General features: G+C 39.6%; 2 protein-coding genes across 14 annotated transcripts; one reads left to right on the plus strand and one right to left on the minus strand.

Annotated features, from left to right (window-relative positions):
* The first annotated feature begins 12,253 nt into the window (after positions 1-12,253).
* On the plus strand, positions 12,254-65,394 carry LOC127543097 (tigger transposable element-derived protein 1-like). Of its 10 annotated transcripts, XM_051969116.1 has the most exons (10): positions 12,254-12,395; positions 13,357-13,579; positions 15,475-15,617; positions 47,429-47,706; positions 49,018-49,057; positions 52,808-52,985; positions 54,700-54,770; positions 55,215-55,341; positions 57,960-58,061; positions 63,577-65,394. In XM_051969116.1, exons 7-10 carry the CDS (start codon positions 54,741-54,743, stop codon positions 65,304-65,306), a joined length of 1,989 nt encoding a protein of 662 aa, XP_051825076.1. In that variant the 5' UTR covers positions 12,254-12,395; positions 13,357-13,579; positions 15,475-15,617; positions 47,429-47,706; positions 49,018-49,057; positions 52,808-52,985; positions 54,700-54,740; the 3' UTR covers positions 65,307-65,394. The 10 variants fall into 10 exon arrangements, with proteins under 10 accessions (XP_051825076.1, XP_051825075.1, XP_051825080.1 ...); XM_051969115.1 differs by lacking the exon at positions 12,254-12,395 and having other exon boundaries at positions 12,405-13,579; XM_051969120.1 differs by lacking the exon at positions 12,254-12,395 and having other exon boundaries at positions 12,405-13,579; positions 15,478-15,617.
* A 16,684-nt stretch (positions 65,395-82,078) lies between these two features.
* On the minus strand, positions 82,079-109,403 carry LOC127542392 (zinc finger protein ZFP2-like). Of its 4 annotated transcripts, none has more exons than XM_051967941.1 (6): positions 109,089-109,365; positions 108,016-108,154; positions 107,183-107,253; positions 104,206-104,332; positions 103,420-103,515; positions 82,079-84,983 (listed from the first exon to the last, which is right to left on the minus strand). In XM_051967941.1, the coding sequence occupies exons 2-6, from the start codon at positions 108,047-108,049 to the stop codon at positions 82,894-82,896; spliced, it is 2,418 nt and encodes an 805-aa protein (XP_051823901.1). In that variant the 5' UTR covers positions 108,050-108,154; positions 109,089-109,365; the 3' UTR covers positions 82,079-82,893. The 4 variants fall into 4 exon arrangements, with proteins under 4 accessions (XP_051823901.1, XP_051823902.1, XP_051823903.1 ...); XM_051967942.1 differs by lacking the exon at positions 82,079-84,983 and adding an exon at positions 96,278-98,021 and having other exon boundaries at positions 109,089-109,403; XM_051967943.1 differs by lacking the exon at positions 82,079-84,983 and adding an exon at positions 98,036-101,094 and having other exon boundaries at positions 109,089-109,400.
* Positions 109,404-121,896: the final 12,493 nt, after the last annotated feature.

Consider the following 121,896-nt stretch of genomic DNA (forward strand, 5'->3'; position numbering starts at 1 on the left):
GTCTCCCAAGAGGGGCATTTTATCTATTACTGCTCCTGCATTTTCTCCCCTGGCTGCCAACAGCAAAATTAACACAATGTTTGTAAGCGGGAGGTGCAGTTTTAATTACCGGGTTATGATGGGGAGCTATCACGGGACTGTTAGTGTATGTATCAGCGTCTCCCATCCTCATAGCAGTTTTCATGGCCTCCTCTTTTAACCTTTGAATGCCATCTTTCAGCGTGTACCAAGCTCTCCCTTTATTGGACCACATTGTACTAGCGGGATATTGGTTCTGCAGACCCCCCTTCCGTACTATCTCCCAAAGGGAGGTGTTCACGGGAGCTCTGACAGCATCATTCGCATTAGCACAGTCTCTAAAGCTTGTTGTACAAAGGGGTTGGAACATACACTAGTCAATTGGACACAGTCTTTGGAGTCTGGCCAAACTCCTGCCACTCCTCCATCACCAAGTCATTCAGCCATTCTCCAACTGATGGGCACGCACTCAGTTTCCAGTGCCTCGCCACTACAAAAAGCGCTGCCACAAATATTTTTGCACATGTGGGTCCCTCTTTGAAGATCTCTTTGGGACATAAGCCCAGTAGAAACTCTGCTGAGCCAAAGGGTATGCAGAGTTTGACAGCCCTTTGAGCCTAGTTCCAAATTGCTCTCCAGAATGATCGGAGTCTTTCACAGTTCCACCAATAATGTATCAGTGTCCCAGTTTCCCCACATGGCCTCCAACATTCTTCATTATCATATAGCCAGTCATCTTAGCCAATCTCACAGGTGTGTAGTGGTGTCTCAGAGGTGTCTTAATTTGCATTTCTCTGATCAATAGTGATTTAGAACCTCTTTTCATATGATTAGAAATGTTTTTAATTTCTTCATATGAAAATTGTGTGGTCCTATCCTTTGACCATTTATCAGTTGGAGCATGGCTTGTATTCTGATAAATTTGTGTCAGTTCTCTATGTTTTAGGAATGAGGCCTTTATCAGAATCCTTAAATGTAAAAATGTTTTCCTCATGTGTTGTTACCCTTCTAATCTTGTCTGCATTCGTTTTGTTTGTACAAAAAATTTCAATTTAATATAATCGAAATTATCTCTTTGGTGTTCACTTATGAGTTTCAGTTCTTCTTGGGACACAAATAACTTCTTTTTCCACAGATCTGATAGGTAAACTATCCTGTGTTCTTCTAATTTGCTTATACTATCACTCTTTATACCTAAATCATCAACCCATTTTTACCATATCTTGGTATATGATATTAGGTGTGTGCCCATGGCTAGTTTCTGCCACATTAGTTTCCAATTTTCCCAGAAGTTTTTGTTCTATAATGAGTTCTTATCCCAAAAGCTGGATTCTTTGGGTTTGTCAAACACTAGATTGCTATAGTTATTGACTATTTTGTCCTGTGATCCTAACCCATTCCACTGATCAACTACTCGATTTCTGAGCTAGGACCAAATGGTTTTGATGACCTGCTTTGTAATATAATTTTAGGTTTGGTACACCTAGGTACTTCTTTGGCTTTTTTTTTTCACCAATTCCCTTGAAATTCTTGACCTTTTGTTCTTTCAGGTGAACTTTGTTATTATTTTTCTAGGGCTGTAAAATAATTTCTTGGGAGTTTGCTTTGTATGGCACTAAATAAGTAGATTAATTTAGGCAGTGTTGTCATTTTTATTATATTCGCTCGGCCTACCCGTGAACACTTGATATGTTTCCCACTGATTAGATCTGACTATTTGTGTGGGAAGTGTTGTGTAGTTGTGTTCATATGGCTCCTGTATTTCCTTTGACAGATAGATTCCCCGATATTTTAGACTATCAATAGTTATTCTGAGTGGAATTTGCTTTTGTATCTTTTGCTTATGGACTTTGTTTATAATATAGAAAAACAAAAACTCAGAGTTGGTTCATCAGCTACTCAGCATTTCCTTACCTTTTTTGTGCCTAAAACATATTTCTCTGTTGGCTCGGCTCTTCCACACAGACAGACATCTTTATCATTTGTGTTCTTATTTGATTTTCAAATAAAAGAAAGTCTTCGGGCCTTCAGCCCCTATACCTAGGGTGAAGGCTTTTTTGTTTGTTTTAAGTTTTTGTACAATGTCCCTTCATCAAGAAATCTTCAGACGCAAAATTAACATCAGAACACGACACTTTGGGTGAAATTCACACCAGCTCTTTTCTAAATATGGCAGATTCATGATCAATGGTTTTGTGGGATCGAGAGACAGGACAACAGATGGCAAATGACATGCTGGTCAATGTTTTTGTCATTTTGTTCTCGTAGCATAGCAGAAGTAGGAAAAATGGGGGTTTGTTCCCCTCAGGAGTGGTCACAACTTGGACTCGGTTGTGATGGACAATGGGTTTTTTGCTCTTTTATTATGTCACTTGGGAGCATGAAGACTCTCCCTCTCTGTCTGAATTTGGGAATGGCTAAGAAGGAAATGATGTATTGAGTCCGATTTTGCAGACTGAATTGACTCCAAGAGTAGGAGGACAATATGCTGCCAGAGCCCCCTTTGGGCATACGTGAGTATTATTCAATCTACGCAGTGTATCCAGAGAAAGATAGGAACCATCTGTAACAAGCCAACTGAATCCAGGGTCAGTAAACTTTTGCCTTTTAATATTCCAGTATATCCATGTTGTTTATTTGGCTACCAGTGCTAGCTGTCAAGGGGAGTAAGCCCTCCCCCATTCCCGCTGTATTCCAGGATCTTCTCTTAAGAGGAACTAGGACTTGTAATCCATAGGTTGGACAAGGGTATAGACACGGTTTCTAAGTGTTTATGTGACAGCATACTTACAGAAGGTCTCAATAACCTTTCGTGAGGGAGTGATGATTGTGTTTAACCTGCCGATCTCCGTCATCGTCCAAGTTGTCCCGTAAAGCCTTTCCAACCTGTCCTTTCAGTAAAAGTTCCAGGCAAAGGCCTCCCTTTGCCACACACAGTACCAGGTCATGGGCAGAAAAACTAAGAGTTCAGTTCGGGCTCACAGGCAGCTATACAGAACTTTGTATTTGGGGAAAAGTGTTTTTCCCTTAAAATTTCAAAAAGGAATGAATTGATTTGAAAGTGACCACTTCTGATGAGAGGTATGAGACAGCAGGATCTGCTAGATACACCCCTAAACTTGGAGTCAGGAAGACTTGGATTCAAATCCTGCCTCAGACATTTCCCAGCCTCTTCATCTCAGGCAAATCTCTTCATCTTCCTCGGTCTCTGTCAAATGAAGGAGAGGACTAGATGGCCTCCAGGATTTCCTCTGGGCCCAAGTCTGGGACTAGGAGCCCCCTTTAGTCACATTGAAGACCTTCAGGGATGAGGGAAATGAGGCAGGAGGTGACTGGAAGGCAACAGGAACAGCTCTGTCTGCGCGGAGAGCCTCCGTGGGACAGAGATGGAAAACTCAGGCCATTGGTAAGAACACTGCACTGGAGAGACAGAAGCCACATTCAAATCCGTTTGACTCCTTCCTACAATGACCCCAGGAGTCCCCTCACTTAATCAAATATCACCTTATTTATAAGGTAATACGACATAATGACTTCTTCCATAAGCCCTGGACACCTAGACAAATAGTCCTTTGCATGCTTGCTTTAATAAATAGTTTTGATTAACAAATCCTCTTTAGGCCCACTTCTGACACGTATTTTCTAAGTTGTTTCAAAGTGAAGAACTATCATTACAATGATCGGCTGTTTTCCTTGTGTTCATTTCTTCTGAGATTTGCCCTTGCGGTTGGGCCACAGGCCCATCGAGGACTGAAATCCCCTCGGGGCCGTCCCCACTTCTGGGTGATCTAATTCTGGGTGCGGTGACTTTCATGGGGTAAAGAATATAACAGGAAATCGGAGCGGGGCGGATTTAACGTGAATTCCCGCTGATGAGGAAAGAATCCGTCACTCCCCTTCCCTCCCCCAATTGCCCCTTCCTTTGGACTCCATTCTGCTCCCTCCACGCTGGCTCAGTGGCTGCTGAGTGGGTCCTCTGAGTGAAAACCCAGAAAATCTGGGATTTAAAATGAGCCAAAGTGCAATACCAGGCTTTGGACACCGGATGGCAGAGTGAATGTGTAATATCGGAGCCGGCCACAAGACGGCGCGCCTACTCTTAGGTTTCCCTGTTGTTCCGACTTTGGACAGCAGATGTCAGCAAGAGACCGTGTTATTTTTTTTAAATGGCAATTAATCCACGAAAAAGCATTAATTTGGCGCCTATGATTTGCAGGCTCTTTACTGAGTGCTGGGAACGCAAGGCCAAAGGTGAAACATTCCCTGTTTTCATGAATTTGATATGGAAATGCATATTATCTCAATATATCTGTGTGTCTGTATCTTTGTGTGTCTCTTCTCTTTCTGTCTCTCTGTCTCTGTTTCTGTCTGCGTCTCTTTCTCTCTGTCTTCTCTCTCTCTCTCTGTCTCTGTCTTTCTCTTTGTCTCTTTTACTATCTCCCTCTTCTATGCCTTTGTCTCTCTGTGTTTTTCTCTGTGTCTCCTTGACTTTCTGTAGGCGTGTGTATGTGTGTGTTTCTCTGTCACCTGTCTCTCTGTCTCTTTGTCTCTCTGTCTCTTACTCTGTCTTATTTGGTTTATCTCTGTCTCTCTGTGTGTGTATCTCTGTAACTTATCTCTCTGTCCTTGTCTCTCTATCTCTGTCTCTCTGTCTCTCTTTTTGTCTCTGTCTCTCTGCCTTGATCTCTCTCTGTCCGCCTGGATCTGTCTCTGTCTCTCTCTGTCTCTTTCTGAATTTCTGTCTCTGTATGTTTCTGTCTCTTTTTTCTCTCTCTCTCTCTCTCTCTCTCTTTTTTTCTATGTCTCCCTGTCTCTTTCTTTCTCTTTCTGTGTGTGCAGGAGTCTCTATCTCTATTTTTCTATCTCTCTATGTGTGTCTCTGTCTCCTGTCTGTCCTTGTCTCTTTGTCTCTGTCCCTGTCTCCTTGTCTCTGTCTGTCTCTAAGTGTGTGTCTCTGTCTCTTGTCTCTCTTTCTCTGTCTCTCACTGTGTATCTTTGTCTCTCTCTGTCTCACTGTTTCTCCCTCTGGCTCCTCTCTCATTCTCTGTCTCTGTCTCTCTCGTCTCTTTCTGCTTCTATTTCTTTATCTGTCTCTTTGTCTATGTCTTTGCCTCTTTCTGTCTCTGTCTTTCTCTGTCTCTCTATCTCTCTGTCTCTGTCTGTGTATCTTTATCCCCTTCCTTCTCTGTCTGTCTTTGTCTTTCTTTGTATCTCTCTCTATATATATCAGTATCAGACTCTCTGTCTCTTTCTCTCTCTATCTTGAGCTGCCTCTTTTCATCCCTGTGTCTTCCTCTGCCTGTCTATCTCCTGTCTCTGTCTCTCTCTGCCTCTATCTAACTCTTTTTGTCTCTGTCTGTCTTCTCTCTCTGTTTTTTCCATTCTCTGTCTCTGTCTCTGTCGCTGTCTACATTTTCCCTTGGCAAAGATAAGCTTCCTATGACAATTCTGGCTAAAGACCCCTCCGGGCTCAGTGCCCACCCCCCCACCGCCCCGGAACCCCCCAGTATGACTATCCCTCATAGGGCCTTCCGGTAATGGCACCTTCCTCCTTGCTCAAGCTACCTCTGTTCAGTCTAGCCCACCAGGCAATGAACTTTGAGCCGCCTCATGAAGGATTTCCTTTCTCCTGCTTGATTGTGAGTTCCCCTGGGGGAATTTGTTTTCTTGTTTAGTCTGTCACTGAGACACAATGGTCCCTACCCTCTTTACTAATGTTCAACATTGCTAAGAACAAGAGTCCTTGAGAGGTCACAGCTCAAGGTCAAATGAGAGACATGGGGATTCCAGGGTCTCGGTGTCCTGTTTGATGGGGCCTGGTCTCAGGTGTGGACTCGTGATCTGGGGCACTTCTCCACTCTTTGGGGTTGCAGATCCCTTGGTGCCACCCCCCTCCCCATCTGGCGTTTTCCAGAGACCCCTGTCTTGTGGCTCTAGACCAATTGGAGAGCCACGTCTTGGGGTTCCAATTCACTCTGGAGACCCTCATCTTGGGGTTCCGGATCACTTTGGAACCCCAAGGCAGGGAGTCTCCAGAGTGATCTGGAACTGCAAGGGATCCAGAATTCCAAGACGGTGGGTCTCAGGATCACTTTGGAGACCCCGTCACCTTGGAGTTCCGAATCACTGTGGAGACCCCCCATCTTGGAGTTCCGGATCACTTTGGAGACCTCCGTCTTGGGGGGCCTGAACTCTGAATATGAAACAAGGATGCTTACAAGGTACTAAGTGGAATCGAGGAGACGATGGTTATCTAGTGGAGCATGGTTCGGTAGGACTGATTTAATCTGACAACCAATCCTGGTTCCTGAGTGATAGAATGATTGATTTATACTCAGGGTAGAGCATAGAAGCTAGGAGCCTTCACCAGGATGCAGTCGGAGAGATTCAGGGAGCCAGAGAAGACGAGCAGATAGAAAGCTGGAGCCCTTGGACTGAAACCCATCCATCCCATCTCACAGCACCTTGGGGGCAGGCTCTCCTCCTCCGTTTCTCCATGAAGACCAAGGCCAGACTGAAGGGCTCTCCAGAAAGCTGCCCAGCCCCAGCAAGGAGATAATAAAGAATTTGCACTTGACCTCCTGGCGAATCTTCTGGCGATCACAACTGAAAGGAAGGCTGCCTCAAAGACCCCCAAGAAACAGAAACAAAGAACATGACAGGTAAATCCTATCTGACGTTTCCATACTGCCTACTGTGGGAAAGTCACAGTACGAAGGGCTCTATATTGATTAATAAGAATAAGCAGCATTGATGGTCCCTATTATGGACCAGTCCGTGTAGAATGGAATTCACAGAAAGTCATCAAACAGGTTCGGATTTATCCACCTACTGTAGGCCCGTCACTGGGTAAAGCACTTTGCACTGATTGATCATAACTGGGATTTCGGGCTCCTACTATGGGCTAGTCATTGTCCTCCTCAAGGGACATGTATTAATAGGAACAGTTTCCAATTCTACTATATACTATGTGCCATTCATTTGACAAAATCTTTCCAGATATTAAATAGTTAGCATATAGCCCCTACTACGTTCCAGTTCCTCTTGCAAGTAATATACAGAAATGACTACTCATACCTAGCATTTGATACCACCTACTATGTGCTCCCTCTCTATTCCCCTAGGTAGTATTTGCATACTGCCAAATAGTGAAGTGACTGCTTGTCCCTCTTGGAAGCACTTTCCCCAGATAAAGAAACGCTAACCTTGACATCCTGCTGTTGTGGTCTGGGAACCTCCTGCCAGTGGCTGCTGGAGGTGGAACTCGGGCCTATAGAATGGACCTCTTGCTTTGAGAGGATGATGATGATGATGCAAGGAGCCTGAGAGGCAGTTGCTGTTCTCTGCCGTCTCCACAGAGCAGCAGTTGCGGTCTCTCTGAGCTCTCCCCCCTCCCCACCCCGGGGGCAGTTGCCCTTCTCTCCCCTCCCCACAGAGCCCGCAGCTGTGTTCAATCACCTCCCCAAGGGGAGGCAGCTCCACTTCTCTGACCTCTTCCCAGAGAGTCCCTTGCGTTCCTTAGCTCCCCACCGAGAGTCCTTTGCGTTCTCTCGCCTCTCTCCTCTTCTCTCTGCCTCCACGGGATTCCCTTCCCAGGCCACAAGCCCCACTGCCTCAGGAAGGCTGCCCCACAGCTCCCTCAAGGCTCACACCCCACAGCTGCTGAGGCTCTCAGGGAATTGACCTGCCCTTTCCCCCAGCTAGGGTCAGAATATTCATAGCATTTTTGATTTTCTGGGCACTCTTCTAGTCATTGTACACAACTGATTCCTCGTACCTAGCACTCTCTCCTCCCTACTGTGTGCCAGTAACCCCGTGAAACACGATCCGTGGATTCCCAGATCTAGTCTTTCCCTACTGCCCCATTTGTGCCTGTCACTCTTCTCAAGACTTTCCTTAGAGAAATAATAGCTCACATGGACATCCTGCCTCCCGTGTGGCAGTCCTTGTGCTACAGGCTCGCTATTTAGGAATGATAATAACTACCATTTAGGGTACCTACTATGTGCGGTCCTTCTAGAAGGGAATTCAGAGAAAGTCATAGAAAGAGTTGGCCTTTATACCACCTGCTGTGAGCCATTCCCTCTTTCAGACATTTCCAATATGTCGATTATGACTGGGATTGATGGCACCTACTGTGTACCATAGGACAATGACTAGCACATAATAGGAGCCAGAAATCCCAGTTATCACCAATCATTGCAAAGTGCTTTACCCAGTGACAGGCCTACAATAGGTGGATAAATCTGAACATGTTTGATGACTTTCTGTGAATTCCATTCTACACGGACTGGTCCATAATAGGGACCGTCAATGCTGCTTATTCCTATTAATCAATATACAGCCCACAGTCTTGCGACTTTCACACAGTGGGCAGTATGCCAATGTCAGCTCTTATTTACCTACGGACATTGCTTAGAAGTATGACGGGCACATACTTGGCAGTGTGTAAATACTAGTCATTACTAATATAGAGAGTGTTTCACATGGTGAGTGACACTTAGTAGGTGGTATAAAGTGGTAGCTATGAATTTTACATGGCATATATTGCTTGGATCCGTGACTGGAACATAATAGGGTCTATAAAGGCCAACTCTTATTATTCAAATCTGGAACATTTTTTGCAAAATGACTGGCACATAGTAGGTGTTAGAAATGCAAAGGGTTACTACTGCTATATAGACATTGCCTAGAATAATGGTTGGCACATAATAGGTGCCATAAGTCCCAGCCATGATCCCTAAAAGTATAGTGTCTTGTCCAATGACCTTCACACAGCACGTGGTGTAACTGCCGGCTGTTTTGATGAATTTTGACGAGTTCCTTTCTACAATGACTAGCACATAGTAGGTATATCTATCTACTATCTATGCAGCCCTTCGGACGGTGACTTTCACAAAGTAGGCAGTTTGCAAATGTCAGCTCTTACCTATGGAAAGAGCTTAGAACTGTGACAGGCACATATTTGGCAACATGGAAATACTAGCTATTACTATTATAGTGTTTTTCACATGGCGAGTGGCACCTAGTAGGTGCTGTAAAATGGTAGCTATGATGACTAAATTGTGTATAATGCTTGGATCGATGACTGGAACGTAAAAGAGACTATAACTGCTAACCCTGACTATTAATATCTGGAAAGTTTTTTTTTTAAAGACTGGCACAAAGAATGTTTGTGGCAGCCCTGTTTGTAGTGGCCAGAAACTGGAAACTGAGTGGATGCCCATCCATTGGAGAATGGCTCAATCAATTGTGGTATATGAATATTATGGAATATTGTGGTTCTGTAAGAAATGACCAGCAGGATGAATACAGAGAAGCTTGGAGAGACTTACATGAACTGATGCTGAGTGAAATGAGCAGGACCAGAAGATCATGAGATACTTCAACAACAATGTTATATGATGATCAATTCTCAGGGACGTGGCCCTCTTCAACCACGAGATGAACCAAATCAGTTCCAATAGAGCAGTAATGAACTGAACCAGCTAAACACACCCCGGGAAAGAACTCTGGGAGAGGACTAGGAACCACTACGTAGAATTCCCCATCCTTCTCTTTTTGTCTGCCTGCATTTTTGATTTCCTTCACGGGCTAATTGTACACTATTTCAAAATCCGACTCTTTTTCTACAGCAAAATCACTGTTTGGAAATGTATACATAGATTGTATTCCACTTCTACTTTTAACATGTATTGGTCAACCTGCCATGTGGGGGAAGGGGTGGGGGGAAGGAGGGAAAAAGTTGGAACAAAAGGATTTGCAACTGTCGATGCTGAAAAATTACCTATGAATATATCTTGTCAATAAAAAACTATCAAAAACCAAAACCCCCAAACCAAAATGACTGGCACATCCTAGGTGTGATCCTTGCAAACTGTTCCTGTGAATGAAGGTACATAGAGTAGGACAATGACTGGCACACAGTAGGTGCCATAAATCCCAGTTATGATCCATCAATGTAAAGAGCTTTGCGCAGCCAATGGCTCACAGCAGGTGGTATAAATGCTCACCTTTTGGATGAATTTCTGTGAATTCCCTTCTACATTCTACATGACTGGTACCTAGTAGAGACCATCAATGCTAGTTATTGTTATTAATCAATAGAAAGCCTTTAGCACCATGACTGTCACACAGTAGGCAGTATTTCAATGTAAGGCATTATTTCTCTATGGAAATTGCTTGGAACAGGGAAAGGCACCTATTTGGCAGTATAAAAATACTAGGTGTAACAAATAGAGAGAGAGTGTTTCACGTGGTGCCTTTCCTATAGTAGGTGGTATCAAATTCTAGTTATGATTATTCTTTTCCATATAATGTTTGGCACAATCACTGGAAATAATGGCTACAAAGGCTAGATATTTTTCTTAATATCTAGAATGTTCGTTACAAAATGGTTGGCACTTAGTAGGTGCTCTAAATGTCAACCATTTGTATGAATAAATGTCCATTTCCAAGGACATTTCTTGGTACACAGTAGGTGCCATCAATCCCAGTCATAATCGACATATTGGAAATGTCTGAAAGAGGGAATGGCTCACAGCAGGTGGTATAAAGGCCAACTCTTTCTATGACTTTCTCTGAATTCCCTTCTAGAAGGACCGCACATAGTAGGTACCCTAAATGGTAGTTATTATCATTCCTAAATAGCGAGCCTGTAGCACAAGGACTGCCACACGGGAGGCAGGATGTCCATGTGAGCTATTATTTCTCTAAGGAAAGTCTTGAGAAGAGTGACAGGCACAAATGGGGCAGTAGGGAAAGACTAGATCTGGGAATCCACGGATCGTGTTTCACGGGGTTACTGGCACACAGTAGGGAGGAGAGAGTGCTAGGTACGAGGAATCAGTTGTGTACAATGACTAGAAGAGTGCCCAGAAAATCAAAAATGCTATGAATATTCTGGACCCTAGCTGGGGGAAAGGGCAGGTCAATTCCCTGAGAGCCTCAGCAGCTGTGGGGTGTGAGCCTTGAGGGAGCTGTGGGGCAGCCTTTCCTGAGGCAGTGGGGCTTGTGGCCTGGGAAGGGAATCCCGTGGAGGCAGAGAGAAGAGGAGAGAGGCGAGAGAACGCAAAGGACTCTCGGTGGGGAGCTAAGGGAACGCAAGGGACTCTCTGGGAAGAGGTCAGAGAAGTGGAGCTGCCTCCCCTTGGGGAGGTGATTGAACACAGCTGCGGGCTCTGTGGGGAGGGGAGAGAAGGGCAACTGCCCCCGGGGTGGGGAGGGGGGAGAGCTCAGAGAGACCGCAACTGCTGCTCTGTGGAGACGGCAGAGAACAGCAACTGCCTCTCAGGCTCCTTGCATCATCATCATCATCCTCTCAAAGCAAGAGGTCCATTCTATAGGCCCGAGTTCCACCTCCAGCAGCCACTGGCAGGAGGTTCCCGGACCACAACAGCAGGATGTCAAGGTTAGCGCTTCTTTATCTGGGGAAAGTGCTTCCAAGAGGGACAAGCAGTCACTTCACTATTTGGCAGTATGCAAATACTACCTAGGGGAATAGAGAGGGAGCACATAGTAGGTGGTATCAAATGCTAGGTATGAGTAGTCATTTCTGTATATTACTTGCAAGAGGAACTGGAACGTAGTAGGGGCTATATGCTAACTATTTAATATCTGGAAAGATTTTGTCAAATGAATGGCACATAGTATATAGTAGAATTGGAAACTGTTTCTATTAATACATGGTTTCTTAATGAGGGCGGGGGCTGGGGATATGGGAGAAAATCTGGGACTCAAAAGGTTTTTTTAAAAAAATTTTTTTTAAATGGTTTTAAATGTAACTGGGGAAAATATTAAATAAATCAATAAAATGATCACTTCTCATTTTAATTTTATGTTCATAGGATTATAAGTGTAGAATTAGAGGTCTACCCTTTTATTTGACACTGAGGAAAGTGAGTCCCACAAAAGTTAAGAGATAAGGTGCCAGATATAGCAAAAGACAGCCAGTCTGGCAACTTTAATCATTACGTATTGATTAAGCGCCTGCTTACGTGCAATGTGCTGTGCTAAGAGCTGAGGAGCCAATGAAAGGCTAGAACCCTTCTCTGCTGCAAAGGGTTACGTCCCGAGAAGATAAAGACTTCTTTGCTCCCCTCTTCCCAGCCTTCTAGGTCTCTTTCCCCTCACCTTCTCCCCGACTCCTCCTCCTCTTCTCCTCCTCCCCCCCCCCCCCCCCCCCCCCCCCACACACACACACACACACACACTCTTAGGTCTTTGGAGCGTGGAACAGCGAGACGTCGAGACCACCAAGCGATCCTAGAGCAAACCCGGAAATACGTCACAACAGGAAAAGGGTGGGGGTGGGAGTCTGCTCCGCTTTCGCTTCCGTTCCCTACTTGTAGCCGCAGCCGGGTTGCACTTGCTGTTGGGTGAGTTGGCTATTTGTTGAGCTGGGCTTCTGGACGCCCGACTCGGCCTCCCCCAGCCTCCCCCGGCCGCCCCGGACCATTGTCTCGGCTTTGCCGCCCCCTGACCAGTCGTTGCTGACCAATTCTACTTCAGCGCCCGCAGCCCCCGGTAGAACACCTCGGACCGTCAGCATTTCTGGGGGCGTCTGGCAACTTAAGTACACACAAGGCAACCTCCTGAAATGTCCCTGAAATCAGATCCCACTTGACCAAAGTTGGGGAGGGATAGAGAAAAACCCATTCTATGTCACCTCCCCTTCGCTGCCATACTTTCAGAATGTGGTTCTTGACTTTATTTCCCCTCTCTCTTTTCCACCCATTATGACTTTTTTTATTTTTTTATTTTTTTTTAGGCAATTGGGGTTAAGTGACTTGCCCGGGGTCACAGATCTACATCGTGTTAAGTGTTTGATTACGGATTTGAACTCGGGTCCTCCTGACTTCAGGGCTGGTGCTCTATCCACTGCGCCCCCTAGCTGTCCCTATTTTTATTTTTTTTAAGTTTTAATAGTATTTTATTTTTCCCAATATATGCAAAAATAATTTTCAACATTCACCTTTGCAAAACCTTGTATTCCAAATTTTTTCCCTCCCCCCTCCCTTAGATAGTAAACGATCCACTATAGATCAAATCAGTGTATTTCTTCTAAACCTATTTTTGTATTCATCATGATAGCAGTATATTTCAAAATCTAGCCCCCAACCCAGAATTGTGCTTTTTGAATTGAATTTCATGCCACTTTTCCTATTCTACTTATCTGAACCTCTTTGCCGGTTCATCTTTTTTTTCTCCTTAAGTATGTGTCCCTGAGGCTATTATATCCTTAGCTCTTTTTTCTTCTAATTCTACACTGTCCTTGATCATTTTATCCTTTTATTGCTTAAAACTTTTTCTCTATGCACATGTTTGTTTATTCTATAGATTCAGCGCCTGAATTCTCCCCTGAGCTAATCACACATTTCCTCAAGCCTGCAAGGCTCAGTTAAAGATAATTGAGGTCAACCTCATCATTGGACATAGGAGACAGATGCCTGATATCACAGAGTGCCAAAGCAAGGGTTGAACCCAAGTCTTGACTCCTGTTTTCTCCAAGTCATGCTGCCCAAAAAATGCTTATGTAGGAAGAAGACAGGAGAGAAGTGAAGTATGTATTTTTAATTGATACATCTTATTTTGACAGCTTATAAGCCCCCCCCCCAATTGCAAAATCAACTCTCCCCCAAAAGTTAAACAAAACAGCATGAAAGAAGGATTGTAGGACCTATGACCTTATATCCTAGTAGTAGTAGTAATAGTAGTAGGTCATTGAGGGGTATAATGGGTAGACCTGGAATATACCTGGACCTGGATCCTGGAATCAGGAAGGCTTAAGGTCAAATTCTACTTCAGATTGTTACTAGCTGTGTGACCTTGACTCTCTGTCTGCCTCAATTTCCTCTTCTGTAAAGTAGCAATAAAATACTACCATCTACCTCTCCGAGACTGTTCTGAGAATCCTAAGAAATAATAATTGTAAAGGGCTTTACAAACCTTAAGGTGCTATATAAATGCTATTGTTGTTGTTATTATTATTTCATCTTCCCCACTATGACAAATAAATCTTAGTGACTCGTCTGAAGCATGGAAAAGTTAAATGACTTGCTCAGGATCACACAGCTAGTAAGGATCAGTGGCTTAAGATTTATTGAAAGAAATGGGTGGTTCAGAAATGGTGAGGAGTCACCATTTAATAAAAAAAGCCGGAGAGATCTCTAGAAGCAAAGCAAAGTTTATTATACTTTCTCATGAGAAGGGCGTCCCACCCTTCAAACAGGTGATCTAAGGGAGGAAGCACCTTCTGGGGCAGGGTTACACTTTTAATCCCTAATGCAAATACCCCCTCCCACTACTGACCCTCATCCTCATTGGCTGAGGATCTTACATTCTAAACTCGGGAACTACCCCAGAAATTGAACTTGACCAGTAAGTACATGGTTGCCCATATTTAACTGAAACAGGGAGAAAATGATGTCATGGGAGGATAGCAGGAGGAGGATTTAGGTATGACCTTGGATCATTGATCAAAGTCCTTCAGGCCTACTCAAACTCTGAAGTAGATGAAGCCTTACTCGATTTTCACAACTGTCTTGAAAGATCTCACTTCATCTCATTCAGAAAGGAAATATTTGCTCCATACCCTTAATATACGTATACCCCAATCTACCTACCTTTCCCTACCTTTCCCCCAATGCTTCTCTTTCTGCCCTATAGGGCCAAGCATGACAAATATTCATCCTCTATCCCTGAAGCTTGCAGGCATTTTAAAATGACTATAAGAATATTTATGTAGCACTTTTACATACGTTATTTTGTTTACTGTTGTACACTGCCAGTTTTTTCTTCTTTAGATTAAATATCCCTAGTTCCTTCAGCAAGTTCTGTTGTGAAGCACCTTCACCAAACCTGATCAACCATTTCTGCATGATGTCCCACATATCAATGTCCTTCCTAAAACAAACAGGAAAGAATTAACATAGTCTTGCTATGCTCTACCCTGATTAGACCACATCTAAGTGTTATCAGTTCCCTAGTCCTCAGTGAATGAAGAAGCTAAATGCTGGGGACATAAATACAATAGTGGGAGATTACTGTGTAAGAGGGGGATAGTATTTATAGAGGAGTGTGGAGAGGAGCTAGGATATTTTGGTCTGGGAAGTCTCTAGCGATGGTAAATAGAACAACAGAGCATGCCCTTTCCAGAAGCTGCAGTAGTTTTGATTACAGTACTTACAAGATGGGAGGAAGAGGGAACCAGAGGCAGGGTGGAAAATGGCCAAGGGTATAAAGGTGAAGATTTCTATGTTTCTTTCTAGCTCTTTACACTTTACACATTGGACATAATCTTTCCCCTTCTGAAGTGCTATCTTGGAATTTTGATATATTTTAAAATATATTTAAACTGATAGGTTTAGAAAACCAACAAAATTAATCCATGAACTTCTGAAAATCATTCTTTTTATATTTAAAAATAGCTAACTATTACATATGTTGATTACTCAGTAGGTTTCCCAGAAGTAATGGCTTCAGGAGCACCATAAGAGTCTACTTCCTTCTTTGACTGACTGTTCATCACCTGGGAACCCAGCCTCCTTCTAGTCTTCTTTTCTTTGGCATCTCTTCTTTTATTGGATCCTGGCCAAAAGGTAAGGAAACACTTAAATCTTTCTCCCCCCTTCTCTTCTCATTTCATGGGGTCCCACTCATTTTCTTTTCTTTTTTCTAGTAGTGTTTTTTTTTTCCAAGTACATTCTTTTTTGCAAGATTTTTGAGTTCCAAATTTTTTTCCTTTCTCCCTTAACACCCCTGCCTCCTCAAGACAGCAAGGAGTCTGATGTAGGTTATACTTGTACTATCCTTTTAAACGTATTTACATATTTATCATGTTTTGCAAGAAAAATCAGACTAAATGGAAAAAACCTTGAGAAAGAAAAGAAAAAAAAGGTCAAAATATTAAGATTTGATGTACAATCTCCATAGTTGTATGTTTGGATGCAGATGAAATTTTTTATCACAAGTCTATTGGAAGTATCTTGCATCATCACTGTATTTCTGAGAAGAGTTAAGTCTATCATAGTTGATCATCACATAATCTTGCTCTTTACTGTGTACACTGTTCTCTTAGTTCTACTCACTTCACTTAGCAGCATCATTTCATGTAAATCTTTCCAGGCTTTTCTGAAATCAGCCTGCTCATCATTTCTTATAGAACAATAATATTTCATTACCTTCATATGCCATAACTTATTCAGCTATTCCCCAACTGATGGGCATCCCCTTAATTTCCAGTTTCTTGCCGTTACAAAATGGGTTGCCACAGTTTTGTACATATGAGTCCTTTCCCCTCTTTTATGATCGCTATGGAATACAGGCCCAATAGAAACACTGCTGGATCAGAGTATGCACAATTTGATAGCCCTTTGGGTGGAGTTCTAAATTGCTCTCCAAAATGGTTGGATCATTTCACAATTCCACCAGCAATGCATTAGATATGGCATGGTCATTTTCTCTCATACTACTGTATCTTGCTGAAGGTTATGGCCAACAGTGACATTGCTTAGCACCATGGTATTTGAACATCAACTTTAGGATGATCTGGAAGCAGCTCAAATGGAAGAGTAGCCGGGACTGGGTCCTTCTGAGTCCCTTATCAATCTAACATTCACATCTGTTTATTTTCTCTTAATTGCTTAGTATTTGGGGCACATTTTGACCAGGTGAGTGAGGATGCAGTGCCTATAACTAGAATGGGTAATCTGAACATCAATAATTGAGACACAGACGAAAATGCTTTTACATTTCCTTTTTAAAACACAAATTCTTTATTAACCACTTGAACTTGGAAGTTTTCAATAGTATTCTCTTCATTCTCTTGCTAAAATGCCAGCATAGGATCAACTCTTAATGAAAATCACGAGGTGCATCCAATTGGGGACCTTTTCCACCAATCCTTAACTGTTGTTCAGTATTCCAATAGCATATTCAGAGACTCTAAGTAAATTATTTCTTTAAAATTTGCATAGCCTAGAATGATACTAAGGAGACAACATAACAAAATATATGGGATGTAGCAAACTGGTAATTAGAAGGAGATCTATATCTCTTATTGCTTATATCAATAAAATAGAGAAAGCAAATTAACAAATTGGATATATATATACCTTTAAAAAAACTAGAAAAAGACAAAATTAAAAATCTCCAAACACCAAATTGCAAATCCTGAAATTGAACATGAGATTAATAAAATTGAATTAAGAAAACTATTGAATTAATAAATAAAACTGGGAGTTGGTTTTATGAAAGAAAAAAACAATAAAATAGATAAAGCATTGATTAAGTTGATTTAAAAATGAGAGAAGAAAACTAAATGACTAGTATCAAAAATGAAAAGGATAAATATACTACTGTTGTTCAGTTGCTCAATTGTGTCCAACACTTCGTGACCCCATGGATTGTAGCATGCCAAGCCCTTCTGTCTCCCATTATTTCCCACTATCTCTGTCCAAGTTCATGTTCTTTGTTTCCATGATACTATTTTTCTCATCCTCTTCTGTCCCCTTTCCCCTTTGCCTTCAATCTTGCCCAACATCAGAGTCTTTTCCAGTGAGTCTCATCTTTTCTTTTTGTGGGCAAAGTATTTAAGCTTCAGCTTCAGTGTTTGACCTTCCAGTGAATAGCCTGAATTAATCTCTTTAGATACTGACTGATTTATCCTTGTTGTCCAAGGGTTTATTAAAAGATGCATTTTTTTTTTTGGTGATTTTACACCACCGATTCTGCAGCAGTCAGCTTTCCTTATAGTCCAACTCTCACAGCCATACCCTGCTACTAGAAAAACTGTAGCTTTGTTTCTATAGACCTTTGTTGGCAAGATGTTTCTGCTTTTTAGTGTGCTGTGCAGCTATAGCTTTCCTTCCAACTGTATTTTAATTTCATGTCTGCAGTCACCATCTGCAGTGATCTTTGAGTCCAAGAACATAAAATCTGATACTGCTTCCATTCTTCTCTCTCTATTTGCCAGAAAATGATGGGGTCAGTTGCCAAGATTTTAGTGGGTTTTTTTATATGTCAAGCTTCAAGCTAGCTTTTATACTCTCCTCTTTCATCCTTGTCTAGGGTAATTCCTCTTTGCTTTCTGCCATCAGAGTGGTATCATCTGTGTAGCTGAGATTATTAATATTTTTCTGTTACCTTAATTCCAGCTTTTGATTCATACGGCCTAGTATTTCCCATGATGTACTCTGCATTTAAGTTAAATAAATAGGATAATAACATATAGCCTTGTTGTACTCCTCTTTCAATCATAAACCAATCCATTATTCCATGTTTATTTCTAACTGTTGCTTCTTGACTTGCACATAGGCTCCTCAGGAGACAAGTCAAACAATCTGGTACTCCCATCTTTTTGAGGACTTGCCACATATTGTTGTGATCCACATGGTCAAAGGCTTTAATGTAATCAGTGGAGCAGAAGTAGATATTTTTTTCTGGAACTTCCTTACTTTCTCCATAATCCAGTAAATGTTGGCATTTTGGTCCCTAGTTTCTCTTCCTCTTCAAAAACCAGCCTATTCTTTTGGTAACTGTTGGTTCACATATTCCTAAAACTTAGCTTGCAGAATTTTAAGCACAATCTTACCAGTATGTGAAATAAGTGACATGTTTAACCTATATCAGATTGTTTGCTCTTTTGGGGAGGGGGAAGGTAAGGCTGGGCGGGGGGAGGAAATTTTGGAACACAGAGTGTTTTTTTTTCATTTCTTTTTTTAATTATAGCTTTTTTTTTTCATAACATATGCATGGATAGTTTTCAACATTCATCCTTGCAAAACCTTGTGTCCAAAATGTTTTTTTCTCTCTCCCTTCCCTTCATTGTCTCTCTCCCTTAGATGGCAAGTAATCCAAATATATGCTAAACATGTGCATTTCTTCTATACATATTTCCACAATTATGCTGCACTAGAAAAATTAGATCAAAAAGGAAAAATGAGAAAGAAAACAAAATGCAAGCAAACAACAACAAAAAGAGTAAAAATACTATGTTGTGATCCATACTCAGTCCCCACAGTCCTCTCTGGGTGCAGATGGCTCTCTTCATCACAAGACCATTGGAACTGGCCTGAATCACCTCATTGTTGAAGAGAGCTATATCCATCAGAATTGATCATCACAGTCTTGCTGTTGCTGTGCACAATGCTCTCTTGGTTCTGTTCATTTCACTCAGCATCACTTCATGTAAGTCTCTCCAGGCCTCTTTGAAATAATCATGCTGATCATCCTGCTGAAATCATTCTATTTCTTATAGAACAATAATATTCTATAGCATTCATATACCCTAACTTATTCAGTCACTCTCCAATTGATGGGTATCCACTTAGTTGGAACACAGTCTTATAGAAACGAATGTTGAAAACTATCTTTGTATGTATTTTGAAAAATAAAAAGCTATTATTTAAAAAATAGTATTTTATTTTTCCAAATACATTCAAAGATAATCATTCACCCTTGCAAAACCTTGGGTTCTATATTTTTTTCTCCCTTCCTCCCCATCCCCCCTTTCCCAGACAGCAAGTAATCCAACATGGGTTTAACATGTGTAATTCTTCTGACTATATTTCCACATTAAAGTAAAGTACTATTGAGAAAAAAAAATAAAATGACCATGATGGTTAGGTAATTTGAATATTTCTAGGTATTGCCCTTTTTTAGAATTGGAATGTAAACTGACCTTTTCTAATTTAGTGATTGCTGTTGTGTTTTCCAAATTTGCTAACATAATAGCATCATCTTTTAAAGTTTTAAATACCTCAGCTGTAATTCTTATCACCTCCACTAGCTTTTTTTTTTTTTTTTTTTTAGCAGTGCTCTCTAAGGCCCACTCGACTTCATTCTTTAGAATGTCTGGTTCTAGATCAGTAACTACAACATCATAGTTATTGGTGATGTTAAAACCGTAATTGTTCATGAGTGGGCTGAGCATACAACTGTATGTTTTATTGAGCTAGAAAAAATAATAACAGATTTTCCCCTGAAAGAACAAAAGGAAATTAATGAAAAAATATATAAAGGGAGTAGTTCTGGCAGTACCAGATCTTAAACTGTATTACAAAGTAGTAATCACTGAAAGTCTGGTACTGGCTAAAAAATAGATTGGTTATTCAGTGGAATAGATTAGATATTCAATATGTAATAGTAAATGATGATAGTAATTTTGTGTTCGATAAGTACAAAGATCTTAGCTTTGGGGATAAGAACTTACTAATAGATAAAAATTGTTGGGAACATTGGAAAGCACTCTGGCAGAAAGTAGTTACAGATTAACCGTTTACCAAGATAAGGTCAAAATGGATACATGACCTAGACGTAAAGGGAGATATCATAAGTAAATTAGAAGAACATGGAACATAGTGCTTATCAGATTTATGGATAGGATAAAACTTTATGAATAAACAATAGAGAATATTTTGGGAGATATAAAAGGATTAATTTTGATTACATCCAATTAAAAAATTTTTGTACACTACAGTTCTCCCTTCCATATTGTGGGGGCTAGAGATGCAATACCCCCACAATCTGGAAAATCTATGTAAAATTTTTTTGGCTTTCCTTTTGTATCAAAGGAAAAAAATCTGAATTTTTTTCTTTTTCTTTTATAGGGTATTTATAGTACCTTATTATAAAATTTTGGTTAAGCAATTTTTTTGTGTCATATGCCCATTTAATTTCTTATGCCAACCCACAATATTCTGAAACTGCTCTGAGGATAGTTGCTGTGTGGAAGGGATAACTGTATATATCTTAAGGACTATATGTATCTCCATAGAAGCAGAAACCTACCAAAATCAGGAGGGGAGGGAGGGAGGGAGGGAGGGAGGGAGGAAGGAAGGAAGGAAGGAAGGAAGGAAGGAAGGAAGGAAGGAAGGAAGGAAGGAAGGGGAGGGGAGGGGAGGGGAGGGGAGGGGAGGGGAGGGGAGAGAGGGAGGAAGGAAGGAGGGAGAGAGAGAGAAAGAGAAAGAAAGAAAGAAAGAAAAGTATCTTGACTCTTTGTGAACTCAGGTCTGAATCTTTGCTATATCCTTTATTTTATCAATGAAACCTCTCCCATATTAAAAGAAAAAGTTTTCGTACAAATAAAACCAATGTAGCCAAGATTAGGAGGACAGAATATTAGGAGGGAAATTTTATAGACAGTTTCTTGGATAAAGTCTCAATGTGAAATATATAGAGAACTGAGTCAAATTTATAGGAATAATAGTTATTCCCCAATTGAAAAATGGTCTAAGCATAGAAACACACTTTTTGGAGGAAGAAATCAGAGGTGTATATATACTCGTTTTAAAAAATACTCTAAATCATTGATCAGAGAGCAATGCAAATTAAAACAACTCTGAGATACCATCTCATACCTGTCAGCTTTGTTAAAATGATAAAAGGAGAAAATAACAAATGTTGGAGGGAATGTGGAAGACTTAGGACAGTAATACACTGTTGGTAGAACTATGAACTAATCCAACCATTTTGGAGAGCAATCTGAAATTATGCTTAAGGAATTATAAAAATTGTATCTGTATCCTCTGACCCAGCAATACCATCATGAGGTCTTTTTCTCAAGATGTTTAGGGGTAAAGGAGAAGAACCTATATGTTCTAAATACAGCAGCTCTCTTTTGGGTGGCAAAAAACTAGAAATTGAGTGAATTGAGTAAGTTGTGGTATATTACTGTGATATAATATGCTGTAAAAAGAGAACAGTTGCTCAGCAATATAGTGATCTAAGACAATTCCAATAGACTTGGGATGGAAAATGCCATCTGCTTCCAAAGAGAGAACTGTGGAGACCAAATGTGGATCAAAGCATAGTATTTTCACCTTTTTTTTGTCTTCTTTTTCTTATGGTTTTTCTCTTTTGTTTTGATTTTTCTTTTACAATATGATTAATTTGGAAATATGTTTAAAATGATTGCATACATATAACATACCAGATTGCTTGCTGTCTTGGAGAGGAAAGAGGAAAAAAAAATTGAACTCTAAGTCTTACAGAAGTGAATTTTGGAAACTATCTTTACATATAATTGGAAAAAATAAAATTCTGTTAAGTGGGAAGAAAAACAAAACAAATGACGAGCAGGTTGATTTTATTTTATTTTTTTCTTTTTTGCAAACAATTATTTATTATTCCAGAGTGGGATGGGAGAAGACACACACATCAACATGACATTCAGAATAATATTAGAGACCCATAACTCTTGCCATTTCTCTGTGTATCTGTATACCTGGACCTATCCAAAGCCAATAGTATATGCAAGCATATACTATTTCCAACTGCCTTCTGATATAACTTAGCCAATTCTTTTCTTGACCTGTTGAAGCAATTCAGCCAACAACGGACAAGTTTAAAACTAAAGATGAGAGTGGGGCAAGAACCCACAGGAAGTGACTGGGCTCTTTGGATGATATAAAATGAGATAAAAAAAAAAAAAGGCAGAGCAAGCTAGGACTGCCACCACCAAGTTTGGGAAGCAGAGCTACCTGAAAACTCAGCTTCAAACTGGAGGTGCTGCCTGCTAATGACCCTGGGTCGATGATGCAGGATTCATGATGGCCATTCCAAGCAGGTTGATTTTAGAAAAATAGGAAAGACTTGTATGAAATAATGCATAGTGAAATGAGCAGAACCAAGAGAACATTATATACAATAATAGTAATATTGGTTGAAGAGTAACTATAGTGACTAGGCTATTCTGAGCAAGATGAGTATTTATGTCAGCTATAAGAAACTTAAGAAGGAACATGCTATCTGCCTGCAGGGAAAGAACTAATATATGGAAGTATGTCTTGTTGGCTTCCTTTAGTGTTGGGTTATAAAGAGAGGAAGGAATACAATTTGCAATTTTTTTTCCCCCAATTACAAGTTAAAAAAATTTTAACATTTTAAAAATAGTTTTTAGTTCCAAATTCTATCCCTCCCCCCCTCCCTTCTCTCTCCCTGTCCCTGAAATGGTAAGCCATCCAATATAGTTTATCTACATGTGCATTCAAGTAAAACATTTCCATATTAGTCATTTTGTACAAAAAGACGTGAATAATCCCAGACAGATTTCTAAGTGTTCTTATTTGACGTTTCAAGACAGGAAATAATATAGGGAAGCCATAGGTCAGGCTGACCTATGACTTTTTTACCTTTTTTTAATGTACCTTATTTCCTGGATTCCTACCTTTCTTCCCTGGGAAAACACAAGAGACAAGATCATGGTCATTGATCTTTTGGCACCTTGGCCTCGAGTAAGCTCTATGTTCCTTGACAAATTCCCTTTGCTCCTAAATGTAGCTTTGGTGTTTTTTCTCAGCATCCTCTCTTAGCAATTTTCTCTTTAGGGATTTCACCTCATTTTATATATGGGATTTAATAGAATTTTTTTTTTTTTAGAGTAGATGAGGCATTAGTAGAACCCAGATTTTTCTGGCTTTATCTACCTGCCGCAGTATTGTGGGACTGCACAATGGTATCAAGAGACTATTTTTAAACAGATGTGCTTATGCAGATAGATGTGCCAGTTGTGAACCTCTTAAGGTTAGGATCATTTCCCAAAATCCATATCTTTAAATATCTTCTTCATTAAGTAAATTTTTTTTCTCGAAAATTTTTTTTTGTATAGAAATCATATATAGTACAGAGATAGTTTACAGTACAACTTCATGTTTGTCTTTATACAGATTTTCACCTTACTATTATGCCTTTTCCCTGAAACCACTGCTGGTGCACATGGGATGCTGCAGATAATGTTGATGTCAGGATATTTCAGGAAGGACAGAAAAGAGTTGGGGAAGATTCAAAGAAAGGCAGTTACAATGATCCCAGGGTTGAGGAGGGACTTCCATATAGGGACACTGTTAAAAGAACACCTTTTCAATCTTGAAAGGCAAAGGCCAAGAAAGGATCTGATCTAAGATGAAGAAATCTGGAGGGTGGACCTGGCCTTGGCCATGAGCTCTTCTCACTAATACTAGGAGGGAGCCAACCCTTGAACGTTAAAGGATGGAGTTTCTGCTGGAAATTGAATGGATGCCCATCAATTGGAGAATGGCTGGGTAAATTGTGGTATATGAATGTTATGGAATATTATTGTTCTGTAAGAAATGACCAGCAGGATGAATACAGAGAGGCTTGGAGAGACTTACATGAACTGATGCTAAGTGAAATGAGCAGAACCAGGAGATCATTATACACTTCGACAACAATATTGTATGAGGATGTATTCTGATGGAAGTGGATTTCTTTGACAAAGAGACCTGAGTTTCAATGGATAAATGATGGACAGAAGCAGCTACATCCAAAGAAAGAACACTGGGAAATGAATATAAACTGCTTGCATTTTTGTTTTTCTTCCCGGGTTATTTTTACCTTCTGAATCCAATTTTCCCTGTGCAACAGGAGAACTGTTCGGTTCTACAAACATATATTGTATCTAGGATATACTGCAACATCTAACATATATAGGACTGCTTGCCATCTAGGGGAGGGGGTGGAGGGAGGGAGGGGAAAAATCAGAACAGAAGCGAGTGCAAGGGATAATGTTGTAAAAAAACATTACCGTAGCATGGATTCTGTCAATATAAAGTTATTATTAAATAAAATAAAATAAAATATAAAAAAAAAAGGATGGAATTTCTGGGCAGGAAAAAGTAAATGCATTTTCACACTGGAAGGAAACATCATTTTAGTTTATTTTTTATAATAGCCTTTTATTCTTCAAAATACACAAAGATAGTTTTCAACATTTGCCCTCGAAAAACCCTGTGTTCCATATTTTTTCCTTCCCTCTTCCTCTTCCCCCGCCTCCCAAACATCAAGCAATTCAGTATAGGTTAAACATGTGCAGTTCTTCTAAACATAAGAAAATTAGATCAAAAGAGGAAAAAAGAAGACGGGAAAAAAAACCAAGCAAGCAAAGAGTAACAACAACAGAAGGTGAAAATACTATGTTATGATCCACTTTCAGTCCCTGCAGTCCTCTCTCTGGATGCAGATGGCTCTCTCCATCACAAGTCCACTGGAATTGACCTGAATCACCTCATTGCTGAAAAGAGCCAAGTCCATTGCAGTTGATTATAACACAGTCTTATTGCTGTGTATAAGGTTCTCTTGGTTCTACTCATTTCACTCAGCATCAGTTCCTGTAAGTCTCTCCAGGCCTTTCTAAAATCATCCCACTGATCATTTCTTATAGAACAATAATATTCCATAACATTCATATACCTTATCTTATTCAGCCATTCCCCAACTGATGGGCATCTACTTAGGGAAATCACCGTTTTAAGGAATTGTTCTGTGTAAGTAGTAACAAAGTTGGATTTAAGTGTTTTCTTCCTTGTAAGGCAAAGTAAGATTAAAAAAAATTGTTCTAAAAGTTCAACCAAGACCACTGGCTTGGGAGTTAGAGAACCTGGGTTCAAATTTTAGCCATAGTATTAAGTACCTTGGTGGCTGTGGTGGCCAGGGACCTCTTCTTATGTGACCTCAGCTTCTTCATTTGTAAATGAGCCCCTTCTGCCTTTAATTCTTTTTGATCCAGTGGAAAAGGTTAGGTTCACAAGACAGAATAGTCAACTATAGCAATCTAGTGTTTGACAAAACCAAAGACCCTAACTTCTGGGATAAGAATTCATTATTTGATAAAAACTGCTGGGATAATTGGAAATTAGTATGGCAGAAATTAGGCATGGACCCACACTTAACACCATATACCAAGATAAGATCAAAATGGGTCCATGACCTAGTCATAAAGAACGAGATTATAAATAAATTAGAGGAACATAGGATAGTTTATCTCTCAGACTTGTGGAGGAGAAAGAAATTTGTGACCAAAGATGAACTAGAGACCATTACTGATCACAAAATAGAAAATTTTAATTACATCAAATTAAAAAGCCTTTGTACAAATAAAACGAATGCAAACAAGATTAGAAGGGAAGCAACAAACTGGGAAAACATCTTCACAGTTAAAGGTTCTGATAAAGGTCTCATTTCCAAAATATATAGAGAACTGACTCAAATTTATAAGAAATCAAGCCATTCTTCAATTGATAAATGGTCAAAGGATATGAACAGACAATTTTCAGAGGATGAAATTGAAACTATTACCACTCATATGAAAGAGTGTTCCAAATCATTGTTGATCAGAGAAATGCAAATTAAGACAACTCTGAGATACCACTACACACCTGTCAGATTGGCTAAGATGACAGGAAAAAATAATGATGAATGTTGGAGGGGATGCAGGAAAACTGGGACACTAATGCATTGTTGGTGGAGTTGTGAACGAATCCAACCATTCTGGAGAGCAATCTGGAATTATGCCCAAAAAATTATCAAATTGTGCATCCCCTTTGATCCAGCAGTGTTTCTATTGGGCTTATATCCCAAAGAAATACTAAAGAAGGGAAAGGGACCTGTATGTGCCAAAATGTTTGTAGCAGCCCTGTTTGTAGTGGCTAGAAACTGGAAAATGAATGGATGCCCATCAATTGGAGAATGGCTGGGTAAATTGTGGTATATGAATGTTATGGAATATTATTGTTCTGTAAGAAATGACCAGCAGGATGAATACAGAGAGGACTGGCGAGACTTACATGAACTGATGCTAAGTGAAATGAGCAGAACCAGGAGATCATTATACACTTCGACAACGATATGAGGACATATTTTGATGGAAGTGGATTTCTTTGACAAAGAGACCTGAGTTTCAATTGATAAATGACGAACAAAAGCAGCTACACCCAAAGAAAGAACACTGGGAAACGAATGTGAACTATCTGCATTTTTGTTTTTCTTCCCGGGTTATTTATACCTTCTGAATCCAATTCTACCTATGCAACAAGAGAACTATTCGGTTCTGCAAACATATATTGTATCTAGGATATACTGCAACATATCCAACATATAAAGGACTGCTTGCCATCTAGGGGAGGGGGTGGAGGGAGGGAGGGGAAAAAAAATCGGAACAGAAACGAGTGTCAATATAAAGTAATTATTAAATAAAAAATTAAAAAAAAAAAAAAAAGAAATGACCAGCAGGATGAATACAGAGAGGACTGGCGAGACTTACATGAACTGATGCTAAGTGAAATGAGCAGAACCAGGAAATCATTATACACTTCGACAACGATATTGTATGAGGATGTATTCTGATGGAAGTGGATTTCTTTGACAAAGAGACCTAACTGAGTTTCAATTGATAAATGACGGACAGAAGCAGCTACACCCAAAGAAAGAACACTGGGAAACGAATGTGAACTATCTGCATTTTTGTTTTTCTTCCCGGGTTATTTATACCTTCTGAATCCAATTCTCCCTGTGCAACAAGAGAACTGTTCAGTTCTGCAAACATATACTGTATCTAGGATATACTGCAACATATCTAACATATATAGGACTGCTTGCCATCTAGGGGAGGGGGTGGAGGGAGGGAGGGGAAAAATCAGAACAGAAGCGAGTGCAAGGGATAATGTTGTAAAAAAAATTACCCTGGCATGGATTCTGTCAATATAAAGTAATTATTAAATAAAAATTTTAAAAAAATTCTTTTTGATCCTACCTCATGCTTTCTTTAAGTTGGGCCCATTTTTACATTTTGTCCTCTTTTCCCCCCTCTAGCTTCCTACTACGTAGAAGGGCCTTGAAATACATAACCTTGTGTTTTTCGTCTGTATTCATAAAAGAAATAGCTTCTTCTCCTTTACTGTTTTCACCAATTATCTCTAATTCCTTTAGAAAATAGAAACGGTTCCTTCTGTTCCCTGTTCCCTGTTCCCCGTCTCATCTGTATTGAGCTAGAAGTTGGTAGAGTATTGCCAAAGCTCCCCGTGCTTTTGTACCTTTTTATTTGAATCTCTATAGGAAGCCCTTTATCTTCCACCAGGTTTCTAGTTCAGATGCCCTGATTTCTGGGAATTTCCCATCCTTTTACCATGATATAGGCCCAAAAAAAGGTCCTTGTCCCTTTGGGCTTAGACATCTCTAAATTCCCAAGCTTGCTTCTGTCTTCTTACTATAAGCAATAGAGTCCTGAATCACCTTCAGAGAGTTGTAATCCCACACTCTGGGCCTTTTTGATGTCATTTTTTCTTTCCACAGTCCCTAAACACAGTTGAACCAGGGCTGAGCTCTGAAATAGTTTTTCCTAAGTCCAAATAGTGATAGTTTCTTCTTTTATGAACAAAACATCCAGTTTGCAAACCTGACCTGATCTCTCATGTAGAACAAGGGGAAGTTGTGTAGAGGAAAGATCTGCCCAGAATGGAAATTAGAATCATCCCAGGTAATGAGGGAGGGAGGAGTAGACCCATGAGAGCCAGAGGGAAGAAATGGTCCAGTTACTCAGGAATGTAGTAGTGATAGTTTGTTTTTTTGTTTTTTAGAATACAATTGCACACTCTCCACAATGCTAGTTTTGACTGCCCTGGTGGCAGGTGGCTTGGGAAATAACATGGGAGAGATAGGTTTCTTTTCCTTTTATCCTTGAGATTGCTACCCCAACTTCTGATATTATGAAAGAATGACTGCTTCCTTCCCCCAGTTTTGGAGTTATTGTAGAAAACATTATAGATTCAAGATTATATAGACCAGTCTCAGTTCCGGTGCAAGTGTGGGGGTTTACATATATATACATATACATCAAGAATACTTACCCAAAAGAAATCAATAGTAAACAATTACTGTTTTAGCTAAAAGGGTTTTGTTACTCAAGTCAACAAACATTTGTTTATTTTTTAATAGTATTTTATTTTCCAAATACATGTAAAGATAGGTTTCGGTATTCATTTTATATTCCACATTTTTCTCCCTCCCTTACCTCTCCCCTCCCCAAGACAGCAAGCAATCTGATATAGGTTATATGTGCAATCCTCTTAAACATATTTTTATATTTGTCATGTTATGCAACCAAAAAAAAAAAAAATCAGACCAAAAGGGAAAACAAACCACAAGAAAGAAAAAAAAGAAGTAAACAACAACAAACAAAAAGGTGGGAACAGCTAGGTGGCGCAATGGATAGAGCACCAGCCTTGAAGTCAGGAGGAGCTGAGTTCAAATTTGGCCTCAGACACTTAACACTTCCTAGCTGTGTGACCCCAGACAAGTCACTAGACCCCAATTGCCTCAGCCAAAAAAAAAAAATGGTGAAAATACTATATTTCAATCCAATTTCAGTCTCCATAGCTCTCTCTGGATGCAGATGGCATTTTCCAACCTGATTCTCTTGGAATTGCCTTGATTGATCTCATTTCAACAAATATTTATTAAGTTCATATTGTGTTAAATTCAGATAGCTGGAAATACAAAAACAAGGACAAATAAAAATAGCCCAGAACTTCATGAAACTTACATTATAATGGATAAAAACAATTCATAAAAGTGAGCTCAAAGATGTGTGTAGGATAGAAAATGGGGATGAAGGTAATACTTAAGGTGGGAATAATAACGTCCAGGGAGGGAGAATCAAGAGTTCAGCCTAGGAATGAATGGAAACATTGTTGGTCCAGGGAGACTCATTTGCAAGGAGGGTTTTGGAGAAACTAGCAGCAGGAGGAAAGGGAGCAGCCACAGGAAGAAAGGTTCTAATCTAAAGTGGTCCAGGAGTGCAGAGAGCTTTCTCTGGCATAATAGAGAAAATCCTGTGAAAATGAGTGAGGACCTGATTCATTGTATGTGGGATGGCCTGTGTTAGATTGCTTGCTGTTTTGGGGAAGGAGTGGGAAAGCGGAGGGGGAGGGGGAGAAGGGGGGAGAAAAATTTGGAATTCAAAATCTTTTTTTTAATAATAGCTTTTTATTTTTCAAAATACATGCAAAGATATTTTATAACATTCACCCTTGCAAAAACCTTGTATCCAAATTTTTCTCCCTTTCTTTCCCTCTCTCCTCCTCCCCTCTCCCCTAGATAGCCAATAACCCACTATAGGTTAAACATGTGCAATTCGATACATATTTCCACATTTATTATGCTGCACAAGAAAAATCAGATAAAAAGGGAAAAAATGAGAAAAAAAATCAAGCAAGCAAACAACAACAAAAAGAGTGAAAATGCTATCTTATGATCCATACTCAGTTCTCACAGTCCCTTCTCTGGGTGCAGATGGCTCTCTCCATCATAAGTCTATTGGAATTGGCCTGAATCACCTCAATGCTAAAAAGATCTAAGTCCATCACAATTCATCATCCCATAATCTTGTTTTTGAGTGCAATGTTCTCTTGATGGAACTCAAAATCTTACAAAAATGAATGTTGAAAACTGTCTTTATGTGTAATTGGGAAGAAAAATAAAATACTATTAAATGAAATTTAAAAAAAAAAGAAAGAAAATAAGTCAGCAGTTCATCCTGGGCGGAGATGAAAACAAAATTTGCTTGAATCTCCTCCTTACAGTGGTGGATCTGTGGACTTTGACTGGAAACTAGGTGGCCTAGTGGATAAGAGTGGCAAGCCTAGAGTATGGAGGACTCCTTTTCTTGAGTTCAAATCTGGCCTCAAACACTAGCTAGCTAGGCAAGTCACTTAACCCTGTGTGCCTCAATTTCCACATCTGTAAAAGGTTACTTTTGTCAAGGGATATGATATACAAACATTTAAATTGGAATGGGCAAGGTTGGGATTGTTACCCCAGGTGCCAAGAGAAAGGGTATTTCATGACTCAAGAAGCAGATGGCAACTTCTAGAAGAAAGAGCTGTTAAAAATAAGAGGGAGTTGAGGGCTGCCCTGTATCATGTAAGCCAGGATTAGCTATAGTTTTATTTGGGGGGTGGGCTGCCAGGGAGGAGGTTGGGGAGGGTCCTCTTGACTTCAGGGTTGGTGCTCTATCCACTTCACCATGTAACTGCCCTACTAGCTATTTATTGAAGTACGCTATATTGAAGTGTACTCTATAGTAATTGAAGATGAATGTGTAATAGAAGTTAATCGTATACCGAACTGACTCTCACACGCTACATTCTGAAGATGGAAGTGGGGACTTAGGAGCAGACGGCAGAGGGGTGTCATGGAAAGGGGGCTCAGTATACCCTGTGCACCTGGAAATCTGTGGAGGAACCTGATGGGTCCTTGGCAGAGAACAGTGCCCACCTTGATGATCTTTTCATCATAGATATTTCACTTTCTACCTGTTGTAATTCCCATACTTCTTGAATGGCTATTTTCTTTCTTTCTTTTTTTTTTTTAAATATGTGCAATTCTTTTTTTTAAATATCTTTTTATTGATAGAACCCATGCCAGGGTAATTTTTTACAGCATTATCCCTTGCATTCACTTCTGTTCCGATTTTTCCCCTCTCTCCCTCCACTCCGTCCCCCAGATGGCAAGCAGTCCTTTACATGTTGAAGGTTGCAGTATATCCTAGATACAATATATGTGTGCAGAACCGAACAGTTTTCTTGTTGCACAGGGAGAGTTGAATTCAGAAGGTATAAATAACCCAGGAGGAAAAACAAAAATGCAAGCAGTTTATATTCATTTCCTAGTGTTCTTTCTTTGGGTGTAGCTGCTTCTGCCCATCCTTGATCAATTGAAACTGAATTAGCTCTCTTTATCGAAGAGATCCACTTCCATCAGAATACATCCTCAAACGGTGTTGAGGTATATAATGATCTCCTGGTTCTGCTCATTTCACTTAGCATCAGTTCATGTAAGTCTCGCCAGTCCTCTCTGTATTCATCCTGCTGGTCGTTCCTTACAGAACAATAATATTCCATAACGTTCATATACCACAATTTACTCAACCATTCTCCAATTGATGGGCATCCATTCATTTTCCAGCTTCTAGCCACTACAAACAGGGCTGCCACAAACATTTTGGCACATACAGGTCGCTTTCCCTTCTTTAGTATCTCTTTGGGGTATAAGCCCAGTAGAAACACTGCTGGATCAAAGGGTATGCACAGTTTGATAACTTTTTGAGCCTAGTTCCAAATTGCTCTCCAGAATGGCTGGATGTGTTCACAATTCCACCAACAATGTATCAGTGTCCCTGTTTTCCCACATCCCCTCCAACATTCCCCATTATCTTTCCCTGTCATTCTAGCCAATCTGACAGGTGTGTAGTGGTATCTCAGAGTTGTCTTAATTTGCATTTCTCTGATTAATAATGATTTGGAGCATATTTTCATATGTCTATAAATAGTTTCAATTTCTTCATCTGGGAATTGTCTGTTCATATCCTTTGACCATTTATCAATTGGAGAATGGTTTGATTTCTTATAAATTAAAGTCAATTCTCTATATATTTTGGAAATGAGGCCTTTATCAGAACCTTTGGTTATAAAAATGTTTTCCCAGTTTATTGTTTCCCTTCTAATCTTGTCTGCATTTGTTTTGTTTGTACAAAAACTTTTCAATTTGATATAATCAAAATTTTCTATTTTATGGTCAATAGTGATCTCTAGTTCTTCTTTGGTCATAAATTCCTCCCTCTTCCACAGGTCTGAGAGGTAAACTATCCTGTGTTCTTCCAATTTATTTATAATCTCATTCTTTATGCCTAGGTCATGAACCCATTTTGACCTTATCTTGGTGTACAGTGTTAAGTGTGGGTCAATGCCTAGTTTCTGCCATACTCATTTCCAAATTTCCCAGCAATTTTTGTCAAATAATGCATTCTTATCCCAGAAACTGGGGTCTTTGGGTTTGTCAAACACTAGATTATTAAAGTTATTGGCTGTTTTGTCCTTTGAACCTAACCTATTCCATTGATCAACTAGTCTATTTCTTAGCCAATACCGATGGTTTTAGTAACTGCTGCTTTATAATATAATTTTAGATCTGGTACAGCTAGGCCACCTTCATTTGATTTTTTTTTTTCATTAATTCCCTTGAAATTCTTGACCTTTTGTTTTTCCATATGAACTTTGTTGTTATTTTTTCTAGTTCATCAAAGTAGTTTTTTGGGAATCTGATTGGTATAACGCTAAATAGATAGATTAATTTAGGTAGTATTGTCATCTTTACTATATTTGCTCGCCCAATCCAAGAACATTTAATATTTTTCCAGTTGGTTAGATCAGACTTAATTTGTGTGGAAAATGTTTTGTAGTTTTGCTCATAAAGTTTCTGATTTTCCCTTGGCAGATAGATTCCTAAATATTTTATACAATCAGTAGTTACTTTAAATGGAATTTCTTTTTGTAACTCTAACTGTTGGGTTTTGTTAGTGGTATATAAGAATGCTGATGACTTATGTGGGTTTATTTTGTATCCTGCAACTTTGCTGAAGGTGTGGATTGTTTCTAAAAACTTTTTGGTAGAGTCTCTAGGGTTCTCTAAGTATACCATCATATCATCAGCAAGGAGTGATAATTTGGTTTCCTCATTGCCTATTCTTATTCCTTTAATCTCTTTCTCAACTCTTATTGCCAAAGCTAGCATTTCTAATACAATATTAAATAGTAACGGTGATAGTGGGCAACCTTGTTTGACTCCTGATCTTATTGAGAATGGTTGCAGTTTGTCCCCGTTACATATGATGCTTACTGCTGGTTTTAAATAGATGCTACTGATTATTTTAAGGAAAAGTCCATTCCTATATTCTCAAGAGTTTTTAATAGGAATGGTTTTTATCAATAGGGTTGGATTTTATCAAATGCTTTTTCTGCATCTATTGAGATGATCATATGGTTTTTGTTAATTTGATTATTAATATGGCCAATTATACTGATAGTTTTCCTAATATTGAACCAGTCCTGCATTCCTGGTATAAATCCTATTTGATTGTGGTGTATTATCCTGGGGATGATTTTCTGTAGTCTTTTTGCTAATATCTTATTTAAGATTTTACCATCAATATTCATTAGGGAGATTGGTCTATAATTTTCTTTCTCTGTTTTCAACCTACCTGGTTTAGGTATCAGTACCATGTCTGTGTCATGAAAGGAGTTTGGTAGGACTCCTTCATTCCCTATTTTTTCAAATAGTTTATAAAGCATTGGGGCTAATTGTTCTTTGAATGTTTGGTAGAATTCACATGTAAATCCATCTGGTCTCAGGGATTTTTTTTTAGGGAGTTGATTAATAGCTTGTTCTATTTCTTTTTCTGAAATGGGACTATTTAAGCAATTTACTTCCTCCTCTGATAATCTGGGAAGCCTATATTTTTGGACGTAGTCATCCATTTCGCTTAGGTTATCAAATTTATTGGCATAAAGTTGGGCAAAGTAACCCCTTATTATTTCTTTAATTTCATCTTCATCAATGGAGAGTTCTCCTTTTTCATTTTTAAGACTGCTAATTTGATTTCCCTCTCTTCTTTTTCTAATAAAATTTACCAAAGGTTTATCAATTTTATTGGTTTTTTCATAAAACCAACTCTTAGTTTTATTTATTAGTTCAATAGTTTTTTTTTGCTTTCTATATTATTAATTTCTCCTTTTAATTTTAGAATTTCAAGTTTAGTAATTGATTGGGGGTTTTTAATTTGGTCTTTTTCTAACTTTTTAAGTTCCAGGCCCAATTCATTGATCTTTTCTTTCTCTATTTTATTCAAGTAAGCCTCTAAGGATATAAAATTTCCCCTTATTACTGCTTTGGCTGCATCCCATAAATTTTGATATGATGTCTCATCGTTGTCATTATCTTGAGTGAAATTATTAATTGTGTCTATAATTTGCTGTTTTACCCAATCATTCTTTAAGATGAAATTATTTAGTTTCCAATTACTTTTTGGTCTATTTACACCTTACTTTTTGTTGAATGTAGTTTTTATTGCATTGTAATCTGAAAAGAAAGCATTTACTATTTCTGCCTTCCTGCATTTAATTTTGAGGTCTTTATGTCCTAATATATGTCAGTTTTTGTATAGGTTCCATGAACTGCTGAGAAGAAAGTGTACTCCTTTCTGTCACCATTCAGTTTTCTCCAGAGATCTATCATACCTAATTTTTCTAATATTCTATTTACCTCTTTAATTTCTTTCTTATTTGTTTTGTGATTTGATTTATCTAAATCTGAGAGTCCAAGATTGAGATCTCCCACTATTATAGTTTTGTTATCTATTTCTTCTCGCAACTCTTAACTTCTCTTTAAGGAAATTAGATGCTATACCACTTGGTGCATATATGTTTAATACTGATATTGCTTCATTGTCTATAGTACCCTTAAGCAAGATATAGTTTCCTTCCTTATCTCTTTTAATTAGATCAATTTTTGCTTTTGCTTGATCTGAGATAAGGATGCCTACCCCTGCTTTTTTGACTTCGCCTGAAGCATAATAGATTCTGCTCCAGCCTTTTACCATTACTCTGTATGTATTTCCCTGTTTTAAATGTGTTTCCTGTAAACAACAGATTGTAGGGTTCTGACTTTTGATCCAGTCTACTATCCGCCTCCTCTTTATGGGAGAGTTCATCCCATTCACATTTACAGTTAAAATAACCAATTCTATATTTCCTGCCATCCTAATAACCCCAGATTATACTTTTCTTTTTCTTGCCCTCCTTCCTTTCTTCCCTAGTATTAAACTTATTGGTCCCGCTAACGTCACGCAGCTCTCCCTCTTTAGTACCCCTCCCTCCTCCCTTTGAATCCCTTCCCCTTTCTTGTACCCTTCCCTTATTACTCTTTTTCCTTCTCCCTTTTCCTCTCCCACTTTTTAATGAAGTGAGAGAAGAATCTGTAAAACAAATATGTCAATTGTTTCCTCTTTGAGCCAACTCTGATGAGAGTAGGATTCACACAATGTTCCTCCCTCTCTCTAAGTTCCCTCATATAAGGTAGGTTTCCTTTGCCTCATTGTCGCATGTAGTTTCCCTCTTTTTATCTCCCCTCTTCCTTTTTTCTGACACTATCCCCTTTCCATTCCTACTTCCCTTTTTTATGTTATATCTGTAAAATCAAATTATACATATGGTTTTTATGTATATCCACAACGGAAATACAGTTCTCAAGAGTTCCTTTTACCTTTTTCTACTTCTCTTGATTCCTGTGGTTGGAGATCATATTTTTTGTTTAAGTCTGGTTTTTTCCTTAGAAACAAATGGAATTCCTCTATTTCATTAAATGTCCATCTTCTTCCGTGGAAAAAAATACTCAGCTTAGCTGGGTAGTTTACTCTTGGCTGCATTCCAAGTTGAATGGCTATTTTCTAGCATTTCTTTTTTTGAGCTTATTTTATCAATCATTACCTTCCCATTTTTCTCTATCCTTTCTCCTTTCCTTCCTTCCTTTTTTCCCTCCTTGAACTTTTCCTTTTATTATTCCTTGTTCCAGTTTAAACTTGTTCCTTCTTTCTCCCCTCAACTCCTGCCCTTCCCTTTCCTTTTTCTTTCATCCCCTCCTCCCTCCTTTTTCTTCCTTCCTTTCTTTCTTCCCCTGTTCCCTATTTGTCCCCCATATATTTCTTCCTATCTACAGGTTCTTTTCTTGCTGTCTACAAATACACTTCAGCTCCTCTCAAAAGTTAAAAAAAAAAAAGACATTCCCCTAACCTTGGCATCTACCCCTCCTTATTATTTACTGGTAAACTCCAGCAAACAAATTATTTACACTTAGATTTTAATTTCTCACAGTTGTCTAGTCACTTTAATTTGTCTTGAGACTCTACCATTCTGCTAAAACTGCTTCTTCAAAGGTGGCTATAAGCTCTTGGTTGCAAAGTGCAGTGGCCTTTTCTCAATCTCATCCTGGGCTTGAGTCCTGACCCTGTATGATCTCCGAGTGTAATCCAAGTGGTAAAGGATTCAATTTGAATATAAACCTTATTCAACATTAGGGAATTCACAGTGGAGAAAAACCCAATGTACGTAACAAATGTGAAAAAGTTTTTATCTGGCACTTGTCACTTATTTGCCATCAGAGAATTCACAGTAGAAACAAAGCCCTGTATATGTATATAAATGTGAGATAGCCTTCTTCAACATCAAAAAAATAGGAGGGAGAAACTCTTCATGCAATAAATTGAGAAAACCTTTAGGAGACATTCAGATCTTAGCTGACATTTGATAATTCACTTTGGAATGAAATCGTATGAATGTGGGGCAGCTAGATAGGAAGGAAGGAAAGCTAGATGGCTAGATGGTAGCTAGACTGGATGGAGCACCAGCTCTGAAATTAGGAGAACCTGAGTTCAAATATGGCCTCAGACACTTAACACTTGCTAGCTGTGTGACCCTGGGCAAGGCAATCAACCCAAATTGCCTCCAAAACGCAAACAAATTGAAATTGTATGAATATATTAAGTGTGAGGACTCTTTCAGAAGGAGCTCAGCACTTAAAAAGCATCTGAAAACTCATATGGGAGAAAAATCCTTTGTACAGAATGTATTAAATGCTTTGGGAGGAGCTCAGAACTTATTTAACATCAGAGAATTTATGGAGGGGGTAAAAACCTGGTGAATGTAATGAATGTGAGAAATCCTCCCATCTTAATACATAGTGCACATCACAGAATATATGTTGGAGTGAGGCCCTCTGAATATGGCAAAGACATGAGGAATAACACACACTTTATTCAGCATCAAAGCATTCTTAGTAGGGAAAAGTCCTATAAAAGTAAGAAATGAAAGTCGTCAGGAACCATACATGCCATTTTTGACATCAGAGAATTCACGTAGAGAACAAATGTAAAAAGTGTGGGAAGGCTTTCAATAGAGCTTAGAACTTATTAAACATCAGAAAATCCATGTAGAAGAGAAGCCCTATAAATGAATTTGGTGTGGAAAAGCCTATAAGAGAAACTTAGACTTTAGGAAATAACAGAGTATTCATATAGGCAGGAAAATCATTTTAAATATACCAAATGTCAGACAGGTCAGAGCTCAGATTAAAGTCAACATGAGAAAATTCATACCGGAGAAAATTCCATAGAAATCGTCTAGACAGTATTTAAACCTGATTGAACGTTAAAGAAATCACAGTGGAGAGAAATACTCTGAATATAATGAATGTGGTAGACCCTTCAGAAAGAATTCCAGAGTTACTAACATCTGAGAATTCACTGTGGTGAGAAACCCTATGTGTGAAGAAGAGCCTTTAGGATTCAAGCCTTATTCAACATCTGACAACTTATACCAGGATTGGAACTGTGGGTGTGAGACGCGTGAGAAAGATACCATTCATTCATTCTTGTAGGCTTATATCCCAGAGAATCCTCTTTGGAATCTGGCTCCCTTTGATTGATGACAGATCCTGAGCATCTCAGGCTCAGGACTTAGGTCCTTGTGTGTCTTGAATGTACCAGCCCTGAGTTGAGTGTGATTTCCTGATCAGGTCTTTTACCCTTCTACTTGTTCATTGCCTTATCACCTTGTGCTTTGATTATCCCAACCAGCACTTGTCTTCATCTTTAGTTTCTGATCCCCAGATCAAGTCTATCTTTTCCACACTGCCAGATCATTTTTTCCTTTTATTTATTTACATTTTTGCTGGGCATGGATCAAGATCTGTGATTTCATTGATATAGGATATTCCTAATGAGGAAGCTTCCTCCACAGTGAGGGAACTGAGGACTTAAATGTCTTGTATAGAGTAATATACCCAATATTGTCCCGGGTAAGGTAAAGCTTATATCCAAGTCTTACAAACTACAAAGCTGGCCATATCTAGATGCTATATTTTAATGCCTTTCACATTATTTTTACAACACAGTCTTCCTTGTAGATAGAAGCATGATATGCTGCCAGTCATATTGTATCTCAATTCTTCCTGGTGTGAAGGTAGTGGCAAGAGGGCTAAATTCCCTTAAGATGTATCTAAATGTCTTAACAAAACTTGATGTGGGTCACAATTCCATATGGGGTCTTATAACTGAATGTGAAGGTCATGAAACTGATTTCTTATCAGTGTTTGGTTTGTATGCCTAGTTTATATACCTATATACCCAGGGTCACATAAAAATGTCTTGGGCAAAAAGGAGTCATGAGTGGAAAAAGTTGAAGAAGCCCTGTTCTAGAAGAGGAGTGGGGACTCAAGTCAGGGAAGGAGAATTCTCTGTGCTTGGTTAATGGTAACAATTGTGCTGTGGCATAGGTGGGATTAAGTTCTTATGGAAAAGATTCCCCAGAAAACCCGTAGCAGCTGGTCAAGGCATCTGTCCCCTGGTAAATACCAAAAACATTCTTCCTCTTTGCTAATAACTTTCCCTGTAAGTGAGGACATTAACATCTCTCCTTATGTATCATTAGGATGCAAGTCACTTCATTTATGTCTGCTTCTGTGTCTTCAACTGTCAAATGGGAATAATAATAGTACCTATCTCCTAGGGTTATTCTGAGGATAAAATAGGACATTTGTAAACATGGTGTCTGGTACATAGTAATCACTATATAAATGTTCCTTCCTTTCCCTTCCCTTCCCTCTCCTCTTTTTCCCTCCTCTCCCCTCCCCCTTTTTCCTTCCCTTCCCCTTTTTTCCCTTCCCCTTTTTCTTCCCTTCCTTCTTCCCTTCCCTTCCCTCTTTCCTTTCCATTTTCTTTTCGTCCATTCACCCTTCACTTCCATTCCTCCCTTCCTCTCTCTCTCTTCTTCCTTCCTTCTTTCCTTCCCTCCTTCCCTCCATCTCGTCCTCCCTCCCTTCCTTCCTTCTTTCCTCCCTCCCTCCCTCCCTTTCTTTCTTTCTCCTTCTTTCCCTCCTTCCCTCCCTCCCTTCCTCCCTCCTTTCCTTCCTCCCTCCCTTCCTTTCTTCCTCCCTCCCTATCTTTCTTCCCTTACATCCTTTTCTGCTGAGTGTTCCTTGTTTTTCTTCCACTTTCTCTTTTTCACTCTCTCTCAATTATTGATTTCATTCTCTTTTTTACAAAAATGATGTATGCACTTAGTAAGTCTTAAAGACTTAAGCTTCCTGCACTTTTTCCCCTGGTGACCACTTTTCTCTTAAAAAATTTTAGAGGACTCCAGGTTTACCATTATATACAACGGATATGCAAAGGAAACAATGCCTGGTAGTAAAATATAATTTCCTGAACCACAATATTTATTTACAAGGTCCCATATACATGCTAACCACATTTAAGGAGCTAGCCACACGTAAAAACATTGGTGAAAACTTCCCAGCACAAGGTTGGATTTTTAAAGGTAAATCAAGCCAAAGCAAACACGATTACTAGGTTGTGACCCATACTTACTGACAATATTGGTCATTATTGACACTTGGTGCTCAACTGGAGAATGAGATCTAGAATATTAAGGAAGCAAGAAGTCAGTATCATTGCATTATATTGTCCAGACATTAGTCTCCATCCCATTTTAGGAAAAATGGATCTTTCCGCTAAAAGAAACCAAGGTCAATTTTTATACTCACCAAGGGGTCCATTGAGAAATCCATGGCTGGCAGTGACTTGGAGGTTCTCACTGATCATTTTTTTAATTAATGTGAAAAGTTCTTTCACCCAGCTATGCAGATAAGAATTCAATGAATCTTGTCAGTTTTTCCTTCCTTTTAAAATTTTTTTCCTTCCCTTTTTATCTTTTCTTCTTTCCTTTCTCCCTCCTTCCTTCCCTCCCTTCCCTCCTTCATTCCTTCTCTCCTTCCTTCGCTCCTTCATTCCTTCTCTCCTTCCTTTCCTCATTCCTTCCTTCCTTCCTTCCTTCTTTCCTTCCTTCCTTCTTTCCTCCCTCCCTCCCTTCCTTCCACATTTCACCTGTGGCAATCAGTAACTTGCCCTTCTACTGTGTGAAGCTGGGGTACAATTTAAAGGATCTGTAGATCTCCAAGCTACAAATTAATCTGATATCAATAGCAACATAGGTTAAGCATTAGAAAACCAAAAGTATGTTTTATAATTACCATCAGGTAACGCTTTAAGATTTGCAAAGTGCTTTGCATATATTACCAATTGATCCTCACAACAACCCTGGAAGGTGTATGCTATTATTATCATCCCCATTTTAAAGATGAAAAAACTGAGACATAGGAAAGTTGAGTCACGCAATTAATAAGCATCTGAAATAGGATTCCAATTCATGTTCCTTACTCCAAGATCACTGCTCTGTATCACCTAGCTTGCCTAAGCTGAACCAGTTTCTGCATTATGTTCTAGTAAGGAATGCTTGGAACTATTTCTGAGGAATATGAAGCAATTGAAAATGAAAGCTTACCTGTATGAATTGGTAAAGTTACTAAATCCTTAAACGACGGCAAACTTCATTAATAAATCTCAATTCAAAGAATTGGGGGCGAGTATAGTTGAAAATATTTTCCCAGATATATGTTGGCTACTGTAATGCCAGAGAAACTGAGGCAGGAGAGAGATTAGAGAGTTTTTAATATTTTATTAATGGGAGAGTAAGATTGACTGGACAGGACTCTCGTCTCAAATTATCCAGTCAGACAGAGATAAAGATATACTGGGACCAAGGAATTCATGTTGGTCCCAGGTCTGGAGGAGACTGTCATCCCAAAGAATCCAGCGTCCAGCATCCACAGCCAGCCGCCATTCTCCAGCAATGAATGGAGAATCTCTAACCTTTATATACCTTTTAGAGACAAAGAAGAGGGAAAAAGAGCGGGAAAAGCCCAGCTGGAAAAGACTATGAATTAAAAAGGAACCCAGAGATAAAGATGTCAGTGAAATATCTTGGAATATTTTAAGGGATGTTGTAAATTTCTCAAGGACAGAAGATAATCAGGAAGTCTACTCTCTTGTTTATCTTACTTGGGCTAACAATTTATATCCTTAGACTAATTGGTCCTCAGCCTTCATGGACCAGAGGGAGATTTACAGCTTAGGGGAGTAATTAGGGAGACTGAGACAAGGGAAACTTGTACAAGGAAACTGAGTCAGGACAGTTAAAGAAAACTGTGGCATAACACTACTAAAACTGATTTCTGACTTCCAGGCAATCAACTTTGCCTTCGTAATTCTGCTGAAAGTGCAGCTCAGGGAGCTCGTGCCCATATCGCATTTTCAATTAAATTATGCCAAGGCCTAGCGCAGAATTAGAAGTGAGAGAGAGGAACGGACAGAAATAGAAACAGGAATACTGGCTATCCTGTAGTTCTGGTTCATACTCTAAAGTTTTTGAACAGAAAATATTCACAGGATTTAGAAGGACTTGAGAAAAGCTAATTTCCCCCTTTTGGATTCTGCTTAGTTGAATTGTTTGAGTAGCACGATTCTTTCTAAAACTTAGAAAACTTGGCACAGGAAGAATGGAGTCTGGCTTCTAAATTGAATCTCATTGAACTGGTAGAGGTAATGCCATGATCGATAACCTACTGAGAGGAAACTTAATAAGCATTTATTAACATTTCCCTTTGTGCTAGGTCTCTGGCATACAAAGAAACAAAGCAGCCCCTGCCCTCAAGGAGCTTATGAGAATGAACATTTACAAATATAAGTCAGCATAAAAGGTATGCAGAGTTCTTTGGGGAACCTCATAAAGGGAGCAGCACTTGAACAGCTCCTTAAAGGGAATGAGAAGCAGAGGTGGGGAGGGAGAGAATACTAAGCATGGGGCAGGTGGAATATTGTGTACACAGAACAGCCATTCAGCCATCTAGGCTGGAAGGTAGAGTACGGGAGAGAATTATGTGAACTAGATCTGGAAAGATCGTTTGGAGCCACATTGGGAAGGTTTTTAACACCAAAAAAGGGGGTTGTATTTTATTCTAGAGAGTGAAGTAGGGAGAGAGGAAGCAGGGAGGGATGAGGGAGTGAAATAGGGGGTGTCTGTGTGAGTAGAGAGACTTTGTGGAGATGGAATATCAGGGCGTGGCAGCTGATTGGATGCGTGGTCATGGGCAGGAGAGGGAGGAGCCAGTTGAGGATACCTTGGAGGTTGTGTACTTGTATAATTAGAAAAATGGTGAGGTCCTCATCAGAAATTGGGCAAGATGAAAGGAATGTAGGAAAAAATAAGAAGTGGGATTACTTCCCTGGGCTTGGTTTTTCCACTGTAAAAAAGACTTGAACTAGATGACTTTTTAAATCCCCTCTAGGTTTAGATATCTGACCATATACCCTCACAGCAGGAGTAGGACAAATAGAGGAGTAATTGGACAGAGAGGAGGAGAACCAGTAAAGAACAGTATCTCCGAAAAACAAATCACAGAAAGATGAAACGAATCAGTGATCAACAATGTCAAAAGCTGCCATGGGTTCATAGTATCATAGTTCTAGATCTGGAAGAGACTTGAGACCACTGAGTCCAAATCCCTCAATTTACAGGTGAGGAAACGGAGGCCTGGATACATTAAGTGACTAACCCAGAGACTAGCTAGTGTTTGAGGAGGTATTTGTACCCAGGACTTCCTGATTGCATATACAGTAGCTGATCCACTATGGTCAAAGAATAAGGGGAAAAGGGTCATTAGAAGAAACAGAAGAAAAATCCCAGTGGAGTTTAGATAGCTTTTTCTGGGAGCTTGACTGTGAAAGCAGAGAGATACAGAGAGAGTGTGTGTGCGCCAGTAGGTATAGATGGAAGATTATTACAAGAGAAAAGATAATGGAAGGGAAGGAATCAAGGGGAAGGCTTGACCTTGACAAGAACAATGACTGACACAAAGGAGAAGAAAGTAGGGAACGGTACAGACTCACTGTACTATTTTGTTGTTGGTGTGATGGCTGAAATCCTCCCGGATGAATCTATATGGGAATGTAACTTCTATAAGCAACATGATGTCTATATTTGGTGCAGATGCTTTTTTACATGCTGGAGATACACAAACAAAATGTTCTTGGACCTCAAGGAACAGGATTCAGGATAGTAGATCCCCATACAAACTTAGGGGTATCTCTTTGACCAGACATTAAGTGCTTTGATTCATGATGTTACTTTGAAGTCACTCTTGGATGATTCTGACTCTGTGTTCTTCCTCATGGGCAGTGCAGGGATACAGAGTGTATCCTATCCATGTGTTCTCACTGGGCATGGCTGCCTCCTCCCATAAGTCCTCTCTTTGGAAGCTATCTCTCTAGGGTGTTGGGGGCCTCCCCAAGGTTAGTAGGTGCCAGTGTAGCCCTGGGGCTGCCCATGTGCTTTCTAGCCCTCAGACTACATGACTAGTGAGCCCCACTGCTTTTCTGATTATACATTTATTTCCCTTGGTGAAGTGCTTGTTTTTCCTAAAAAAAAAACAAAATTTATTTTTATGGATACCTTTGTTTCTAATTATGGTTTCTCTCTCTGCCTATCTTCCCTCCACTGCTCTATCCCTTGGAACAAAGATTTAAAAAGGGGAAAGAATCCCCTCAGGAAACCTAATCAATACATTGATGATGACAATGGTAAAGGCATGATTCTGCATCTGGGGTCCCCCACGTGCAGTTTTGATGTTTCAGAGATTGTGGCCTTCTGGGATTCATAGCCTCCAGGGCTGAAGGGGCTCCCAAAGTATATTGAGGTTCCAGACCAGTATCGCAAGTGTTCCAAAAGAATTTGGAAGCTTAAATAATTTCTTAGTGAAAAGACTGAGTTTTATTATCATTGTAATGCTAATTAAAGTGAGCTAAATTCCAAGAGAGAAGGATAGCAAAGAGCAGGGAGCAACCTAGTAAATTATAGGGATTTGGGGAGTACAGGACAAAGAGCAGAGCAGGATGAGTGACATCATGGGATTGGGGTTCACAGGATCAGTGTTTGATAAAGGGGGGTTAAAACCACCCTCTTTCTTATGAAACTAAGAAGCGTTCATTGTTTGAGTCCAGTTGTGCGATAGCAGCCCGGACTCTTGGATGACGAAGCAGACATCCTTGAAGAGTAACTGAGTGGAATAAAGCTATCAGGCCCAACTCCCTTTTTTTCCACATGCATTCTCCAAGGTTATATCATATCACTCCCAATTGCTACATTCCTAAGGCAGCTACATCATTCCCATGGCCTGGTGTCTGGCATTTCTTGTAAAGTCCTGGGGTCTCTACTTCTATTGGGGTTTCTCTTGCATCAATACCTCATCACTGGGAAAGAAATGGAATTAAAAAGTTGAAGGGGTTGGTCAAGGAGCCTCTTGGCAAAGGCACTATGTTTTCTCAAGTATCATCCAGTGATTGATTATACTAGTTGATTTAGTGCATACATATGACCATGAATGTCAGGAGAAGAGGATATAGGGTATGCCCATTTAGTTGCTCAACAAGCATTTGTTTATTTTCTATATAGTAATTTAATTTAGTATTTTTTTAGTTGAGTCCATCAGGGTTAAGTGATTTGCCCAGGATCACACAACTAGTAAGTGCTGAGTGTTTAGGTCTGGATTTGAACCCAGCTTCTCCTGACTCGGGGGCTGGTATGCTATATCCACTGTGCCACCTCGCTGCTCCCAAGCATTTATTTATTGTTTGCAGTATGAAGTATATATTTTGTAAAGTATGGGAATGGAGAGAGGTGTGGAGTTGGAGTATATCTTCATGGAGCTTAGAGTAAGAGATCATCACAGGTAGCTATGATATAAAATATTCCATGATAAGAGTATGAGAGAAGAAGTCTGAGGGGAAAGTGGTTGTTACTCTTGGGTCTGGGCAGGGGAACGCATTGGGAAATTCTGGGCATTTGAGTTGGGCTTAAAGAATGGGCAGGAACTGAACAGGTATGGAACTCTTGGGGAAGGTAGGTGTTTATTCCAGAATTGAAAGGTGAGCCTGGATCTCTTGCCCCAAATCCAGTGTTCTTGGCAGGACCAGTAGGGAGGGCACCATAAATCTGCCCCCAGCTTCCCCAATAATTTACAAAGTTCTAAGTTGGATCTAGTAGCAGGTTTCCTTGCTTTTCCTCCTAGGAAAAGTGCCTACCTTCTCTGGAGGCCATCTGGAACCTGCATTTCTCTGTATCCCTCCCATCAAGGCACTGCCAGTGTCCCTCTGTCCAGCTCCTCACAAAGGGCCCTCTGGGATACCCTCGTCCATCCAACCTGGGTCATGATCCAGGTGAAATCTGAAATAACTGAGGAAACAAAAGTTTATTAAGCAGAGCTGGTCAATTATATAACAAATTGGGAACAGGCCTCTTCACATTGGTAATAGAATCCCCCAAAACAGGGGGAGACCGATTTTCATGCATTAAAAGAAAACAACAGGTCTAGCCCAGGATACAAGGTTAGATAATGTGATTGGAGGAAAGATTAGAGAGGGGTAGAATGAACAGATACAGTTGCCTGAAATCAGAAAGAAATCTCTCCCCAAGTGTCTGTAAACAGTCAAAGGAACAAGGGAACAAATCACTGATTTATCAGTAGGGGGCCAGTTTTCAGATAGGAGGTATGGGTTGCGTAAGAAAACTTGGCATCGGAGCTAGATCTTTGGATCTGACCAGTATTTCTAGTCAGCATAATCAAGGTCCTTGGTTAAGTGTCTGTGAGTAGCAGGGAGGTGTGGTCTGGCTTCCCAGCCACCCAGGGCTAGGCTCAGACGATGCAATAAAGTGTTTTTACAGTTCTCAAAACTGAGTAATGTTTTCTTACAAGACAGAAATTGGATTAGACCCACATAATTGAACAGAAAGAGAACTGAACTGACTCCCGAATTGTCACAAGATCGGAGTTAGGAGGATTCCCTCAATTCTTACAATTCTGTCAGCTAAGACAGGATTGAGGATGAGAAAGTCCTGTGGCCAGGGATGTAATAACAGCTCCAGGCTCTAAGTGATATTTCAGGGACTGTGTGTCCCAACCTCTTTGTGAGCCCAGCGGTAATGGAAGTTAGAAATCATGTAGTTTAATTCACTTGACAAATGATAAAACGAAGCACAGAAAAATCATGAACTAAAATTTGAGAGAACCTTGATTCAAACTCATCCACTTTCCCAATCCCCTGCCCCTTGCATTGCCTTTGCAGCTCTAGGGAGGGGTAGGTTGGGTTCTGGGTTATTGTAGGCTTGTGTCTTTATGCAGAAGAGGGGAATGGAGGCAAAGCTGATGATGGATTGTACCAAAAGAAGTAGGAAGTTTCACACACAGGATGCTCTGAGAGTCAACTGGTTTGAGTACTGCACCTTTCCCTTTCTGTGAAGGATGCTGGGACTTGTCTGAATCTTAGTGAGCACAAGGAACCCTGGAGTGTGGGGGCGGAGCTAGTAAAGATTGGGGGAGGGGAGAAACCTAGGGGGTCAAAGCCCCTGATAAGACTCAGTTACCGTGAGGAGTGGTCTCCTGCTAATCCATGGTATTTAAGTCCCCTTAGTCCCCAAAGATCAGGCTTCCAAAAAGATTGGATCCAGCAAGGGACCTCTTTAGTCCCCATTTCAATATATAGCACTGATAACAGTGATTTAAGAAGTACTTTACATATTTCATCTCTTTTGGTCTTAATGATCCTGGGAGATATGGAGTTATTACCCCATTTTACCGATAAGGAAACAAAGAGAACTTAAGTGGCTTGCCCATGGCCACTAGTGTCTGAGGTTGGATTTGAACTCAGATCTTCGGGATGTTCTATCCCCTCACTGGGCAACAGGTCTCCCCCAACTCCTCAGTTATGTTTCTTTGAAAACTTGGAGACATGGAAGCTGTGATTAGCCTTTTTTTCCCGTCTCGCAATTTTACGTTTCAGGTTCGGGGCGTCTGGTCCCAGCTGTCCGCCTCTCCCTCCTCCCTTCTCTTTTTCCCTCCCACCTTTCCTCCCCCTCCCCTTGGGCTTTCCCCTGAGCTGTGCTCACAGCCCCGGGCCCCGCCCCGCCCCCCACAACCGGATACCGACGTGCTCTGGAGAGCAGCAGTTCCCCAGCGGGAGCCGCGGAAGAGCTGAGGGCGCTGTCGCCACCCTCCTGCTCGCTCTCGGCTGGAGGCGCGTGCTTCCAGCCGCGCTGGCAGCTGCTTCCCCAGCGTCTGGTGAGTGTGGGCTCGGGCCTGGGCCGGCAGGGCTCGGCTAGTGGCTCTGTTCTTTGCCTAGCTCTCCTCAGGGAAGGTTCTCCTTTGTTTCGGGCCGGGGTCTGGGGGGGAGGGGGAGAGGGAGGGGTGTCATCAGGCTGGGCAAGCCCGTGGAAAGCGGTGGAGAACCGGCGCCTGGCGCCCCGCCCCCCTGAGCTTGTTCCCCTGCTTGGCTCTTACTGTCTTCGGGCCTCCTCCACCTCCTGAGGGTTCCTATAGGAGCGCACCGGAGGGTATCGGGAAGCTGCCCGCTCCCCTCCCTAGTGCTGAAGTTGTCGCGCGTGTGCCTCAGGCGGACTTGGGCCACGGTGGCTCCCCGGCCTGAGGTTGGGGCGCTGGGGGTGTCCAGAGGAGAGCGAAAGGGAGAAATTGGCGCCAAATGCAAACAAGGGGACCAGGGCTGCAGGGAAAGAAAGCCTCGCAGCTATTTTTAAATGCTGCTTGGCTGGACAGGAATGGGGGTCCTCGCCTGAAGTCCACAGAAGAGCCATGGCCTTGAGGTACTGCCCTCACCTCAAAACGGGGGTTGGGAATTTTTCAAAAACGGCTTGCCCCAAAAGCTTTAAAGCAGACCATTCTGTGACCCAGCAACCCCACCTCTAGGTCTCTATCCCAAAGAGGTAGTATGGGAAAGGATCCGCGTGTGCAAACAAAAGCAGCTCCTTTGCGATGGCAAAGAATTGGAATTTGAGGGGATGCCCATAAATTGGGCAACGACCGAACGATTGATAATGTGATAATGTGCGGGATGGGATATTGTTCTCTAATAAATGATGGTGGGATGCTCCCACAAAAAGCTGAGAAGACTTATAGGAATTGATGCAAAGGGAAATGAGCAGAACAAGGAGATCCTTGTGACACAGTGACAGCAATATTATAAGTGATAATCATTGTAAATAATGATCAGTTGTAAATGACTTAGGTCTTCTCCAACCATACCTAACATTGAAGTTATAGCGTCAGTACAATGACCCAAGTCAATGCAGAAGGACTTAGTATGAAAAATGTTATCGAAAGAACTGATGGAGTCTAAATGCAAATTGAAGTTTAAAAAAAATTACTTTTTTCTTGGGGTTTTATTTTGCAAAATTGCCCCTATGGATATATGTTTTGCATGATTTCACATGTATAATTGATATATTTCTTAGGCAAAAAAAAGGGGTGGGACAGGAAGGAAGAAGAAAATTAGGAACTCAAAATTGAAAAAAAATTAAAATAATATTAAATTATAAAAAAGTATTAATAACCAGTTTCCTTTGTGATCCTCTCCAGGTTTCACCACAGGACCCAGAAGATCCATGACACAGAAAAGGTAAAAGCCCCTGCTCTGCAAACCACATGCTATTAGTTCCCTTTTTTGAAGCACTTCTCACCTAGTCAGCAAACACTGACTGCACACCAACTTAATGTAGAGCACTTTTAGCAGCATCTGAGGATAGATAGCACAGTTCCCTTCTCCAAAGAATTTACATTATAGTCAGGGAGATGAACAAGTTGGAATAACCATATAATTCTGTGGATGATTATTAGTACTGACAAATGCTGGAGATGTTGAAAAGATGGAAAAATTATTTTGGAGAAGCTTTTACAGAGAAGGTGAAGTTTTTGATGATCCTATTAAAAAAAAGGATGCATAAATTTAAGCAGAGGAGAGAGAATGACTGACATAAGCAGAAGCCAGAATAGAGATAGCAAGAAAACAAGATTGGAGCAGAGCATTTGTGTGGGAGATAAGATTGGAAAGTTTGGTTGAGACTAGATAAGTAAAGAGTTAGAAATGCTTGACTATAGTTTGGATGTTTAATAAGTTGATAATTTTTATCTGGAATGACAGGATAGGCCTTTCTCCCATCCCCAATCTTCCCTTTCTGGGGTAGGTTAAAGTAGATTTGTATAGGGCTGAGGACCCTTGGGACATTTAGGAGAATTATTCTAGAGTAGAAGAGAGTAGTTGAAAATAGAGAAAGGGGAAAACTACTTCCTCTTTTAGTGTTCAGGATAGCTGAAAGAGAAGGTCATTTTATCTGAGACATGAAGTAGCAGCAGTATGCTACTAGAAAGAGAAATCAGTCTTCTCCAAAATGATGACAAGATAAAAACAAGATAAAAAGGGATGAGCTCAGGATATTGGACTATAGAATTAATGATATTTCTGAGTAAAACCTTCTGTGACTTGGACCAATTGGACCCTGTAACAATCCCCCATTCTTGAAATCTGCCTACCTATATATAGTACTTCTTGTGACCTGAGTTTCCTCATCCTGTGATAAAATACAGTTCTTTATACATATGTGAAGAGCTGGAGCATGAATGTGACGTGACATGATTCTTGACTCAAAACTAAACAGATAAGAGGTTAAGAAAGACTGCAGGAGCAGCTAGATGGCACGATGAATAGATCACTGGCCCTGGAATCAGGAGGACCTGAGTTCAAATATGGCTTCAGGCACTTAACATTTATTAGCTATGTGACACTTAACCCCCGATTGCTTTGCAAAAAAAAAAAAAAAAAAAAAAGATAATGCCAAACATAATCCAGAGGAAGATTCTGGAATTTTGCTGGTGGGAGTAGAAGTAACAGTCAGAAGTCGCCCTTTGTCCATAGAACTCTTTCTTATGGGTCAAACAAAAAAGTCAGATCCACCCTGAACATAATTGGGCTAATTATAAATACCAAAGGATCATCACAATCTTATGCTAATAACTTCTAGGGATTTTGAACATGCTTAGATCTAATAATAGCAATAATAGCTAGCGTTTATGTAGCAATTGAAGGTTTGCAGAGTGCTTTATGATTATTTCATTTGATCCTGACAACCCCAGGAAGTAGGTGGTACTATCACCTCCCCACCTCCCCCCCCCCCATTTTATAGATGCACACCAAAGCAGAAAGGGCAGTCAGCTAAGTGTCCCAGGCCAGATTTGAACTCAGGTTTTCCCAACTGTTATGTCCAACATGAATCCAAACATTTACTTAAAATGACTCCTTTATAGAGCAAGCCCATTTACAATGAATCTTGATCCTATTCTGTTAGGAACCTAATCCTCTGCAGATGATTGAATTCAGAATGATTCTTTGCCATTTCCCCCCTCTTAGAGCACTTTAGAGGTGGAGAGCAACATAGCATCTTTGTGTTAGAAGATGATGTACCTTAGTTTAGTCCTATATATTTTACAGATGAGGAAACCTAGGCCCAATTAAACTAAATGGCTTGTCCAAGTCACAAAAGTCAGTATGGGGGGGGAGGGATTAGAACTCAGGGCTACTGCCTTTAAGGCACCCCATGCTGCCAACTTTTTACTTGGTGTTGGAAACTTTCTTTGGGTATATACATGAACTCCTGGATTTGGTTGACTTTCCCTATATTCTTGTGATGGAAAGATTCTTAATCTAGCATCTTTGGACCCCCAGGTAGTCCGGTGGTAGATTTCAAAGGGTCCTTGAACTTGGATAGGAGGAAAATGGCAAGTTTAGTTTTATATTAATTTCCTTTGCATTTTATTTTTTCTTTTAAAAATAGTTTCATTTTTCAAATAACATTTTTTCAATTAATCTTTTCTTCACACTAGCCAGCCTTGAGCATAATTTTTTTTAAAGGAAAGGATAATAAAACTTTCAACATTTTATATTTTGTGCATTTAAAAACACCCTTTGGACCAAGGAGGGTCATAGGTACAACATTGCCAAAGGGAGCCATGACATTAAAAAGGCTAAGACTACCTGCTGGGAGAAGCTTTTTGTGACTGACCCTAATTAATCCTTCAATTCATGACTGTATCCATCTGTGTGGAAATCAGTGTGCCAGAGGCTGTGGAACATAGGCATAACGATATAAATGGTTTTACACAGATGGGACTTGCTCATGATAACCTCTCTTTGGGGTATATCCCCAGCAGTAAGGTCAGAGGCTATGTGTGATTAATAAATGTTCTTGCATAATTCCAAATTATTTTCCTGAAGAGTTGAACCACTTTGTAGCTACAGTATATTAGTTTGCTGGTGTCTTACACCAATTAGTTGTTTTTTTTTCAACATTTACTGATCAACAGGAACTAAGAGAGACAAGTAAGTAGACCAAACCAAAGACAAATATAAATTATTTTCGGTGTCCATAAACTGTTACTTTCATCTGTAAGAGAAGAAAAAAAAATCAAATGTATTTGTTGACTTTAGTATGGTAGTAATCAAATTCTTGTTTCTCTGACCCTGAAAAGGGCAGTATTTATTTTATAATCTCGTATGTCTCAGTACACAAGCTTAAAATTATGCTTTCATTGTATTACAAATTTCTTTTTTCCATTCTCAATTTAGTAACCATTCAAATCAATTCTCTAGCTTATACATAATTTTATATTATGTACAATAATGTTATTATATAGGATATAGTCATTATAAATTTGCTTTTAGATAATGTTTTACATAAAATCATTGACTCCAAATTATAATTAATTTAAAATGTTTATATCAATAATAATCAAAAGTTTTTGAAAAACTTCAAATTGGAGAGAATATTGCCAGAAAGCCATAGGGCTATAACCCAAGAGTTCTGGGTTTGACTTCCAATTCTTCCAGGAATCATCTGGGTGACCCTGGCAAAGCTCTCCATTTATGATGCGAAATGCCTTCCAATTCTATATTCAATGATGTGTGATTTCCTGTTTCCATCTGTGTTTCCTTTTGCTCTTTTCTGCATATTTGTCTTTTGAAGGGTTCCGTTGACTTTTTGAAAATCCAGAGGTATGGTTAGTGTATAATCTGGTGTTTTCATTTTTGAAAGCATTCATAATCCCAAGGAAGACAGATACATGGAATAGTGAGGACCAATAAGAAAATACCTGGTGTTATTGAGGAAGGTGCCTAGGTTTTTCTTCTTGTTGCCCTTCCATCCATAGGCCCAAGTTTGGGCCTATATATGTGTTAAATGATGCTAGACAGTGGTTGGTGAGGAAGGAATACATGCTTCCCTAGAGGTCTTTGGATCGCTGTAGGTAATAGTTGATGCACGCTCTGCCTGTGTTACTCAAAAATGATAAACATCTGACCCCAGTTCCATGATTCCAGAGCAACAAGGAAGACCTTCCACACTTAGGACACAGTGAGTGTTGTCTAAACGTCCTCGAACCTGCACGACTAGAGAATTTATCCTCCTCTTGCTTGGCTACCACTACTCTCTCCTCTGGTATCCCATCTTCTCTTGGGCTGCTGTTCTGCATCCTCGGAGTGTCTGAGAAGTGTTGACGTGAGTTTGCAGAGGCCCGGGGCAGTTACAGGTGGAATGGGCCTGGGTGTTCTTTAGGTATGTCACATGGCATGGGTTGTGAACCAGAACCTTCCTTACCAGTCTATGGGGCTTTTTTTTTTTAGAGGAGTCTTAAAATGCTTTATTGAGTTGTTTCAGCATCATTTTAAAAAATGAAATACCACCCACCAAGAAAATTTTCACAGATAATTTTGAAAGGGTGCCAAAAATCCTTTTGTATGACTTCCACATGATTTTCAAAGGATTACTACTATTATTTTTAAAATCCAAATAACATCAACTATTCTTTTTTCATTTATCAAATTCTCTAAAGATCGGATCAAACTTCTCTTAGATATACCAACTTCAGTTTTTGAAATAGTTTTATTTCTTGCTCTGTGTCTCAAATTTGCCTTCAAGTCCATATGAATGTATTGAACAGAACTAAAGTATAAAATAGAGATGTTCAAGAGGATTAGCACCTCTAGTGGCAGAGTTTACCAAGCCCTTTTCAGGGCTATTCATCTACCTTTAGGGTCCACCTGAGGCACCAAAGTCTCACCTGTGACTACAGGAACCTGTAGTATGTACAATGGCTACATCTCAGTGAACCCTTTCAGCAGAAGGGCTAAACCAGTTTTAGGGTAACTTATAGGACTCAGACCTGTCAGTGAGTTAGTGATATGTCTATTCCAAGCTTGCAAAGACTTTCCTCAGAGGAATGGGCAGATTAAAGCGATATGTTCCAACAGCCATGAAGGCAGCTGAAGCAGGCACTGTGGAGTGATCAGAGCTCAGTCAGATGTTGAAGAATCCAAAATCGTCTTCTGCATTCTGGGCCATCACCAGTCATCCACGGGACTTCTGTACCCTCTTTAACCCCAGCTGTTCTTAGCATATGTGGGAGGTGCCCTTGGTGACCCCTTCTTCCTCTCACTTGAACCTTCTACAGAACAACTAGTTGCTAGAGCTGGCCCTTGCTTAAAAGAAGGTATTTGCCAGGGGAGTTGATAAAGAATATTTGCTGAGGAGTTAGGAGATTGACATTTTGGTCCTGTGTCTGCCACCAATGTTGTGTCACCTGGAATACTCCACATCACACCTTCTTGATTATTTTCCTTACCATAGCATCATGTGTTGCCATTTCAAGGATAAAGGCACTGAGGCAAAGATTTTGTCCCTTGCCCACAGCCCAGGATTCTCTTCTGTACCGTATCTTGCATTGATTTATCCCTCTTGGGCTTGTTTCCTCATCTGTAAACTGGGAGGGTTAGATTACAATTCTACTATGGTTCCCTTATAGTTTACAGTTATCATCCAAAGGGATTTTAATCTTTTAAAATAGGTTTTTGTAATTTAAAACTAATTTAAAGCAAATACTTAGGTTTGTGGGGTTTTTGTTCTTGTTTTTGTTTTGATATCAATTTACTTTTACTGAATTTACTCACAACAGTTTGGAAATGCTACTAAAATTGGTAGAGGGATCCTGGTTTCCCAAACTCTCTTAACAGAACTCCTTTCCTTTCTTCTGGGAATCCCTGGTGAAATTTTCCACCTGAAGGGATGGTTTCTTCCAGAGAATTAAAACTCTATTTTAAAAGTAGGCTTTAATATGTGGTTTTGTCACTGGGAGAAATGGGGCTCTCTGGTCTGTGCAGCGAGGGAGCCCGAGGCCAAGCTTGATCTCACTCGTGGCTCTTTTCACTTTTCTTAGTGCCAACTACTCAGTAGGTTCTTGCCCTTCCCCACAAGGTGATGGTAGCTGTCCTGATAGCTGGGCCTCAGGTGAGCTCCAGTCCCCTCCCTCCTTCCCAAGATTCCATTGCTGCTGCCTGAGTGTTGGCTTGGCTCCTTCTGTCAACATCTCTCCCCAGCACTGTGCCATCCAGGGGCTGCAGGTCCCCTAGGAGCCTGGGCTCTTCCTCCTGGGTCATGGACATGGACTTGTATTCTTCCCATTTCAGAGATGGGGAAACTGAATTGTGGAAAGGTTGTGATTTGACTGCAGGATCTTGATCGGTTAGTGGGAGGGCTAGGAATGGAACCCAGGCTCTCCTAACGGGCTGTTCTTTGTCCTGTGCCATGCTCTGTGTCCCTCTTTCCCTCCACTCTAACATCCACTTGTGCACGTCCTCTGAGCTGCTGCACCTCACCCTTGCTGCCTGTGCATCTCATCCTGAAGCAGACTTCTGAGATTGTCCTGGGGGCAGCAGGAACCTGTTCTTTTAGGAGTTGGTGACATTTGAGGATCTGGCTGTGTATCTCTCAAAGGAGGAATGGGGGCTACCGGACCCTGCTCAGAGGAGGCTCTACAGGGACGTGATGCTGGAGAATTATGGGAATGTGGCCTCCTTGGGTAAGAACTCCCACCCACCGACCTACCCTCACCTTCCATCGCAGCCCTGCAGTTGGATGTTTTAAAAAAAACCAAAAAACAACTCTTTCTTGATTTCCTCATTTGGTATACTGTGGACATGAGAATGTTCCTTGAAATGCTATGTAAACATGAATTATTATGATAATATACTCCGAAATATAGGATTTTATATCTGGCCAGGAACATAAGGAAACTTGTTTTAGGCTAGTATAGTTGATAATTGCCAACCTATGGACCTCTCTTGTTACACGTATTCTTCAGTTCCCCCCCCTTCTTTTTAAAAGCCTTTGTACTAATAAAGGAAAAAATGTAACGTAAACAAAAATTTCATAAGCAATTGTAAGCTAAATCTCAGATATACCTAATTGATTTCTTTTACCGAGTTTAACAGGGTCCTGCTATTTTGCTCGGTTGTTTGTATGCGGAATGCTGCCTGTAGTTCTGATGATCACATGAGGAGTAAGATTTCAAGGAGCTGGTCCAAGGAAGGACAACTCAGATGGTCAAGGGGCAGGGCAGCTTCTGTTTGAGGACACCAGTGGGGTAACAAAATCATTGGCATTTTTTCCATCCTCATGCCCCATAGCTCTCTGTAGCATCTGACGCTGTTGCCTACCTTCTTCTTGAAATGAACTATTTGCTGGCACAGGATTCTCCTACTTCGCTGCTCATTCCTTTTTCCACCTCTGCATTTAGAAAGCACTAAAGATTGTGGTCTCAACTCTCCCTTATTCTCTGCCTTGGAGATCGCCTCTCCTCCCATTGCCACCCATATATATTTCTGCTTTCATTTCTGTCCTGTTTCCAGCTGCCATGTACACAATTTCCCCTGGGCATCCAGTTGTTATTCATCCTAATTCCACACGTTTAAAACAACCCACCATTTTTCTCCATCAAGCCATCTCTTTCTGACATCCCACTTGTGTGTCTTTTTTCCCTAGGTCCTCCTCCCACCTCCATCTAATCATTCACATTGATTCTTTCTTCAGAAACTTGCCGCGGCTTCTTTCAAAGGATCGGATTTCCTGACTGACCTTCCTGTCTCTGGTTAATTTTCCATACCATCTTCTCCTTTCTTCCTAGAAGCCATGTGCACCATGTCATTCTCATGCTCTAAAACATTTCATGGCTCCCCACTGTTTACAGGTTGCAGTCTGAACTCAGGATGAGGGCAGGGGCAAGGTGGCTTCCCAGGCTGACCTTCATCTTACCTTATTGCTCATCCACCAATCCTGGGAGGAAGCCAAATAGTTCTATTTGCCATTCCCCCGCCCCAATCGTAGCCATGCTTTCCTGTCTCTGTTCCTTTGCTTAGGCCATTCCCATTCTCAGGCCCACCTCTGAATTTCAGCCGTCAAGATCAAATGCCAACTTTTCCATGAATCATTCCTCATGACCCCAGCCAGAAGTTATTTCTCCTTCTAAATTCCCGGAGCATCTTTTGCCTCTGTCAGTCCTCTGACTGCCTTGTGTAATGGTAATTTGTGCATCTATTTAAACTCTGATATTAGGATCATAAGTAGCTAAGATGCGAGGACTGTGTTGTTTATGCTAGCATAATGCTTTGAAGATGGTAGGGATTCATTCAGATGGTGTGGGATGAAATTGCACCATTTAAGTCTTCAACGACTTGAGGACCGGAGGAGATATTTGCAAGGTTTTGCACCCACAAGAAGCACAGACATGGGGTGAGTACAGTCTCCTCTACCAGACCTAAAATTCATGGTAGGCAAGTCACCTTGGGAGTAATGAAAAAGTGTTTCTTTACTTGAAGGTAGTGAAATCCCATTATAATGAGCTTGATTTTAACAATGACAAAAGTAACATGGGAATTTTTACTTCATTAAAGCATGATTTCTTTGGTTTACCCTAAATCAAAGAATTTCAGATTTAAAGGAAGCCAGATTTTAAAATCTGTGCTCAGATTTGTTTCTCTGTGATCTATTGAGACTGACATGAGGAATATCAAGAAGTTGCTTCTTCATCTTGATGGATCCTTTTCAGCGGCCTTCTCAGGACTTTTGTGCCTTGGCCTTGAGGTCAGTGAAGCAAGTCAGATTTATGTTCAGAGATCTTCAGGCCACAGACATAGAGCATTTTTACTCTGTAGGATTTATTTGTCTGTTCTGTGAACAGATAGGAGTAGGCAGCTTTCTGAAGCTTGCCCTTCAACTGTGCCTTTCCTATCCTTGGGAGGCCCATGCCTTCCCAGGGTTCAAATACAGAGATGATCCAGTCTTTAGGCATTACCTATTATCTACCAAGGGGAAGTTGAAAAACCCAGTCCTTCCATTCTACGTCAAGACCTTCTTCAAATCCTCTACCCCAGCCCACATTGGATCCTTCTTTCTACTCAGGATATACATGTGAAGGAATTTGCCGTTCAGAAAGATCCTGGCTTGCTCGTATATGTCTATGTGTCTGTGTGTCTGTGTCCGTGTCCTGTGTGTCTGTCTGTCCGTCTTTCTGTTTCTCTGCAAATATGTCATCTGTGCAATTTTCCTTTCCTTCCACCGTTATCTGAACACAGTGACTGATTTCAGAATTCTTTTCGCTGAACTACTGTAGCTATGACCACCTTCTCTTCCCATAAGCAGGAGTTCCAGTTTCCAAACCTGTCTTGATAACCCAGCTGGATCGAGCAGATCTGCCCTTGGTCCTACATCTGTCCCACACTGAGATTGAAAACCTTCTTGATGGTGAGTGAGGAAAAAGGAATCAGAAATACAGGATCCAAAGACAGTGACAGCAAAATGGGAACGGGGTTTGTTTCTATATTGGATGGGAAGATTCTTTAGTGTCAGAAGAAGGGACTATGGGAACTGGCATGAACAAAAGGTTCCCCTTGTCCCTCTTCTTACACTGGTTGTTTTCTTTAGTCTAGCCAGTTGGTTCTCCTTCCTGTCTGCCCTTGCTGGGGCCTCTGTCTTTTTACCTTTATCCACTATTATTCCCACATTACACTAAGTTCATGACTGGAGAAGCAGCATGGCACAGTGGATGGGGTGCTGTAAGAGGCAGAGAGGTCAGGATTCAAATTCTGCCTCAGAAACTTCATAGCAATCTGAACCTCCTTGAGCCTAATTTTCTTATCTGTAAAGTGGGAGTAAAACTAATGCCTCCTTCCTGAGGGTTGTTTGTTTGAGACTCAGTTGAGAACCAGGTGAAGTGATAAGGCCTGGACCTGGGCTTTCATTAGTGTAGAGAGCTTGTGGTGAGGAATAGGAGTGGCGTAGAATATTAAAGTTGTTACCTGCCCAGTCATAAGACCAGTATGTCCCAAAGGTAGAACTTGAACTCTGATCTTCTTAGAGCTGGAAGATGAGCAATATCAAGTACTTTCATTTTTCATTTTACAGAATAAGAAACTGAGGCCCAGAGAAGTTAAATAGGGTGTCTGGATAGAGTACTGGGCCTGGAGTCAGGAAGTTCTGAATTCAATTCCAGCCTACAACACTTATTAGCTGTTTGAGCCTGTAAAGTGGGGCTAATATTAAATAGCACCTACCTCTTCCAGAGTTTTTGTGAGGATCAAATTCCTAGCTCTAATGGAGGCACTCATATAACTGTGTATTGCCTTCCTCATATGTAACCTCACTCAGGTTGCCCACTACACGCAGGTAGCAGCGGCAGAGCCAAAACTCTTAACTACTGAAGTCCTCTGATTTCAAATCCAGTCCTCTTTCCAGTCTATCCCTCCGTGCCATAGAAATGGGCTTGTGGATAAGTGAGTTAGAGTCCGCTGTGAAACCTGTGCTTGGAGAGGCTTAGGGGAAGAGCCTAAGCTTAGTCCAGTTCTGAAACTGTTAGTGGATACTCTCAGAAGGAAGTGAAGCTATTCTCTCTCAGCTGTTGATCCCTTTGGAAAAGGCTCCAATGGAAGATGCAAAAGGAAGTCTCAGAGAATCCAATTTCATTGCGGGGCACATATTGCAAAATGATTAGTTTTGCGGTTGGATTAGCAGGGAGGGATGCTCCATTAGTGAGAAGAAGAATATGTTTCCTGGCATGAGACTAAAGAGCATACTACACGTTTTCCCTTCTGAAGATCAGGGTTGGCTTAATGTTTTAAAATCTGTTGTAAGCCTGTGAATGTTGACTTTACCCTTTATTACTTAGGTGGCTTATGGAATATTTACAAATTTTCTGGGAAAACAGCCACACTAGGGTTCGGGCATTGTTCGGGAATTTCGTTCTCTTCCAAAGCATTAGACAGAAAGAATTGGAACTGACTTGGGTTGGTGGTTGGGGCACTGGCCTGGGAGTCAGTTATATCTTATAAACCTGTATTTTAATGAGCAGCTAGGTGACACAGAGGGCAACATGCCGGGTCTCGAATCAGGAGTTCAAATGTGGTCTCAGATACAAGCTGTGTGACCTTAGGCAAGAGGCTGAACTTCTGTCAACCTCAGTATTTTCAGCTGGAGAATGGGGATAATAAGATCACCAGCCCACCCCACTCTCTGACCACCCGGGGTTGTAGTGAGGAACAGATGAGATAAACATATGCAAAGCACTTAGCACAGTGCCTGGAGCATAGTAGATGCTGTAGGCAGGCTGTCCTCATGATTATGTTTTGCCCCAACACCTCCTAGCTGTATGATCCTGGAAAAGTTATATGCTTCACTTTCCTCACCTCCCAAATGAGTAGGTTGGACTTGTAGCCTCTGGGGTCTTGAACACTGCCTCATGACACTGGATCGATGCTACATACAAAAAGTATGATGACCACATCCACAGGCCTACTCTCTCTTCAATGGTTGATGTTCTCTGCCACCCCTTTATTCTAAACAGAAATTGTCTCCTCCCTTAGTTTCCTAGGAAACTTGTGGTTCTCTGATCTTTTTTATTTGTCTGTCTCCTTCCACTGTCTCCTTCTGCCCTCCCCAAATCTTTCACAAGCTGTTCCCTGGCTTTCCTGCCCAACCCTCTCTTTTCAACATTGTCTTCTTTGGCACTCATTCATTCTTTCCCTTCATTTTGGGCTTTTTGCATACTACTTTCATTTGGTCATGGTGGACTCCACTTGGTTCCAAGGGAGTGTACATAGCAATTGGCCCTTCTCAGATCGATTTTTCTTTTTTTGACCTGGTAAAAGAGGAAATTTTCTGCCTCATTTCTTACCTAGCCTTAATTAGTGAATGGGCACAGGCCTGCAGTCAAACTGAAACTTGTTGAAGACCTTAGCTTAAAAAGAGCCAGGTTTCCCCCTGCAACTGGAGCCATATCGAGCAGTCCTAATCTATATTTGGCCACTGGACCCAGATAGCTCTGGAGGGGAAAGGGAGGCGGTGCCCTCGCCCAGTCCTCCCCCTTCAACCCAATTCACTTGCATGTCACGTCATCACCTCCCTGATGTCATGCTCCTCTTTAAAAAGGAAGGACAAATATCTCTTGAGTAGCAGTAGCTGCCCCACTGGGGACTCAACTAGTCAGTTGCATTTGGGCAATGCAGTTCGCTCCTCCCTCTTTCCCTCCTTCTCTCCCTCCTTCTCCTTCTTCCTTCCTCCCTCCTTCCCCGCTTCTTCCTTCTTTTCTTCCTTCCTTCTCTCTCCTTCCCCCCTCCCTCTCTCCCTCCTTCCTTCTTTGTCTCCCTCCCCCTTCCTTCCCTCTTTCCTTCCTTCCCTTTTTCTTCCCTCCTTCCTTCCCTTCTCTTGCTTTTTCTTTCTTTACTTCCTTCCTTTCCTCCTACCTTCCCTTCTTTCTTTCCCTCCTTCCTTCTTTTGTTCCTCTTTTCCCCTTCCTTCCCTCTTTCCTTCCTTGTTCCCCTCACCTTTCCTTTCCTCCCTCCTTCCTTCCCACCTTTTCTCTTTCCTTCCTTTTTTCTCTTTCTTTTTGTCTTCCTTCCTTCCCTTCTCTTGCTTTCTCTTTTTCTTTACTTCCTTCCTTTCTTCTTTCCCTGTCTCCCTCCCTCTTCCTTCCCTCCCTTCTTCCTTTCCTCCTTTTCTCCTTCCTTCTCTTCCTCTTTCCTTCCTTTCTTTCTCTTCCTTCCTTCCTTTCTTTTCCTTCCTTTTTTCCTTCCTTCCTTCTTTCCACCATTTCTTCCTCCTTTCCGTTTCCCCTCCCTTCCTCCTCCTTCCTTCTTCCTTTCCTCATTCCCTCATTTCTTCTCTCACTCTTTTCCCTCCCTCCTTCCTTCCCGCCTTTCTTCTTTCTTTTCCTTCCTTCCTTTCTTCCCTTTTCTTTTCTTTTTGTCTTTATTATTTCTCTCTTTTTCTTTTATTCTTCACTCTTTTTCCTTCCTTCCCTCCTTTCTTCCTTTTTTCTTCTTTCTTTTGTATTTCTTCCTTTCTCTTTTTTCTTTACTTCCCTTCCATCCATCTTTCCTTCTTTCTTTTCCTGTCTCCCTTCCCCTTCCTTCCCTCCTTCCTTCCTTTCCCCCTTTTTTCCTTCCATCCCTCCCTTCCCCCGTTCCTCCTTCCTTCCCCTGTTTCTTCCCTCCTTCCTTCCCTTTTCCTCTCTTGCTTTTGTCTTTCTTCCTTCCTTTCTTTCTTTTTCTTCCTGCCCTCCCTCCCTCCTTCCTTTCTTCCCTGCTTCCTTCCTTTCCTCCTTCCTTCCTTTCTTCCTTCCTTCCTTCCTTCCTTCCTTCCTTCCTTCCTTCCTTCCTGTCTGCCTGCCTGCCTGCCTGCCTTCCTCTTTTCCCTGTCTCTTTCCCCCTTCCTTCCTTCCCTCCTTTTGTCCCCTACCTCCTTTCTTTTCTTTTGTCCAAATAGAGCCTTATCTGCAGGTGCTCTCCCCAAAGAAATATAAGAGGCCATTCTCTGCCTCTTTTACTTGGTCAGAAAAATAAATAAGATAAATATGAGAAGGATAACTTTCAGGGTTTCTGGCCAAAACAGAAACAGTGGCTATTTGTACTCACTGAGCATCGGGACTCAAACAATGACCAGTTGCAGCTTGGGCTGGGACCTACTGACCCAATCAGTGAGTGCGTCGTTTTGGTTTAAAGCATGGTCCTTAAAAGAAATGTAGCCCATAAACCCCAAGATATCTTGCAAGGTTTCCGGGATCAAAATTTAAATTTCTTTGTAATCTTTCTGGTTACATCTCCATATCTCTCTGCCCATTTCTCTGTTTCTGTTGTCACTATCCTACTGTAGGTTTTGATTCCCAGCCGTCTGGATTTTTTGCAGTAGCCTTCCATTAGTTTCCCTTTCCAATCTGTCCCTCATCCTGTTGTCAGAAGAGTTTTTCTCTATTATTCCTCTGTCTAAAGATTTTCACTGATTCTCCAGATCTAACAAAAGTTTCAGCTTGGGGCAGCTAGGTGATGCAGTGGGTAGAGCACCAGCCCTGAAGTCAGGAGGACCTGAGTTCAAATCTGGTCTCCGACACTTAACACTTCCTAGCTGTGTGACCCTGGGCAAGTCACTTAACCCCAAATGCCTCAGCAAAAAAAGAAAAAGAAAAAAAAGTTTCAGCTCCTTGATTGATTTCCATTCTTACTCTTTAAAGTCAACCAAATGCCACCTCCCCCATGAAACATTTTCTGATCTCTCGTATAAGAAACACTTTTATGTCCCTCAAACTTCGTAATGCATTTCTCTTGATGCAATTTCAGTAAATTATTTATATTATAAATATCTACATGTCCCATTCCCTTGCTGTACTAAAGATTCCAAGAGGGCAGGGATTATCTCTTATTCAAATTTTCTATTCCAAAGCCTCACACAATACCATACATATAGAAGCTGCTTAATAAATATTTGTTGAATCGAATCAGTTCTCTATTCCGTTTTTGAGATTGTAGTAGGCTAGAGAGCCCTTTACTCTCATCATGACTGTATGATCCTGGGTAAGCCACTTGCTGTTTCTGTGCTCGTTCTTCAATTGGAGTTTTAAGTTTTAAATTTCTAAGCTTTAGTTCCATATTTCTCTGAGATACTGGAGCACTGAGTTGTAAGCCAAGCCACTCTGATCATAGAATCAGAATTAGAATTAGAAGGGGTGGGGCCTGAGACCTTTTCGGAGCCAGCTGTCTCATTTTACCCATGAGGAAACCAAAGGGCAGAGAGATTCAGTGACTTGTCCAGAATCATATAGGTGGCAAAGAAGAATTTGAATCCAGGTCCATCAAGTACAGATCAAGTACCCTTTCCATTGTGCCATGCTATAGCTTGGAGGGGACTGACTCAGATAGCCCTCTAGTTATTCTTAGCATGCCTTAATATTACTCAGGCTTTAACGGAATCCATTCAATTTTTGTTTTGGCAGAGAAATTAGACACATTCATTATGTCTTCCAAACGCCCATCTGACGGTAGTGGCGCTTCAGAGAAGAAAATCCAGCGCAAATCTATCTCTTTGGAAAGGAAAATCGAGATAATCAAGAGAGTAGAAGCCGGAGAGACGAAGAGTGAGGTGGCCCGTTCATTTGGCCTGGCACAGTCAACCTTAAAATCCATTTTAAACCAAGCCGACAGAGTGAAGGCCTCCGTGCACAATTCTAGTAACCTCACTGCTGCCAAGGTGACCCGAATCCGAAGTAGTGTCATGGAGAAAATGGAGAATATGTTAAGTGTTTGGGTGGATAACATGGTACAGCATAACATGCCGCTAAGCCAGGCATTGATAATGCAGAAGGCTCTGAGTTTATTTGATCATTTGAAAGCACAGGCAGGTGAAGAATCCAGTAAAACATTTGTGGCTTCCCGTGGATGGTTTGAGAAGTTCAAAAAACGAAATAAGATTAATAATATTCGCATCATGGGGGAAAGTGCCAGTGCTGACATTAAGGCAGCAGCAGAATTTCCCACAGCACTCAAGGCTGTGATCGAGAGAGGAAAGTATTCTCCAAATTTGGTTTTTAATGTGAGTGAAACAGCACTGTTCTGGAAACGCTTGCCTTCCAGAGCTCTCTCTGAAGAAGAGAAGGATGCTGCTGACTTGAAAGCTGCTAAAGATCGTTTGACCGTCGTGCTAGGTAGTAATGCCTCAGGAAACATTAAGCTGAAGCCTCTCGTTGTCTACCATTCTGAGACTCCTAAACATATGAGAGGTTTTTCTAAACTTACTCTGCCTGTTATCTGGAAGTCCAACAAAAAGGCCTGGGTGACAACAGACATGGTTAATGATTGGATCGTTAATCATTTTTGTCCTGTAGTTCAGTGTTATTGCACAGAATATGGTTTTAAACCCAAAGCACTGTTGATCTTAGATAGTTCTATGGGCAACCTGTCAAATTTTGACTCGCTTCAGACATGTATTCCCCTTGAGGTCTTATTTTTTCCCCCAAACACAGCCTCACTTCTGCAGCCCATGGACCAGGGTGTTTTTGCAGTGTTTAAAGCTTATTATCTGAGGTGCATGTTTAGTCAGGTACTTGAGGTTAACAGAAATAATAAGCAGTTTTCAGTCAGGGAAATTTGGAAGGATTATAACATCATGAAGGCAATCGACAATATCAAAATATCCTGGGCAGAGGTGAATAGCCATTACTTGAGTAGTGTTTGGCGTAAAGTGTGGCCTGATTTAGAGAATGATTTCTTTGAGGTAGAGTCTGAGATTTTGGCCATTGCTACAGAAGTCGAGCACTTGGCAAAGCTACTAGGCTTTGAGGAGGTCACCCTCGATGATGTACAAGAGCTGTTGGATAACTCAGGAGACACATCCAATGAAGATCCCCAGTGCTTCCCAGAGGAAAAAGTCGAGAGCAAGGAGAATGAGAAGGAGCCTGCCCCAGAGCGAATATTAACAACGAAGGTTCTGTCTGATTGTTTGGCTGAAATTTCACATGCATTAGAGGTTTTGTCAGAAAACGATCCTGACTGTGAACGAAGCTGTTCAGTGAAGCGGACAGTTTTACAGGCCATGGACTGCTACTCAGAAATGCTCCAGGACAGAAAGAAGGCATGTCCAGCTAATTTGGAAGTTTTCCTAGAGAAACCTAACCCTCAACCACAAGAATCACAGCCAGGTTCATCTGCCAGCTTGTGCAACTCATGAGCCCTCAGCTCATTCTCCTGACAGTGCAGGGAAACAAGGCCAGAGTAAAAGCTGCTCTTTTGAGTGTGTGTGTGTCTGTGTGTGTGTGTGTGTGTGTGTGTGTCTGTGTGTGTGTGTGTCTGTGTATGTGTGGTGAGTTGTACATTTTAAGTCTACATGAATTTGAAAACATTGTTAATGTGCTTTTGTACATCACATACGGCGATTTTAGAATTAAGTGATCTTGACATATCATAATTCCCCTCTGTGACAACCTAAAACACAAGCTTAATCCTCTGGGATATATTCCTATGTAGAGAGCTGTACAAACTGAAATTTTTCCCTGGCCTTCTAGGTTGAAGTTCTTGTTCCTAGATGATGCTGATTGATTACTGAGACCTGGAATTCAGGTTTTTTTTTTCCAAAATAAACAGTGATCTTTGAAGCTCAAATTAGTTCCCTTGGGAAAAATAAATCACTACTATTTTTCTAGCTATATGTAAAGACTATGAGAAAAAAAGATACCACTTTAAGAAGGGCTAAGGTGAGGAACACTGGGCCTGTGAGCATATTGGTATAGGAACCTCCAAGGGGAAGGAACCCCTGTGCCAATGTCAAATGACTTGCCCAAGTTCACAGAGCCAATATGTGCCAAAGGTAAAGATTTGAACCCAGAGCTGCTTTAAGCCAGTTTTCTGTGCACTGGTACCATTTGCAGCAAGATATCCATGTGCATCTTAATATCACAGGTACTTGAATAAACCAACTAGATTTCTCCTACTTTTATTTGCTTTAACAAAATTTTGAATATCCTAGCCTCTGAGAAATCCACTAACTTTCAAGTATCTCTTGGGGTCTGAGCCAAGTACCTCATTTATTCATTGATTGAATACATTGATTGCTTCTTCTATATCTCTTGCAGTTTTTAAGCTTCCTGAATCATCTGTGGAAAGACATTTTGGGAGCAAAATTGTCTATTGTTCTTTTCCAGGTCATACCTACTGAGAATTGAAATGGTAGCTCTGCTACCCTAGATCTCATGAATTGGGAATTCCCTGACTTAGAGGAAAATTGGTAAAAGAGCAAAGTGTGGGATATCTTGGGTTCCTGCTGTATCTTGTATTTTTGTTCTTAACTCTCCGTCCAGTGTGCAGGAGTTCAGGGCTGCCTTAATGATTTTTTTCACATAGAAAAAATGATTTATCAAACCCCTTTGCTGAGAAAAACATTTCTCCTGGCTGCTGCTAGCCACTCTTCAAATTGCAAGGAGCAGCATTCTCCATTGCTTCGAATGTTTCTGTCTCTAGCAATGGTGTTTTACTCTCTTTAACAGAGTGTTTTGAAAACCTGTTTGTTAATCAGCATTATGTGGTATCAGAAGATGTGGATCTGAGGCCAGGTTCCACCACTTGTTATGGGTTGCCACTGCTATGTTATTTAGCCTTTTCAGTCCTTAGTGTCTTGACTGTTAAAATGGGAATGTTACTTGTCTAACCTACCTCACACTTTGAAAATGAAAATGTAGAAATGTGAGCTGCTATCATTACTGTACCTTACAAGTTTAAATCCAATAAATCAATAAATGAGCATTTGTTAAACACTTATTCTGTGCCGAGTAGTGCTTGATGTCATCGTCTTGTGTCTTTTTCTCCTACTCCTGATTTTTCTGACCTGCTTCTGCTTTTCAGAATTCTCCATGGTGTGGGATGATGTGAATAGATTCAGAATCTAAGGCCTAGATTGTGAATCTTACCAGCTATTTGACCATTCAACTTAACCGAACCTTGATTTGCCCATTTGATTAGCCAAATGAGGCTAATGCCTGCAAAATTTATCTCATGATATTCTCATGAGCAGATCTCTTTGCAAATGGTAGAACTCTACACAAATTGTCCAGTTATCTGTCACACTGAAAGCTTGTTACAGAGTTGATCTGTATTTCTGGGCAAGGATATTTAGCAAAAGGGCAGACCCAGTTCTTGTGTGATGTCTGAAAGCAGCCCTGGGTTCCAGTGAAGGCACTTAGTGATAGTCTTGGGGGAATGGTGGTGGTGGGGAGCATTCACCGCATCATAGTAATAAGCTGCATAATACTGACTATGCAGGAAGCAGGAAAGCTAGATGTATCACCAGATACAACATGGGTCTGTTGTGATACTTTGCCTGATTGTGCTATAGCAAATGAAGTGCCCCATGATTTGAACAAAACCTTGCTTTTCTGAATTACCAAAAAAATTGAGTTTGGTTAGAAAATTCAGCCCTGACCTGTATGTGCCAAAATGTTTGTGGCAGCCCTGTTTGTAGTGGCTAGAAGCTGGAAAATGAAAGGATGTCCATCAATTGGAGAATGGTTGAGTAAATTGTGGTATATGAATGTTATGGAATATTATTGTTCTGTAAGGAACGACCAGCAGGATGAATACAGAGAGGACTGACGAGACTTACATGAACTGATGCTGAGTGAAATGAGCAGAACCAGGAGATCATTATATACCTCAACAACGATACTGGTTGAGGATGTATTCTGATGGAAGTGGACCTCTTTGATAAAGAGAGCCTTAATTAATCAAAGATGGACAAAAGCAGCTACACCCAGAGAAAGAACACTGGAAATGAATATAAACTGCTTGCATTTATGTTTTTCCTCCCGGGTTATTTATACCTTCTGAATCCAATTCTCCCTGTGCAACAAGAAAACTGTTTGGTTCTGCACACATATATTGTATCTAGGATATACTGCAACCCATTCAACATGTAAAGGACTCTTGCCATCTGGGGGAAGGGGTGGAGGGAGGGAGGGGAAAAATCGGAACAGAAGTGAATGCAAGGGATAATGCTGTAAAAAATTACCCTGGCATGCGTTCTATCAATAAAAAATTATTTAAAAATTAAAAAAAAAGAAAGAAAGAAAATTCAGCCCTGGCAAAGTGCTCTGTGGGAAATGCAGCTGTGTAGCCATCGGTCTGTCTTCGCAAGAAGGATGCAAGTGACAATACCAGTAGACTGCTATTTCAAGAATCTGTCTTGAGGTTAGTATTAATTCTATGTTTCTTTTATGTTTTTTTTCCCTTAAAAATTGTACTGCTTATCAGCTTCTTGCTTTCTCAATGTGGGAGTGGGGTGGGGAAGGAGGAGGGGAAAGAATCTAGAACCCAGAGTTTTAAAAATGAAAGTTAAAAATTGTTTTTACATACAATAGGAGAAAAGTATTAAGTTAAGAAAAAAATAGAGGACAAAATTGGTAGTAGAGTTTCTATTATACTCTGAAAATGGAGGCGAGTGTGGCTATGCCTAATTTTTTAAAACCCTAGAAAACAAGAGTTATGACAATATTAGTAAGTTTCAGGTGGCAGGCTTCATGAACAAATTCTGTTTCCCAAGTTAATCATGTGAAGGGTTTGAGAAGGCAACCAGAGAGATAGAAAGCTCCTTTGTACTTGGTAGACTACAGCAGAGGGCATCTCAATAAACTTACTAGGAATACGGCCAAAGATTTTGAAATGTCATATAGACCTAAACAAAAAATACAAACGTACTGATAACCTATTTTCTGTTATGGTGGCATTTTGTGGGAGAGGAAATGGTTAGAAGCAAGGCTAAACCATTATGAATAAATCTGTCTTTGCCATCATATGCCCAGATTGTGATGGTATTCTGATGCTGAATGCCTAAGTTCTTAATAAATGGGATGTTAGAGATGACATATGTGGGGCCCCCTTGCTTCCTTCTGCTACCTGAGATCCTAAGGATATTAAATGTCACTTAAGATTTCTTCTGTCCAATTGGGACAACTTTGATCTGTGATTTCCTCCTGTGATTTTTTTTTTCCCAAGGTGGAGTTCAGATTATCTGCCCTTTTCCTGATTGGTGATTGGCAGTATCCCAGTTCTACTCTACCTATAACTAATCCTTTTAAAACATTACTTTGAGTAAAAACTTCTATTGGTGGTTTCGACTCTTACCAAGAATGATCACAGCAGTAATTGCTATGAATTTGTAGTTATTTGGTTGATAAAAGCACAGGGACCCTAGACATTTGCAGAGCATAGATTCCATGAGTTTGGAAATATGGGACTCGTCAGGTACCTACAATAAAGGAGAGGGAAGAATTTGTTGGAAGCCACATAAGAACAGAAATCTGGCTTATCCTGGAGTTCAGGCACCTAGGTGGTGCAGTGGTTAGAGTACCAGGCCTGGAGTCAGGAAAACCTGAGTTGAAATCCAGCCTCAGTCACTTACTAAATGTGTGACTTAGGTCACTCACCCTTATCCGCTTCAATTCCTAATCTGTAAAATGAGCTGGAGAAGGACATGACTAATCACTCTGGTATCTTTGCCAAGAAAATCCCCAAATGATGTCACAAGGAGTTGGATATGACTGAAAAACAACAACATATATGTTCTTTCTTTTTTTCATCTCCCTAATTCCTGTTCACTTCATAGTAAACTCTTCATAGCTAAGGTATAAATAGGCTTACTTGAACCAGGGAACATTTGTGTCCCTGATCTCAAAGAATGAGTTGGAAGGGATCTTGAAGGTGCAATGTAAAGGTGAGACATTTTGGAGCCAAAATTGATTTATTGCTCCTACTGTTTCCAAATTGGGAATGAGAAATCAGAATTCTTGAAAATTCCTGAAATCACAAGTCATTCTGTATTTTTCATAACATTTTATTTACAATATTTTAAATCAGTGACCATGATGATAAACAGTAAATTATTTTTTTTGTAATGATTTTAATAAAAAATTCAGAAGTTTTCTATTTAAAAAGTAACAAGTGCATAAATTTTATTAAGAATCAATATATTGTGCCAAAGATGAAATGGCTGATTTTATTTTTCTTAAAACTACTTTCAAGATTCTTCATACTCTACTTATCATTATGACTATAAATAGCAAGTTTAATAGTATTTAAAAAGAACTGTAGCCTATAGTGAATTTTGTAACATTGGAAAACACTAGAAAACATTATTGAATAATTTAACATTCAGATCTAGCAAGGTTAATAGCACTACAAACAATCATTGCCAATTAAAGGCTTATTTTTCTTCCAAAACTTATTTCTTATAATACCACCTGCCAGATTTGTACAAAGCATACTATGTGTATAAACTCATTATATATATTTTACTTGGAAGAATGACTCATATAATAGAACCATGAACATGCACCAATAAAGCAAATTGCAAGCAAGACTGAATAGACCATGACTGCTCTCCAATGTGCTCCCTTCCTGGTTTGTGGAAATGTTGACTTTAATCTATGACAGCACATCAGCGTTTCCTGCTAATGTTTTTGACTTGTATTCCTTTGAATTAGTAACGTCTCTATGTTGATTAGTCTATCATTCTCAAAGGAGAATCACAATACTTTCCCCTAATTTCTTACCTGATTTTTCTCAGGAATTGAAATTTAGAAAAACAAAATTCCCAAGAAATTCTGGGAAGGAATTTTCACACTAGTTACTTGTTGCTAAATTTGGCAAGCCTTGACATCCATCAGTGTCATGCCAAGTCCAACCAAAATCAGGTCACTGGGAAGTATTGTGCATGGCGTCACTATGATTCAGTAGAAGAACAGAGTAGTTAATACTCAATTACCCTTCCTCATCTTACAAAATTACATTTCAGGGGCAGCTAGATGGTGCAGTGGATAGAGTACCAGTCTTGAAGTCAGGAGGACCTTAATATTTCCTGGTTGTGTGACCCTGGGCAAGTCACTTAATCCCCAAATGCCTCAAGGAAAAAAAATTACATTTCACATTGCAGATCCTGTCTTAGTTGAGTTCTGTCTATTCCACTGTTGTACTGGCCCCCTTGGTCATCTGGTCTCATGACCCCATACTCAAACTACCTCCTCCTAACCCCCTCAATTCTGCAACCAATTAGTTCCCCAACTGAGTCTGCACTCTTGTTCTATTAACACCACCACCACCACCCTCCACCATATCCTTGAATTTTTCAATCAGCATCCTTTATACCTCCTCACTACCTTTCCTCTGAGGATACATCTTTTGTAATCCGGACAGAATCAAAAGGGGCTCTAGAGGCAATCTAATCAAACCTGTAACTGGAGGAGGAGACTCCCTTCTACATTTTTTTTACTTAATATTTCATTTTTCCAATTACATGTAAAGAGAGTTTTCAGCATTCATTTCTGTAAGGTTCTGTGTTCCAATTTTTTCTCCCTTTCTCCTTTACCTCCCCCTTCCCAAGACAATAAGCAATCTGATATAAGTTATACATGTACAATCATTTTAAATGTATTTCCATATTAGTCAAGATACAACATTCTTGACAAATGATTGGTTATCCAGCCTTTGCTCAAAAGCTTTACTGTGGTCTCACTTTCCTTTCCCAACAACTCAGAACCAGGAGGAAGTATGGACAGTCTTTGTTCCCCAGTACTGTACCACTGTCCCTCAATGACCACTTCTAAGAGCTGTCAGTTTGTGTCTTAGTTCATGGTGGTGTTCTCTAACCCACGCCCTACTATTACTCTTGGGGTCTTCAATATTCATCTTTCTAGTTTGATCACATATGTCCCCAAATTCATCTTCAATGACCTCCACCCCACACGGTAGAAAACTGTTTGGTTCTGCACACATATATTGTATCTAGGATATACTGCAACCCATTCAACATGTAAAGGACTCTTGCCATCTGGGGGAAGGGGTGGAGGGAGGGAGGGGGAAAATCGGAACAGAAATGAATGCAAGGGATAATGCTGTAAAAAATTACCCTGGCATGCGTTCTATCAATAAAAAATTATTTTTAAAAAATCACACTTTAGCTCTCACATCTCAGAACTGAACCACTTCCAAGATCCAAAACTTTGCAATTCTACTCTGCACCCACCACCTTACCATTAAATCTCTCCCATTCTCTTTCACATCCATCCATCAATCTGTGCTTCATTCCTATTGTCTTTTTTTCCCCTGATACATCTTTATTCTACCAGGCTATCTTCCCAAATTTGAATTCTCTTGCTCACACTCTCAGCCTTGACCTTCAGAATCTTTGACTTGAATATTTCCGTAGCTATTAGCTTAAGCTTCCTTCCACACTCCACCATACCCCTCTCAGCCTCCGGGCCTGCTTAAGTCAAAATATCCTTTTGCTGTGTTCTTTTTCTAGGACTGCTTGGAGTTTAGGGAAATTGACAAAATCAAGTTTTTCACCCATTAGAGATAGATGGTATGTAACTCATTGTAGCTCAATTAATCCTACTTCATCCTTGTGTACTTCCTTTCTCATTTCTCGTAGTGACTGTTTCAGATCTTTTCTTACCTCCCCCACTTCCATACACTTCATTCTACTTTAATGCATCTAATTTTACCTCTTTTCGTTTTTCTCTTCCATTCTCCATAATGTCTTAGGGTGTTTGCCTTCCTTCTCCTTGTATCCCATTCACTCTTCTCTTCCAATATTTTGTTCCACCATCCATCTCTTTCAGGTCTTCTGTCTCTCTCAGTACTCTTTTTGTTTGCATATAAACAAGATCGGGTCTCTTTTGTCTTAAAGAAGTCTTACCTTGGCCTTCTTCATCTAATTAGCATCTTATCTCCCCCATCCCACCCCCAAACTTCTAGAAAAAGTAGTAGATTTTTTTGGAGATTTCCTCATTTTCCATTCTATTCTCAACCCCTTGCAGTTAGGCTTCTATTGAAACTGATCTCTTGTATCCCCTAAGCTCACCAATGACCGCCTAATCAACAAAACTTATGGCCCTTTTCCAGTCCTTTTCCTTGACCTCACTGCAGCATTTGACATTGTTCCCTTAACCCTTCCTTTAGCTTTAGAGGAACTCCTCAGTTTCCTTCCTGTTTCTCTAGTCTTTCTACAGTTGCTTGCTCTTCCCTATCTTCTCAGTCTCATTACAGTGGATATTCTCCCGAGGGTCTGTTGTTCTCCCATTTCTTTCTTTTTTTTTTAACCTCTCTCTCTCTCTCTCTCATGACAAATTGATTGACTTGTATGGTTTCAAATACCACCCATTATGAGCTCTGAAAAGTTGTACTTTCAGTTCAGAACTCTGCCTACAGTACATCTCCACCTGCATTTCCTCAAATTCAGTGTGTCCCAAACTGAGCTTATTATTTTCCCCTTAAACCTGATCCTTTTGATTTCACTTTTTGTTGGTGACAACATTCACTCATCTCTCATGTTCAGAATCTTGTGGTTATCTTGAACCATTTCCATCCCCTTATAAGTCAGGCATATTCCATTATTGTCACTTCTTCGAGCAACAGCATTAAGAACAGTTGACCTAAACTAATCAAACCTGTACAAGTACACATATATAAACATAGGATCTATATTTGGATAGAATATTGAGGCTTAAATTTCATATATAACTACCACTTGGGTAAGTCCTATGTGCCAATTCTTTTTTCTTTCAGGACACGAAAAAAATCCAGCTGCCAGTAAAACATAATCAGATTATAATCTGCTATATTATAGCACCATGAAATAATACTCTGTAGCAGAATCTGCCAATTACTATATGTAGCCCATATTAGTAGGACTACATTTAGACACATCTTTTCACATAGGATATTGTTTAAAAATTATTTATGTACCTGAAGAAATCATATAATTATCTACATTTGTATTGCTTGCAGGTATGAAAGTCCCAGGGAGATAGGACTGTATTGTTCCATCTGTCAGGACCTGTTCCTAACATAAACAGTATATGTGGGATTTTTGTACCACACCTATAGCTTCCTGTAGCAACAGTAAGTAGAACAGGAAGTTTAGGAGAGGACATTAAGTAGATAATGGCTGTAAAAGAAAAATCTAAAATATTTAGAATTGGTCACTGGATTGCCATTCCTTTTTCATCTCCCAGATAGTGCTAGGTTTTGGATAAACATTGCAATTTTTTTCTTTCAATTTTTTTCTACATAAAAAAAACAGCTTTCAGCTAAATATAACCACACTCCAACCTGGTTACATTACTGGCTCCTAGAGCACCCTTCAGCTGACCTGCCACTTATTATGTGCAGCCCACTTAAGACTCAGTTTTTCAAAACACAGGACATAACTCTGTTGAAAAAAACCTGAGGTGGAAATTGCCAAGAGGCAAGCTTGGACTTGACGTCAGGAAAAACTTTCTAACAATCATCTGTCTATAAGAGAAATGGGCTTGGGAAGTGATGGGTTTCCCCTGCACAGATATCTTCAAAGAGAGGCTGGATATGTTGAATGGGGGTTTCACATGGGTTGGACTACGTTGTCCACTGAGGTCCCTCAAAAAGCTAAAATTCTGTGAAACTCTTATTTGGTGAACTGAAATTAATACTGTGACTAGTATTCATTTGCAAGATAATTTCACTCTTTCACAATGCACTTCTGTGAAAGAATGACTAGATCCAATGTTTTTAACACAAGAATTACTTGAGATGGATTAGAAATATAACAGTATTAAATATACCCAGTAGTGTAAGTGGGGAACCTTTTTTTTTCTGCCAAGGGTTATTTGGATATTTATAATATCATTCACAGGACATACAAAATTATCAGTTTATAGAACTCAAAGCAGTGAAAGGTAGCTGTAACTAGATTTGAGCTCACTCAACATTGCCTGCAGTTGCCTTAGCAAATGATTTCAAAGGCCTTATACAGCCTATGGACGGATGTTCCCCATCCCTGCTCTGGCAGACCTCTCAGAAAACTATATGAAGTGAAGATGCTGTCATCAGCTTTTGGTCAGAACTGTGAAGATGCCAGGAATCAGGGTAGACCCTGGATTGTTACACTGCCCACTGGGAACGTGACTGGCAAAGGCCTCCATACCATAGAGAGGATTCAACTAACTTACCCCTCCAGGGTCAGTGCTTGATGGAGAGGCATTAGGTTATTCTCTGCCCTTTTTTGAACCTTAGTCTTCCTGCTCTATAATATCAGGGAAATGAGTGGGATCATCTTTAGGACCCTGGATACCACCTCTGTCTCTTAAGTCTAATTAATTACTTGTAGAAGTCATCCTCTGTCCCACATTCAGGAAAAGCTGAACAATTCCCAGAAATCTCAGTGATACTCCCAGATCTAGTTATTCAGATAATGTGGAAAGGATGAGCAGAGGATCAGCAATGACTATAAAAAGCTCTCATTTTTTATTGCTCTTCAAATATTAGAAATCATTTCTTCACCACCTTGTAAGATAAGTTGGTACAAGGCTTCTTGTCTTCTCTTAACTGATGAAACTTGAGATGGAGAAATTTGCCCATGGTCACATGCAAATAAATGTCAGAGGTAGATATCCTAACTCCAAGTCAACATTTTGCTGTCTCTTGATATCTGAACCCTCTCCTACAATTATTTATATGCAAATTATCAAAGTGATCTGAGTATAGGCTGAATTCCACCCCCCCCCAAAAAAAAAAAAACAACCCAACCTGGTTGGTATTGTCATGGTCACCTGCCTTCCTATATTCAGAAAATCTATAATTCCCAGAAGCCTCTATGATAATCCTAAATTTCTCATACATACTCACAAAGAGTCTGGTGATTCCTATAGTTATGCCTAACCAGAGGTAGGGCACTGGGGAGTAGAGAAGACTCCTGATATTGCAACCCCCAAACATCTTCAGGCAGAAGCCAGTTCAAAAAAGGAGGGCAATTGTCAGGGGAACTGGATATGGGATTTCAAAAACCCAGGTTCAAAGCCTGTGCATGCACCAGATCAGTTCTCTCCTTGAGCCTATTTTACTTATCTGTAAAATGGGAATGATGATAATACTCTGATCTATTCCCTTCACTCTGGTATAGGCCCTTACCACCTTGCACTTTGATTATTGCAATAGCTACTGGTGGGTCATCCTGCCTCAAGTCTCACTCCACTCCATTCCACTCTGTCAAAGGGGTCTTCCTAAGGCAGAGAGTGGAGTATGGCACTACTACCTCCCCCTCCCAGTCTAAAAACAAACTCCAATGACTCCTTATGACCTCTGGCTCCAAACAACCTTCCCAGCTTCATTAAATGTGTCATTCCCCTTTGCATATTGTTCTTCATGCTGTTCTTTACACAAGTCACTTCCTCTCTTTTTCCATACCTTTGCATGGAACATAATGCCCACCCTCCTTTAGGAGGCTAGACAGTCGAGTGTCTGAGGTCACATTTGAACTCAGGTCCTCCTGACTTCAGGGCTGGTGCTCTCTCCATTGCACCAACTAGCTGCCCCTCATCACCTTTATTTAGGAACATATCCCTTCCCCCATCCTGATTCACTGAGTCATTCCTTGTAATTTTTTTTTAAAGGAAAAAATAATAGTTTAACAAAAGCAACCAACATGCACACATTCTTACCATATTCCACCTCTGCAAAGAAAGTAAATGCATTCTCTCAATGCTTCATTGGAATCTGTTCAGTTTTATTTTTTGTTCTTCCATTTACGTTGTTGTAGTCATCCCGCATGTTGTTTTCCTGCTTCTGCTTATTTTACTCTGGATCAGTTTGTAGTCTTCCATCTTTGAATTCTTCATATTCATTGTTTTTTATGGCCCACTAATATCTGACCATTTGTTTAGTCATTCCCCAATTGATAGGCATCAGTTTTATTTCTACTTTGTTCTTCTATAAAAAGTGCTAGTAGTTATATTTCCATGCATTTGGATCTTTCTGTTTGACTTTAATCTTCTTGGAGTATATATCTCTCAGTGTGATTTCTGGGTCAAAGGGTATGAAAATTTTCATTACTTTTTTTTTTTTCAGCATAATTCCAACTTGATTCCTGAAATACCTGGACTAAGTCAAAAATTTTTTCTATGGTGTATTAGTATAGCACATTCTTGGCAGAACTAAAAACTGGTCCAGCCATTTTGGAAAGCAGTTTAGAATTTTGCTCCCCAAAGTTACCAAACTGTGCCTGCCCTTTGACCCAGTTATATCACTCCAAAGAGACCAAAAGCATAGAAAAAGGATCTCTACAAGAACGAGGCCAAAATTGAAAAATAAGGGAATGTCCTCTCACTCGGGAACGGCTAAACAAGTTGTGATATGTAAATGTAATGGAATTTTATTGTGCCACAAGAAAGACAAAATGGACATATTCAGAAGAAACTGAAAATCCCCATCAAGTGATACAGAGTAAAGTAAGCAGAACTAGAACGCTTTAGACAATTACAATTGAAAAAAACTCTGAAGGACTTCAGAACTGTGATCAATACAACCCTACACGATGTCCAAAAGAATGAAGATAATGTATGAATCTAACCTCCTGCAAGAGAGGTGATGCACTTCAGATACAGAGATACACATTTTTGGACATTGTTAATGTAGGGACTTGCTTTGCTAGCCTACGCCATTATGTTGAGGGTTATTAGTTTTTGTTTATTTGGGGGGTTTACCATATGCTACCCTGGGACATCTGACTTTGTAGTTAAAACTTCCCATGTGTGCCGTCTCCCCATATCATGGGAGCGCTTAACCTGGGGTCTGTGAACTTTTAAAAAATATAACTATATTCCAATATAATTGATTCTCTTTGTAATCCTATGTGTTTGTAAATGTATTTAAAAGCATAATCATCACATTTGAATTACTGCAGTGGCCTGGTGGTGCATGTACCTCATCAGGTCCCTCTCCACAAGACCAATCATGTCACCCTTCTACAGGGTAAACTCCATTGTTCTACATCACCTCCAGGAACAAATATAAACTGCTCTGTTTGGCATTCAAGGCCCTTCCTAATCTGACCCCTACCTACCTTTCCAGTTTTGTTCCACCTTACTCCTCAGCAAGCACTCTTCAACACATACTCTTCTTAAACTCAGTGGCACTGGCCTCTTGATTCTTCCCCCATCAAGACCCTCCACTCTTGGCTCTGGGCATTCTCTCTAGCCGACCTCCAGGCCTGGAACGCTCTAACTCCTCTACTCCACTTGCTTCTTTTAATTTCCAACGAAAATCCCTGGTTCTCCATGAAGCCTTCCTCAACCCCTCTTAATTCAAGTAGCTTCTCTGTTAATTACTCCTTATTAGTCTGGAATATACAGCTTGTTTGTGCATATTTGTTTGTATGATGTCTCCCCTGTTATATTGTAAGCTTCTTGTGGGCAGGAACTAGTCTTTTGCCTATTTTTGTATCCACTTAGCACAGTGCCTGGCACATATTGTATATCAAGCAATCACCAGATTGCCAAAGAGGTCCATTACACAAAAAATAAAGACCCCTTCCTTCTTCCCCCCTTCCCCTTCCTCGTGCTATTAGAATATGTGCTTCTTGAGAGCAGGGATTATCTTGTTTTCTATTTTTATCCCCAGCACTTGGGACACCCCCTTTGCTGTGAGGGCCAAGCTGCACCAGCACTACCCATCCATTGTCTCTGCCTTCCCTATCCTGACCTCTCCAGACAAGGAACAGATGACACAAAAAGGACACAGGATGACTCAACTCAATGCCATCTCAGCTGTAGTACCACTCACTGCTTACTTCACCCACCCATTATGGGCAGAGCAGGGAAAAGTGACTACTGTCCTACACCCCTGAACCTTGACTGTCAGCAATACCTCTTTGGAAATTTTGAGGTTTAGTTTGCATGTCACCCATTACTATCCTTATGGCTAGCAATTCTCCAACCTGTTTCTCTTCCTATCTCTGTATTAATCAACCCCCAGCTACACAGGAACCAACTACTTCCAACTCTCATCTCCATTATCTCCAACCCTACCTAGCCTTTCCATTGTGACTTCTAGGATTCACATTCCATAACACATTTTCCTTGTTCCAGGACCTTTCTTTCACACTCCTAACTACCAACCCCCGCAGAAAGCTGACTTCTTCCTCTGACCCCCTTAATACTATAACCTTGGGCTTCCTTCCTACCTTTACTCTTCTCACCTCTCTTCCTTCCCCTAACACACATACATATCTTGCTTTTTGTTCCCACACTGTGGGTGTATTTGTTCTTTTTACAGAGTCACAATGGTATAAGGGATAGAAATGGCCTTGAAGCCTTTGACCCCGAGATCAAATCCTGCCTCTGAAAAAGATTGGTTATGTATCTTGGTGCCTGGACAACTCATAAAAACTATAAACTGCATCAAAGATGGCAATTTGCAATAGTGGAGGGAGTTTTCTTACCTGAGAATGCTCTAAATCAATGAAATTACAGGCCAGTTCCTAACTATCTCTCTTGGTATTTATTCCATAAATAGACTTGATGTCTAGGAGTAAAAACATAATCTTCTTGGAAGTAGGGATTGTTTCATTCATTGTACTTGTATCTCAAGCTGTTATTGCAATAGCTGACACAGAGACAATTAATACTCAATTAATATTTATCCATTTGCTGGTTTTGATATATATTTCTCCAGTCACGAGTGTTTTGGCGCCACCATGGATATGGTTGCTGAGAGTTTGCAATTCTTCTTTTGGGAGCTAGCAGCAAAGAGTTGAGATTGCAAAGAGATAGATCTAGGCTTCATAAAAGGCAAAACTTTCTAACCATTAGAGCTGTCCCCAAATCAAACAGGCTTACTGAGATCCTTTCTAACTCAAGGAAGAAGGAAGGCAGCAAGTTGGCAATTTCTATTCTGCCAAGTTTTTTTTTTTTTCCTATTGCTAATGGCATATACGAAAACTATTTTTGTCCCCTTTTGTTCTCTTAATTTTTTTAAATCTCTTCATGTTGAGGTAGAAACAGCTTTAAAAAAAAATGTAACTGGAGTCAAGAAAGCCATGGCATAAAATGAAAGGTAGTTGGTGTGGGAGCCCAGGGAAATGGTATGACAGTTCAAGTGCTCAGTCCTTTCTCTCCTTTCTCCTGTAAGACCATCAAAGCTCCCCTTCCCTCAGAGTTTGAATAAAATAGATTGAACACAGTGTCACAAAGCAAAACTATGACTATAAATAGGAAAATAAATACTATGTAAGATTTCATCTCTCTGATATCTCTGTTGGTCCCATTTCATAGGTAAAATAATATTCACATAAGAGAAAGAAGGGGGTGATACACTTTGAGATAGTTTTTAGTTTTGCTTATCTGAAATAGTGAGCCTGAAAGCTGTTGAAGTTTGAATGGTCCCAGCTCACTGTGAAAATCAAGAACAATTTTGTACCCAACAGCATCGAAGGACATTCTCTTATGGCAAAACACTCACTATTAAGTGTATTTACATGGAGTAGCCCAAGACAGGTGAGAATCGGAGTATACAGACATGGTGTGTCAGGAAAGGAAAATTGGGAATTCAAAAGGAGACAGAAGTCCTCTATGATTATGTCCCTAGGGGTATCGGTGACCTTACAAGTTGCAGCCAGAAAGACCTGGAGGAAAATCTAAGCTTATGGCTTTCACATGAGATGGCAGCTCGGCAGGAGAGGCTAGGCCATAGTCATTTACCTTGGCTTATATCAGTTATACAATGCATCCTAGTGACACCTTCTGAGGCAGAATTACAGTTCCATATTCCTTCACTCACCTGAAGAATGGCCTGCTGTAAACAGCTCCATTCATTCTGAAGGAGAATGTAATATAAAGTTCTGATGTTGTCTTGTCCTCAAGAGGATGTTTTTTCCTGAAACTTGATTCCAAGTTTGAGTTCTGCTTTGGTCAGAGACAAATCATAATCCCATAAATACTGTTATAGACACAATAATAGCTCCAGGTAAAAGAAATCTACTGAGTAGGTGTAATGGAATGTTTTCTGGAATTGCAATCTCTGGCCCAAACATGCCTGGAAAAGGTGAAGCTTATTCATAGACACTTTTAATTAATTTATCTAGGAGTTTCACACAGCTAAACAAAGACCTGTCAACTCAATAGCCACTTTTTCTACATGATACAGTCTCCAGAGCACTGCCAGAAGATGCAGCCTACAGGGAATTTCAAAGGTCAATACCACTCACACTTCATTACATAGAATAAATTTCTCCCCAATGAATTCAAGCTTACCCTCTTGGATTCCCTTAAAAGTCATACAAGTCTTCCACATTCCTCTCCTCGAAGGTTAAAGACTACCCCTTCCCTAAGTCATTTGTTTCCCTCCTCACATTCTGTGATATAATTCGAGGCAAGAACTCTAGATTGATGGATTCTCAACACTAAAACAGTTTGGAGACGATACCATCCACTGGCTGACTAGGAGAGCCTAGAAGACAAAGGCTGATTATGGGAGCTTGGGCACTGGGGTCACCTCCTTCACAAAAATCTGAGCCTTCCACTAGGTACAAAAAGCAGGCAGGATCTACAAAAGGGACTGGAGAACAGTCCCTATTAAAACATTTATTATTTCTCAGAAAATCCCCCTATTCTTTCCTTCTGCTACAATCAAGAGTACGTCAATAGGCTACACACACCCGACAACCCTTGTTTCCTCAGGCTGAGCCAGGGACTTAAGACCAGGGAGGGGTAAATGGTCACCATTCTGTTGCTAACACTGCTTGTCCTGTCTGTGCTGAGCTCTCGCTCCAGCTATCCAGTCCTATTGGCCAGCTTATTTAGGCACTTGCTATCTGCCTACTCCTAACTTGGGCCATTTCCACTTCTGAATTTCTAGACTACACCTTTCTACTCCTCTTCTACCCTGCCCACAGTGATATCACAGAACTGTGTTGCTCCATTTGGATTTCAGATACGCACATGACCACCTGATATATCCTGTAACCTTTCTTATATCCATGAGACCCCCTAATCTAACTGGCTACTTGGTCCCAATCATCCCTACCCTGCTTCATTCATCCTGTTGTCATCCAAAACCCAGCGCTATAGTACATCGTGCTGAAACTGTGATGCAATGAAAATATAATGGAAATGAGTGCTCTGGACACCAAGTGAAAGAAACATACTGTTTATGTGAGTGAATCTCAATAAAGTTTACTTCAAAAGGTGAGTTTTAAAAATACACAAGTAGCAGATTTTCCACTAGTTAGTATTAAAACTTACAATACAAGGGAAATTGTTGTATCTGTTTGAGCTTGATCCAAGTTAAAGAACAAAAAGATAGTCAATTACAAATCCAACAACTTCAATTTCAATGTTACTTATATTTACATATTTTGAATTTTGCCATTTGAACCAAAATTGTATTTTTTTTAATATAAAGTTTCTGTGAGTTCAAAAAGTGTGAAAATCCCTGAACTTAATGACCTGTAAGTTCCCTATTAATGATAAGAAATTCTCACATAATTCTCCTCAAAAGTGCCCTTAGAGTCTCACAACTCTACTCCATGAGCATTAGCCCACTTGGCAGAACTTCTTGGCAGCTCCCTCTCCTTTGCAAGGGATTCCTAGGGATTCAGAAGCTCAAATACACGTTAGCATGTAAATAATACAGTGCTTTTGGAAATTCCCATTGTCTTCTATTACAATATTCAGAAATATACTTAAGATTCCACATTTACAACATTTAATCTTTTAACCACCCAACTCCAGCCCCCCTCCCCCCTCCCATCTAGGATCATCCCTCAATCCACAAGAACTTTTGGAGGAGGGAACTATTTTTGCAAGAGTACCTAACATTTCTTTGTGTAAATTACTCTATGTAACCCTATGTACATAGTACATGCTCGATACACGTTTGTATTCACTGAACTCATAAAGCAAAATTTCTGATGCTGGATAAAGAGTGATGGATCATCCATTCAAAAGATCGAAGGCTTTTCTTTACATACAATATTCTTCTCCAGCATGAATCTTCTGATGTTGAATAAGAGACGAACTCTGGCTGAAGGCTCTCTCACAATAACAACATTTATAGGGTTTCTCTCCAGTATGAGTTCTCTGATGTTTTGTAAGGTGTGAGCTTTGACTGAAAGCTTTCCCACATTCTTTACATTTATATGGTTTCTCTCCAGTATGAGTTCCCCTATGTTCAATAAGGTGAGCACTCCTGCTAAAAGCTTTGCCACATTCATTACATTCATAGGGCTTCTCCCCTGTATGAGTTCGTTGATGTTGAATAAGGCCTGAGAGGCCACTAAAGGCTTTCCCACATTCATCACATTTAAAGGGTTTCTCACCAGTATGAATGAATTTGTGTCTAGTAAGGGATGAAGTATCACTGAAAGCTTTTCCACATTCATCACATTTATAGGGCTTCTCCCCAGTATGAACTCTAAGATGTTGGGTAAGGTGTGTGCTCCTAGTGAATGCTTTCCCACATTCACTGCATTCATAAGGTTTCTCTCCAGTGTGAATTCTCTGATGCTGAGTGAGGTGTGTACTTTTGTTGAAAGCTTTTCCGCATTCACCGCATTCATAGGGCTTCTCTCCAGTATGAATCCTCTGGTGTTGAGTGAGGGATGAGCTCTTACTAAATGCTTTTCCACATTCATTACATTCATAGGGTTTTTCTCCAGTATGAGTTCTTTGATGTTTAGTAAGGGATGAGCTTTGGCTGAAGGCTTTCCCACACACGTTACATTCATAGGGTCTCTCTCCAGTGTGGATTCTTTGATGGTCGATAAGGGATGAAGTTCGACTAAATGCTTTCCCACATTCTTTACACTTATAGAGTTTTTCTCCAGTATGAATTCTTTGATGTTCAGTAAGGTGTATGCTCTGACTGAAAGCTTTACCACATTCATTACATTTGAAGGGTTTTTCTCCAGTATGAGTTTTTTGGTGATGAATTAGGGATGAGCTCTGACTAAAGGCTCTATCACATGCATTACATTTAAATGGTCTCTCTCCAGTATGGAATCTCTGGTGTTTGGTAAGGGATGAACTCTGGCTGAAGGCTTTCCCACATTCCTTGCATCCATAAGGTTTTTCCCCAGTATGGATTCTCTTATGCTGAATAAGGCTTGAGAGCCCACTGAAGGCTTTGTCACAATCACCACATTTATATGGTCTCTCTCCAGTATGAATGAACTGATGTCGATTAAGAGATGAAGCATCCTTGAAGGCTTTCCCACATTCGATGCATTTATAGGGTTTTTCTCCGGTATGAATCCTTTGATGCTGAGTAAGGTGTGTGCTCCGGGTAAAGGCTTTCCCACATTCAATACATTCATATGGTTTTTCTCCAGTATGAGTTCTTTGATGTTGAGTAAGATGTGTACTTTTGTTGAAGGCTTTCCCACATTCAGTGCATTCATAAGGTTTCTCTCCAGTGTGAATTCTCAGATGGTCAATAAGGGATGAACTCTGACTAAAGGCTCTATCACATTCATTACATTTAAAGGGTTTCTCCCCAGTGTGTGACCGCTGATGTTTCAAAAGAGATGAGTTCTGCCTAAAGGCACTCCCACATTCTGTACACTTAAAGGGTCTATCTGAACTATGAATTCCCACGTGTACGATAAGAGCTGAGCGGTTCCTAAAGCCTTTCCCACATTCGCCACATTTCCAAGCCTTCTTCACTCCATACAGTTTCTGAAGTTTAGCTAGATCTGAATTCTTTTTGAGGCTTTTTCCACGTGCATCACAATTAAGAAGGTTTTCTTCTGTAGGAGCATTCTGCTGTGTAACAAGGATAGACTTCAGACTGAAGGTTCCCTCAAATTCATTACATTCATGACCTTTGTCTCCAGCAGAGGTTTTCATGTGTGTCATTGTCATTTGCCTCATGTGGCTCTCCTGAAGGCCCTGCTCTCTCTCTAGTTGGCCCTTACAGTCCCAGCTTTCTAGAAACATAGAATCCCAGGAACCATCCCTTGTGAATCTTTCTATTATCTCCCCATGGGATGAGCCTTCTTCAGAAAAGTCATGCTTTGGAGAAGACTGCTTGATTTCAGGCTTAGTCTCCCAATCTGAAAGACATACAAAATAAAAAAGGTCGCCTATTTCCTGTGTCAGAAGACAGTAAACTGCCACAGTGAAAATAAGATAATGAATTTAAAAATGAAAATACTTTCACAACATAGACAGCTTTAACATCTCTTAAGTATACCATTAAAAGCAGAAGGAAGGACAAGTGGGCAGGAAAAGAGCAGATGTAGGAGACAGAATGGTCCACATCACACAGTAAACAAAGAGAATGAAAACAGCTTATCCAGAATTATGGGGTACTGGAAATACTAACTTGGTGAAAAAGAAAGGCTCTAATTCTGCCTCTGACACTCACCAGCTGTGTGACTCTGGAGAAGTCATTTAACCTCTGGATGCTTCAGTTTCCTAATATGTAAAATAGGAAAATCTCTATAGTACACAAAGAGTTTTTGGTGAGAATCTATTTAAAACACTTTGCAAACTTTAAAGCTGACGAGCAGAATATCTAGCCACAGAGATTTCACATTCAACAGAAGGATTTGTTCGCTGTTTTCCGGATCTCAGAAACAAGAAATAATGTGTTTGACAGGAGAAGCACTGACCTGAAATAAGAAGGCTTTAGACTGAATTATGAGGGAGAGAGAAGAAAAAAAAAAACTCAATAAAACCATAAAACCATAAAACTAAATATTATGGAAAACACTGTGGACAATATAGAATGAAGATTTCTGTAAAATGGTAGTGGTATCCAGAATCTAGAGATGAATAATCATCTCCAGGTTGATAACTATACATAAAATGCATCTGTGCATATACCAAAGCAAAAATCAAACTGTTAACAAAGTGAGCTTGAAAAGGTGTAATACAAGAAATTAAACTTGATTTCATAGCTATCACTAAAACTGGGGGTTATGGACTGGACTATAAATGGAAACCAATACTTTATTCAAAAGAAACAGTTCTAACAGAAGGAGATGGATGATATTAATGTACATTTGAAAGGTAAACATGTGTACAAAAATCCACAACCCTAGAGAATAAACTTAAAAAACTATTAGAAGTAATTCACAAGTTTAGCAAAGTTGCAGAATAGAAAATAAATCCACATAAATCATCAGCATTCTTATACATCACTAACAAAATCCAACAGCAAGAGATACAAAGAGAAATTCTATTTAAAATAAATGTTGATAGAATAAAATATTTGGGAATCTATCTGCCAAGGGAAATTCAGGAACTATATGAACTAAAATACAAAACACTTTCCACACAAATAAAGTCAGATCTAAATCATAAGTAGAATGTGAATGGATTCAACCATTCTGGAGGGCAGATTGGAACTAAGCTCAAAAAGTTATCAAACTGCATATCCTTTGACCCAGCAGTATTTCTACTGGGATTATATCCCAAAGAGATATTAAAGAAGGGAAAAGGACCTGTATATGCCAAAATGTTTGTGGCAGCCCTTTTTGTAGTGGCAAGAAACTAGAAACTGAGTGGATGTCCATCAATTGGAGAATGGCTGAATAAATTATGGTATATGAATATTATTGTTCTATAAGAAATGAGCAGTAGGATGATTTCAGAGAGGCTTGGAGATGAACAGATGCTAAGTGAAATGAGCAGAACCAGGCAACAGCAAGACTATACGATGATCAATTCTGATGCACGTGGCTCTCTTCAACAATGAGATGATTCAAACCAGTTCCACTTGTGCAGTCATGAAGAGAGCCATCTACACCCAGAGAGAGAACTGTGGGAACTGAGTGTGGACCACAACATAGCATTCTGACTCTCTCTGTTATTTGCTTGCATTTTGTTTTCTTTCTCAGTTTTTCTTTTGCTTCCTTCTTGACTTGATTTTTCTTGTGCAACAAGATAATGGTAGAAATATGTATACATATATTGAATATAACATGTATTTTAACATTTAACATGTATTGGACTACATGTAGTTTTAACAGCAAGGCAAAAAAAAGAAACAGAGAACAATCATTGGCAAAAGAGAAACAAAATTATTGCTTTTTGCAGATGTATGATGATTTAGACAACCAAAAAACCACAACTAAAAAAATAACTATGGCAAAGTTGTATAATGTAAAATGAACACATACAACATCAACATTGCCAACAAAACCTATCAGGAAGAAAAAGTAAGAGAAATTTCATTTAAAATAATTACAAACAGTACAAAATACTTGGAGCTATCTGACAAGATACACAGGAACTACAAGAATACAAGTATAAAATACCCTTTATACAAATAAAGACTGATTTAAGTAACTGAAGAAATATTAACTGCTCATGAGTAGACTGAGTCAACATAATAAAAATGACAAAACTATCTACATTAATTTATTCATGCCAAACCAATCAAACTACCAAAGGATTACTTTATAAAATTTGAAAAGAAAAATCCTAAGAAAATTCATATAGAAGAACAAAAGATCAAGAATCTTAAAGGAAATGATGAAAAAGTGGGAAGAAAGGAAGCCTAGTATAGTAGTCTCAATCTCAAACTATACTACAACACAATAATGGTCAAGATAATTTAGCACTGGTTAAGAAATAAGTCAATCAGTGCAACAGATTAGGTACACAACATATAAAAATAAACTAACATAATACTCTAATGTTGGATAAACCTAAAGATCCTAGTTACTGAGGGAAGAATACTTTTTGATAACTGGTGATAAAACTAGAAAGCAGGATAACAGAAACTAGGTATAAACAATATCTCACACAATATACCAAGATAAGCTCCAAACAGCTATGTGACTTAAATGTGAAGTGTGATATCATAAACAAATTAGAAGAGCCAGGAAGAACTTACCTCCCAGATCTATGAAAAGAGTTCATGTCCAAATAAAAGATAGAAAGCCTCACAGAAAATAAAATGGATACTTTTAATTACAAAATACTGAAGTTTTTATACAAAAAAATCAATACAGCTAAAATCAGAAGATAAGCAGGAAAAGTGGAAAAAAGAAATCTTTGCAACAGGTTTCTCTGACAAAGGTCTTATTTCTAAAATATACTGGGAATTAATTCAAATTTCTAAGAGTTAATAGCCATTCCCTAATTGGTAAAGGGTCAAAAGATTTAAATAAGCACTTTGCATTAAAAGAAATCCAGGCTATTATAGCTATGTGAAAAAAAAAAAAATGCGCTTGCTTAGGAGTGTTAAACTCAGAAACAGATCCCTGTGAGCTGTACTGATTCAGAAAAATCACAGGTTAACCTCATCTGTGTTTTAATGTATTTTTATTTATTTTGTTAAACATTCCCCAAGTACATTCATATCTAGTTTGTGTTGCACTGCACCTTTTCTCCTAATACCTAATGATTAAAGAAATGAATATCAAAACAATTCTGAGGTACCAGCTCATACCCATCAGATCAGCAAAGCTAACAAAAAAGGACAATGACATGCTAGAGGGATGGTGGACAAACAGGGACATTAAGTTACTGTTGGTGAAGCTATGAATTGGTCTTGTTATTTCTGAAAAGCAATTTGGAATGATTCCTCTAAGTTGTTAGAACTATGCATACTCTTTTTTTTTTTTAAGATTAAACAGTAGTTATTTTTTTTTATTAGTATTATAGCTTTTTATTTACAAAACATATGTAGGTAATTTTTCAACATTGACCTTGCAAAACCTTCTGTTCCAAATTTTCCCTCCTTCCTCCCCTGCCCTCCCCATCCTCCCTTAGATGGCAGTAGTCCAATACATGTTAAATCCAATACAGGTATACATATTTATACAGTTATCTTGCTGCACAAGAAGAATCAGATCAAGAAGGGAAAAAAAAAAAAAAAAAAACCTGAGAAGGAAAACCAAAATGCAAAATAACAGAAAGAATGAAAATGCTATGTTGTGGTCCACATTGAGTTCCCATGGTCCTCTCCCTGAGTGTAGATGGCTCTCTTCATTACTGAACAATTGGAAATGATTTGGTTCACCTCATTGTTGAAGATGGTCACGTCCATCAGAATTGATCCTCATATATTATTGTTGAGGTGTATAATGATCTCCTGGTTCTACTCATTTCACTTAGTATAGGTTCATGTAAGTCTCTCCAGGTCTCTCTGAAACCATCCTGCTGGATTTTTTTACAGAGCAATAATATTCCATAACATTTATAGACCATAATTTATTCAGCCGTTCTCCAACTGATGGGCATCCATTCAGTTTCCAATTCCTTGCCACCACACAAAGGGCTGCCGCAAACATTTTTGCACATGTGGGTCCTTTTCCCTTTTTTATGATCTCTTTGGAATATAAGACCAGTAGTAACACTTTTGGGTCAAAGTGCATACCCTTTTAAATAAGCAATAACATTGCTAAAAAAAAAAATTGCAGTAACATTAGTAAAGTCTGTATCCAAAAAGAAAGAGGAAAAGGAACCATATGTCAAATAATGTTTATGGTGGCTCTTTTTATAGAGACAAAGAACTGGAAACAAAGAGATGCTATCAATTGGGGGATGATTCAGCAAGTTATGATATATGAATGTTATAAAGTACTACTATGCTAAAAAAAAATGAAGGGGACCTGTGGTGGGCCAGAACTTGAAACAAGGTGCTAACTCACTGGAATTGATAGAAACAATGTTTGGCCTATCTAGTAACATTTTAACATAAGATGATGTAGCCCCATAAAGAAATCCATAGCTAGGACATGTTTAGAACCTGGACAAAACTTGTTGTGGCTTTCGGAGTATTATGAATTATGTAGGAGTCAAGCCAGACACAATAGGCAAACAGGAGTTAATGTACAAATCGCATCTGACAAACTCACAGGTAAAGGTCAGTATGGAGAGAATTCAGAACAGATTAATTACCCCCCAACAGCTTATGAGCAGATCACAACAGCTGCTATAAAAGCTTGGGGTACCCTTCCAGGAAAAGATTGAGGGGAAGCCTTCACAAAAATAGAGCAAGGTCCCAATGAACCTTTTGCGGATTTTGTGGGATGTTTGCAAACAGCTGTAACAAGAACCATTGAAGAAAATGCAACTACAGAAATAATGACCAGGCATTTGGCTAAGTTAAAGCTTTTTATTTTCAAAACATATGCACAGATAATTTTTCAACAATGATTCTTGCATAGCCTGGTGTCCCAAATTTCCCACTCCTTTTCCCTGCTCCCTCCCCAGGATGGCAAGAAATCCAATATATGTTATACATGTTAAAATATATACAAAGTAAATACAGTATGTGCAAACATATTTATACAATTCTCTTGCTGCACAAGAAAGATCAGATCAAAAAGGAAAGAAATTGAATAAGAAAACAAAACACAAATGAACAACATCAAAAAGAGTGAGAATGCTATGTTGTAATCCGAATTCAGTTCCCACAGGCCTCTTTCTGGGTGTAGATGGCTCTCTTCATCACAAGATCATAGGAACTAGCCTCAATCATCTCATTGCTGGAAAGACTCATGTTCATCAGAATTGATCCTCGGATAATCTTGTTTATTGTGTACAATGATCTCCTGGTCCTGCTGATTTCACTTAGCATCTGATGTTCTTTTCATGTGCCCGCCCCATCACTCTTCCTTTCCCAGTGATACTGCATCTTGGGTGCTCTCCTCCTGCACCTGCTCTCATTCCCTATGCCTCCACCTCTACAATACTAGAGATCACTATCAAGCTCTATCTACCAGTACAGATCCCTAAGGGGGCCGTTGTCTTGTAGCCAACTCGTTTTTCCTCCTTTCTCAAGGAGTCCACATCTGTTTTATTCTTTATGCTTATACCAGAGGCTATCATCTCAGGGTTAAGGTTACATCCCTAAATGTGATTGTATCCCAAAACTCTGTCCTAGTTCCTTTTTTTTTTTTTTTTGTACACTTTCTCCCTCAGTGGAGGATAGGGAATAAAGGAATAAGTATATACTTATTAAGCATCTCTAGTATGCCAGGTACTGTGCTAAGTGCTACTCACAACCCTGGGAAGTAGAGTCCATTATCTTCATTTTCTTATTGAGCAAACTGAAGCTGAGAAATGAAGTGACTTTGTCCAGGATCACAGAGCAAGTAAGTGTGAATGTGACTCCAGGCCCAGGGTTCTGTGTACTGTAGCAACACCCCATTACCTCCATGGTGATGTCAGCAGCTCCCAAGCTTACTGATCTTCTCTATGTGGATGATTCCTTGACCTCCACGTCCAGCCCCCTTCTGTCTCCTGAATACCAATGCTTTATCACCAACTGGTTAGCAAACACTTTGAACTGACTACCCTCCAGGCACCTCAAACTCACTACATCTAAAACAGAACTCTATCTTTATCCATGTCCTCTCCCCAAACAGATTCATCTTGACAAGTTACCCATTTCTGCTGAGGGCCTTACCTCCCTTCCAGTCTCTAAAATTCAATAGCTTGGGCTTTTTACCTCCTCACTCTCCCTCATCCCACACAGCTACCTGCTGTGCACCTCTTGCCCTTTCTATCTCCCCAGCATCTTTATCTCCTTCTTACTCACACAGTTAACACCTTAGTTCTTCATAAGATATGAAGCCTCTTCTGACTCCTGAACTGTTAGTTCCATTGTTCTCCAACTACTGAATTGTGAGCTTGAGATGAGGGAGCAGATCAGATCATTTGGATCTCTGAATCCTTAGCACCCAACACAACACCTGGCACATAGTAGGAGCTTAAGAAATGCTTGTTGACCAACTCAAAGAGGACATACACAAAATGGTGAGCACCTGTAAAATATATATCAGCAAGAATTCTAATGACTAACATTTCTATAGTACCTACAATGTGCCAGTATGAGGTGCTGAACACAAGTATCTCATTTGATCCTTGCAACAATGTGGGGAGTTAGGTACGCTTATGATCCCTATTTACAGATAAGGAAACTGAGAAAAATGAAAATTAAGTGACTTGGCCAAGATCACATAGTTAGTAAGTGTCTCAGACAGATTTGAACTTAGGATTTCTTGATTCCAGGTCTGCAGCTCTAGCCATTATGCCTCCTGGGAAGACTGAAAGGCACAATGAGCTGCAGCTCTCAAGGATGGCTATTATAATTAGCAATAACCATGGCATCTCTGTCAAGCAAAGTTACTTGAATCCCATGGTTGCCCCAGGAGAAAAAATGGTCTCCATGCTATAAAAAGGTCTAACAGAATAAACAAGAAACTGTAGCACAAAATAGAGATTAAGACAGTGTTATAAAGAACTCATTCCCAGGCCTGGATGAGTTCTATTCTAGTGGGCTCACAGGGCCTAAAGGCATGATCTGAGAGGCATGGAGAAATCCTGGACGATAAAAGCAGACCTGAAACTTGGGCTTGGGAAATATCCTGGTTTTCAAAAACAACAAAAGGGTGAAGAGCAGCTAGATGGCACAGTAGACACAGCAGAGATCCTGGAGTCAGAAGGACCTGAGTGCAAATACAGTCTCAGACAATACTTCCTAACTGTGTGATCTTAGGAAATCACTTAGTCCCAATTGTCTAAGGGGAAAAAAAAAAAAAGCCAGAAGGGTGAGTTTTAAAAAAAGACATACTGATAATAAATACTGATGATTTCAGTACCCAACAAACTGATCTCATACCTTTCTTTTCTTTTGAAAATGTTATTATAATGGGAGGATGCCATAAACATTCAATAAATATTTGAGAAAGACATTCTATTCTAGTGTTAGGTGCTACAAAATATAGTTTAGCTATGTCCAAAACCTATCGTGATAACACATTCAAAGTCTCAGTATACAATGGTATACTTTTATAAGACCTCTAATTTGTCAGTAATTGGCATGCCTTCCACCAATGAAGTTTCTCCATCTTCATGGTCTTTGGAGGTTGCTATTGCTGAAAAGCCATCATCCTGTGTTCAGCCTTGTAGTGAGCCTCTCTCTGCCTAGCTAGGCTGGACCTCAGACAATAGACTTCCCAGGGCCCTGCCTGTCACCTAATGGCCTTTCCTTTTTCCAACACAAGGTCACCCTTGAGCTATACTGAGGTATTGATAGGCCTTAAGAGGTGGTTCTCATTCATATGGATAAGCTGGTAGAATGTGGCTGAATAATGGCAGAGTGTGCTACTCTCAAAGGGCAGAAGAGAACATCATTATATTGTCATCATCTAATGCTAAAGCTTTCACATACATTACTTCATTTGATCCTCACAAAAATCCTGTGGGAGAGGTCAGGTAGACATTATCATTGTTTTCCAGATAAAGAAATCCTGCTTTAGAGATGTTATGACTTGTATAACCTATAATAGACTGCTTGAGCTATCTTGGGGAGGGGGTAGGAAAGGAAAGGAAGGAGAAAAAATTTGGAACACAAAATTTACAAAAATGAATGTTGAGAATAAGTTGTGCTTTATAAATGTTATGGAATATTATTTTTTATAATTATATTATTATATATATAATAACATATATTTTATAATTATAATTAGCAGGATGATTTCAGAAAGGCCTGGAGAGACTTAAATGAACTGATGCTAAGTGAAATTAGGAGAACCAGGAGATCACTGTACATGGAAACAAGATGACACGATGATCAATTCTAATGGACATGGCTCTTTTCAAAAATTAGGTGATTCAGGTCGGCTCCAATGGTCTTGGGATGAAGAGCCATCTGCATCCAGAGAGAAGACTGTGGGAACTCAGTGTAGATCACAACATAGCATTTTCACTCTTTTTGTTGCTGGCTTGCATTGTGTTTTCTTTCTCATTTTTTTCCCTTTTTGATCTGATTTTTCTTGTGCAGCATAATTGTGAAAATATGTATAGAACTGCATATGTTGAACATACATCGGATTACTTGCTGTCTAGGGGAGGGGCTAGGGAAAAAATTTGGTACACAAGATTTTGCAAGGATGAATTTTATAATTATTCATGCATATATTTTGAAAATAAAAAGCTTTAATTAAAAAACAAAAATAAGATAAAAAATTATCTTTACATGTAGTTGGAAAAATAAAATATTAGTAAAAAAAAAAAAAAAAAGGATGCTATGACTAGTACCAAATACTTTAAGAATGATTAATCCCTTAAAGATTAATAGATCATTATCAAATAAGAAAACTCTGTCTATGGTCTAATTCTATTCAAAAGGTTTATCTATAGACTTGGAAAAAATATAGAAAATATGCTTATTAAATCTTTGGCCACACAAATCTGAGAGGAGTAGCTAATACTTTTTTTTTGGGGGGGGGGTGGGGGGGCAGGGTAGGGCCTAGACTTAGAATTTGATTCATGTAGATAAGTCCCATCATTGAAGTTTCCTCCACTAACACAAATTAGCAACCCTTCTGTAACTAATAGTTACAGAGAACTAGCCAGGTGACTGAAGAGGTTAAGGTAGCATTTGAACCCAGGACTTCACAACTCCAAGGCCACCCTTCTCTCTAGCCATTTTTTGTCAACTGCCTCTCCAGCTAATAAAGTATCTGAAGCAAAATACAAAGTAATCTTTTTTTTGCTGAGGCAATTAGGATTAAGTGACTTGCCCAGAGTCACGCATCTAGGAAGTGTTAAGTGTCTGAGGGCAGATTTGAACTCAGGTCCTCCTAACTTCAGAGCTGATGCTATCCAAAGTAATCTTGATGGACTGGCATATTAAGCAAAACCCAACACAATGAAATTTAACAAATAACTGTAAAGCTGTGGAGCAACATGAGATGGTAGAAAGAAGACCCAATTTGAGTCTCAATTCCATCACAACCTAGACAAGTCTCTTAATCTAAGTTCTGGTTTCCTCATCTGTAAAATGAGTGGGCATAATAATTAATGTTTTCACTGATTCAAAAGGCAATTATAACATTTAAATGGGAATATATGTGAAAACACACATATATATATATTTAGTGATATTATATATAATACGTATTATATATATTTAGTGAAAACACTCAATGACATAGAATTTTAAGTTATCATCATCATTAATAAACACACTATATTTAGGTTGAAAAAAATAAACTCAGAGATGAGTGGAGCCTGAGTTGTGTTAATTAATTAGGAGTCCAACAAGCATCAATAGGGTCATGTGGCTAAAAAAAAAAACTAACCACTTCAATACTTTAAGGTTCTGTGATTTCATTGCTATGGTCCCTTTACCAATGCAGCTCCCATCTCCCTTCCTCCAAGAAGAGAGACTATCTTTGGGAGTAACTGTGGCATAAAAATTTTCCCCCCTGCAGTTAGACCAGTCTCTCTAAATTTTGCTTGACTGGTCCTCAGAGAAGAAACACTGCTGAGCTGATTTCAGAAAAGCTTGGCGAGAATTAAAACATTAACTGATGTTAAGTGAAGTGAGTAGAGAACATCATACACAGCAACAACAAGATTATGTGATGATCAACTGTGATGTATTTGGCTCTTTTCAACAATGCCATTATTCAGGCCAATTCTAATAGACTTGTGACGGGGAGAGCCATCTGCATCCAGTAAGAGGAATATGGGGACTGAATGTGGATCACAACATAGTATTTTCACCTTTATTGTTGTTTGGTTGCTTGTTTTCTTTTTTCTTTTTCATTTTTTCCCCTTTTGATCTGATTTTTCTTGCACAGCATAATAAATGCGGATACACACACACACACACACACACACACACACACACACACACACACACAAGAACTGCACCTGTTTAACCTACATTGGATTACTTATTGTCTAGGGGAGAGGGAAGGGAAGGAAGAAAGAAAAATTTAGAACAAGGTTTTGCAAGGGTGAACACTGAAAACTATCTCTGCATGTATTTTGAAAAATTAAAAAGCTATTATTATTTTTTTAAAAAAAAAAGAAACAAAGAAAGAAAGTGTTTGCTGCTGAGCCCTGCAACAACATGCAAGTGAAATTTTTCCAGCTTGGCAGGGCCTGCTAGACATTATGCTCTATTAGCACAACCTCCAAGAATATACTGTCACCTGCATGGAACAAAGAGGGATTTAGGTGAAGGATGAAATCTCAGGGTACCTTACCAGACATTAAAACACTGTCCACATCAATGTCATGGGAATGAGCTGTTCCATTTTATTATGTGCTTTTTACATTAAACCACGAATACTGTGTTAATTTCTGGAGGCTATAGTTCAATGTTATAATTTAACCTTATAATTGCTAATATATATTATATACAATAATATATAAAATGTTAATATAATTGCTATATATTATATATAATATTATGATACGTAATCACATATAACAATAATATAACATTAATAATTTTATTACCAATTACTTTGAATTATTAATTACTTTAATTGATGATTAATAAACCAAATGAATTAATATATGATATATAATAAATGACATATAATAGTATAATATAACAAATAACAATACTTTTGGAATTTTTGTTTTCATATCATTTGTTGTTGTTACTGTTCCTTCCTCATAGAACCCTTCTTTGTAACAAGGAAAACCATGTAAGCAAAACCAATGGTCCCAGCAATTGTACATATGCATATCATATGTATTCTATGTATATCTGTATCATATGCAACATTCTTCATAGTACCGGTTCCCAACTTCTCTAATAAGATGAAGGAAGAAGTGTGTTCCATCATCTGTTCCCTGGATCAAGAATAATCATTACCATTGAGCATGAAATGCCTGAATGTGTTCAGTGATGGGAAGGTCAGTCCTTCAAAAAATAGCTCATTTTATTGTTGCCTAGCTCCATTAGAAAGTTTTCTTTACTCAGCATGTAGAATGAGACTTAAATTTCTGAACATGCACAATCAGAGAACTACTTTGCTTGACAATGCATGTTTCTTATAAAAGTTTTTTTTAATTTATTTTTTTAATGGGAGGTAGAAAAAATTGTTTTTTTAACTGAAGAAAAACTAAATTAAATTAAAAACAAAGGTCTTCCTTATGCTTACTGGAAATCTGGGGAGACCCAGTGATAAGAATATTTCTGGAGCTGTCAATCAGGACAGAGGGGGGAATCTAAAGATTATATTGTAGTCAGAAACAGTTGAAGGAACCAAGAAAGTTAGGTCTTGAAAAAAGATAAGGCATGCATGTGAGCAATCTTTAATTATCTTAAAGGCTTTTATGTAGTAAAGGGCATAAGACTTGCTATATAATATTCCAGAAGGTAGAATCGGGATTAACATGTGGAAGTTACAAGGAAGCAAATTTTGGCTTGATCTAGTTAAGAATTCTCTAATAGCGAGCCAGTGATAATAGTGAGCTGCCTCTTTAAGTAGTGACTTCACGTGTCGCTAATAATGTTTGGGCAAAAGTTGGATGACCATGGATGATCAAGGATATTATAGAAATGATTTCTGCAACCACGCAAGACTGGACTGGATAACTCCAAAGATTATACTATTCTCCCTTTCCTTCTGTCCCACCTTGGTCAAAAATCTCCCTGGTGCCAAAAGGATGCTGTTCCAATTGCTTAATCAAACCCTCTACCCATTATTCCTTGCTCTCTGTTGATAGGAGTAAAAGGCCAACATAAGGAAGATGGGGACTATAGACCAAGTGGGAGAAGTAGGTTCCGAGAAAAGCCACGTGACATGGATGGGACATTTTGAGTGTGTCGGACATTCTTAAGTTTGTGTGGATCCTACAGGAATAAAGTTAATAGGAGTCATGCTTTGGCAAGACAAGTATACTAGTATGAATGCAGTTGCTAGATTAAATACCTACTACCTAATCAGTAGGGCATTTTGTAAACACAAAAGAACTGAAAGCACACAAAACTAACGATAAAACTGAAAGCTGGAATGTTAACAGCTGATATTGGTATCTAGTACTCATGGAATAGATAAGAATAGTGTATACATTCTGTGATCTAAGAGCATAGTGTTAAGAGTGAACCTAGAACGGTATGTACTTCCTTCTACATGGAGCTGAGTTTGCTTCCTAAAAGCAGCAAGAATTTACAACTATTCCACTAGAAAAACTCAAGCTTAGGTGGGATTCCTTAACCCAATGGCAAATACACAGGCCAACTGGAAAAGAATCTTGAGTAAGCCAGCTTGATGATCATGATGGTTTGATGCCAGGAAGGCTCCTGCTTAAGCAGAGGGTAGTTGGTTTGGGAAGTCTTCCCAGCAGTGGTATGAGTAGTCCCAAAATAAAGTCTAGGTAGAATATGTAATATTCACAGCCTTAAGCATTCTATTCTCCAACCCAGAATTCCCTTCTGTTTTTTCATCTAACCAAATCTTTCAGGGCCAAGGTCAAATCCCATCTAAAAATCTTCCCCAACTACTCCAGCCAACCCTGTTCTTTTCCAAAATCTTCTCCTACTAGCTGTAGTTTTTCACTTTGACACTGACACATATCACTTTGAACCATTATGAATACCTTTTCTCTATGTATATCCTGCTACCTAAAAAGACCATAAACTTCTGGAAGGCAGAGATCACATCTTAATTTTTGTCTTTCTCTCCTAATAGTTGCTTAGGAAAGATGAAACAGAAAATAACTGGTGGGCAAAATAAGATGACAAAACAAATGAGAAAGAGCAAAGTTTTCTCATCTTCCTGGCACCTTAGAAAGCCAAAAGAAAAATAGTTTGTGAAAGCCTGTTTTGTAGCCATTTTGTGGGACAGGTCTTGTGCTTACTCCAAGCCTGTATTATAGAGGAAAGAGTGCTACATTTGAAGTTAGATGACACAGTTCAAATACCAATTTGGATGACTACCTGTGTAGCCTTTTCTCACTGGGCTTTGGTTACCTCTTTTGCAAAATGGGGTTGCACTACAAAATCACTAAGATTCCAGTTCTAAATCAATGATGTGATAGGAATAAATGTGCAAGCTTGGAGAAGCTTCCAATGTAGGCAGGCACATAAATCACACACAAAACAATTATGGAATACTCCAATACAACAGGTAATTGCAGCACTGTATACTATATACACAAGTGCAATAGGAGTATTGGAGGAAAGTACGCTCAACACATTTGAGGAGGTAGGTTCAATATGGAAGAAGAATCGAAATGACTTCAATATAAAGACAAAAGGCACTAATAAGTGTTTTTAAAAATCTGATGAGGTGGAGTGCCCGTTGTGGCATTGGGAATCAATAACCACGCCTGGATTGAGAGGAAATGTTACGATGAAATCAATGTTTTTTTGGGGGTAGAAGAATATGACAGAAGTAATCAGTAAATAAGATGTAAGAAAATGTAGGAGACTGTTACAACAATCTAAGCCTACAGTAATGGTGGTTTCCACTGAATGCTGTCAGTCAAAGTGGAGAAGAAATGACAAATCAGACTTTTCGAAGTATGAATCAACAGGACTTAGTGAATGATTATATCAGATGAGAGGGAAGAGCCAGAAGTAATTTTCAGTTTTCTTGCCTAAGAAATAGGAAGAACAACAAAGGGAAGAACTAGTTTGGAGGCAACAAAGAGTGCAATTTTGAATGAGAAGAGTATGAGGTAAGTGTGAGTTATCCCAGGGTCTCTAAATAGATGGAAGTATGGGATTGGAATGCAAATGAGAGATCAAAGCTGGAGACCCAGATTTGGAAGCATGAAAAAAATTTGTTTAATTTGTCTTTGGCTTATAACATGATGAGTTCCAGAGGACAGTTTGATAAACATATCTCAAACCTCTTTGTTGGGAAGGAGGTGTATGTGTTGGAGGGGGACAGCAGATTATAAAAATATACTTGATAGATACGGTCACTGTGCTGGTCACTTTTGCTCTATTATTTTTCTTAGTTATTAGGAGTGGCTGGATGGGTGGAAATAGGGAGTTGGGGGGTGGGAGTGAAGGGTATCCTGTTGGCTGGAATGAGGGGGTAGAGAGGGAAGATAATATGAGAAGATTGCATAGTATAAAAAACAAAAAAGCACAAACTTTTTTATTTAAGTACCTGATTGCTTTGAGAAATGAAGCTACTACGTTGGTTAACTAGAAAGTCAGTTCATATGCATGTGCCTTAACTATACAAAGAAAAAGAGAACCAGACTGGAAAAGGTTGTTAAATAAGAGAAATGGAATACGAGAGGGAAGTTGCTCCAGAAAGGCAGCGCTGAGCAGAGGCTAGCTATTGTGATAAAGGAAAAAAAAAAGAAAGAAAGAAACTAATGAGTTCACAGAGAGCCAGAAGGAAAAGAGGCTCTTAGTGAGTAGCAAAATGTTACTTTGCTTATCAATTGAAGATAAGCTGAGTAAGAGGATAAAAGGGCGTGATGAGGCCAGAGTATGAAAAAATAAGAACACCAACCTTTTCAATATGAAAATTGTTCTTGATTCTGTTATTGTACAATTTATACTTCATTTCATAATATTTTTTTCTTTTAATACCATAAATTCTTATTTTTACAACAGCACTGGGGAGTATGAAGTTGTACACTCATGACACTTAATTTTCCAGATCCATATCTCAAGTTCTGTGCCTGCTTTGCTAGCAAAGAAAGAGGTCACATTAACTATTTGGTGACAGGGAGTTATTAGGACCCATGAGAAGGAAGTGAGCCAATGATACTCTGCCACCCCAGGGATACAGTAAAGAAATGACTGAAAACACTAGTGGACTTTTGTTCCATTAGAACTACTTCCATAACTTAAGAGAGTAAGCCCAATGGGATTGAGGCTGGAGGAGCCAGCATCTGGGCTGCTGTGCTTTCCCTGGACAGCTTGGCACAGGACTAGTGGGGAGTCATAGCCATCGTCTTTACCTGAGTAAAAATGAATGTTGGCATTTCCCACAATGTTTTTGAAAAGAGACTAAGACATTGGTGGTGGAGTTGTGAACTGATCCAGCCATTCTGGAGAGCAATATAGAACCATGCCCTAAGGGCTATCAAACTGTGCATACCCTTTGACCCAGCAGTGTTTCTACTGGGCTTATATCCCAAAGAGATCTTAAAGGAGGGAAAGGGACCTGTATGTGCAATTATGTTTGTGGTAGCCCTCTTCATAGTGGCCAGAAGCTGGAAACTGAGCAGATGCCCATCAGTTGGGGAATGGTTGAATAAATTGTGGTATATGAACGTTATGGAATATTATTGTTCTGTGAGAAACAATCAGCAGGATGATTTCAGAGAGGCCTGGAGAGCCTTACATGAACTGATGCTGAGTGAAGTGAGCAGAACCAGGAAAACATTGTATATGGCAACAGTAAGATTAAGTAACAACTGTGATGAACTTGGATCTTTTCAACAATGAGGTGATTCAAGACAATTCCAACAGACCTGGAATGTAAAATGGCATCCATATCCAGTGAGAACTATGGAGACTGAATCAATAAAAGCACAGTATTTTCACCTCTGTTGTTTGTTTGCTTTTTTCTTCTTGTTATCTGATTGTTCTTGCCACAGCATGACAAATGTGGAAATATGTTAAGAAGAACTGCACATGTTTAACCTATATCAGATTGTTTGCTATCTAGGGGTGGGGGGAGAAGGGAGAAAAATTTGGAACACAAGGTTTTGAAAAAGTGAATGTGAAAATGTTGAAAACTACATTTGCATGTATTTGGAAAAATTTAAAAGCTATCATATTAAAAAAAAAAAGAAAGAAAGAAAAGAGGTCTGATATCCTATTCTGAAGACATGGTTTCATAAATAAACTTTGTGTTTGTTTTCTTGGTTCAATTTTTTTTTTATTGAAATGAAATCAATTTCTGATATATCAGGGTAAGGATATACCTGGGAATGTACATTTAGGCGTTACTAGACACAAGTGTCTTCCTACAGTTTTCTATTCAATTTTCTCAACATTCATTTGGGACCTAAAAGTGTTCTGATTTTCCAGACAAAAGGCTGCTAGCCATTCTTTAAAAATGATATTCTAAAAATTATAAATATATTTCAATGTGCAATTTTGGTATGTGACTTTAATTATTCTGGTTTTCTCTAGATGTAAAAAAAGTACATAAATATAGATATGGATCTAGAAGAACAGAGTTCTATTTTGTTTTTAACAAACCAGGTTTGCTAGAAATGTTACCTTTATGAATTTTTTGGTTTGTCTCGTTCGAGGCTGTAACTTGGCTCTCTGGGTCCCAGATGATTGTAAGATGAGGGGTGTAAACTACTTGATTGTTAAATTTTCTTCCAACCCTAAATCTGCAATCTTACAAATGACTATGATAATCTACTGTTACCTGTTGACAAACATTTGAAAACTTTCGGGGTAGTTGCAAAAAAAAAAAGCTTCTTGAAAAAATTATATATTTTCTTTACATGTAATTGGGGGAAAATAAAATATTATTAAATAAAAAAGAAAGAAAAGACCCTATAGCAAAAATTGTAAAATAGTTAATTAAATGTTAATTACTTCTTTATTATCATTATTAAATTAAATTATTATTAATTATTAAATGTTATTAATTAAGTCTACTTCCACTTAGGGGAAGAAGAAGAGACTTTTATGGAGACAGAGAAGTAGCTGGAAGAAGAAGGAAAGAATGAGGATCAAAGTAGAAGAGTTTGAGGATAGGTGAGCTGGGTACATGCCTATAATTCTGGCTCCTATGGAGGCCACAGCTAGTCAATATGCAGCCTGGGAATTTTAAGCTGGCCTGGGTAGTGCTAGTCGGATGTCTGCACTAAATTAGGCCTCAATATGGTGAGTTCCTGGCAGTGGACATCACCAGGTTGCTTAAAGAAGTGTTCTGAATGAAAATGAAACAGGTCAAAGATCCCCTACTAATTGGTAGTGGGATCAGGCCCGCGAGGAGCTTCTGCATATCAGGCCTGAGGAAGACAGGGAGATCCAGTCTTTAAAATAAAAGTAGAGCTGGTCCATAATATCGAATAAGGCAGAGAAAAGGTATTGGACTGGTTAACAGGAAGTCAATTATGCCCTTCAAGATAGCAGTTTCACAAGAGTGGCAGAAAGTAAGGCAGATTTTAGGAGATTTTTAGGGTGAAGTGTATGCAGCAGCTGTAAAATGAATGTTTGAGGAAGTCTGCAATGAAAAGAGAGATGTTTGACAAAAGGCAGAAGAGGGGCAGCTAGGTGGTGCAGTGAGTAGAGCACCAGCCCTGAAGTTAAGAGGGACCCGAGTTCAAATCTGGCCTCAGACACTTAACACGTCCTGGCTGTGTGACCCTGGGCAAAGTCACTTAATCCCAACTGCCTCAGCAAAAAAAATCAACAACACACACAAACAAAAAAGACAAAAGGCAGAAGAGAGAGCAGAGTCAAGGGAAAAAAAAAGGAGTTTGAATTGTTTCAAATAAAAGAAAGCTTGGTAAGTTTAAAGAGACGAGAGAAAATCTGTAATGAAGTAGTGGAGTAAAGTGCTGGAAAAAGTAAGTGTTGGGATCCAGAATACAAGTACAGGAATTAGCTTCAGGGAGAAAGTGTTCTTCTTTTGAAACTAAGGGGCAAAACAGTAACTGTCCAAGTAGCCCGAATTCTATGCGGAAACGTGTCCAAGAAGGCCTCCAGCTCCTCCTCTGTAAGCCTGTAGGGTTTTGAGGTGAGGCTCTTCAGCTATCATATACCAAAGGTGCTCAATGACTAACAGGCCTACTGCTTCCAATGATCACCAGCTCTTTATCACTCACCTGAATAGACGTCTCTTGAGACTTCCCTTTCCAGCATCCATGGGTCTTCTTTTCTCTCTAACTGTGAGATGACATCAGGTTTGGAAATTGGAAGCCCTGTTCACAGAAAAATAAATAGGACTTCATTATTTGTGTTGAGGACACAAAGGCATCCTGCACATCAGACTCCAAGAATTACTTATTAAATATAATCAATCACAAATAAGAATTCTTTTTCAGATAAGGACCTGTAGCCCAGAATGTTTAAACCTGAGGCCTCTTGGCTGCTGGGTGATGGAACAGGTATCAGAATCCCACTTCCTCACTCACACGCCAAGGTTTTTTCTGCTATACCAAGCTCTTAATCTTCAGGGAAGGGAGGGAGGGGAGAAACACCAGGGAAGACCCAGAAGGAAATAAAATGGCTCCCAACAGAATGCATAGTGGCAAATTCCTATAAACAGTTCATGGGAGATGGGTAAAGAACTCACTTTTAGTGAGTTCAGAAAGATGATAGTCTTCAGGCTGGAAGGCTAGGAATTTCTTACTACATAGGTATATGCAGTGTGGATCTCATGGGAAAAAGCCTTGGATTGAGGAAAAAAAGGACGTGGAAGCTACAGCCACCTACTTTCAATTCAACCAAGTGTTGGACAATGAACAGGAACAGATGTTTCTAGGACAAAAAAGATTTGGAAATACTGAATCCAGAACCCTAAGCTAAAAGATCTTATATATACTAAAAAAAAGAGGAGGTAAAATTATCCAATGGGAAGATTTTGAATTAAAGAGGAAAATCATCATTACCCATTGAAACCAAGTGCCGATACTTTTCCAATATCACATCTCTGTACACGTCCTTTTGAGTAGGGTCCAATTGACTCCACTCCTCTTGGCCAAAGGCCATAGCTACATTCTTATATGCCACTGATTGCTGAAAGAAAGAACATGAGAGGCTTTGTTAAGTGCTTTAATGAAACCAACAATTGATGAATTAATAAATCCTTATATTCTGAAAATCTTTACTTAAAAAGTAAAGTCAACAAGCATTTATGAACTAATTATGTGCTAAGCTTTATGCCATAAGCTGAGGACAGAAAAGCAAAAGTAAGTTTTATTGGGGGAGACAAGAGAGAGACAGAGATCATATATAAGCATGTACAACACATATACAAAGTAATTGAGGGAAGGAAGACACTAGCAGATAAGCAGATCAGGAAAAAAGTAACCCTTGAGTTGAGCCCTGGAGAAAGATACACCAAGGCTTGGAGGTAAGCAGGAAGCACATTTCGGGGATAGAGGACAGAGGGTACAAAAGCAAAGATGTGGAAGATAAACTGTTATGTTCAAGAAATACCCTGGGTAATTTGGCTGGACAGTAGAGTGAATGTAGTGCATGAATATATAATGAGGTTGGAAAGTAGGTTGGCATCAGATTATAAAGAGCTTTAACTGCCAAAGAAAGGAACTGTAATATATGTACATATCTGAATGTATAAGGAGAAGTACTCTGAAAGTATCTGGAGGTAGAACTTGGTTTTTCTAATGAATTCTACACACACACACACACACACACACACACACACAAAGAATTGCTCTGGAGTCTGGCAAATGTGGGCTCAAGTCTTGATTGACACATGCTGGCTCTGTGCATCTGGGCACGGGATTGACATTTCTCTACTCCAGTTTGTAAGGTGCAGAGTGGAAACAGAGGTAGAAGAGGTCCTAACCAAAGGACATAACCAAAATGATACACACAATAATACTACATACACAGATACATGGATATGTAAGCCTATCTCTGATAGCCTTTCCTCTCAAACTATCTTTGTTGAACTAATTTTCATTTCTTTTCTTCTTATTCTATTTAGACTTCAATGTGTATTTGTCTCCTCCATTAGAACATAATATATTTTCATTTATTGTACTTGTATCCCCAGTGGCTACCATACAATCACACATAATATGCACTTAATACTTGATAGCTGCTGGACAACAATTGAACTAACATCTGAAACTAACCTAAACACACAAATTCACATTAACATTTCTGATTTGTTCCTAGAGTACCAAAGGAAAGCAGAGACCATTTATTAAGCAGCCACTCCCACAGGGCATGTGGAAGTGTGCTAAGGGGCTGATACAAAGATGAGCCCCTATTCTCTCTTTTTTTTATGTGAGAGATTATTAGCTTATTTTAGTACATGCAAATTAGCATCAAAGTAAGCACATTTTAAAATCCACTCACTGTTTCTAAGTTTCTAGCAGAAGGTAAAGTGGTTCTGGTTCTGGTTTTCCATTCAAACACATCTTGCTTTTTTGATCTTTGTTTAGTAGAAATATATATATACATGTATATATATATATTTTCCTTCTCAAGAAGCTCACAGTATATCAATGTCAACAACAGAACAATGAGACTGATAGAAACCATCTTGAGAAAGGTATGGCTTTGAATACAGAAACAATTCCACATGAAGGCTCTTAATCCCAAAGAACTTATTTAATCTACAAATACAGAGAACTATAATACATAATACTAAGTAAGTAGACTTTAAAAATGCAAAACAAGTTGCTATATGAAGTCTGAAGGGGAAATGAACATTGTCAATGAATTAAGGCAAACTGGGGAAGGCTTCCTAGAGGAAATGGTATCAGAGTTGGACTTTAAATGCTAGCAAAATATGATAGTGCTAGCCCTTGGAGGGCTATAAAGGCCACAGGCAGAAGGGTGTAAACTCTGCTGAGCGGACACTGGGAACTCCTGAACATTTCTGGTATGACTAAAATCATACATAACAAACTTATTCTGGCACTGGTATGAAGAATGCATTGGAGGCAGAGAGCAGAGATGGGTAAACTTTTAAAAAGTATAGTTCATGAGTGGTAATAAGGGCTCATATTTGGATAGGGATGAGAAGATGAATGTGAGTGAAATTACAGAAGTGAAAATGGCAGGGAGTGGGGATGGTAACTAATTACAGATGAGAAATGAGAGGGAAAGCTGGGAGTCTAAGAATTCTAACATCTGAAAATGGGAGAGTGGGTGAATGCTGGCACCAGACAGAAACACTGAAGCCAGAAGAAAGGCAGGTTTAGGAAAGAAAATAAGGAGCTCAGTTGGGGCCATGCTGAGTTTATGATGCTGGTAGAACATTCTGAGAGATCCTGTTGACCAGAGGTGTCAAGCACACCCACAACTGAACTAGAGCTGCTAAACTAGATTAAAATGTAACTGGAAAATATTTAACAAAACAAATAAAAGCACAATAGAACAGAACATTAACGTGAGGTTTTCCAAACTACGAGGTGGGGGGAAGAAGGGGCCAGGGATCCTTCGGTACACTTCAATGACCCCTGTATCTAGGATACCACAGATCCAGTAGGGATCTGAATATAAATCTCAGAAATCAGTACAGACTTGGGGAGTCATATTCATGGAAGTGGTAGCTGAAAGTTGTGTAGGATGTAAATGCAGAGAAATGCCAAGAAGGTCCAGGATGGAGTCATGAAAATAAGGAGGAGATAGAGGAAATTTGGCCAAAAGGCAGGAACAGAATCTGAAGAGTGACATCTCTTAGGCTAACACAGTGAGGAGCATCAATTGACAAGGAGCTGTTATCAAATCATACACAAAAGATGATAGAGAAAAGAAATGGAAAGAAGGTGGCTGGACTTAGCGACCCAGAGCCCAGGCCATGAGGAGAGGGCAGGGAAGACTGGGTCACAAAGCTCCGGGATAAGGGAAAATGACATTTAAGGAAGCAAACTGAGTCTGACTCACCTGGGGTCCAGCTGGCAAGACCACAGCAGCCATGTCCTCATCTGGGGGATTCTCATCCTGGGAAGGCAGAGCTGGGGAATAATGGGGGGCAGGAGAGGAATCAGAAATTTTCTTGAAGTGTCCAGATCTACCTGTAGGCTAGAAATCCCCACACCCCAGCTGGGTGTGTTCCTCCAATGGACAATGACTGGTGAACCTGGGTTCAAATCTTGCTTCTGACACATAGTGACTTCAGGATGCTGGGCGAGTCACTTAACTTCTCAATTCCCCAGGCAACTCTCTAAGGTTAGAAGTCACAAACATGTTACTTATCTGCATCACTGGAGGAATTCCGCATCAGAAATTCTTGTATTAATGAAATCACAGGCCCAGATTCCTGCCCCTTACTGCCCCCAAACCTAACCTGTCTTCTTGGCTCTCTTAAGGCCAAAATGAGAACAAATTTGAAAAGGCTTTGAGAAATGAACAATCCCAATGTCAAGATGAATTCATTTAAGAACCTTCTGAAGGGAAAAAAAAAATAAAGGTTTACAAAGAAATAATCAGCAACAACTGCAGAATGCATTTTCCCGAACAGTTTCACTGCCTCGAACCTAGTAATAATTGTTTGTGGAATTAAATTCAGGGAGTACCTTAGAACTGGAGGAGAGGATTAACCTGGATGATGGAGAGGGATTCATGATGAGCTCCCAAACACATTCACCGAGCCTATCATGCAGCCCTAATCCATACCCAAAGTTTCAACCTCCCACCAGGTCTTCCAAATAGCTTTTTCTTCTTTCCTGTCTTGGGAAGAATGAGCCCTCACTCTCATATCCTTCTACCATTCTCACCTCTCTCTCCAATCATTTGGGTCAAATCCTCCATGGTTAGCCCTTCCTCACTGTTTTAGAGATGGTCAGGAATTGCAAAGGCGCCAGCAGTCCCAGGATCTGTTCCTCTGTATCACTCTCCAGCCTCAGCCCTGAAGCTCTGGTTGAGAGATCTCTGGTCAGGTTTGTCTCCTGCTAGGCTGGATTCCTACTCCCTGGGGTTAGGGGGGTGGGGAGAGTCTCCTCTACTTTCACTCTCAGGAGCCTGAGAGGGTCCTGGGGAGCTGGGATCTGGGGGGCTCAGGAGCCATGCCCCCTAAATAGGGATAGTGGCCCTGGGGCTTGAATTTCTGTCTCCCTCCTGGGAAGCCCACCCTCTCGAGTCTCAGGGTGGGTTCCTGGAGACTGTGGGCAGAGACAGGCTGAAGTCAGCACGAAGACCCCAGAAGCCTTAGTCCGACCGAGGGCCCTGTAAAGAATGCCCAGCGATCCTGGAACACAGGAATGGTGACAGGGTGAGGACTAGCCAGCAGGCAGGCAGGCAGGCAGACAGACAAGCAGATACAGAACTGGTGGAGCTGGCTCCCACAAACAGGGACACAGAACTCTTCTCTGACGCAAAGAGATCTGCAGGGACTTGGCCCCTGTCCCACTACCGTCAGCCAAACCCAAAGATCCACAGCCTGGCCCTAGCTTCTTATGGCTCAACAGGCAGAGGAGAGGCTCAGTCACACAAGGGAACAACACTCAGACACCCACCCACATCCACACCCACACACCCATACCCACATGCACGGATCAGAAAAGGGGTGGTCTCTGAGAGGGAAAGGGAGTCCAGCTGCGGCTCCGATTCCCCTTGGGAGAGGGTGGTACCGAGGGTGCGGTCACAGGCATTCAAGTCAGAGCCGCCCCTTCTCCATTCCTTACGCCCCCATTCTCGACTCTACCCCGCACACTCCCCAAAGCCCAGGGTCCTCCGCCTCCCCGCAAAAGGCAAAGACATCGGCACGCGACAGGCGAGCGGTTACCATGGTGACCTCGAGCCTCAGCCCGAAACACCCATGGGCGCCGTGATCCCTCAGGCACCGACCTACCTTCCCGTAGGTCTGCAATCCGACCAACGCTGCCAGCGAAGAGGACGCACCCGCCAGGCCAGACAGCTTAGTGCGCCTGCGCAGGGTGGGCTTCCGGACTGCCCATTCAAGACGTCCGCGAGTCGAAGACATTCCCGCTCCTAAACTCCATTTCCCAGAATGCCATCTCAACCGAGGCTCTTACCTCTTTTACCGCTGCCTTCCCTGCTTCGTAACCCCTAACGGTGTGGCCCTGCAAGTCCTCAGAAAGAAGCGCCCCTGCAGTCCATGGAATTCTGGGAATCGTAGTTCTAAGGAGCGGCGAACGACCGCCGAAGGGGAAAAGCGCGGGCCAGAGTCCACTTCCGGAAGTATCTTTTTACTCTCAAGCCCCACGCCGAATTTCCCTTCCAAGGATTTAGATATGCATAGTTGGGTTGGGCTGCGCAGGCGCATTTGCCTAGACCTGCCCTCACGCAGCCCGACACTAGGTGTGAGGTGACTGAGGACGGTGGCCCGAGGCTAAGTGGAGATAGTGGGAAAGTGGAATGGGATCCGTGGGAAAAATGTCGAGGCACCCAGGAGGCTCCTCTCCTTCCACCTCAGTCCCCCAGCTCAGGAATGTCATTGCTGACCACTTCTGTGGGAGAGTGCCGCCAGGGGCTTCTCCCCATCAGTCAGACGCGGGTGAGCATCCTACACCGGACAGTAGTCTTGCTTCCTACCCTCCTAACCCGCTTTTTCTAAATAGTAATAGTTGACATTTACTTTGCACCTACTATATGGCGGGCACCGTGCTAAGCACTTTACAGTTGTTATCACCTGACCACAACAACCCCAGGAGGTAGATGCTATTTTATAATGCCCATTTTACAGATGAAGAAACTGAGGAAGGCAGAGATAAAGTGACTTACCCGGGTTCGGAGAGCTACTAAGTATCTAGGTGGAATTTGCACTCAGGTTTTCCTGCAATCAGTCAATATAATTTATAAAGCAGCTGCTGTGTGCCAGGCACTGTGCTAAGCACTAGGGATACAAAAAGTGGCAAAAAACAAAACCAAACACAATCCCTCCCTCCGAGGAGCTCACAGTTCAATTAGGAGTTAACTTACAAATAAATATATACAAAGAATCTATATAGAGGATAAATACAAAGTAATTAAGGCACTAGAATTGAGAGGTTGGGGATGGAGAAGATGGGATTTAAAGAAGGCAGGGAGGTCAGTAGGCAGAACAGAGGAGGTAGAATGTTTCAGACACGGGGTTCAGCCAGAGAAAACACATGGAATGAGAGATGGGAGGGTCTTGTTCCTTAGTATCACTAGATCAAAGAATATGTGTTGAGGAATAAGGTGTAAGGAGACTGGAAAGAAGGGGACCATATTATGAAGGGCTTTCAATGTCAAACAGGACCTTCCTTCCTTTCCTTCCTTCCTTCCTTCCTTCCTTCCTTCCTTCCTTCCTTCCTTCCTTCCTTCCTTCCTTCCTTCCTTCCTTCCTTCCTTCCTTCCTTCCTTCCTTCCTTCCTTCCTTCCTTCTTCCTTCCTTCCTTCCTTCCTTCCTTCCTTCCTTCCTTCCTTCCTTCCTTCCTTCCTTCCTTCCTTCCTTCCTTCCTTCCTTCCTTCTTCCTTCCTTCCTTCCTCCTTCCTTCCTTCCTTCCTTCCTTCCTTCCTTCCTTCTTCCTTCCTTCCTTCCTTCCTTCCTTCCTTCCTTCCTTCCTTCCTTCCTTCCTTCCTTCCTTCCTTCCTTCCTTCCTTCCTTCCTTCCTTCCTTCCTTCCTTCCTTCCTTCCTTCCTTCTTCCTTCCTTCCTTCCTTCCTTCCTTATGTTAAGTCTCTGAGGCCACATTTGAACTCAGTTTCTGTGAATTCCAAGCCAGATGTTCTATCCACTGCAGCAAGTAGCTGCCCCAGGCACTTTGTATTTGATTCTGGAGGCAATAGGGAGCCGCTGCTGTTTAGTTTGAGTTAGGGGAATGAGCACCATTTCCTGCAAATGTTCAGGTGTAGACTATTTGTCTCCCTAATGCAGTTGAGGTAGAAGGATTTCTGACCTGTTTTCAGGTCTTTGAAGCTCCATCTTTGAACAAAAGTCCTCAGTTGTCTTTGGAGGTCCTTCATATCTCTATTTGGTATTTTCTATCATGTACTCTGGATATTTTCTTCCTTCTTGCAGAATAATTATGCCTGTGTGTACGTGTGTGATGTTCAGACCTGAACTTTAGGAAAATCACTTTTTAGTGGCTGACTGGAGGATAGATTGGAGTAGGGGAGAGACGAGACAGGTGACCCACCAGCAGCTATTGAAATAATCAAAGCACAAGGTGATGAGGGCCTTTACCAGAGTGGGGGTAATATCTGAGGAGAGAAAGGGACACATTTGAGAAATATTGCAAACGTGACAGGCCTTGACAACATTTTGAATATGAGGGAGGAAGGTGAGACATGGTGAGGAATTCGGGATGTAGGTCATATGCTTGCAAGATTGGGAGGATGGTGTTGCTCTCCAGAGTAATGGGGAACATAGAAGGTGGGAAGGGTTTGGAGGAAAGATAATGAGTTCTGTTCTGGACATGTTAAATTTAAGAAGTCTACTGGACATACCATTTGAAGTGTTTGAAAGGCAGTTAGAGATGTGCATTTAAAAGTCAACAGAGAGGCTTCTGGAGGATAAGTAGATTTGAGAATCATCTGCATAGAGCCAAAAATTAAATCCATGGGAGCTGATAAGATTACCAACTAAGAAAGTCTCTAGGAGAAAAGAGCCCAGAACAGAAACTTGAGGGACCCTTACAAGTCGACAGCATAATCTGGATATGTTCTGGCAAAGGAGATGGAAGAACTTTCCCACAGGTGGGAGGAGAACTAGGAAAGAGGAATAGCCTGGAAACTTAGAAAGAAGAGAGTATCAAATAGGAGAGAATGACCAGTGAAGTAAGAGAAGTCAAGGAAAAGGAGAATTGTGACAAAGACATTGGATTTGGGAATCAAGAGGAGTAGCATAATGAAGTAAGAAGTCAGATTGTAAGGAGTTAAGAAGAGAGAGAGAAAGGAGAGAATGTGTGTTGTTGTTTACGTAGGCCTTTTCAAGGAGTTTAGCCATAAAGAATGAGAGTTAGGGGAATGGAAGAATCAAACGAGGGTGGTTTTTTTGGTTTGTTTTTCAGGATGAAGTGGATACGAGCATGTTTGTAGGCAGTGAGGAATGAACCAGTAGGCAGGAAGAGATTGAAGATAAGTGACAGTGAGGATGACAGAAGGGGCAGACAGAGAGTTGCAGGCAACAGGATGGAATGAGATCAGTTGAGCAGGTAGAGGGGTCAGTCTTGGTAAGGAGTGAGGCTTCCTCTTTATGTGAGAGAGGACTGAAGGAGGAGACAGTGGAAGAAGGAATCTGAGTGAAATGAGCAGAGGAAGAGGAAAGAAGAAGAAGCTTATGCAAATAGCCTTAATTTAGAGGCCACCTGGAGGACCCTCATTTTATAGAGATGGATTCTGGGAACTGAAGTGATTTACATAAGCCTCACAGGTAGGAAGGAGTAGAGGGATCATTGGAACCCAAGTGCCCTTACTCAGAATTAAAAGACTAAAGGTTCATAAACCCTTTAAAAGCTTGAAGGTATTTGTGTTACCTGTTTTTACTTGAAAGGTTGAAAATGGGCAATTTTCTTTCAATTTGCATCTTATGAATGGGCCTCGAGAATCCTGGGGAATGAGGACCCTTTCCTGCAAATGTTCAGGTGTAGACTACTTGTCTCCCTAATGCAGTTGAGATAGAAGGATTTCTGACCTGTTTTCAGGTCTGCCATCCTCTCTCTTTCAATATAGTCCTCAGTCTCTTTTAGTGGTCCCTCATATTCTTTAAACGTTTGGTAGAATTCATTTGTAAATCCATCTGGCCCTGGAGATTTTTTCTTAGGAAGTTCATTAATAGCTTGTTCAGTTTCTTTTTCTAAAATGGAATTATTTAAGTAATTTATTTCCTCCTCTGTTAATCTGGGCAATCTACATTTTTGTAAGTATTCTAGATGGTGGATTTAAACAGAATGGAAGAGAGGGATTTATCCACTTGAGTATCTGATCTACACAGATGGTAGTCATTGGAAGCAAAAACTTAACGGGTCAGTTTGGTGAAGGCATCTTTGAAATCTTCATAGGGATCAATTCAAAGCCTCCCATGTGGCCTAAGATGATGGTTGCCATAGAAACAGACATGACAGAGCTTTCCTTTGATGAGAGTCCTTTCCAGTCTCCTTCCTCATACTTCCAAAAGTTTCTGTTCCCATGGTTCCACCTTCTTGCCTCTCTATCCTCTATCTTAGTTCTTTCTTTCACTCTTTTGGTCATTGAAATTTTTTTACAGTTGTGGCAGTAATTAATATTTATATTTCACTTTACAGGTATGAAGAATTTCGCACAATCTCACTTGATGTTCACAACTCTATGCAGCAGTTAAGGTAAGTTATTTTTAAATTTTTTATCTCATTTTTTTTTTTTTGTTGATACCTTTTCTTTTCAATGTAACCAATTTCTGATACATTCTCTCTCCCTTCCCTACATGGAGAACTGTCCATTGTAGCAAAGGTTAAAAAAGATACAGAAACCAGCATATATGAGAATATGAGAATAAATGAGAATTTCACACCCACAATTCCCCACCTCTGCTGTGAGGGGAGGGAGGTACATTTGTTCAATCCTTTTCTGGGACCAACCTCATAAAGTCCCTAGTCCCCTTTCTCTACCTTCCTGAATAAGTTGTAAAATGCTTTACCGATGTTATCTTACTTGATAGTCAAAACAACAGCCCCATGAGATAAATTTTGCTATTGTCACCCCTTCTACAGATGGGAAAATGGGATACTTTGGATCAGACAGTTTGTCAGTGCGGTGGGATTAGAAGTCAGTTGCCCTGACTCTAGTAAGCAGTAGTTTGCTTGTCAATTGAAATGAGTTTATTATGCTGTACTAATATCTATAAGCTATGTAATATAGAACTTAAGCTATTTCCTCAGGAAAAGTTGAGTACAGTAAGAAACACCCAGTCTCAACAAGTTTAAGGTAATCACATACCTTAAACTTGTTGAGACTCCTGAGACCCTTAAGTTTTGCACTGACTGAGAGACTCTGAATACACAAAGAAGTAGAAATCTTCAAAAAATGAAGGGACCAGATAAAGAGAATAGGCATCAGAAGACAGAGCCCAGGAAAATGAAGATTCTTAAAAGGAAGGAATTAGATAAAAATCTGAAACAGAGATAGCCAGGAGAAAGGAAAGATCATCAGTCAAGCTAATCTGTAGATCTAGGAACCAACCAGTTATTTAGAACAAGGGGTTGAAGTGGGCTCAGGAGATCTTGAACCCTTTGTTGCTGAAGACTGAATGCCTACATCTCCTTTCTTCCTTGGCCCTGATTCTTCCTTTTTCACCTCTTAGTTTTTTTCTCTGCCAACATTCAAAATAGTGTAGATATAAGAGGAGAAGGCTTGAGCCTTAATTCGTATTATCCCAAAAAAGAATCCAAATCAAATCTATTTTAAATTAAATCAAAGAAGCTGTCAAGTGGAAGATATAGATTAGACATTTTCCCTTTGCACCTGAGAGAGCAGAATCCATTGCTAAAAGTTTTAAAGAAGTCATTTTAGACTCATTCAAGAAAAATTTCCTAATAAAGTTGTCCAGAAAAGGAATGGCCAGCCTCAAAAAGTGGGGGGCTCACCATTCAAGTGGAGGCTGGACAGTGTTGAAGTGGAATTGGCTTTTTGTCTGGATTGGACTATATGGCTTCTAGCTCTCAACTTCCCAGTTTCCCTGGAAGAGGTGGGTGAAGAGTACAGTGTTGATGCAAAGGAGAAGGGAATAGAAAAAGAATATCTCTAGTTTCAGCTACATCCATCTTCTGGGTGGCTGAAAGTTGATCCTACTACCTATGCCACTACTTCCTGAGATAGCCTATTCCATTTCTGTTTAGCTCAATTTCTTGGCAAATTTTCCCTTATATTGATCTGAAATCTACCTCCTTATAGCTTTTACCCACTACCCCTCGTTCTGTCCCTCGAAGCCAATGTCTAAATCCCTCTTCCACACTTGTACCTGATAACTCTTATGTACTTAAAGACAGCTATCATTGCCTATCCCATCCCCAATTCTCTCTAATCTAGATTAAATATTCCAACTTCCTTCAACTAGTCCTTCCTAGTATGGTGTTGTTTTGAGTTCTCTTATCCTTCTGCTTATCTTCTTCTTGGGGGCATTCCAGCTTGTCAGTGTTTTGATTGATCTTTGATCTCATCAATGTTTATGCTTCTCCAACAATGCAAATTGTGGAATCTTTTTAATATCTTTCTTAAAATGTAGAATCTAGACCTGAACATGACAATCTAGTTATGGTCTGGCAAGCAGTGTACAATATGCCCACTACCTACTTTATTCAGGACATTGTCTTTTCATTGTTGCAACCTAAGACCACATTCCTGTTTAGTAGAAGGCCAGGCCTGAGATTTTTGTTTGTTCATTTTGGGGGGTTTTTTTGCAGAGGCAATTGGGGTTAAGTGACTTACCCAGGGTCACACATCTAGAAAGTGTTAAGTGTCTGAGGTCAGATTTGAACTCAGGTCCTAGGGTTAGTGCTTCAGGGCTAGTGCTCTATCCACTACACCAACTAGCTTCTCCCGTCTTTTTTTTTTTTTTCTTTCACATGAACTGCTTTCTAGTCTTGCATAATTTCAGACTAGTCACTGAAAAGAGAATGACCACAGAGGAAGAGGAACAAAAGCCATAAGACCAGGAGACAGCAAGCTTCAGTGAGAGCATCTCACTGGGAAGGGGGAATGCAGGAAAATTCCCTACAACAAGATATAGAAGGGAAATATGAGAGTATGTGATCTTCAGCTTCTTTGTTTCAGTCTCTAAGAAGATTGTTCATATGTGGGCACATTTCTCTAATTCCAACAAACTACATAAAAGTGCTTCTCCCTTTTGTACTTTCCTTAGGAAATCCCAGAAGTCTCAGCATTTCCTGACATGCAAGAAAAACATTAGATAATATCCATTCTCTCTCTTCAACCTAATCTTTCTCTGCTGTCTATCCCTTATTCCTCTCTTCTATGAGCAAGGTATGCTGGCGAATGTTTTGGCTGTACAACACACTTTTAATTTTAAGTTTAATCTTCACTATTAATATTTTTTTTCTATCCTGCTTATGGGGTATAAAAATACTTCGTATCTCCCAATTCCAGACCCAGACCTAGATCTTACTCTATCTAGCCTAATCCTATGCTCTCTTCTCTTTGCTTTTGTTCTTGCTTTTGATTTATTTTTTACTCTTACTGTCACTAACATTTCTTTTTTTCTTTTTTATTATTTTTAATTTTTATAATAGCCTTTTATTTTTCAAAATACATGCAACAATAGTTTTCAACATTCACCCTTGCAAAACCTTGTGTTCCAAATTTTTCTCCCTTCTCCCCTAATCAGCAGGTAAACCAGTATAGGTTAACATGTACAATTCTTCTAAACATATTAATACATTTATCATGCTGTGTAGGAAAAATCATATCAAAAGGGGGGAAAATGAGAAAGAAAAAAAAAGCAAGCAAACAACAACAACAAAAAGGTGAATCCATATTCATTGATCCATATTCAGTCTTCACAGGCCCCTCTCTGGGTGCAGATGGCTCTCTCCATTATATGTCTATTGGAATCACCCTGAATCACCTCATTGTTCAAAGTCCATTACAGATGATCATCGCATAAATCTTGTTGTTGCTGTGTACAAGGTTTCCTTGGTTCTACTCACTTCACTCAATCTCAATTCATCAGTAAATCTCTCCAGACCTTTCTAAAAGCAGCCTGCTGATCATTTCTTAGAGAACAATACTATTCCATTACCTTCATGTAATATAACTTATTCAACCATTTCCAAGTTGATGGGCATCCACTTAGTTTCTAGTTCTTTACCACTACAAAAAGGGCTGGTGCAGACATTTTTAATGATCTCTTTGGGATTCAGACCCAGTAGAGACATTGCTGGATCAAAGGGTATGCACAGTTTGATAGCTCTTTGGACATAGTTCCAAATTACACTTCAGAATGGTTGGATCATTTCACAACTACAAGAAGAATGTATTTGTCACTAACGTTTCTACTTGGTAAAGAATAGTAGGAAAAAGAATCACCCTTGTTTTTCTCTTGTATTTTGGAGAAAAGCTTCTAGTGTCTTCTCATCAAAATGATGCTAGCTCTTGGTTTATTTATATATATATAATCATATTAAAAATGGGTCTTTGCTTTATATAATCTGTGCCTTATAGGTTTTTTTTAAAGCATAAATGAGTACTGTAATTTTTCAAAGACTTTTCTGTCTTCATTAATGTAATCTTGTGTTTTTGGATGTTTCTGGTTTTAATATTACTAATTATTTTGGTTAGTTTCTTGAAGTTGAAGTATTCTTAGTATAAGCCTGAATAATTTTTGATATGTTGTTACAGCACTTTGCCAAGACTTTATTTAAGATTTTGAGTAAATATTTTTTAGTAATTGTTTATATCTTGATGGGTTCCCAAATATTTTATATATTCTATTACAAATGGTTTTTTTGATCAGTTACTCTTGATTTCTTTTGTTGGTTGTATATAGAAAGGCCAATGATTTTTATGGGTTTTCATTGTATTCTACTACTTTGCTATTTTTTTTTCACTCAGTTAATTTTTTGATCTGAATGACTTGATTTTTTTATATACACAAGCTTATTTCTCAACTTCTTTTTCATAGCTTATTGATTTTGCTACTAGTGTTACATGGGAGTAATGTGACTGGGCAACCTTTCTTCAGTCAGACCACTTAGATTATTTTTCTAATATTAGCTCACAGTTAAGGCTATATAAATTTTTTGTCTTAAAGAGAGATACTTTTAAATCTTACATTTTAAAATAAATGAATGTTGTATTTTAACTTCACATTTGCTGTTAGCCTTGGTTCATGAGATTTTTTTTTTGGCTGAATTGCTTTTTTCTCTTATTTGGAAATGAAGGTGATACAAGCTTAGCTGCTCCAGAAAATACTACATATAGTTGGATATAGATGAGACTTTCTCTTTATCATAGACCTCCCTGGGATATATGCATAATGGGATCCCTGAGTCAAAAAGTATGGTCATTTTAATCACTTAGTTAGCATATTTTCAAATTACTTGCCAGAATGGTTGGATCAATGCTTAGTTCCAACAATAGGGTATTAGTATCCCTGTCTTTCCTTAACTATTCTACCATTGACTTAGCTTTTGTTTTTATTTTTGCCAATTTATTGAGATACAACCTTAGTAATGTTTAGATGTGCATTTCCCTTATATGTAATTAGGATCATCATTTCATATTCTTTTTAAAACTATTTATTAAAGAACAGCTTCTGTTATAATATATTTGTGTAAGTTCCTTATTAATTTTGGCTATTAGACCCTTATCAGAGATATTTGATGCAAAGTTTGGGGGGTTTTTTGTTACTAATTGACAACTTTTCTTCTAGTAGTTGTATTAATTTGATTCATCCATAACCTTTCTCATTTCATGTAATCAAAGTTATCTATTCTCTACAAATTTCTCCATTCAAGTTAGTTGTGACACAATTTTTTCAGTCCCTCAGGCTAGAAACCTGTAGCTTTCCCTCCAGTTTCATCTTCAACACTTCAGCGCCAGTGCCTACTAGCCAATGATTTTGGCTGAGTAACACAAGCTTAAGGGCATGAAACTTTAAGTGTTAAAAGTATACTCTAGCAAGGTAGGTTGAATAATACACATTATATGTACATTGAACATAAAGTCATAGTGCTATATTGTTCATGAAACTGAACTTGGTGGGGATTGTCATTTTTACTGTTTGATACCACCTAACCACGTATACGGAAAACCTTTCCATTTATTTGCCCTCCCTTTTGCCTTTATAAAGATGATATGTTTGTCTAAGTTAATACTGAAGCATAAAATGTTTCTTCTTGTGTGTGAGGTTGCTTTTTTAATGAAGTTTCTGTAATTTTTTGTAAGCATATAAAAATTTGAATGAATTTTATGCGTTTATGTTGTATCTTGCAACCTTGCTGATCTCTTATTGCCTCAATTATTTTATTGAGACATTTAGATTTCTAGGTGTACTGTTGTGTTAACTGTCAATAGAAATATTTTGAACTTTGTGTTTTCAGTGTTAATTCCTCATTTTTCATCTTTTATTATAATTGCTAGCAGTACAAAAGTGGTAAAAATGGTACCTTTGTTTTCTGCCCGTTAGTTTCAAGTAGATACTTATTATATTGAATACAAATCTTTCTACTCCTACTTTTAGTGATTTTATTGTAAACGAGTATGAATTTTATCAAAGTCATTTTCTATATCTATGGATATATCAATTCTTGATTTTTAAGGTTTTTTTAAATATAAAATCTTTAGTCATTTTTTCTTATATTCAATCAGCTTTGCATGCCTAGTTTAAATCTTGTTTGGCCAGGATGAATAATTTTAAAAGCTATACTGTTATATTTTCTTAACTACAATTTTATTTAGTATTTTTGCATCTTCAGTCATTAAGGGATTTTTTCTATGATTTTTTTTTAGTATTACATTTTCAAAATCATATTAAAGATATTGGGTAGCCTTCAGTCTATGTATCCCATGAATAATCTATATTTTAAAGTAATTATTTTCCTCTTAAAAGTATAAAAACATTTACTTGTGAACCCATATAGTACAGATTTTTATTTTTTGAGCTTTGGATTAAACCTGGAATGGATCTTGGAGATTTGGTCAGTTAAACAAACATTTCAACTTTCTCATTTAAAGAACAGGAAACTGAGAGCTAGAGAGATGAAGTAGTACACAAGTTTGATTTGTCTAATTTTTATCTCTGAGATTTGCCCATTTTGGTTCTCAATTTCCTGTTGTGACAATTTTGGTAAGTTATAGTTTTGCAAATAATTCTCAATTTCTTTTTTTTTATTATAGCTTTTTATTTACAAGATATATGCCTGGGTAATTTTTTATCATTGACAATTACAAAACCTTTTGTTCCAATTTTTTCCCCTCCTTCCCCTCATCCCTTCCCCCCAATGGCAGGTTGATCAATACATGTTAAATATGTTAAAGTATAAATTAAATACAATATAAGTATACATGTCCTAACAGTTATTTTGCTGTACAAAAAAGAATCAAACTTTGAAATAGTGTACTATTAGCCTGTGAAGGAAATAAAAAATGCAGGCGGACAAAAATAGAGGGATTGGGAATTCTATGTAATGGTTCATAGTCATCTCCCAGAGTTTTTTCATTGGGTGTAGCCAGTTCAATTCATTACTGCTCTATTAGAACTGATTTGGTTCATCTCATTGCTGGAGATGGCCACATCCATCAGAATTGATCATCATATAGTATTGTTGTTGAAGTATATAATGATCTCCTGGTCCTGCTCATTTCACTCCTGCTGGTCATTTCTTACAGAACAATAATACTCCATAACATTCATGTACCACAATTTATTCAGCCATTCTCCAACTGATGGGCATCCACTCGGTTTCCAGTTTCTGGCCACTACAAAGAGGGCTGCTACAAACATTCTTGCACAAATCGGAACAGAAGGGAATGCAAGGGATAATGCTGTAAAAAATTACCCTGGCATGCGTTCTATCAATAAAAAGTTATTTAAAAATTTAAAAAAAACAAACATTCTTGCACATACAGATCCCTTTCCCTTCTTTAAGATCTCTTTGGGATATAAGCCCAGTAGTAACACTGCTGGATCAAAGGGTATGCACAGTTTGATAACTTTTTGAACATAGTTCCAAATCGCTCTCCAGAATGGCTGGGATGCATTCACAGTTCCACCAACAATGTATCAGTGTCCCAGTTTTCCCACATCCCCTCCAGCATTCAGCATTATCTTTCCCTGTCATTCTAGCCAATCTGAGAGGTGTGTAGTGGTATCTCAGAGTTGTTTTAATTTGCATTTCTCTGATTAATAATGACTTGGAGCATGTTTTCATATAGCTAGAAATAGTTTCAATTTCTTCGTCTGAGAATTGTCTGTTCTTATCCTTTGACCATTTATCAATTGGAGAATGGCTTGATTTCTTATAAATTAGAGTCAATTCTCTATATATTTTGGAAATGAGGCCTTTATCAGAATCTTTGACTGTAAAAATGTTTTCCCAGTAATAATTCTCAATTTTGATGAAGTTATTTAATTTTTATATATGTATATGTTTATACATATGTATAAACTCTGATCACGATCTTGATTTCTTTTGTTTTTGTTGTGATCTATCCTAATTGACTTCAAATTTTGGTGATTTGCATTTTCTCTTTCCTCTTTTGATTGTTCTCTGCATTTTATTGGTCTTAAAATAAGAATCATTTAAACACTTAATTATGATACTTCATTTTAAAATCAATTTGTCTTCTTTCTTTTGTAATTGTGAAAACAGAAGTTGAAACTATGCCTTCTCAACTACAAATTAAGCACTCTTTTTACTATATGACTCACTTTTCTAATATCTTCTTTTTATTTTTTATATAGCTTTTCATTTTTCAAAATACATGCAAAGATAGTTTTCAACATTCATTCCTGCAAACCCTTTTGTTCCAAATTTTTCTCTCTTTCTCCCCTCCCCACCTCTTCCCTCTCCTGGACAGCAAGTAATCCAATATAGTTTAAACATGTGCAGTTCTTCTAAACATATTTCTACATTTATCATGCTGCACAAGAAAAATCAGATCAAAAGGGAAAAAAAATAAGAAAACAAACAAACAAACAAACAAACAACAACAACAAAAAGATGAAAATACTATGCTGTG

The sequence above is a fragment of the Antechinus flavipes genome, chromosome X, assembly GCF_016432865.1.
Source record: "Antechinus flavipes isolate AdamAnt ecotype Samford, QLD, Australia chromosome X, AdamAnt_v2, whole genome shotgun sequence".
NCBI lineage: Eukaryota > Metazoa > Chordata > Mammalia > Dasyuromorphia > Dasyuridae > Antechinus > Antechinus flavipes.

Coding starts and splice junctions, on each gene's coding strand:
- LOC127543097 (XM_051969116.1), top strand. CDS start 54,741: ATGGTAGCTGTCCTGATAGCTGGGCCTCAG. Junction 54,771..55,214: donor TCCTGATAGCTGGGCCTCAG/GTGAGCTCCAGT, acceptor CTGTTCTTTTAG/GAGTTGGTGACATTTGAGGA. Junction 58,062..63,576: donor GATTGAAAACCTTCTTGATG/GTGAGTGAGGAA, acceptor TTGTTTTGGCAG/AGAAATTAGACACATTCATT.
- LOC127542392 (XM_051967941.1), bottom strand. CDS start 108,049: ATGGAGGATTTGACCCAAATGATTGGAGAGAGAG. Junction 107,254..108,015: donor CCAAATGATTGGAGAGAGAG/GTGAGAATGGTA, acceptor ATTATTCCCCAG/CTCTGCCTTCCCAGGATGAG. Junction 84,984..103,419: donor CTCAAGAGACGTCTATTCAG/GTGAGTGATAAA, acceptor TATGTCTTTCAG/ATTGGGAGACTAAGCCTGAA.